Here is a 144,179-nt window from a genome sequence, read left to right on the forward strand (position 1 = left end):
AGAACAGTTAAATCATTATATATCGTTATATATTATATATTAATTGGAATTTTATATGGTTTAAGAAAATGTGTAGCAATAAATGGAGTAAAATAAGCAAAAAGAAGTAATTTAAGTAAAACACGATTAAACATACACAGACCTACTAATATAATACACCGCCCAATAAAGAAAATTTTAAATGATGTTAATAAAATGAAATGTCCATTACCGCTACATTGCTAAAATATCTCCTATTGCCTCTTCGATCTTTCAGCAATCTACAATGACTTCAAATCTAATTTCATGTCTAATTATAAATTATTATAAATAATTATATATTATATTATCAAGAGTAACACGTTAAACCATTGAAACCACGAAAAAAATATATAAACATCGTTATGTGATATATTAATATTAAGTGATTATGTCAATTGATTAGATTATTTTCTTTTTTCGAATTAAGATAATTTTTTTTCTCAGAAATGATTAAAAACTGACGAAAACCAAATGAAATCACTTTTAAAATTTTACAGGCCAAAACATATTTTCAACTCAATCTTAATTAATGAAAAAAATGTAGTCATGGAACGAAAACCAATAATGATATTTACTTCAAAAGACTTTATTTCTATAAAAAAAACACTCCATATTACGCAACTGATTACATTGGTTATTATTATACGTCCCCGGCCTACCATAGTAACACACATTTTTTGGAAAAATTAGTTTTTTTATTCAACATAATTCCCTTCAAGGGTGATACACTGATTATAGCGACCCTCCAACTTTTTAATACCATTTTTGTAGTACGATTTATCCTTTGCTTCAAAATAGGCCTCAGTGTCGGCGATCACCTCTTCATTCGATGAAAATTTCTTCCCAGCAAGCATTCTTTTGAGATCTCAGAACAGGAAATAGCCGCTGGTGGATGAGGAAGCAATTCAAATCTCAATTCATGGATTTTTGCCATCGTTTTCACTGACTTGTGACACGGTGCATGGTCTTGGTAAAGCAACACTTTCTTTTTCTTCATATGCGGGCGTTTTTCGACGATTTCGTCCTTCAAACGACTCAAAAACGCTATGTAATAGTCGCTGTTGATGGTCCTTCCTTTTTCAAGATAGTCAATGAAAATGATTCCATCCGCATCCCAGAATATAGACGCCATAACCTTGCCAACCTGCAAATTCACTTACTAGCCTAAAATTGGCTTTAAAAAAAACTTATAAAGCTTACAGTTAAGTTTCTTGTTTATGCTACGGAATTTTACCAAAAAAATAATCAAAGTTAATGATGATGGAAGTTTGAATGAATAAATACACTTTGAAAAACATAAATACCCTAACATTATTTTCCAACCTAATATCTCGCTACCACTATAAACTTCTTTTTGTCTACAAATCTTTGCAATATGTCTAATACACTTATAATCCAACAATGCTTTTAATTTGTTTGTCCTTTTTGTCGAACTATTTTGTCTTCCCGAGCATTCTCTGTTATATCATGTATAATATCATGTATATCGTTAAACCTTAATGACACTAATAATAATTAGCTCCTGGTTCTAATAGTAGGGCCTCCAAATCTAATATGCTATATTTTTTCAAAATACAAGCGATCCTATTACAAAACCTTGCCCCAATTATACTAACAAAAAGTAAATAGTTTCATTTAAGCTGATTCAAGTGAAAATGATAGAGCATATAACCTCTATTTTCAGTTTTTTATGCTTTTAGTTCACTAATCATCTTAATAATTTAATATAATAAAAAAAAACTTAAATATATTAAAAATAAAACTTACCATTGGCACAATTTCATTCTACTAATGTTAGTATTTACCACTTAACTAATATTTTAAAAATGTACCATTGTTCTAAATAATTGTTGTGGCAAAAGATAAATATTGTTATTTCTATGGAAAATATTATCAATATAACATTTTTCTTATTTTTATCGAAGCAAACACTGTCACGTTATGATGCTAACAAACTTTATTTTGAGAAAGCATGTAAAAAAGTGACTCAAAAAATATTTTGTTGAAACATACAAATATTGATGTAAAATTCACTCAAATGTATATTGTTAATATTTGTTTAGTTGCAAAAGTTGACTTCAATTATTCTTTGAAGAGTGGAAACAAAGCGAAAAAAATTTGGAAACGCCAGCTCCGTTAGCGCAGTGATCGATGCGACAGGGCGGTCCTCTTATTGTTGCGATAGTCGCGGGTTCGAATCCGGCTGAGCCATGGATGCACTTTAAATGTCCTTATCGGCAACATTGGAAAATCTGACAATCCGTCAAAAATCTGTCACGCCAGTTACCATACTGAGTATGACCGGATATGTTCTGGAATGATTTCTAATTTCATTAGCCAGTTGGTAGGTTTATTGCCGAGGACCGTGGATCGGTACCCACGTTAAACAGTAGTCCAGATAAACACTCATTGGTAAAAAGGAGATTTTAAAATATTTTATTAAAGAAATGGCAAAAATAAATAACCTATTTTCATATCAAAAAAACAGTAGTTAGCACAATAGTACATTATAGAATATCCTTTTTATTAGCATTGGGAACTATCGACTGAAAACAGTCGAAACAGTCAATAGTCCCAAAACAGTCGAAAAAGTCGATAGTCAAAAAAATAGCGACTGAAAATAGCAATTACTATTTTCAGTCAAATGCATGGTTCGACTGTTTTTTCCATTCGTGATGTCAGACGAAGATGTACGAATTCTTGTCTGTATAAAAGGTGAGATTGGAAAGGACAGAGATAAATGCTTGGAGCAGTTAATTTTAAATGTCTTTATATTCTCCAATGGTACTATAAGCGAGACAGATGTATATATATTCATTCACGTGATAACCTTAAAAAAGAAAAGCAAAACAAAATTACTAATTTCCTAATTTCTATTATCATGTAATAAATAAAATAAATTTAAAGAAAGTAGGATTACTTTTATACTGAATGTTCTGTGGATGTGTAAAATGGAATGGAATAATAACAAATGTTTTATCGTGTTTTAATATATTAATTGCTATTTTTAAATAACAGCATAATAAATATAAATAGTACAATACAACTTAAATAAACCCTAAAAACTAAAGATTTTCCATAACCCTAACTACTAAATAAAATGTAAACGTATACCTAATCATTAAAAAATCTAATCCATATTAAACCTAAAAATGATCTTACAATAACTACCACACCCTTTTTAAATAAAAGTTTTATTTACTTTTGAACGGAAATATTTTTAAATTACTGTGTATTATCATGTTCAACTTTTCTCCCGTGAGGCGATTTCTTCGATCTTTAATTATTTGCCCAAATTTTGAAAAAACTCGTTCCCAGCGGATAGATGTTGCAGGTATAGAGGAATATTTTACGTGTAACTGATATAATTCAGGTAGTTTCATTTTATTAATTTGCCAAAAGTTCAATGTGTTTTCTAAACGCCTAATAAATGGAATTTCCAAATACTGCTAAATCTGTAAAGTTGCTGCAGTACTTGGAGTAATTACTTCTTTCATTCTAGCCATTTTTTTATCAAAATATCTCCAGATATCAATACATTCTTGGTCAGTAGTTTTGCCTTGAATTTCGAGTTGTGGAACTATATTTGTATTTTTTGAAGTTAGAATGGAAGATACCTCTTTTGTGATACCTTTTTGTATCGCCACAGCATTATTTGCACTACCAAATCCTGCTTTTTTAAATCTAGGATCTAAAAATGTGAATTTCCTGCATATCGTATTCATTTCTAAAATTACAGGTCTTTTATTAATGACATCTAATAGACAATTTTATCATTTTTTCTCCATCCACTTGTGAAAATCCTGGATTTGATGGAATGTTGCAGTCCTCTTATTGACCGTTTAATTAAAGACATCGTTGGGATGTTTTCCTCCAGATAACTCGGTGGTCATTATTTCAATGGGCTTTAAAATTTGAAAACATTCTTTTAAGATAGTCCATTCGTTAACAAATCAAAACTGTGGTCCTCTTCTTAATAGCCAACAAAATAAATTGTTGAATATTAAAGTAGAATTTTCCTATCAGAAAATGTATTTATTACAAATATTTAATTTATTTTATTCACCTCTTTACGGTTAATATTTTTAAAAGACATTTAACAACTGCTACTGTAAAAAAAATTCAAATCTTTTGGATCTATGCAATTTCTGAAACCTTTGTAACCTAATTTTGGTTTTCAAGATTTTAGGAAAAAAGTTTCGACAAACAAGAGGCTTGGACAAAAATCGTGAAAGTTAATCAAAAAATTATTACCTATTATGCCAGTCCAAAGTATTACCCACTATGCCAGTCAAAACTATCTTACTATTTATCATTTACAATTTAATTTTTTTGGCCCTCGAAAACTAGCATTCCAAAATGCTGCTATATTAATTTACAATATATCACAAGCAAACTACAAAAAAACATAAAACCACATATATTACATATAAATCTATATAAGCATAAAATCGGTGCACTACTTTCAAGGTCGCGGCTACAACGGAAGGCCAGAACGTTAAAAAGCAGTCGAATGAACTAGTAGAACCGAAAATAGTAACTAAAAGTAAACGACTGAAACAGTCGATAGTAAATAGTAATAAAATCAGTCGGACCGAAAATAGCGACTGAAAACAGTTACTAGTAAAAACAGTCGAACCAAAAATAGCGACTGTAATAGTCGATAGTAAAAAGTAGTCAGTTACTGAACAGTCGATAGTCGATTTCAGTCGATTGTTCCCAACACTACTTTTTATCAACTAAAGTTTAACGTAAACTTGCTGCTTCAAACTGCGAGGGTCCATTCAGAAAATCAATCTAAAATGCACCGATATTGACAAAGTGTAATATTGTGTACCATTCAACAACATTTCAGAACTAACAATTCTACCTAAATAATTTGTGATTTGGAAATTGGAGTTGTGAATAATTGGTTTAACGTGAACATGCGCATAGTTTTAAAATTCGTATAACACTGACATTTCAAGTCAACTGTTACGAATTTATAATTATAATATTCTCAACAACATATTTTCTTTTTAGTTAATACAAAATTAGTGCTAACTTTCAAAATTGAATTTTTTAAACTTTTTTTAATAGTTTTAGGGTTTGCATTTATATCATTCTATTATTAGGTAGCAGAATTATGATTAATTTTTAAAAAATGGCTTAACAATTTTTAAGGTTTAAAGAAAGTCTTTTATTATTTTAAATGCTATTTTTAATTATTTTTAGTATATATTTATTCAAAATTTTAGAAAATTGTAGATAGGTTAAATAAGTTTTTTGTCTATTTTTATTTAGTCATAACAACGATTATTATGTACATCTTTTATTTTAATTTTTTTTGTGTTAAAACTCTAAATTTGATTATTTTTGGCATTTTTGTGAGTTCCTTATTTATTTTTTGAAGTCGATTCAATTTTTTTGTTAAAAATATTTTATTTTTCTTTTTTTAGTGTTAGATATTTACTTAAATTACGCAGTCATTCTATTAAGAATTACAATGGATAGCTCAAGTAAAAGTACAGCCTGTAGGCAGAAAAATAGTAATAAAGGAATAATGATTGAAAATAAGGAACTTTTCAGGCCCCGGGGTCCGCTATCTAGTCTAGGTGATTTAACAAATTTTCCAACCAAACTATAACAAAAAAAGGACTACCGCCGTTGGAAATCGAATCCGCGACCTTCGATTGTGAGCTTAACGCCTTTACTGTCACATTATAGAAACAGTTGCCTGTGAGATCACTACGACGTCTCATATGATATAGATTTTGCTTAAAAAGCAAATTGAATGGCTTTTACACTGAACGATTTTTCGTCACATCAATTCAGCAATTACATTATACATAGATATTTGATTATTTCAGATAAAAAATATGTGAAAACTTTATACGTACCTGTGAAATTTAAATGTTTCCTCAATTTCTCCCCTTCCCCCAACAGATCCTGATTTAATTCTAGTCACAAGTGTACTCTTTCGAATAAAAAAGAATTTGAAAATCAGTCCATAATTGACGGAGAAATCGTCAATTATGTGAACATACATAAAAAAATATATACAGTCGAACATACAACCTTCTGCTTTTTTGAAGTCGGTTAAATAGAGTCAACATGCAGATTTCTTACAAATGTTAGCAAAGGTAACATTTTCATACTGCTCTTTTTAAGTATGTCACAATTCACAAAACAGATACGCATAAAACATTACAAAATGTTTTAACTTAATATGAGGCAACTATAATAACTTTTCAGCGCATGAAAATGCAGTTAAAATATAAAATGAAACCAATAAATATCATTCGGTGACTATTTAGTAGTTCAGTAGGACAAAGTTTTATGCAACGAACAGAACATAATCATGTTTTTGTTTTCTTATACTGAAAGCAAACTTTGAATCTTTCCCTCTTAATATTCTTTTCACCTGTTTTACTTACACCTGTTACCTTGTTAGTACTTTTAATATTTTATCCAATAGATCATTATGGAATGTACAATTGAAGGACTTTACTTTTTTTTAAACATTAGACAAAAATTTTGTTATATTATCGACGTGGCATAATCGCTGAATAAAATAAGACATAGCTCAAAGACCTACTGACAGTATAATAAAACAATTTTGTTGGAGTCTGGGATACGAGATATTGTCTTACCTCTATAGAATCAGTCTCAATTTGTGGGTCTACTATTTATTCATAATTGTATGTCACACTAAATTTCTTTTTTCAAAAGTTTTACAAAATAACCTGAGATGTACACCACGGTAAAACTTAAAACTTTGCTTGCTCTTATAGGAACATCTGGCCTGAAGTTATAGAGTCAAGTAATTAACAGTAAGAATGAGCAGAACGGGGGATACTGACTGAATGAATACAAACTTTACCATTACCTTCTGGAGTTTATTCAAATGTCGATGATACTTGCTTCGAACGCCTTGGTAATGGGCCAGGAACGATGGAAATAGGCACTATAAATAAAGTAAGATAGTTTAGAAATTAATGGTAACAATTATGAACAGAAATGTGACTGACTCCTTCAATTTACCTTCTATATCATTTTTTTGATCCACTTCTTTCATCACTTTGATAATTTGTACTTATTCTAAGCTCATAGTATTATTCTCGTCATCACTAAATTGTTCATCAGTACTCAAAGGAAAGTTTAAATGTATCACAAATGTGTCTGACATGATAACGATCATAAATCTGTTTCATGTTTAACCCAACCAGTTTAGGTTTTGTAATGTTTTCTACACATTTCTTAAAGACCACCGGATACTTTTTTAATGGAAAACGATGATGCATTTCCTCACTATCTGTGCATCTTGGCACACAACACTTCCTAGAACGAGAATGCAACTACCAACGTGTATATACCAATAAAATAAAATAATAATTATTTTATATAATAATTATTTAATAATATATACGTTATAAAAATCTAACCACACTGTTTTCTATATAGGGCACATTGAAAATGGCGTACAAAATAAACAAACCGTAGAACGAAATGAACCAATCAGACCTCGTCGCGGATCTTAGCATAACGAATAAAACAAATAATATGTTAAAGATAGCGACATCTACATGGTGGACGTCGTGAAACATTTTGCCAAAATTTCCTGTGAAGTTGAATCTCTGTTTCTCTATGGGTATTGTCAAAGGAATGCTAACAAAATGCACGTTTCAAAACTCAATTTTAGATCATCAATTTTTATTGTTCTTGGCTTGAATTTCCATCATTGGGACAGTTTAATTAATTGGTATAATTTACTAAAAGTAGTAAAAATATTTAAAAATAATTAAACAGATATATTTCAATCTCCGATATTATTAGTGAAACAAACAACCTAACATAACTGTTAAATTCGATAGTTTTCATATTTCTCTGCATGAAAAAACAATTTTGTTCATTTAGTATTATTAAATTATTCTGTGTATACAAACGGTAATCAGTGAACGACCAAAATTGTATTTTTGGAATTCATTATTTTTGTTGAAAATGAACTTCTAAATTTATTTGCTCCATTGTCAATCAGAAGTGACTAACTTAAGTTACATTTTAAATTAAATTTATAATTTAATATATGTCTAATTTGCTTGTGCCATTTTATTTACTGGTTATATATTTATGATGCCAGTTTTCGCCATTGCAGGTTTCACACTGCGAACGAATGCAATGTTACCAATGAATTAATACCTCAGTAATTGTTACAACAGATAATCGTAAAATCACTGTCTTGACATTATGGTGGGCGAAATAATATTTCTCATTTAAACGTCTTCATAAAAATTTACCATATGCTGATTTTCAGTATGAGGATTTGAATTCTATATCTTCGTTCATCCTTATGTTAAGTTCTTTGTTCTTGATTTATTCCTGATAATACTCATGATTCATATTCTTAATACCACTCCACTTTGAAACTATTCAATGAGCATTAACCACAGATTTTTTTATATTTCATATTAAAATTGTAAATTATTAAATAGTAACTTTATGTTGCAACATCTGCTATAATTTAGATATGGGATTATGTTGATAAACACCTAGAGTAATAAATACAAATGCAATCCATATAAAGCTATCATAGGTTTTGAATCATCTATTTGAAACAATTAATATTTATTATCCTTGTATTTTCCACCAATACAGATAAAGTTTAAAATAGAAATATGTTATATTTTAAAATCAGTCTTAATTTTATTAAATTAACTTATAAAATTATAGAAAGATGTCTATCAACTGTAGATGTAAGATATGTACCCTCCTCGTCTAGGATCATAGGCACCTGTAATTTCATTGATTGCGCTAATTGACGTAACAGCCGAAAATCCATTTCCTGAAGCCGAATATTTAACATCGTGTCCATAACTTTGCAGTTCGTTGATCACACCAGGCCACTGCAATAAAACCGATTTAAATAAATCTGATTTACTCTACCAAATCTCCATTTACAGAATTATTGAAGCCGTCCTCAACTTCCAACGTCATGGGAAATAGTTGATGATGTAATCGTTTGTGATTCACTGCATCTTGAATATTAATACTGTACCAAAGATGTTTAATGATGATCTAGAAATAAAAAAATCGTCAATCAACGAAAATTATATATAACAGATACTTACAGATGCTACAACTGTAGTAATTTTCTTTCCCCCCGCTGCTCCAGTCACCATAACGACATCATCGCCTTTGAGAATAATGGTTGGAACCATAGACGACAAGGGCCGTTTACCAGGCTCAATGAAATTTGGTTCAGACGACGGCATGGTAGGATCGGTGGAATTCGGTTTGGAAAAGTCATCCATCTCGTCATTCAATATAATACCTGTTGAATTTGATGCAAATCCAGCTCCAAATCTAATGCGAGAAAAAATCGATTCGACAAGATTCAGGCATCACGACTTAGTTATACTTACACTAAGTTTATTGTACTGGTGACTGACACAGCGTCGCCGTTTGGTGCCAGTATTGAAATATGAGCTGTGCCATGATCATCAACACTAATAGAATCCGCTCCGTAAAACGACGGATCTTGACTAGTACTAACATCAGAAATGTTGGCTCTTACTTCTTCAGCATAGCTTTTGGACAATAAATTGGACACCAACTAAAACAAATTAGTACATTGTATATAATTGTTGTTCATATTAGCTTTTTTTCCTTACTAACTAATAAATGTATCCAAAGTAGAATTGTGTGTGTGTACACTTATGTGTATTGAACAGAAAAGTGACATATTAGATAAAATCTAATCGGATCTTAGATAAAAGCAAATCAAATCCATGTATGTTTCGAATAAAAACGAAACATAATTAGATTGAATTATGAATAGAAGTGTATAATTTATTTTTAAATAATTTTCCAAATTACCGAAGATTCACAATGACATTTTTCCATATTCAGTTACATTATAAAGTAAGGATGCAAGAAAATATATCAATATATCGATATTTTTTTAACCGATATATTTCGATATATTTTCAAAATAAATTAAATACAATTTTTAATAAACCTTTATCGATATTTTTTTCCTCCAATATATCGAAATATCGATATTTTTCATTCGCCAACATCGCTATTCTAAAGCCTAGGCAATTTAATAAATAATATGTAAATTAATATTATATAATAATTTAAACTAACCTGAGACGCATCGATGTCTCCTAATTTTGTGCGACTACCATATCCAAATTTAAAACTCTCAACTATTCGCTGAAAAGCTTGTGTATTCAAAACTTCCCGATTCAAAAATCCATCTAATATATTCAGTATGTAGGCTAGCACAACCCCAGATCCCGGCAAAGGTACGCTATAAAACGTATAGTCATCACTGATGTTAATACTGACTGGTTTCTCCCATTTTGGTCTAAAATAAGGAAATATTAAACACATATATCGCCATAAATTACACGCAATCTAAGCTTAAAATATAGTGCATTTTGGTGGTATTTTCTGGCAGCTTTACAATTTTGTTATAATGTTTTATTATTTCTTGCTCTCGGCCAAAATGGCAACAAAGAATATTTAATAGATATAATTCCACAACTACTTTATTCTCCTTGTTTAGCAGCATTTGACTTCTAATTGCTTGCTAGCTAGAAATTTTCATAAAATAACTACAGAAAAAAACTAACTAACTCACCAAACAAAAAAATCAAAGGCCAAAAAAATCAAAGGACAAATTGAAACAAAACGATCAAATTTAGTTATCTCCATCCGTGATATTGGCCAAATGAACCGCCTACCTTCAGTCTTCCTTTTCTATGAAAAGGCGCATGTTAAATTAAAATACTACAAAATTCCAAAAAAAAAAGATGAAAATTAATCAGAAAAATAAAATATTTGAAATATATATTGTTCAAATCTTGATACATTTTATATTGACTCTAATATCTAGAGCATATATCTAGTAGATATTTAATATCTGCTGTCACCAACAAGGATACTGAATTTAAAATATCAACATAAAAATGACAATTCTTATTATAATTGAATTAATTACAGCACATCTAAAAATCCAGTAGCGTATATAATAAAGAACATAAGCTAGAACAGGGCTATCCATACTAGAAAGGATTTAGGGTCAATAAAAATGACTAAATTCATTGGGAGGCTGCAAAATATTTGTAAAAACAAAATGCGTTTATAATATTATTATATTATTATTGAATTACTTTTTCATTATTTTATATCTTATTATTATAATTTTATCAACATTAACATCAATAATTTTAGTAGCTATTCACGTTACACACACGCTATTTCGAGTTTATAAACTTCATTGTTGAATATGCACTTTCACATAGGTGGCTACTGCCCATCATTGAACCTATTTTTAGGCCAAAATTCGTCAGTTTCAGGAAAGGTTCAACAGGCAGCTTAAAAATCAATTTCTGATTCTGTTCTGCCCTTATAAAAGGGGTCTGATTGCAGATCACGCAGTTTTAGTTGATAATCAATCTTCACACTTTCAACTCCGATCGTTAATGGATGATATCAGCGAGGAACGTAGGATCTTGCATTTTATTTTGTCCTGTAATGTATCCTGTAAATGTTGCTGTCATAGTTTTAGCCACATACATACAGTATAACAGTTTTTTTTAACTGCTTCAAATATATCTTTGCATTTAGTTGTTACTGAATTCAGCCTTTCCTCCGTGATTGTAAAATCTTTCGAAAAGATATAAAAATTATTAATTGACTAAAATCGGTCTGGTCGGTGCTTTCATTCCAACAATATGTTCAAGTTCATCATAACATATATAAGCGATCACATATACTTTTCGAAATATTATCACCCATGTCATCTATCACCGGCACCGTTTGTTAAATTTATGCAACGGATTCAACCTTTTCCGCTAATTTTGGCTTCATGAAGCGTTTAGCCGTTGCAACTGAACATTTTTTTAATTAATATTCTATCACTAAAAGGTTTCTTAGTTCTGACTAATTGTAATGAGATGTTCATTCTCTGTAATTCATTCTCTCTGATTTAGAAAACATAATTTTGTGCTGTATTAGTTTTTCACTGGTACTCAGCTACTATAACTTTTCTTGTTTCACCAACATGTTTTTTACTTATAGACAAAACTTGCATACAAATAAAACACTGAATTTTATTGTTATTGTTGGAGATAAAATAGTTTAATTACCATTGAATGAATGGTTGTCTTCACTTAACTTCCGCTTCTTTGCAGACATGATGAGATGTTTGCTTAAAATTTCTATTTACATAAACATAAAGCACCCAACGTAATAACAAGCTTAAAATATTGAAAAAATCTTCAGTAACGTGAGAGTAACAAACAAATTTGACTAAAACTAAAACTATTGATTACTAAAACATTTGAATTTCGTGGAAAGCATCAACTTGGTATAAAAAACTTTGTTGCCAGAAGAGAAAATAATTTGCTCATGAAATCATTTGGGATTACAGAAAACAATTATCAAAACATCTCTATAAAAATGTTGTCATTTAAATAAAGAAAATTAAAAAGGTTCGGTCGTCCACATGTGGCCCGTGGGCTATGGTTCGGACAGCTCTGAGCTAGAATACTAAAATTAAATGTTTGATTTGTAAAGAGGTTTATAAAAATATATAAAACGCATTTTTAGAAAGGTTGAACTATGTGCCCTAACAACAACAACAATTATATTTATATTTATAAAATAATTGTATCATAGTGGACAATTCTTTAATCAATTTATTGAAACATTAAAATGATTTGAACTGGAATTGAATTGATTATTGAAATGATCTAATATACTTACTCATAATTCAACATGTCATCTACTGTAATTATACCATCGCTGTCTCGAATATCTTGAACGAAAGTATTTATCAAGCTACCATTAGTATTATATAAGGCGTCCACGCCTTCTTCCGCGATGATCTCCAAGGATTTCGCCAGTCTTAACCTTTTAACGGATTCACCAGCCTGATAAGTACTGTTTGTATTAGGATTAATAAAAATATCCCTAAAATAAAAAGGTGATAAGGCTATATTAATTTGATTTGATTACATTAAGCGAAGTCATTTTTTACTTTTTCCTAAGATCAAGTTACAAGCAGAAAATCTCGTGTAATGGATTTTTTGCCTTTAAATTAAAATTTGACTGTTTCCCAAAATATCAAATTTATCAATCAAGGCTATAGCGATATAATATAATGTGTTCTTCCTTATATTCATTGTACGCTTAAGTGCACACTTCCTTTAATGAATGTTGCTATTTGGACAATTACAGTTATAATTAGGTTAAACTTGATATTTGATGCAATAACAGACAAACAACCATCAAAATGAATGGAAACAACATCTCTCAGTTTAGTTGTCACTTTTTTAGTAAATGATAGTTATAACTCCTGAAATAAGGGTCTGTTATCAAAAAAATTAAATTATCAATAGATAATTTTGGGATCATGATTAATTATGATTTCAAGGAATGTATGAATTCCAAAAAAAAAGTGAAATCGCCGTTTGTAAATATCTTAGCAAAAGCAAATATCTAGATCTATCTATCTATCTAGATCTATCTATCTATCTATCTATCTTTTAGCATTCATTATAACCGAGAAATCACATTTTTTCACACACATCCACATCCTTATCAATCATTAAATTTATTTTTGAACCTAAAAATATTTCCTAAAGTGTTAATAAGAAGAGAATGATATTGCTTTTGGCTATTGTATCATTCTATCCATTTATTTTTCAAAGCCTTCTTAAAACGATATGTATCTGGAACGATATGTATTATCTACGATTCGGATATAATTAATACATTTTGCTTATTCTATTCAAATCAAATTATAAATCATTCTGTCCGATCCCAATCCATATTTCTGTTCTATTTTGATGCTGACGGTTGAACATCCAAAAAATTTTTTGCAATTCAAATTTATTACAAATTCTTGTACCGAATTGTTAGATCCAATCATTGACCATTTCTCCGAATAGTACTAATAATATAAAATACTATATAATATAAATGCTACAAGACCTTATCTTATCTTCGAATAAAGTATAATATAATATAATATATTTATTGGTTTAATTTTTGTTGTTCAAATCAAAGAAGTCCTACCGAATGTCTTTACAACTTTATTGTATGCATCTGCCGACTCAATGCGTCTAATTCACAGTTACCGTCTGGTTCACTAAAAAAAATTATTGTCAGATCTTTCGAAGATCGTCAGAAACTTGTATGTAAGGAGACGTATCAGTTAGATGCTCTAATATTGGTTATTTCATCTGTAAATTGAATCTTTGTTCACCAATGATTTTAATTCCATCGAAAATATTAGAATTATAAAATGAGTTTATTTTTCAGCAATTTATATGCAATTTACTTTTGCATCATAGAATACTATATTTGCCTATTTCTGGCTTATTATATCTTCATAGCCCCTTATTTTAATTCCAACACCAGGCAACAGGCTCAAAACCCAACTATCATCCATAGTGATTGAAATATGTATAAAATATACAGAATGAAAAATGCGAAGATTGCGGCACCTATTGTGCATATATACTGTATCATTAATTTCTTTTCTTCACTGTTCTTATGAAATATGGACTTCTAAAATTGTTGGCCCAAAAGTAAAATATGCTTACAAACTTTAGTCAGAAAGCTAATATATGACGTCCTCTCTTTCGTTTGTCAAATAGATTTTCAGATAAACTGGTAGCAAATGGACTGATATCGCTAAAAATGCATTTTAACAGAGTAAAAAATAATCAAATTTGTCTTGTGATATGATGCAAAATTTTATGCAAAGTTTGACGATTTCAAATACAAACAGAAATATAAGGAAAAACATATTAGAAATACTGTTTTGCGTTACTATAATCTTTAAAATACTATATAGTAATTTAAATGAAAATATATACCTTAAAACAGGATCAGCATACAATACATTTTTGTTTGATAAGTAGGTATTAGCTAAAAATTCAGTAACATAGACTCCATTCTTACATAACTCAATGGTGGGTTCTACCAATCTTCTCCAAGGCAGAGTGCCATACTTTTGATGTAGCGCCCAATATCCTTTTAGTTCTCCAGGTACAGCAACAGCCAGACCACCTTGAATTAACTTGAAATTACTTAGAATTCATAGAACGTCAAGAACATCGAACCTCTTTGTGATCCACTGGTTCCCTCGTACATATCTTTCGTCGCTGCTCCCGGAGCCGTTTCTCTGGCATTCAACGATTCTATCTGACGGGATTGCTTGTTATAAATTGTTGCCAAAAAGCCACCGCCTAATCCCATACTCTGCGGCATGGAAATACCTTCACAGAATAATACTGCCACAGCGGCATCAGCGGCCGATCCACCGTCATTCAATACGGAGCTGAAATAGAATTTATTTTCAGATATTCTAAAAAATCTTCAAACAGTCAACATACGTTCCTATAGATGCACATTGGTATCCATTGGTTACGACTACACCAGTTCTAACAGAGGAATGGGATTTGAAAGCAAACTGCCAAACTAATATACCAGCAACTGCAACTACAACGATGGCGGCGCAGCTAAAGAGTAAGCATTTCTTGCTCAATATCCTACAAAAAAATCATAAATAAGATAGTTGTACAGTTATCAAATCGTTAAATATTTATAGTGTCCCAAAAAAAACTGCATGAAAGTTTAATTTATCCTAACGCGAAAGTATTGCACCGTAATAAACTAATGTTTATTTCATCAGATTCTGCATGTGCTTATGTACCATTATGTTAAGTTTTGACTCTATGTTAACTTATTTCGTGATGTTATTAGGATGTCAAACAAACATAATGACATTTTCGAGCTGTTTCTTTAAGGAAAACGCCAATCTGAAATTGTCTGTTTGCTGAATGTTACTCAGTCGACTGTTTCTCGCACCATCAATCGTTTCAAAGAGCTTGGCCATGATAGTCGACGTACAGGAAGTAGATTAAAATGCACCGCAAACACTTCTACTTATCGCAAGATCATCAAAAATCGAATGTAACGAAATTCGAGAACCTCCACGAGAGAAGTTGCCCATGTTATCAGCAAGTCGTCGGTTCCTCGATCCTCGTCGCCTAGCCAAATGACAAGAGCTGGTCTGCTGAGGCTCCCGGCACGTCGGTCATTGTTACCACAACCACCAAAATCTACAGACCGTCATGATCTAAACCCACCTCATTTTTGTGGAGCAAGGGCTTAAAATCAATCAAAAAGTATATCGTCGTGACATTCTCGAGGTTGTCGTATTTCAGTGGGATCAGCAGCACTTCTGCGATGCGAATTGACCTTTCCAACAGCACTCTGCTCCCCGGCAAAAGCGACGGAAGTCTGGTGCCGCGTCCATTTTTCGGACTTCATAACGTCAGCAGAATGGCCTCCCTACTCACCGTATCTCAACCCGGTGAACTATAGCAACTACAGTGGTCCAATTTTAAGGCTAAGATCTGTGTTACACGCCACCAAAGCTTGGACTCTCTGCAGCAATCGCGACGTCGAGAATGGTCACCAGACCATCGATCCATTACCGAAAATGTCAAGTCACGTTTAAACTTGCGTATCTACGCGGAAAGAAGCCGCTTCCGAAGGAGAAAACCGTCCATGTTATTGTTATTCATTTCTGTTTTGCTAAATTTTTCTAATTTAATAAAATTTTCGCATAAAATGTTTCTTGCAGTTTTTAGGGCACACTGTATAAACATACGAATGAATGAATTACAAAATAATTGGGCGAGACAAAGCGGAAAGAAATATATTTTATTAGGAATATATAAAATGCCAAGTATTTCAAGACTGTTAATATCAATGATTTAATTTCCATTTCTCTCATAAAATAACAGTTTGCCATTTAGTATTAATAAGCAATTCCTTATATATAACTGCTAATCATGTAACATTCATAATTGCTTTTTCGACATTACTTTTGTTGTTAATAGATGATGAATCAACCGTTTCCAGACGTTTATATGCATTCAGAATAATACAAAAATATGGGAAAATTGCTACGACACAAGTTCATTGAAAACGACTTTCAACAGAACAATCCAGTGCAAGTGCAACAAATCAAGTGTTCATCCAGCACTTCTATCCTCATTGACACTAAAGCGAAATATTAACGGTCATTAAGTCTTCCTGTGCATATGATGATATCAACAGGTTGAATTGGATTTGGACGACAAACGCAGAATAGTTAAAATTGGACGACAAACGAAATGTCATCCTCTTGCATGGCAACTATCACCCACACGTTGTAAGAATTTTTAAAGATACACTTTTGCGTTGGATAGTTATCGCATAGAGCCTTTCAAGAACTACTTGATCAGATCGAAACAGCATGACTTGGCTGTTACACGATTTTGAAATATTGAAAAAGAGCGAAAATGGATCGATGATTGGATCTCTGACAAACCAGCTTCATTTTCTCTACAGAGTATCTCCATATTATTAAATATAGTCAATCATAAAACCAAATATGGCGTTGAATTAAAACATCAAACCAAGTAGTAATCCAACGCACCCAAAACAAAGTTCTACGATTAATTAGCAGTGCTTATGGCTACGTAACCAACAAAGAGGTGCACGATAATCTCGAAATCAAACATATATACGAAGTGATCCAAGTTCTCGCCTTAACACATAAAAAAAGATCGCTAAATCACAGCAACGTGGAAGCAATACAGCTACTAGACAACACGCCAGAAATCAGAAGCGAACCAAACCGCACGAACTTGTTTAGTGTATAAGTGCTTAACTTTAGCTTAAGTAGATTAATTTTATTTTAATTTGGGTCATACATACTGATATATTAATCCCATACTCGCCTTGCATGTTTATTAATGCAAGTACAACAGAACAGTAGTAATAAATTAATTTGTAAATTAAGATTGTACTAAGTAAAAAATATTATCAAAAAGATCCAAAAAAAATATAGAAAAATATCGAAAACATTTTAATTATGATATATTGTACAAATTCTTCTCAATAAATGCTTTTTAAAGCACCGGTAAAACTGGCACATAATAAATCTCTTATTATTAACAAATAATAAATTTAATTTAATAATGGAATTTCTTTGCTACATTCACAACTATTCCTAATATTTCTATACAAATATGGTTATATACCAACACCATGTAAAACTTTAACATATGTTATATAGATCAGGAGTTGCTAAAACTATTAAGAAAACAGAGCACTCATCAACTCTCCTTTGTTGTATGGAACTCTACATGAAATAATTACAAAGCTAAGAAAATTTAAATAAGAACGGATAAACGTTATACATTAACTGTGTATAAACTGTTAATTTAATAATTGTTTTATAGTTCGATATTATATCGGACCAGTATATGCATATATCTAGGAGAGCACCCAATCTCAGCCTAAAGGTATTTCTTATTTTAAATTTGGCAGTTAATATTAACAAACAGCCACAGGCAACGATAATCATATGTCAACAATGTATTATATACAGAAGACGCTAACGAAAGCTGCTTTAATGATCCAAGGTTTAACCTTGAAAAAGAAAAAGGTTGCAAAAAACAGGCTGATACTAAAAATAAAACTGAAGAATTATGAGAAGCATCGTTAGCTTTTCTTAGCATATCGGTTGCAGAATGTGACTTTTTGGAACGACTACATAGACCACTATTGCCGTTTCAATCCTATTTTACTGCAAACGAAACATTTAATTCTAAACAGTTCATTAATTATGCCCCACAGCTAAACACACCGTCTTTTTTCGAACAACCAAAACTATATCTTACGTTTTCCCTCCTGTATAACGACAAGTATTGTGTTTTATGTGGCCAAGTATGGGGCCTGGTGAGCTTACAGTAATAATTTTTTTAAAGTCTCCAAATTCCAATAGTCCTTATTTTACACTTTTATTTTACCGAAAATAAAAAATAATAAAAAAATAACAATAAAGTTATTTAATTCTTCTATTAATTGTGGAAAAGTAATTATGAGAACCATACAAATGAAAGTTCAAAGAGCTTGCAAAGAGACAAGCCAAGAATAGCAGAAGGGGTTTAGATCAAATTGCAAATGTTGCAATTTATGAAGAATGATATTGGAATGGTGCGATGTCATTTTTATTGATTTTCGTTCTGTTTTCAACTGTATACATTGCCCTTCACTTTGGGCAGCTTTAGAAGCCTCTATATGTCTTCCAAAAATGATTAAACCGTGAATACTATGGTTCCATTAGCTGCCTCAGATGATTTGTCAGATTCATTGAATATCCGAACCAATGTTCGCTAACAGGATGTTATCTCTTCATTACTCTTGGCACCAACAGCAGCGTATAATAATTATTAAAAGATAATACTGAACGTAGTAATAAGACACAATATTTCAAAATTTTGAGCAGTTGAATAAGATAAAGTTAAGCGTTGTGAGTTTCTGAGTTATGCATTATTTGTTAACAGAGGCATTAATTTTACATGTCAAAATACTATCCAACATTTTGGAGAAAATTTATAGTATATTATCTGTTCTAACCAGATTTTCTCTGTATTACATACAAAATTTTAAAATACTCTTCAATTTTTTCAAAGGACCCTTTATACAGACAAATTATACAATGTTTTGAATCTTAACTATATGTTTGTATGTAAAATATTAAGTGTCTAGCAGATATAAAATCTGATAAAATTTAATTTTAACATTTTCTAATCCTGTGACGATAAAGCACTTAAAATTTAAGCTGTGTCATAACTAAACAAATATATTTATCTATGTTATAAAATCGACGTTTCATTTTTTTTCATAAAATTATTCTGCTACGGTGCACACTTTGTTCATAATTATCTAAAATTATTTACGGTCTAAAGTAGTTTTATTTTTAATAGACTGGTGTAGTCAACAGCGCAATAGAAAATTTTAAAGAAATTATAAAAATGTACCATCGTTTTTTTTTTTGGAAACCCAGAAAAAAGTCGTTAAGGAGATCCAGAAATCAGCAGAGTTTCAATCTGGTGTGTATTGAAACAAATTTGATTTTATAAATGAGGTTTTAAATCTGTGTATCTTTTTTTAGAATTCGAATGCATTTTTGTTCTACTACAAGCGAATATTACACCCAATGAGCTCACAGCCCGCTCGTTTTTTTTCAAATTTTAAATTAATATTTAGTACTATTATTGACATATACATAGTGCTTCTTGAACTTATTGAGCAATCTAGTACAGAGTACAATACATTCACTTAATTTTATATTATTGACTCTATCATAACATTAGATGCTTGCATGTAGTCTGACTTGCTTGTTTTCATTTTAAAACGGTATTTGTTTTAAAAAATTGTACAATACATTTGAACTAGTGCTACATTTAGTGAATACTCTAGATATCGAAGGACTTTCCATTTGCGACTTCCATTGATAATTTTGCGACTGCTGAGCTCATTTTTGTAACAACACGTCGTTTAATTTGTGCGATTGAGATCGGTAAACATCGTCAGTAACTATTTTTTAGCAGCTCATAACATACTACACCTTACTGATCCCACCATATGCACAGGAAATCTTTATAAATTTTTCCATTTCGATGTTGATGTGAAAATCTAATCCATAACTTTTTGTACGTGGGATTGTCATAGGAGAAACAGAAAATTCTCCTCACTTACAAAAACCGCGATTTGAGACTACTTGAAATGATATTCAAACAATTCATCAGCTAGCCATTGAATATAACATGTAAACGCCTGGAAATAGTATATTCATCAACTGTTCAGCTCTCTGAAAGTTCCTTGCGAGTTGGGTTTTCGTCCAGGTGGTTCCTAATGGCAAGCAACACACACACATTAAAAGTACCACTTTTATGTCGCTGAAATCTAAACCGACAAATGCTATATGATGGGGCAGCCTCACCATAAGCTTCTAGAAATAATTGTTGAGATTCAAAAGCAGACTTTTTAAAATGACACAACTCTAATGTCAATATTGAACGTTCATTGATTAGCGTCTGTATACACTGAATAACTCGATAATATTAAACGAAAAACTCGAATTTGATATAGAAAAATGTGAATTGTGTGATTGTTTAATTGATATTTTACATTTTCCCCAATATCACCATGCAAACATCAGATATTTTTTAAAATTGTCATAAAAAGCCACTGAACTGAACCAATGTCCATCTCATCTCAATAAGCTAAAGTAGGTTGGCAAATTCTAACGTGTTCTACTTTTTGTAGATATGTGATATAATGCATTATTTACGGATTTACGGTTATTTTGCAAATATAAATGTTACTAGCACAGGAATTCAATTGTCGCTTGCACCATCTTCTTCAGTATAATAATAGTTTGGGTTTAACCTTATTTAAAGAGAACTTTCTTAAATACAATTTTTATAAAATATTTTTAATTAAAAAATTGAACTTCAAAACAAATTGAACTTAAACTATCGACTTCAAAAAATAAGTAACTAAGTAAGATAAGTAAAATAAGTAATATAAAAAAAGTAACTCACTAAAATAAAAAGAGTAATGAAACTTAGATTAACACAAATTTTAAATTAAAATATGTCCATAATAATCGTTGTAAAAACTAAATAAAAATATATCTACTACACGTATTTTATATTCTACTATATGTACACAATTTAGCTGAGTGCCTACCTAAACCTATTTATCTATTTACAATATCATTTTAACTACTACTAATTGATCGCTTTTAAGTCAGTACGGCCAACAAATTAGATTTGCTTTGTTCGTAATTTAATTTTGTATATATGTCATAAAATTATATTATTATTATTATTATTATTATTATTTTTGTACGTTATTGTATTATTAAACGAATATTATATATCTATTACGAATATTAAACAATAACAAGCATAAATTTACGATCAAGCCCCAGCAGGAACCAGCGACTATCGCAACAGTAGGTGGACCGTCCTGTCGCCTTTAAAGCTGCGCCAACCAAGCCGGCTGTATTATTTGAGCCCGGCGACACAACGATTATTATGTACATATTTTATTTAAAAACTTTTTCTTTTATTATAATTTTTTTTAATTAAAAAATAAGTTTGATTATTTTTTACTTTTTAGTCAGTTCAATTTTTACCACAAGGAAGTGTACTGGGACAAATGCTTTATCTACTTTACACTTGTGATATACCACAAATAGAAAATATCACCATGGCTACATTTGCTGATGATACTGCAATTATAGCTGTCGGAGACAATAGTGAAGAAGCCTCACGAAAATTACAACGGACAAGTGACAATATAAATAATTGGACACAAGCTTGGAAAATAAGAATTAATGAAAGTAAATCTGCACACGTGCAGTTCACCTATAAACAGACCGTACGAGCACCAATAACATTAAATAAAACTATCATTCCATATAGCAACAACGCTAAATATCTCGGAATGAATCTCAATGTAAAACTTCGCTGGAAGGAACATATAAAGAGGAAAAGAAAAGAACTGGAATTGAAATATAGGAAAATGTACTGGCTAATTGGAAGAAAATCAAAATTATCAGTACATAATAAATTGCTATTATATAAGCAAATATTGAAACCTATATGGATGTACGGAGTTCAATTATGGGGATGTTCTGCAAAGAGTAACATTAATAAAATACAAATTTTTCATAACAAAGTCCTGAGAGGTATTGTGGGTACACCCAAATACTATAGGACTGATTACCTACATCGAGACCTTCAGATACTCATAGTCAGTCAAGAAATCAAGAGAATTGCAAGGGGGCATGAGGAAAGACTCCATTCTCATACTAATATTGAAATATTGCAACTTACCACCAGATACCACCAGAACAGGACACAGACTCAAAAGAATCAAACCATCTGATCTTCTGTAGTGTTTTGTGGTGAGGTGCATATATTAAAAAATTCAGCAGTGACATGTATAAATATTATTTCACCAGAGACTGAGTTAGGGCCGATGGGTCCTCCTAGTTATATATCTAGATTTAAGTTAGCATAAAGACAAATTGTAGGTTAGACGGAAACGACTAGTAATAATATAATAAATTAAATAATAACAAAAGTTCAATTTTATTTTTCTCTTTTTAGTGTTAGATATTTAATCAAGAAATTATGCAGTTATTTTATTAAATATTATAATAGGTAATCCAAGTAAAGGGGCAGCCTGTATGAGGAAATATAGGAATAAAGAAACAATGATTGAAAATAAGGAACGCTTTAGGCTCCGGGATCCGCTACCTAGCCTAGGTGATTTGACAAATGTTCTAACCAAACTAGAACAACAACAAAAAGTCGTTACAACCGCCGAGAATCGAACCCGCGACTTCCACGTGCAACATTTCTAGGGCTTCCCATATGATATGGTTAGTGCTTAAAAGCAAACTGAACGCCTTTTGCACATAACGACTTACGGGCTTCTGTCAAATCAATTCAGCAATAATATTATACACAAATATTAATTATTTTAAATAAAAAATATGTGAAAACTTTGTACGAGCCTTTGAAATTTGAGGATATCATCATCAGATCCTGACATGGTTCCAGTGGGACCACCTCGGCAATGCACTCTTTCGAGTAAAAAAAGGATTTTGAAAATCGGTCCGGAATGAAAATCGGATAATTGACGGAGAAATCGATGGACATGCATACACATATAATACAACATAAGACCTCCTCCTTTTTTGAAGTGGGTTATAATACATTAGGGTCTCAAACGCTGATTTCGAACTCATCTTACACGCATGCCTTCCATTATGCATTTCATTAGTTCTTATATTCATGCGAAATTCACAAACCAAACCGACCTGGTCAGATCAAAATTGTATTTAATAAACAACAATTTATTTTTATGGTTAACTGGATATTTCTGACTAATAATTGTAACTTGACCCACGTATCACAGAATGGTAGTAAGTATAAACAAATATTTTATATCCTAACATTTATATAATTGAGATATTAAGTAGTATTACTTCAGTACGTCTACTTTACATTTGATATTATTTTATAAGCATAATATCTGATAACAGTATTTTAACATATTTTAAATTTTTTAATTCAGTTCAAATGAGAAGATTACGTTATGCCATGACTACACAAGAAAGTAACATCTCAATTATTACAGTAAATAAGTTAAAAATATATTTAATCTCAATAGAAATCCTAACAAAAACTAGACTTTTAATGTATGTATGATATTATGCTATTTCTTCTTTGTCTTCACCGTTTTTATTTTAAACAGATATACAATTTTATTTTTTTATTTTATTGTTATAAAATTTTGACATATTTCTGTCACAAGTTCCATTTTATCCCATGACTTGTATTAATATTTACGCATGCTAAATATGGGCCGTCGAAATTCATTCCACATTTGTCATCACATTTATACTTAATTTAACAACAAAAAAACTTCTACGATTTCGTAAACAGGTATTAGGTACAAGGTAAAATTTACTGTGCTATGATTTAAACTTGACTTGATGTAAACAATGCCGTCAGTTCAGTTTTTCCATCAGACATCAATTTATTCCATTTTATATAAATTAATTTAATTAAAAAATTATACTCTGGAAATGACAATGGAAGCAAAATTTAATTAACTAAATGTAACAAATATATTCGTTTATATATTAAAATATATTTAAATGTTAGAGTTTTATAAGCAATTATTGATATCTAGGAATTTAAAACTTGCCAATAACATTATTACAATAAGCTATTGCTAAATTATTGCGAATTAATTATTTGTAATTGAAAAAATATATTGTTGGTAAAACCCAACCAAAACCACAAAACAATTTAATAGCCTTGCATATCACCGAGTGAAAAATAAAAATATATTTAATAATAGAATGTTGTATGCATTATTTTGTAAAAAATACGTATAAAAATGAACTTGGGTTATTTAAAAATAATGCCCAAGTCAACGTTTTGAGTGCAATATGTCGCTTAACATAAGATACAAATTAGAGAACTTAAAACAAATAATAAATACACAACATATATCTTACAATACCAATAATAATAACAATATATGAATAAATATCATATAAAATCATTTTCAATTTATTATTAATTATTTTATTATTTATGTTCTAATTTCAACATGGACTTAGAAACAATTTAATAATTAAAAACTTCTAAAAATAACTGTAAAAATTGCTGCTCTCTACTCTAGAGTCAGCAAAAAATTAAAAGTGAAATAAACATAAAGTTGAATATCGGAATCATCATAGGATATAAACTATGAAAAATGCCTCTATAATATTATTTAATATTTCTCTTGCAATAAATATTTCACATAAGTAATAATTTTAAAATAATAAGGTAGCCACATAATTTTATTAGTATCGCTTGAATTAATTCGTAACGCTTTACAAAAGATGGTGTGGATATTAGCATTTCGTTGTTTCGTCCAAAAACCTAGTTGCCATAAATTAACTTTTGTTAAACGTATATTTCAGAAATATCTGGAAGAAAAGTAATAATCCACATAGCCTGGGATTAAACTTCTTGGTAGTAGGTCACTAAGCCTTGGAACTGACTGTCTTCTTCACAGAAGGTAAAAATGGATCGATTCATATATTATATCTAAAGTATCTAAAGATGTAAGGGTATTTTAACAATATTTTTTTTATTACATTTTAAATATACTATTTACATAGTTAAAACGACCCCTTTATTATTACATTAAAATAAAACAATTGAATTACTAGAGTACTTGTTTGAAAAATAATAAATATTTATATTTATTTTAAGTATTAATATTTAATTAAATATCTTAAGGTTGATAAAAAATAAAAAAGAACTATCCCCAAATAAAGAAAGCTTTAATTTATTTGTATATTTTAAATATTTTATTATGTTATAATTTACTATTTATAACGATAGTATACTAGCTTCATTCTCTCATTACTATATTGCAAGTCTAATCATTCTTAATTATGAAACATTCTATACAATAATGCACAATTATTATAAAGATAAATAAAAACAATACTATTTAATCATTTTCACTAAGACTTAAAATATTTTGTAATTTAGTACCTCTAATTATTAATATTTTCAAGTAGTTCACTTAAATATATCACTATATAGACATAATCAGTAATTATGAAATACTGGCATAATATTTACTTATACCGCGTATAAATTAACCAACAAAATATATAACGCAATATAAAATTGTGCATAACTAATTTTTATTTACTTACAATCACTGTACCAAACTAAACAAATTTTATTTAATATTATGTAGTGTTAATTACTAATATAATATTTATCGTTTATTTCAATTCCAATAATTTAAAAATAGCTCATATCTGGATAATAAGAACTGGACTACAGAATCTGTAATCTGTATTTATAAAATTTTGGAATAATACAGGGAAATCCCGTCGCATATAAATTGGGCAGTTTAGTTGCAACAAAGGCAACTAATTTTATTTGATACTATGTATTCTTAGTACTTCTAATACTAATAAGGATAATAAAAACAACAATAAGGTATAATTCTAATTTTACACGCATAATAATGGGGCCTTATGACAAAAATACAAATTAAAACAATAACTGATATTACTGAATTCAAAAAACCAACAACATAGAAATTATATAATGGGCTTTAATACTTACAAGATCTTCATGTTTGAAAAATAGGTCTAGGTTATTTCGCTCAAATACGATTACAAAGGATTCAATTGAATGTTATTATTCTGAACACATTATAACACCAAACCGAACATAATATACTGTACGCTCGTGTCTATGAATTACGTTGGCGAATATTAATAATGAATAGAAGAGAATGGTATGATGAAAGCGAAAGTGAGTACTACCACAACGAGCGACAGTTTTTACAAAACTAAATACGATAGACGATAAATTTCAACATATACCGCCAAAGCACACCGTACTCACGAAACCGAATTTCTGCTTAATTGTATAGAGTGGATAACGAAACGTCGTCCATTTTTGTGTTGTGTTAAATATAAATTTTTCCCTATCAAATTATACTGCAATGAATGTAATTATCTTACTTTTAAAAACTTTGACCCGCTGTCTCAAAACCAGAAAATCGAATGGAAATTTTAAATCCCCTTGTTTACTAATTTTAATTGGGAACTAAATGGAGCAGAAAAAATTACTTTCCTCCAATATTGCCTTCCAAAAATAAGTTCATTTCTTGGGCAATTTTTTAACTTTTTAAAAGTGGTTTTATTTAATTTTATTCTAATTAAATAAAACTAAATAAAACAGGTTGCTGTTGAATTCGCAATAGTTTCGCGGTTACTTGAAGCATTCTCTGGTGTAGTAAAGTGAGGCTCTGGAAAAAGTGTCACAACTGAAGCTCTAAAGTCACAAATGGAGGGTTGAAGGCGCTAAAGACGCCTAGCCGTAAACTATTCCAATTAGAAAACATTCAAGCTTTAAAAAATACACCTAATCGATGGAGTACCCGCGTAAGCATCACAGTTCAGGGTGTAAAGCCTATAAGGCGGATTGAAGTTGCTATGAACTAACACGGTCTACTATAATTTGGCTAGAAGTTTGAAGTTCGGGGTGAATGGCAACCAAAATTGGATTACAATAGTTTCATCCGTGGACTGATCAAAGAATTTGGAATTTGGAATTACCTAAGCTTAGAAATCCATTCCATATAGGGTATAGGGTATACCATGAAAATTTGGCTAGAAACAATGCCATTTCGAAAATTATGAATACCACAACGACCAGCCAGAAAATCTCAAAACCAGAAAATCGAATGGAAATTTTAAATCTTCTTGTTTACTAATTTTAATTGGGAATGAAATGGAGCGGAAAAAATTACTTTATTTCAATATTGCCTTCAAAAAATAAGTCCATTTATTGTGAAATGTTTAATTCTTTAAAAAGTATTTTATTTAATTTTATTCTAATGCAGACTAACAAATGAGAGAATGTTTTTGCACTTTTGTATATATGTTACATCACTCAACTGTTACGGCACTGGCTACGGACTGCGTAGTCAATGAAACGGGGCCATGCGTTTTAAGGCTGAATAGTGTAACGAATGAGATGTCTAAAAATAGAAATGGAGAGGGGTTTGACTTGTTGTTCAGTGTCGCTTTGCATCCCCGTTCAACAAACAGCCCCTTCTTTCTATAAAATAAAGCAGTATTTTAAAGTAAATGAAAAGTTTTTATGTTTTAAATCCTTTCACATTTCATAACTGGCGACGTTATAAGACTATTCTTTTTGAATTTCATTCCAACTTAATTCAATCAAATTAATTATCAAGAAATGAAAACAGGTCGGTGTTGAACTGGCAATAGTTTCGCGGTTACTTGAAAAGTAAAAGTGTCACAACTGAAGCTGTAAAGTCACAAAAGGAGGTTTTAAAAGACGCCTAGCCTAGCTATAAACTATTCCAATTAGAAAACATTCAAGCTTTAAAATGTTCCCTTAATAAATGGAATACCCGCGCAAGCATCACAGGTCAGGACCACTAAAGGCGAACTGATGTTGCTATGAATTAACACAGTCTACTAAAATTTGGATAGAAGTCAAGCTTCTATCCAGACGACCAAAGGTGTATTACAATAGTCTTATACTGTCCTGGGCTGTCCCAAGAATCTAGAATTACCTAAGCTTAGAAATACATTCCATACAGGGTATAGAGTATACCATAAAAATTTTACTACAAACAATTCCATTTTGAAAATTATTAAGACCAAACTATCAGCCAAAGGCCAACGATGGTACGAAATGGAAAGATGGAACAACGACCACGTACATCCCTATAATCGTTTCTTTAGGAGGGGGTGTTATATCGCGCTATTGTAGGACTGTTACGACACTGGCTTCAGGCTATGTATTTGAAGGATCGGGGACAATGATTTTAAGACTGAATGGCTTAACAAATGAGAAGAAAGAAAAATATTTCTGTCGAGTAAATGGCCTGTATGGAATGTTTCTCAAATTTTGGTACTGTACTACTTAGACTATAGGCTAACTATAGACCTAGCTGTAGCCTAGGTTAATTTATACCAACTTCAGTCCGCCTTCGGTGGTATTACTTACAAACTGAGCTACGATGTTTGCCTCAAGAGTCCAAGGAACAATGATATAAAAGGCAAGAATGTTTCCTAATTCTAATAGTTCATTGTTAGGGAACACTGAGTACCTTCAATCCACCTTTAGTAATTGAAATGCCGAAATGATGTCCAAATCCCTTTATCTCAAGGAACCGAACTATCACAACAAATGCTTCGTAAAACTAAAGAACTATAGCGAATCGAACTTTAGCCTATCATTTCTTCTTGATGATTTATAATTTTTTTCTAAAGTAATTTGGTTTCGTTTAATTGAAATAATTCAAAATAGGACAGCGTTATGGTATTCTGGGATCATACAGACTGCGCCAGTTATGAAATATAGGGTTAAAAAACTTTATATAAATTGAAATCTGTTTTATTTTAATGGAAAAAAAGTGGCGACTTACTGGAACGACTATACAGAGAACACTACCAATCCAGCTCAATTTTAATATAAACGAAACCCTTAATTCTAAACTTTTCACTCATTGCGTCTCATGGTCCAACTAAGTAGGCCGTTTATTTTAAAACAACCAGAAGCGTAAGTCGCGTTATATAATGGCGATTACAGACCGGGACGAATTTCGTGAAAAAATTGAAAATGCGCACGAGCAGAACTGACTTCGGCAAACATTCGTGCCGAACAGGTTTCAAAATTGGTTTAAAGTCGTAATGCGCATGCGTTTTGCTAAGTCCTAGTGTTCGTCGCTTAACTCTCAGCGCTTGGCGACGAACAAAACGTTGCTCCTGGAGCCACGGATCAAGCCAACAAATTCGAGCGAACGTGAGAAAAATTGGCGGGATTTTGAATGACATATGTTTTGGTTTATGTTTTTCCTTGTAATTTAATTATTGCTATAAAGATGTTTTTGAATGATAAATATGTATTTACTATTTATTAATGATTAATAGTAATACATATAAATATATAAAAACCTCATAAAAAACACGAAAAATTATAATATTAATATTTTAATTTTTTTGATTTCTGTTTTGCAAATGGTAATTAAAAACGTGTCATAAACTAGGAGTTTTCCTTATTTTTCATTAAAGGGAATTACATTTATTGATATTCTCTAGAGTACAATATTTGTTAAATAAAATGGAAAACGTATTTTACAACAGGTCAGGGAAAAGATATTTAATAATAATCTCATATAAAATAATCATTAACAACATAAAAATGTTAAGTTTTCCAGGGGTGGTTGGAATATTATTTTTCGATATATTATTGTTCGAAGCAAATATGAAAGTTGAAGTTAAAAATAACCACCCATTATTCACATTATACTCAACAATTGGTTTTTAGCTTCTTGCCAAAAAGATTACCATATTTTCGATCTAAAATATAAAGTAAAGCTCATTAAACACAGTTACCTAAGTTATTCTTTAGACAGCAGATATATCACTGGTTTCAAGGTGTTACGCCATTTTTTTCCAAGATATATCTCAAACGTGCTTGTTAGAAAGTTTATTTTCTAGTTTATAATTTCAAAAGACACTAGCATAGTATCCTCTTATAAGGACTGTGGCTCGTCCAAATCACCTTACACTTGTCTGCTTTTATTTTTTCATGCTACTTAGCCGTTATGTCTGAAATAATTTAAACCCAATTAACAAATATTTCACCTTCAAAATAGTAAAAAAAAATTCTAGAATATTCGAACGAATATACACGAAATACATGAAGCAAAAAATACAAATACACACCTGTTTATATATGTTATATCCCGTCTCTATTATTGACGGATGAATTACCTGATAACCACTTTTATATATTTTGGGCCACCAAATAAAGGTAATATTCTTAATTTAAGGTTTTATTATGTCTAGCTCTAAGTGAAATTTACACATGTACATTATTTTCTCTGGTACTAAATATATCTTCTGGTGATTTTGGATCATTTCGTAATCGTTACAGAATTATAATTTTTTGAAATTTCTTCAGGAATCTATAAAGAGAATACTAAAGCCGTATAAACATAAGAGTTTTATGTTATATGTTTACCATAAACTTCAAACGAGTTGAATTTCAATATTATTGGTATTTTCTTCCTTGTAATAACTTTGTTTATTATATTACCGGCCATGCATACAATAATTTGATGCTCTTTTGAAAACGCTTACACGCTACATATTATTTTAACAATAAACATTGCTTTTTAGGAAAATAACACTATACGTACGGTAGAAAAATGATTTAAAATGATTCATGAAATGAATGATTGTGAAAAGTATGGTTCATTGAAAAAATAGAAATTTCACGGTATAGGCGACCTTGGGGAAATGTTTTGTTTAGTTCAATCAACGGTAGTGCTGCGATCGCAAATTGTGTATGAAGTCAGGATTTTCTATGGGCGTCCATTTTTAAGTTTTTTGTTTGAAGGTTTTGGTTTTTGTTTATATCAAGAAATCTTCGTTTTACTTTGTGCATATTTTCTGTTTTACATTAATTATTATGGAGTAATAATATAAAAATTGATGACAATGCGTCAGTGTAGTAAAAGATGTAGTGTACCAGGGTAAAAATATACTACGGATATTAGACATCGTTTCCCAAAGAATGATCTTGTTCCTTTCCAAAAATAGGTTGATCAAGTAAATAGTAGTAAGTTACCTGGATAAAACACAATGCAAATATATCAACGTCATTTTGTCTGTCACGGACATTTTAGTGAAAAATTTAGAATTACCCTTCCTTCACGAACAGGTATTAGAGTAAATGCATATCCAACATTGTTTTTATCAGGTACATATAAAATTATCTATCTACTACATGTCTGTTTATATATTCTTTTTTTTACAGAAAATCAAAACCTACTTATGAAGATGTTAGTAGTAATAAAATTCAATTAATCTACCAAGTTGTTCGTATGCTGTTAGTGTGATGTATCTACATAAAGAAGTCTTACAAGAAGGTAATACTTAAGATAACTGGATAATTAGTAGTAATAAATTTCGAGAAACCTTTAAAAGGGCCCATCATCACTTCAATTTTTTCACATCATTCTCCCGTAGAAAATTGTGAAGAAGTAGTTCCACAGATTAAATACTGTAAAATCTAAATATCTTTAAAAAAACACATAAATTTTTAGTGTTTCAACTGTCCAATCCATAATATTTTCAAGACCAAATTTTAAAAGTTATTATGAGGTGTGCTTGTATTTTTGATTTAATAAAGTTAATGCAATATCAACAGGGAAGGATTTAAAGTTTACCTTCAATATATGAAGATAGCTTAGAACTCTAATAGATCGCATAAAATTGATGGCACTAAACAAATATAGGAAGGCGTTACAGAAGAATTATAGATATTTACAGGATACACATAACTATTTTAAACTAACCAATCAAATTCACGTTGTCAGTGCCGCCAATGATTGAACTAAGCAAAACTTTGCCCCACTACTTACCATTGGAGTTGCACACTCCTGAATCAAACGATGAAAACCGTCAAATGATTTTTGGAGACCGAAACTTTCCGAGAGGGACCGAACGAGCCACGAGTTGATTTCGGTCACCGCGAACGAAGAGATTTTCTCCGAATCCATGCCGAATCGTTCTCGCGCAGACCCCGAACGTTCGCTTCGTTCAACTCTGTACTCACCATAACATAGGACGTTATAAATAATGATTCTCTCGGTATGTATGTCACTGAACTCCTCTTAAACTATTGGGCCGACATTGATGAATTATTTTTGCGTAAATTGATATGATTCAAAAATGGTTTAGGTTCACAACCGGATATGGCCATCTACTGCGAAAGAGTTCCAAGATTTTTTTGTTTTTTAAAAATTATCGATATTCGGACCGAATAACGTCTATTGAGTCCACGAGTAGATATATATTATGTTCTATTTTTCAAAATTATCAGTCAATCATAAAGCCAATTTGGATCTATAGCACAAATATGAGGTTGCACTAAAACATCAAACCAACTAGTAATTCAACGCATCCAAAAAAAGTTCTACGATTAATTTCCAATGCTTATCGCAACGTAACCAACGAAGAGCTGCACTATGACCTCGAAATCAAAAGGATACATGAAGTAAAACAAGATTTTGCCTTAAAATATGAAATAATGTTGCTAAACCACAGCAACGTGGAAGCAATATAACTACTGGATAACACGCAGGAAATCAAAAGATTATAAATTAATTTTTAAGTTAAGATTGTATTAAGCATATCTAATAAGATATGTAATTAATTTAAAAAAATCGAAATAGTTAACAGTCAATAAGAATAATGTCTGGCTATTACATTGGTTTACATAGTACTGTATACCCGTATACAAGGCGTCTCAGAAGTCATATTTGTTTAACATTCTACAAGAACGCAACGCATCTTAAGGCGCTATACATATTTGCACTGATATATACAAATAGGAGGTTTTAGTGACTTAAATTATGCGCTCGGCATTCTTCTCATTCAAAAATAAGTTAAAATGTTTAAAAGAATTAAAGTCATCAATCAATTTAAAAGCGCGTAAGTGACTTGGCTTTGTAAACCAAACAAGTGAGCGATTTTTCGAAGGAAAATTTATCCTTATGGACACTTAAAAAAGTAGAACTGTCGCTACTGAAGTTCAACGAATATAAAAGAGAATTGCTTTATTCACCTAAAATGGCTATTAGTCCGTCATAACGTACTATCGGCTCTGATTTTAAATGAATTATTATAAAATTGTGTACTCAAATAATTAATAAATATTTTTCTTACTCTTTTTCAAATCCTCGAAATATATACTTCTTTCAAATACTTTGTGTTTGTACCGTTTGATCTAGGTACATGTAGAAGAAGAACGGTTCACTTCCAGAGTTTAGCTGAATATTGTCATTGTTAAAAATTAATACTGATATTTTCATCAGACTTTAACAGGTAATAAAATACCATGCGCTTATATGCAGCATGCATAACAAGCAATTCACGTAACATAATTTTTTAGTAGAATGTTTCCCGGTGCTGTCAATGTTATCAATAGTAACGTGATTGTCTGCAATTTTTCTAATATCCTTTTTACATTTAATAATAGTAACACCAGCTTGGTTGGCGCAGTAGTCAAAGCAGCAGAATAGTTCTCCTACTGTTGCGATAGTCGCTGATTCAAATCCTGGTCAGCCATGATCCCAAATTTATGTTTGCGATTGTTGTTTATAAATGTGATTTTTCAAATAGCAAGAGTGATCCGACAAGGAAATGATCCCAATCACTCCAGTAACCAAGCTGGGTAAGACCGATTGTCTTCTGGAATGATTTCTAAAGTTTGTCATTCGCCACGTTGAGCAGTAAACCTAGTCGCCACATTAAGCAGTAGGTCCAGTCCAGATAAACCTTAGTCTGTAAAAAACACTCTAAAATATAACAAAAAAATAATGTTTTAGAAAAATTATATAATCTTTATCTCTGATTCATTTCTATGCATTTTACTGACACTTATACACATATATCTTTTCATTTTCCTACTGAAAATTATTGAAAATTTTTCGACCAATAAAAATACTTGTTTTAGCTTCTATTTGTAATTACTACTTATAAATTATAATAGGCACTCTAAATTCACATACGTTATATTTATCATAATGTTATTAAACCCTAGAAACGTTATCTATTAAAAATAATGTACGATAAAGTACTTTATCGTATATTAATATGTTTCGACAATGTTTTAACTATGAAAATTAGACAATATTTTAATAGCAGGTCGTCTCTTTTTTTTCTTTTTTTTTTTCTGGATATTTAAATTTTATATTTCAAAATATTTCTAGACCAAACAAGTTTGCTATCTATGTAACACATCACTTAATAGCAATATAAACAGCGACTTGATAAGCAATATAAAAACTCTTCACGCAGGAAATGTTCTATTATGACAGATATGCTGAATTTAAAGCTCTTCTGGTCGAAGCTTTTTCGTTATATCCATATCGATTTGATCAATGCAGTAATATATATATATATATATATATATATATATATATATATATAGACGTCATCCATTCTGATATTTACCAAAAATACATAATTTCAGAATGAAGTCCAATATCAGTCTAAAAGAGGTACATCAAAGCAAGTTAAAAAGTTTTAAAATAAATTACTGATTATTCATCAATCCATAGGCAGCGCTCGGAGAGAGTATCTAGTTATCATACATTATGTTGTTGTTCTACCTGTTGTTGGCGATTGGTTTCAACCGCTCTGGTCTCACACAAGGTTAGTCTCCAATTTTACAGTTAGCTTTCGATGGCATTAATCCATTTTTTTTTCGAAACTGCTCGCTGCGTCTTCCATCCAAAAGTATCAGTCTTCTTACCTTTCATTCGACTGACATATCCAAACCTGAATTTATTCCTAAACTATCTTCTTTTATTTTGGCTTTATTTCTAATATGATTTTCAAAAGATACCTGCAAAATTTGTCGTACAGATTTCGGACTGTAACAGTGTCCAAGTATCGGACCCATACATATTGGAGTATTTTCCCTCTTTCATTGGCATGAACTTAAAGAAGCAAAATCTCCTACAGTTGGCTGATTCAACTTATTACTTCAGTCGCAGATACTACTTTCTTTTCTTCTATTACTGATACCTGAACTTACTTGCTGGAACAGAACAATATTTTGATCTATTACTCATTAATCTTTAAGTCATATGGCTTTCCAATAAATTCTAGAAAAATTGTATATAAAATAGTTTTTCAACATTTTATACATCTTTACGTATTATTTTCTCATACCGAAAAAATACAACAAGCATGCAAACATATTGGTAATATATCAATTTCAATGCTCAACTCAAACGCATTATATTCAACATTGAGAAATGATACACTATTCCTGGGCAACCCCTGTAAATTACTTTGAATACTAGGTGTACTAGAAAGTTATTCAGTCGCCAGAAGGTGCGGAACTGCAAGAGTTATTGGATGAAAACTCAACTCAAACTCAAAAGCAATTCGAAAAAGTGTTAATTGTGGCCCAAGAAACGATTAGCGACCGATTACGAGCAATGGGGAAAATCCAAAAGATGGGAAGATGGGTGTCATATCAATTGAATGACAGGCAAATGGAAAATCACAAAATCGCCTGCGAATGCTGCTTCAAAGGTATGATTCGGAAGCCATTTATGCATCTAATAGTGACGGGTGTATTTACTTTTAAAATCGTAAGTGCAAGAAATCATGGTTATCACCTGGTCAAGACGACCGATCGACTCCAAGGCCAAATCGTTCTGATCGCAAGACAATGCTCTGTGTTTAGTGGGACCAGAGCGACGTGGTTAATTACGAATTCCAATTTAGAATTTTATGAAGTTAGAAAATGGCTCGATGGATGTTCTTGGTCAAAGGACACACCGTTTTTTGGGATGGCATCCATAAATTGCTTGAAATATAGACAAGATGTATAGAATCAAATGGCCAATACTATCAATAAGTAAATGTTGCCATTGCTTGAAAATTTTGTAGTTCGAAAAAACCGGTAGTGACATTCCGGTACACCTGGTAAGCCCACCACTCATATACCACCCGCCTGGTATACCGATTTTACAAACCTTTTTGACGCGCTAAACGTACATATATTTCGATCGCTTAATTTTCCTCTTCTCGATGCCCATATGCTTCATCTTTTATCAAGATATATGAAAATGGAATGCAAGAAATAAAATAACAGAAAGATGGAAAAAAGTAGGAGCTACCGGTAAACTATAACTAATAATAATGTGTTACGTAAAATTTTAAAAAGTACCATTTTCGCTGAAATGTATAAGAATACCCTTAGAATTAATTCACTGTTATTATGTAAAACACTCTCTTTACAACCGCCATATCAAATAAAGGTACATATATTTATATAACAAATATTTGCAGAAACTTTCATTGTTTCATCGATGTATTTTAATTTAAAAAAATTGTCAAATTCCTTAAAACTTTTATTATAGCCTTATAATTCTATCTTTAAAATTTGACGTAAATAATCTGATTTATTAAGTAGCCCTAATTAAGATAAGTAAATTAAGATCATAAGTAAGATGACTTGCGTTTCGTGAAAATAATAATACTACTCTATATAAGTACATAGAATTGTTTAATGTGATAAATGAAAGGGTTTTTAAATACATATAAAATTACAAGATAACAAAAATTATAATAAAGTGTTTCATTACAGGATTATTCATATACTGTTAATTGTACATATTATGCTTAAATATTTATTACGTATAATGATGCTAATTAATAATTGTCTGCCAGTGGTTATTTAGTATGTCCTTGATTCAATTTGATTTAAGTCAAATCGTTTAATAAGCAATATATATTAAAGTCTCCTTTTACCAATTAGGGGTTTATCTAGACTGGATTTATAGTTTAACGTGGGCTCTGAACCACGGTCCTCGACATTAAGCCTACCGACTGGCGAGTGACCAACTTTAGAAATCATCCCAGAAGACTTCCGGTCTGGTTACTGGCATGACTGGGATTATTTTCTTTGCCGGAAAAACACTCTTGTCTAGGACAATCACAAATATTAAACTATCACAAACATAAATATACGACCATGCCCCAGCAGGATTCGAACCCGCGCCTATCGCAACAATAGGAGGACCATCCTGTCGCCTTTACAACTGCGCCACCAAGCCGACTAAACTGTATATAATTATACTAAGTTTAACATCCATAAATGAAAACTGGTGATATGAAACCATATCGCATAAAACCATGGCTGAATATGAAAGTTTACCAAGCTATATTATAGTGTTGATTGTAAAAAAACGAAATTACATTAAGATTCTGCTTATACGAGCATATAAAATATGTTCATATTAAATTGTAAACTTATTATATAAGAGTACCAAACTGCAGCTCACTGAGAGAAAAAAGCATTTATTGAAAAAATGATGGAGATGCTATATTTAAAGAAAAATGTTGGTTTGAGAGCGATTGAATCAAAGATATATCTTCTCACTTCTTCAGGATTTCGAAACCGTGTGCCAGCTGTATCGATATGAACAAGTGATAATCAAGAGACCAATTCATGCCCCTTGCGTTTTCATCACCAATCAGAATACGCAGCAGAGAATGTTCTTTGCTAGCGAGCAATAAAATTGTGTTATTGAAAAGATTCAGAAAAATTCTTCCATTTGGATCATTCCCATCCCATATTTAAAACCTGGAACTCATCATCTGCTGATCTATCTGAAGTTGATAGTTTGTATCAAGTTTTCATCCAATTACTCTTGCAATTCATTGTATTCGAACTTTCTGATGGCCCAAACCGTTCTTAATCATTGACATAAGACCATCACTTGTATATCATTGAAACCAACATTTGGAATATGTTATACCATCAATACGTTTCTGGAGCTGCAAAAACTCATGGACCGATACAGCAAAAGTATTGAACATTGAAAATGCAATTTTGAGCCCTCCATGATGAACATTATTTTATATAGATAAATGTCAGAACCATCGAATTAAACAGTTATTTATATTGATACTTTACATTTTCATCAACAGAAGTCGCTGATCAATATATATCCAAACACCAAATAAAAAATATAGTATGGTTGACAATATATTGACACAAATTCTATTTTTCAGAATAAGTGATACATTGTTGCAAAAAAATTAATAAAAAGCTACAGAAATAGATCGGTTATTTTCCTCTATTACTCAGTAATAATAAATTTGTTTCTTCAATAGCGGCAACGATATGAACAGAACCACATTAATAATTAGATTCATTAGATTCTTTTTTCCTCAAAGTTCATGATTCAATTTCAAATCATAAAGACATTACTAAAGCTACAACTATTGATAAACTCATATAACTTTTGAATAATATTGATTTTCAAAGGATATGTGTCAAGATTTCATGTCAACTCTTGTTATTTTTTAAATTTAGTGCCTTTGTACATTGTTTTTGTAAGCGTTTTGGAAACTCTGCCTCAAAGCAATACCATAAAAAAACTGTTCATGTTGAACACTGTAGACACCTTTATCGGTTATTATCAGGTTGAGCAGACTATTTGTCACTAAATAATATAAAATCATCACATTATCTTGGTTGGCCGCGCTTTTGTTTAGCAACGCTTCTAAACTTGTCAGACATGTCAATATCAGCCAAGAATCACGATTTAAATCAAGTGATGTATTCTTTACATAATGTAGAAATGACTTCTTTTCATGTTTCATGAAGTACCTCATATTGTTCTAAAGCTACCGCGAAGGTCGATTACATTTTTTATAGTTTGGAAATATCGAGCCAAATTTGTGTAAATCTTTCAGAATTTTAAATTTTGTTCAAGTTAAAAAAAATCAATTTACGCCACATCCAAGATATTTCAATAAACTATTCATAAACCAATTTAGTATTTCCATTTAGTTTTTTTTAGTGGCGAACGTTGTTACAATAAAAAATATTAAAATACAATAAAGATTTAATAGACATTTGGTTAGAAACTCCGAAAGATCATCGAAAACAGTCGGTTTATGAAAAAATATTGTCACTTAAACCATCGAAACGTTTAAAAGATAAAATAATGTAAGGTTTTTGGGTTATGAATGGCCACTAAATATAGAAAGCATGTCGTTCTCGCGGGCGATTTTTAGTAATTTACAAGAAACACCATCTTTGGATATAGACCAACCTAATTCCAGTTTAAATCGGAAAAGAAGACCTCGAGTTCTTTTTAAAGAGGCTTTAATTAAAACAAGAAGAAGACGCGCAGCTGAATTAGCGGACAGAACTCTGAAGAAGCTACAGTTTCCTTCACATGTGGTATCAGAAAGTAATTGGGTTCAATCTACAATATCTTATTCAATATTATATTATCAATATTTAATTAATATCTTGACATCAAACCTTCTTGCAAACTCCTTGTAAATACTGAAAATAATTTCCAGGTTTTTCTTTTGGTCCATTTTGATGTATTAATTTTTTTGGATAAGTTAGAACTAATATACTCTTTGAGATATGACCGCTTCATATTATTACCCGGACACCCTGTATACTAGGTAAAAAATCCTAAATATCTTTTAGTATATTGTTAGATCATGCTTTAAGTTATTAAAAACCGTTTACAGAATTAAAATTGGTGCTTTTATTTTTAAAGTACCGAATATTGTTCTTATATCGTATAACATGTCACACTGTGGACCGTCTGGTTACCTGAACTCTGAGACAACCAAATCGGCTAAATATTCGTTTATATCTATTTACAATAGTATTTCCTCAATACTTTGAATAACTTAATAAAACTGGCATTTTAATTTATTTTGATCGTTTAGCACTTGCAATATTGATAAATAAATATTACTACATGTATTTATCAGACTAAGTAGATTTACACTCGGGGTCAAATATCAAGGTTTTTAACAAACTGGTATATTTATCGCTTTTCTAAAATATTTATATTTTTTTTTTGCTGTTGCTCAAGCACCATTACAATACATTAAAGTTATTTCCTTTCTTAAAACACAGTGAACCAATTTTTTTTTATTAATCTCGTAGAACGTCAACAATCTGTCCGTGGGCAATAAGTATTACTATATGATTTTTATATAAAACAACTATCCCGACATGGAATATATCACTTCAGTGAGTGATCTACTGTATCATTTATAATTTAAATCTTATTATAGATGCTATTCTAACTTATTATAGAGATTATTAAATCTCACTTTATGTGTCTATTAATCAGTTCGTACGGTAGTTTGCGTTTGAACCTACGCACTTCACTGCCATCGCGCACTTTTAACTGTTTGGCATGTGCATTGGAATGCACCAATAGTCTTTCAGAGTACTTCGCACTAACCCTCAGAATCATACTCGTTATGGGTTCTATGGGGATGTCGCGCTGGATCAGTTTGTTGGACACGTAATATGGGGAATCAAAATAATTGAAAAATATTTAAATAGAATATGATTTTTAAAGAGATTATAACGTTTATATAGAGAAATGCTTTAATTTCATAATATAAAACCAAACCTGTTTTTTGTATTATATCCCTTGTCACCTCCTTTATTTTATCATAATTTTGGTGCTACAGTAGCTCGGTCAGGTCTCGTAGTAAGTTATTCAATAAATTAACATTAAGTTCGATAAAAGATGGCACAATAAGCATACTTAAAACCAATATTTTTGCAAAAAGGGTAACAAACCATGCGAACTCAATACCTCAAAGCAACAGATTCGATCAGAGATCAGCCAAGAAGGTGTTACCTTCAGTTCGTGTAATATATACAAAATGATAAAATGATAAATATTTATTATGGTAAAAGCAGGTATTCTAGTAAAGGTAATACATTTCTAGTAAGTTTACTTCTAACTATTAAAAAGGAAATTGTAAAAACAACGAATTATTACATTATGAAGAAGTTAAGACAGATTCAATTTGTGATCAAAGTTTATATATCTTTTAACTATGGCATGAAAGCCTTGTTCATAAGTTACAGAAATGTTGATCATAATGTTACTGAATGTTTAGAATCAAACAAGAGGAAGCTTACTCCCTATTAAAAAAAGTTATAGCGGGTGTACCATAAAGAAGTGTATTGGAAAATCAAAAATATCACGATGACTATGTTTGCTGATGATCCTCCGATTCTTGCTCTCGGACATAATAGCGAAAATAGCCACAAAAAAATTACAACAGGAAAGTGACAATATAAATAATTGGATCCATCTGGAAAATATTATAATAATAAATTAACGAAAGTAAATCTTTACATGTGCAATTCACGTATAATCATACCGCACTCGCACTATTAACAATAAATAATGTATATAAAAACAACGCTAAGTATCTCGAAGTGAATCTTGATGTAAAACTTCGCTGGAAGGAACATATAAAAAAGAAAAGGAAAGAATTAGAGTTAAAATATAGAAAAATGTATTGGTTATTTGGAAGGAAGATTAGATACAAGCAAGTATTGAAACCTATATAAACATACGGAATTCAATTATGGGGATGTTCCGTGAAAACTAATACGAATACAATACAAGTTTTCCAGAAGAAAATGCTCAGAAATATTGTAGGTGCACCCAGATACTACAGGACTGATTATTTGCACCGATACCTTCAGATATTGCCTTCCACTCAGCAAGTCAAGCGAATCACAAGGTGACATGATGAGAAACTCCAATCCATGTCAAAATCGAAGTAGTTTATACAACTCTTGGATAAGACCAGAATAGGACACATACTCCAAAGAATCAAACCATTTGATCTCGTGTAGTGTAGTGAGGTTCCTTTTATTAGAGACTAAGAGAAGGATGACGGGTCCTCCAAGATACAAACCTAGATTTAAGTTATTATACAGAAAATTGTAGGTTAGTCGGCAGGAACTAGTAACAATATAATAAATACATTTTTAAAAAGTTATATAGAATTACTATAAATATTTTTATTTTCACTCTATAGAAAGAAATATATTAATTATACCATCATATAATTGCAAATCCAGTTAAAACCAGGAATATTTAGATATTCAGTATGCTTGAAGATTAGTTAATCACGGAACAACCAGAAAACGAACGCAGGTCAATCATCAAAGTAAACATAATTTTGATGTATAAGCATGAGATTAATTAGAGCCATTTAAAAATAGCATATTTATATTTTAATTCGAACTATTTCACAGAAATATATAATCTTATCCAATTAATCGAGCATTTCTGGTATATCTATAAATATAAAAAATAAATTTGCTACGGCGATTTTTAAACGACTACTTCGATTTCGGCGGAAATATAGAATAAGAATGTTTTTCATATCTAGAAATCGATGCATCGAGTTTTTATAAATGCATTAGTTTTAAAGCATCTTTTAACTTATATGATGACAAAACAAGCAGTAATATAGTAATACAACATCGAACAAGTTTGTCCATCCAACATGTCCAATTCCCATACTTTGATGATAATGATGATGAAGATAATGTTGAGCTATTAAGACACCGTTTACATGTTGAAATTATCTATTAAGCTCTATTTAACCGAGGCTACAAGGAAATAAACAAAATGTAGTACATGAATGACTTGTTAAACCCATGCGCACTTAAGTAAAATGAATAGTATTTCAATTCAATATGATTATGTGTCATAGAATTATGCCTGATGTTTTTATTGTTTAGAAGCTGAAATATAAATGAAAAATAAATTTAGTTAACAATATTACTTACATTATTATTTAATTTCAATATAATTTCTCTGTGAAAAAAATTAATCACAATGCGATTACACTTATTAATTAAAATGAAACTTATGGAATTAAAAGAAAACTTAAAGCAAAATAAAATCTGAAAGAAATGAAAAACTATATAACTGAGATAATGAAAACATTAATGAAAATGAAAAAAAAACAATGTTGATTTTGAATATGTTATATTTCAATATCGGAGAAACAGCATCGATATATTCATTATATGCATATTTACGTCCATAAATTAATCATAATAATCATATTAGGCTCATAAATTATTTTTAAAGTGTATTTTATTATTGTTTTTGAATTTTTTACGGTGTATTAATCAAATATATCATTTGTAATTCACTTCATGTTGAAGGCTCCACACAAAAGGTGTTTTCCGTACTTTAAAAATGTTTTAATTTGTACCGCGTAAATAACCATTCTGGACATCAAAAAAAGCGAGTATTTGAAGGCATTATTCGATGAAATCGTTAATGGTAATCGCTATGGACTACAATTAATACGCTTGAACCGAGCACTGCGCGAAAACCGGCCGAAATACGAGCGAATACATAAGAAATCATAATGTGGTAACACTAGACCACATGTTGCAAAACCGATAAAACATACTTGGAAACAATTAAATGGAAAGTGTACTCCACCCGCTGTATTTTCCAGACCTTGCTTCTTCTGATTACTACTTATTCCGACATATGAGTCGTGATCTGTCTGAACAGCGCTTCACGTCCTCAAATGGAACCTAGAAAATACCCGAAAGATGTGAAAAAGTAGCATTTATCGATGGATGGAATAAAATACATTGTCCCGATTGTTATTTTTCAAATCCTTTCAATCTAATTTATAGACTTAATATTCTAAATGTACTGAATGTCTGGATTTTCCTCATAAGTTGATTTTTTCACCTAGTAGCATTTATGTTTTACATACTCCAAACGTGTATAGCCATTCCAATGCACATCATCAATGTCATGCATGTCATCAAATGCATGACGTCAGCATGTCAAAACATTGAAAATATTGATGTTGCAATACGCAATGTTGCAACGTAGAATATTGACAATAGGGTCAACCAATACCAACAAAATCGCATTTTAAAAACTGATTCAGTTTCGTTTTCTGGCGCCTCAGGAAGCATTTTAATCTTAAAATCCTTTTAAGTAGGACAGAATGAGAGGAAAACTATTGTCTTATATTCAAACGAACTTTACATTTTTACAAACTGCATTTGGCAGTATATTGACGTCATCTACGACGTGTATTAGCTGTTTTATTGGAAGGACTTTAGAATATTGCCTACAACAGTGTCAGTACCCATACATTCCTTATATATTCTTATTAACATCCATTTATTCCAACATCATATTTTTTAGTAACAACTATAAACAATCAAACTCATACTGATATACACCGTACATTACCAAACAGAATTAAGTACGTAGAATTAAGTACGTAGAATTAAGTAACTATTTACATTTGTCATTACGTAATTTTATTTTATTGATATAGGCTGGAGCAAAAATCCGGCTACCATTTTAATTGCGCGGCATCTTGGTTAACTGACGTTTAGCTCAGTTTCGCTTTAACCGTTTTGTTGTATACACGTCCAAATTTTATTATAGATAAAAACACGCCACAAGAACGAGCAGAAATAGTGACAATATTTATTGAAAATAATCGTTCGATTTTTTGTCTAAATTGATAATGATTCTTCTCAGTGGCTACGTCAATAAACAAAACAATCGGTTTTGAGGAACACAGAATCCTAAATTCATGGAACATCATTGAATCCACTAAAAACAACTGTATGCTGTGGTATTCATGCTGAATCATTGGTCCCTACTTTTTTGAAAATAACCAAGTTGTTGCAATTACTGTTACTGATTCGAAATATTCTTTTGCCTGAAATGGAAGGGCAAGGACTAGAGGACATGTTGTTTCAGCAAGATGAGGCCACAACACACACAGCTCGTTCAACAATTGAATTATTGAATGACCTTTTGCCACGAGGACTAATTTCGCGAAGTGACGATTTAGCATGGCCAGCCAGATCTCTGGATTTAAACAGCACCAGACTTTTTCTTATTGGATTTTTTAAAATCAAAAGTTTATGTGAATAATCCCCAAATGATTCAACATGTTAAAGGCAATATTCGTCACGAAATTGAAGAAATTTAGCCTCAGATGTTGCAGGATGTCATGAAAAACCTTAAAAAGACCCGAAAGTTGTCTATGTTGTACAACCTGAGTTGATTCGACCGTCGAAACGATAAATGCATAATCTGTGAACTTGTCGTTCAACAAATCGTACAACTTGGTCGAATCGTAAGGAAAACGGGAGGCACACTTCGCAATCTATAGTACGACAAGTTGTACAATCCGAGTCGATAAATGCGTAATATGTGGCGTTGTCGTTCAACAAATCGTAGAACGCGGTCGAATCCTTTGGAAGTCAGTAAATTTGTCATACAACCGCGTTTGATATGATATGATTTAATTCTGACCATTAATCATAGAGCTGAAATTTTGCAAAAATATCAAATAATATGGAAAGTAATTACAGATCTTGGGTGGTATATGTGTGTTTAACTCTCGTTCGGCTTCGGTATTAATAATTCTAACCTAAGCAGTTAACGGCCATTTTTAGGTGATGTAATTTGTGTTGTTTATTTACCATAAATTTTTCGGTATGTGTTTTTATTTATATTTAACAATTATTTTAGATTATTCTGGGTATTTTAATTTATTAGTTCAATAAAAAGAAAACCTTAAGGGGATCTCTTATGATCTCCTATGTAAGTCAAGGAAAGTTTATAATCATTTTAAAGATGAAGACTATGGACCAAATGTGGAAAGCCATGGCTGAAACAAGATGTAGTTGCTACTTGTAATTTAAATAGTAAGAATTTTGTTAAATAATAATGATTTGTTGCATTGAAATAATTAAGCAATATTTATTGAGATTCTTTACCTTTACTACAAGACAAGGAAAATATGCCTCCAAAGGCAATACATAAGTTTTTGAGGCTGATAGATATATAGGAGATTTTTCTACCACAACAAGACCCAGAAGTAAGTATATAATAAGAAACTTATGTTTATTATTAGAGAATGGAGGTTCTAACTTAAAATTTATATGTTCATTTACAGATAACTCAGCCTGTCCCATCAACTTCGTTTCAGGTTGGATGAAAAACTAATGGCTTTATCCTTATTGAAATGCAGTGGCAGAGGATATAAACTGTTATCGAATATATTCTGCTTGCCTTCTAGAAGAACATTAATGCAGATACTGAATAAGGTTCCTTTTTGCTGCTAGAGTAGTAACCTCTAATTTTGGTCGTTAGTTCAGAAACTTGACTGTATAAACCGAACTGCAGTTGCAGATATTTGATGAAATGTACCTCAATTTAGGTAGGTTGTTAATTTAGTTGATTCTAAAAAATAAAACAACAGAACCATTATTATCTTATTTTAATGTTTGTTTTCGGTTTGTTTTAAATATTAGAGAGAAGATAATATCAGTGGATTACGTGTTTTGGGTAGTGGATATATCTCTGTGATTACATCAATATCTTATATCTTAATATATGGTCAAGGAAAATTAATGTAATTTTCATATATCAATAAAATTTATTTAAATATGTTTATTTTTTATTTTCCCAGTAAAATTAAATTTTTTTTTTTAATTTCCCGCTAAACATTTTTACTATACATGTTTAAATTTCCCTCTCAAATTTTTAAAATTCCCGCTAAACATTTTGCTAACTGTCATACGGTGCATGCGTAAGCGCCCTCATACGGGGATTCCGAGCGTAACGTAGAACCAATTTGAACGTAAGAGATGCGCTTCTAAGTTTCCTTATTCTTGCATCAAGTTTAAAAACTATTCATATTATATTTTGTGAAAGTAACATAGAAATCATAGAACATCATCGTCATAGATTTATATATCTTTGAAAATGTCAGGTTTCGTGACTGAAAACGCCGCTGAAAGCCATCGTTTGCTGATAGAAACTAAAGGTAAGCATGCTGTAACCTTAAAAACATGTGAAGCATGATTTTGAAAATTGTGGCGATTTCGATGTGCGAGAGAAAGAACGTCTAAGATGTGAAACTTCAAGAGTTATTGAATGAAGACCCAACCCAAACTCAAATACAATTAGCAGAAGCATTAAATGTGACCCAAGAAACGATTAATGACCGATTACGAGCAACGGGGAAAATCCAGAAGATGTGAAGATGAGTGCCACATCAATTGACTGACTGGCAAATGGAAAATCGAAATATCGCATATGAAATTCTGCTTCAGAGATATGATCGGAAGTCATTTCTGCATCGAATAGTGAGGGGTAATGAAAACTGAATTCATTTTGAAAACAATAAGCGCAACAAATCAATGGTATCTATCACCTAGCTAAGCCAGCCGATCGAATCCAAGGACAAATCGCTTCTGTTGCAAGACAATACTCTGAGTTTGGTGTGATCAGAGTGCTGTGGTGTATTACGAACTATTGAAATATGGTAAAACAGTTAACTGTGATCGCTATCGACAAAAAATGAACAATTTGAATCATGCAATGATCGAAAAATGTCCAGAATGGCACCGTAAAGTAATTGTACAGCACGTACCGTCTCATAAAGCAAAACCGGTCAAAGAAGGGCTGAAAGCACACGTACTCTCCAGACCTTGCCCCGTCCGATTATCAACTTTTCCTTGGACACGATGTATGGAATCGAATGGCCAATACTTTCCGAAAAACCCGATAATGACTTTTCGGTACTTCTGGAAATGTTAAATTTTCGAAACGACATTATGGTACATCGATTTACTTCTATTCACCTCACTATCAGAAACCGGAAGGAATGGCATAAGAACAGATGAATTGAAAGACATTTTGGAACACAAAATGGTAAGCATATTTGTATCAATCTGTTAGGTTTTTATTTCTAATTAATTCAAATTGCATTAAAAGTATAAAAATACATACTACTGTACACATTTACGCAGATTTTTTACGCAATCATTTTTTCTTGAAACGGATTTGTCCTTTTACTGGTATAAAATTTTATATTTATTTCTAACTTGCTTCATTGAAATACTTACTTATTATGTTGGGTTTTTCCTGTCCAAACCTAGTAAGTTACTTATTTGTCTCCGTTCTCTAGGTGTAACAGTACCATTAAGTATGTCTTCGTAATCTACAGATGTTTTTATTATATAATTCCTTTTTGCACTTCTCTATAATAAAATCTGTAATGTACGATCTATCAAAACAAAAACATACATTCGTTCAATGTTTATAGCAACAGGCTCCAAGAATAACTTGAACCGTGATGCAAAATACATAAAACTTAACCTTTATAACTATAATAATTTGTCTAAATGTTCATGATTTTTTTTGATAAGAATATGCTTACCATCCATCTAGTTTTCAAATTGTTTTTAAAACTTTGTTCCACTTTTTGCCACCCTGCTGAAGTTCTGGAATCTGAAATAAAATATTGTTATCCGACTCATTTCATTAAAAACCCTTCTAAACCTTTTAACACTTAAACTTACCTAAACTTTTTTTAAATTGTATTGTCTTTTAGGTAGATTCACTCGTTGTGAAGAAGAATCAGGATGAAATCAATCATAGCAATCATCAAAGCGGAAGCACCTCTAATACCGTTTTCTTCTCTCTACATATACAAAAACTTACAGAATTATAATAACCACACAGAAATCTGGAGACTCATAATTTTAAAACAGATATCAACGAAATACTTGTAACAAAAGGAAAAGACGAATGCCATCAAACAAAATAAACAGGACTTAGTAGATTTAGCGGATAAAGTACAATCAAACAATAATGACATTGAAGATAAATACCACATTGGTGGTAAGAGAATAAATTAAAAGCAGTAAAGGGACATCAAACAATTTCAGCTGAAAAATTGATCTATAATGTGACATTCTATACAAAAACAGGTAAAGATAATAGTACACCTAAACCTTCAAAGCCTCGAAAATACATCCACCTTTAGTTATAGCCCCAACATAGTTATGTAAAAAATCAGAAATTGAATCACCATCAACAGAAGACAACATCACAAATTTAAATCAATGAAAGCACCTGCAATGTTAAGATATTTTTAGCTTTATATCACATTATTTACTTACGTTTAAATAGTTAATAGTTTAAATCCATAAGAATAATAAGAATTGCCAGTTACCAAATATCTCAATGTGATATTTAATCTTCCATATCAAACTTGGTTGTACAACAACCTGCCAAATTTTCAAACGATTTGACCATTTCGAAATATTTTTTGTTCCCCTACAATCTATTAAACTGGCTTAGCAAAGCATACCAATCGAATTCTTTATGAAATAGAGGAGGAAGCAAATCAGGAAGCGAATACACAAAAATAATCACCACCACAGCGGTAAGTGTATTGGGGGTTGCAAACCTGATCATTGGGGTCGAATGAACAAGGAAAATTCAAAATACAAACGGCGCATGAACAGTTTGAACTGAGCAGGTTTCAAAAGGTTCAATTTTGTTTCCCGCATGACTTTCAGGGCTTAGCGACAAACGAAACCTTGTCCCAGAAGCCGCGAATCAGGCCGACAAATTTGAACGAGAATGGAAGGATTATGAATAACAGAGATTTTGGTTTCGACAAAATAACCCCGTTTTTTCCTTATAATTTAACAACCACTAGAAAGATGTTTTTGAATGATAAATATATGTTTAATATCTTAATTAATGATTGATAATAATATATATTTGTATAAAAAAAGGTATAAAAAAACATGAAAAATTAAAGGATTTATATTTTCCTTACAAGAATATTGTTATGAAATATGAAGTAATATTTAACTTCTACTACTCTAGATTTCTACTTTCTATTGGAAATTATCAACAAAATGAAATGTATCATAAGAATAAAACAATGCCTTAAAAATGTGAGTGATGTTTGTCTTATTTTTTATTGATTTAAAAAACTTTTATAAAGAAATTATATTTTTGTACATATTAATCCCTACTAAGCAAAAAATTTACCAAATAACATGGAAAAACTGTTTATCAACTGGTGAGAGGAAAGATGTTCAACAATCATATAAGGTAATTATTAACATAAAAAATTAACTTTATCAAAAATGGTAGGGACATTATTATTCAATGTATTATTGTTCAGAACATATATGAAACTTGTGCAAATATTAGCAATAGTAATCGAAAAAAAGCGGAAACAATAGAATAATGTAATATTACTACTAATTTTACTTAAAAGAAAAAATCAACATATAACATGTCAATTGAAAAGTCCCCGTCCTAACACATAGATGGCGCTACTAGAATTAATTCCATACGTGAACGCAGTAGACGCCCAAAAGAGGTTGCTACCAACGAAAACATTAAAAAATCCACAAAATGATTTTGAATGACCGTAAATTGAAATTGAGTAAAATAGCAGACACTAAATATATCAACTGAACGTGTACTTCATATCATTCACGAATATTTGGGTATGAGAAAGCTCTATGCAAAGTGGGTGCCGCGCGAGCTCACTTTTGAGCTTTGTTTGAAGATGATCAAGCGTAATGAACCCGAGTTTTTGCGTCGATATGTGATCATGCTCTATCATTTCACTCCGAAGTCCAATCGACAGTCATCCGAGTGGACTTCACACGATGAACCCGCTCCAAAGCGTGGGAAAACGCAACAGTCGGCTGGCAAGGTTATGGCGTCTGTATTTTGGGATGCACATGGAATAATTTTCATTGACTACCTTAAAAAAGGAAGGACCATCAACAGCGACTATTACATAGCGTTATTGGATCGTTTGAAAGACAAAATCGCCGAAAAACTCCTGCTTCACCAAGACAATGCGCCGTGTCACAAGTCAATGAAAACGATGGCAAAAATACATGAATTGGGCTTCGAATTGCCTCCTCATCCACCGTATTATCCACATCTGGCCCCCAGCGACTATTTCCTGTGCCCAGATCTCAAAATAATGCTCACCGGGAAAACATTCATCAAATGAATAGGCGATCGCCGAAACTGAGGCCTATTTTGAAGCAAGGGACAAATTGTACAACAAAAATGGTATCGAAAAGTTAGAGGGTGATATAGTCAGTATATTACCCTTGAAGGGAATTTAATTTTTTAATTTTGAATAGTTTAATTATAGTTTTGAATAGTGGAATTTAGTTTAATTAAAAAGAAATAATTTTACCAAAAAAATGTGTTTTACTATGGCAGACCGGGGACTTTTCAATTAACCTGTTAAAAATAACCATCTATTAACCACACTGTACTCAACAATTAGTTTCTAGCTTTTTTCCTATCCTTTCTAGTTATGAAGGTAACATACAAAAAAACTAACATATTTTCTATTTAAAATATAGAGTAAAACCCATTAAAAACACCACAGTAATTTTAGAAAATAGTCACTTACCTATGTTGAAAGTTGGGCAACGGAGATTTGTAATAAAATAAGTTGAATCACCACAATATATTGCTTAAGGAGGTAATTTTTTTGATATTGTTTTGTTAATGATAACGGCGAATAAAAAGAGAAATGTTGGCGACGCTAGACAAAAATGTCAATAAATGTGACAATAAAAATCTTAATACCACTTAACACACTTAGACATGACTTAGACTAAGACTTAATAAAAGATCAAGCTGAAGGAACATTTTAATTTACAACGGAATTGCTAAATTTGCATGTACATCAGACATTGCAGTACATACATCAGACCTAATCCGCATAGATTTGTGGAATAACATCCACCAAATATTGTTATGATTCTCTTTGTCTTTCAAAAATTAAGCTTGTACGTACCATACAGTGACATTATTTACATAAAGCACAAGATCAGCTTTTGACTTTATTAGTGGCTATCTAAAATCATCTATTTTAAAGCACGGAATGGCGTACAGAGGTTTTTTGAGTGAACAGACTGAGCACTTATTTTTAAAATTATATTATTATTTTAAAAACTAGAGAGAAAAGACAAGTAGAGTCTCCTAGATACTTCAAATAAAAAGTTATGCACTGTACAGTGTAAGTTATAATTAAAATAATTTGAATATAAATAATATTTATACACAAACTGTTCAAGTTGGATTTGATTGTACATTCAAGCATATTTATTAAGACAATTCTGTCTACACGAGGCATAAAAATCAAAAATATTAAAAACTAGCTGACCCGACAGACTTCGTCCTGTCAAAAAGATTTGTAATGTGGCAGTTTTTGTGCCTACGTATTTTAAAAAATTCTCCTGAACAGAACCATCACCCTGGTGATAGGGCGTTGTGAATAAAAAATAATTAAATAAAACATATATAAGGATTGAAAAGTAAGTAATCGCTTTATTGTTAATCATGTGAATCATAATTATTATTATTATTATCATTATATTGCTTTGTGGTATACGATGTTTTTTGTTTGATTACCTGGCGCATAGATAAACAAATCTGATGGTTTTCCAACACGGGAACAGGCAACATACAATTGACCATGTGAGAAACATGGGTTTTCTAGATTAATACCACAAACACTTAATGATTGCCCCTGGGACTTGTTTATAGTCATAGCAAAAGCAAGCCGTCAACATGTCTATAGGAAATTTGCCATTACCAATGTCAATGAGTTGTTTAGAGAATATGTTTCCAGATTGGTCATTTTGCAACTCGACACGCATATTCTTGCTTAAATGAAGTACTTTAACATGTTTCCACAAATTGGAGGACTTTAGACATGCATTGAGTTCATCAGCTGGCGTTGATCGTGGAATCACTGGCAATGTTTGACGAAAATCTCCTGCTAATAAAATCATTGCACCACCAAATCGGTTATTATTGCTACGTAGATCTTTTAAGGTTCTGTCTAAAGCCTCCAAAGATTTTTTATGTGCCATCGTGCATTCATCCCAAACAATCAATTTACATTGCTGCAAAACCTTTGCCATTGCAGAGTTCTTCGAAACGTTGCAGGTTGGAGTTTCATTGCTTTGCATATTTAATGGCAATTTTAGTGCTGAATGGGCTGTTCGACCACCTTCAAGCAAAGTTGCTGCGATTCCCGACGAAGCGAGTGCAAGTGCAATTTTATTTTGTGAGCGAATTGTTGCTAATATTAATGAAATAAAAAAAGTTTTTCCTGTACCACCAGGTGCATCTAAGAAATAAATCCCTCCAGTTTCATCATTTGTTACTTTCATAAGAGTTTCAAATACATACTTCTGTTGTTCATTTAACAGTGGAAGATTTGTTTGAATTTATTCTTTCAAAGCGTTGAGATCATACAGTCTTTCTCGATGCAACTCTTGGTTAAAAGCGTCATGCATTGGACGATTGGGCGCGGTCAGGCCTAATTGAATTAATAGTTTGTTTGACATTATCAAGCACATGTCCTCAATTGAAATCAATGCTTCATTGTAAATTTCTTCACTGATTTGTATATTTGGATTTCCCATTCTATTCCGTATTTGATACAAAATATCATCACACATATAATCTTTGTACTTGATCCACAAATCAATTGGGTTTGATGGGAAGCATGTAGATATGATTATAGAAAACAATGTTCGTACTTGATGAGCGTGTGATGATATTACAGCATCATTGAGAGTTTGATCCCAATGAGCGTTATTTTCAAGCAATTGCAAACGTTGACAGGCTTCTCTGTAGGATCCACACAATTCATCATCAACATTTCCTAACTATTAGAATGATGTTGGGCCACGTACATTGACTAATAGCAGTCGTAAATAAAAACATTCATCATTGCTTGGATGTACTGAATAAATCCGGCCAATCGCATCGGTGGAATATACATCTGTATATCCTGGAACTGGTTTTCCTTGTTTCCGTCGTATAAATCTCCTTGAGGATTGATTCCAGGTATAATATTTTGGCATTTCAGAATATAGCAATGTTTGTGCGAAATCATCGTTTTGGCATGTCTCAAAAAAACTGGTTAATGTAGTAGATGGTGGCTGAGCAGCTCTTTGTACTGCGTTCTGTGCTGTAAAATACACTCTTTGTCCATTTTCTAAATGCACAGCTAAGTGAACAACAGAAGGGTGTCTCTCATGAATAGGAAAAGAAAATATTCGCCAAACTGCTTCATTACTACTGACATAGCGGCCCATTTGGTATTGGGTAACTTCATCATTAGAATTCTCTGCACCAATTTCAATCACAGCCATATCACTCCCTTTGCTTACATATTTGCAAATGTATTTAATCGATTTCACTGAATGGCAAGATTCAACGTTGATGTGTGCTTTGAATGTCTTTGATAAAATGGGTGAATATGGAACAATCCAACGATTATCTATTTCAATATCTTGTTGATTTAATTTGACAATTGTTGATTTTCCATTGTCTGCTGTCGATCTGCGACGATACAATGGATAACCGTCATTACCAGTAATTGTTTCCGATATTAATATCCGTGGATATCGTTTTGAACATTTACCATCCATCATACACGGTGAATTTTGATTAAGAGTTCCACAGGGACCATGTATCATGTTTTTGATAACTACCTCATGCAATCCAGGATCTACTTGTACATTAGGGATTTCAGCTGATATCACTGCATCAACTTCATTTGGCCTTATCTTTTCAACCAACCAAATCAAAATGTGTGCATGTGGCAATCCTCGTTTCTGCCACTCCACAGAATACATCCAGCAGCGTGTCTCACCAAACACATTATGTTTTACGATGAAATTCATTAAAGATTTCAACTTTTGTCTAAAGACTCTGGCTGTAATATCATGACGATCAATGGATGATTTCCCAGGTAATAACTCCTGCTTAATTTCTATCCATTGCGGATTGCATGTAAATGTGATGAACAAATCTGCTGTACCATAATGACGAACATACGACATGGCATCTTGAGCATATTCGTGCATATGCCGAGGGCTTCCGATGTATGTTGCTGGAAGAATAGTCATCCGACCGACATTCTGTGCATTTCCATCAGTATTAATCGCATCTCGAAGGTGAATATACTCTTCAGATCGGAGTTTGGTTTGATTCAACCTGATGAATGTTAATCTCTCCGTTTCAATTTTAACATACATGTCATCAACATATTTGTGATATAATCGCCGACATTTCAATATGCGATTATCTGCATTTTCCCGAATCATTAGGCGGTATGAATAATAGTTCATTGAACTGACTTTTTTGTTGGTTTCAGAACCTGTAAACAGATTTTGTTTTAATAACATTCAAATATAAAATTAAAATACATAATATAGTGACTGAGATATTATCGCCATAGCTAAACTAATATTTTAGTTACCTGTAATGGGATTTATCATTTTTATTGATAAATCGTAGCCATCTTCACCTTGCCAAAATATAATGGGATATTGCAGTGCATCATATGAGCGGTGTGTTTCCTTTATAGGTTGTAATTGAAAATTCCGACGATGTAAAACAATATCACGGGATTCCAAGTTTTCTCCAACTACAACGATAGCAACTTCATCAATAGTTGGTGCATTAAAACGTCTTGTATGTTGACCTGCAGGTGTTTTATCAGCTCTGATTACAATTTTGTGATTATCGGATGGCATCAGATCCAGGGCAGTTTTAAACAATATAATCAATTGATTGTGTTGATGAAATAAAGTTTGTAATTGTTCTACAATAGACCTTTTTACTAAATTGTTATGTGCACAACGCAGATCAATTTCTTGTGGTGAATTGCCCATAAAATAAATTTGCAGGAATTTGTTGTCGCTATCTGACACTGGTAACAGTGAACCTGCTCTGTGATATATTTGCCCTTGTATCTGTAAATAAAAAAAATATTATGGTGTGGTATAAATTAATGGATTGTCAATGATCAAACTTAAATAATATTTGATCTTAAAAAGTATATATTTAGTTTTAACTAATATCTATCAAATATAAAATATAATAAAAGTGTCACTGAAACTGAATCACCATATAATATGATGACTAAGTGATATATTTCGTAATGATTAAGAAATTGAAGATTAGTAACACATCTTAACTTTGGTGACAGAAAATTTTGTTCGCTAAAATAATTATGAGTAACTGCTATAATACATACCTTGAAAGTTGGCATAAAATTTTCCCGAACTGCATTTGTTGCCCCAAATGAAGTCATTTGAAAGCAATTGTTATATTGTTGAATATGTGTCAAAAAGTGTATAGAATCTGTTCCTATTCCTGAAACCAATGAGTACAATGGTTCTGGTGGTGGATCCAATTGTATCAATTTCACTTTACCATTTGCGCAACACAATCCATTGGCATCGTTTTTGTATTTTAATGCCTTACAGTGTGAGCAAACCAAGTTCATAGAACCAATAACAACACATTGGTAGTTACTGTAGTCAATTGACACATCGTAACTGAAAGCAGCTGGATTCAAACTTGCGCGATTATTAGTTGAATGTCGCGCTCGCGCTCCACGCAAATAAAATATAAATTATTTTTTCACTAATCACGAACTAAACAAACACTAACTAACTAAACACTCTGCACAAAACACGATATACGAATTTGTTTCGTGTATCACTTGACAATTCATCTGTCATCTGTCAAAAGTCATCTGTAACAGACAACTTTTTTTTTTAAATTTGATATGACTTGAACTCAAATCCTTTTAAGCCGTACAAATTGTTTTATTTATTTAAAATTTGAATTAAATTTTAAACAAATAAAAAATTTTAAATAAATAAAACAATTCGTACGGATTAAAAGGATTTGAGTTCAAGTCATATCAAATTTAAAAAAAAAAGTTGTCTGTTACAGATGACTTTTGACAGATGACAGATGAATTGTCAACTGATACACGAAACAAATTCAAACAAAAAGGGCTATTTTTAGGGTTTTTCCAGCAATAATTCTAATTTTTCTCGCCGTAAAAACCATCCCTGAACTTCAACGAACATTTTAAAAAAAGATTTGGCCAAATTGGTCCAGGCGTTGTTGAGTTATGCGCTTAGGAACATATTTTGCGATTCATTTTTATATATAAGATTAGCAAAACGTTTTTTTGTAATTCCATGAATCTATCAAATTCAGCACATTAAGTTATTTTTAACACCGAACAAATAGTAACAAAACATAAAAAAACTGTGATATATATAATTTTCAAAATATTTTTAATTATGAATTTTTATTAAATTAAACATAAATGAACTAAACATAGTCTCAAAGTATAATTACATGATTGATACTATAAACTATGATGCCAAAAGGGCCCAACATGATTTTGTTAACGTGACAAAGCATCACCACAAAATGAAGTAATTGCTTGATCACAGATATGGCACATCCTTGGCAGAGCCTCTACTTCATCACCAGTGGCGGCCCTTATCGTGTGTGCGGTCATAGTATTGGTTCCTGTCATTCTTCCAACAATTCTAAAATAAAAACTATCCATATGGTCAACTCAATAATTATTTAACCCACCTCAACATTTGTCCTATATGGAAATCTTCTATATCAATATGAGTAGCAGTGGAGAAATAAGTAACTTGCAATATGGGCCCTTTTTTATCACGCAATAACATAGTAGTTTCAAACTGAAATCTACCTTCGGCTAATGATATAACACCAGCTAAAAACGAACATACATTAGATATATTAAACTATTAAATTCTAAAAGTTCACATTATGGTGTTACGAAACTTACCAATAACTTCAAAGTAACAGAAATGATTTTGAAAAATCTTGCCCCATTTTATAATTCTTTCAGCTGTACCAGTAAATATAAATGTTCGTTCTGTTTCCGATTCCTGATAAAATGACAGTATAAAAATTACTAAGCATATCAAACCAAAGGTAGTATGCCTCTTATACATACACCAAATTTCCTGAGAGACAAATTACTTTCTTTAGATGCGATATTTGACGCAGACGAAATTGTTTGGTTATTTCTAATTGATATGGACCTAGGTTTAGGTAGTTGCATTAATGGAACTGGTACTTCTTTATTAAACTGGCCCTGAGAAATGACATTATGAAATTATCCATCATGTATATATTCATAAACAAAATTAAACTTAATGCAAATTTAAAATAACTAAGCTTAATTTGGCCTAGTTGCACTTCTTTAAAAACATATGTTACCTGAGTTTGCACATTTTTCTTCTGGTGTATTTGACCAGAGCCATTTAAATTATAATGTTCCTGTCTTAATACATTTGGTCCTGTTGAGTAACTCTGTAGTGGGTGGTTATTAACACTTGAAACTCTTACTTTATCGCTGCCATTTTCGTTATAAGCAAAACTCACTAACTAACATAAAAAATTAGGAATAAATACAAAAAATAACTCAATACCCTACTGAATAATTAATTACCTGAAAATGATTTGCCAACTGGGTTGGACAACCATTTCGTTGAATTGGTTGTTCGCGCCTGATTCCTGTTCTTGCATAATCTTCACAAAACCTACATAATACATATATAAATTTTAAAAAATTAAAAAATTTAAATATAATTACTTCGAATACATTGTTTTCAAAATACTTTTTTAATTGTTTTATGTCTTGAATAGTATTAACTTTTCAAGTATTTTAAACAATTGAAATTAAAATGTCATGTCAGTTAAAAGAACAGTAGACTTGATTTTTGAAATATGAAACATATTTCATACACTATAATTGAAATTAGAAGAAAACTATGTACTCACCAAATATAATCAAAGATGGGTAACATTTTATGAACATAATCAAAATACATTTAATTCACATATCAAAATTTATTAAACACACTCCATTATATAAAACTAAAATGTGACATTTGAAATAGTGATGATCGGGAAAAGTTTCTTATGAACTTATACTACAGTGCTATGAAGAACTTATTGTGATTTAATTAGGTCTGTGGTCAGTTCCTTATATGTAATGTTAAACTAAGAGGTAGCATTTATGATATAAAGACCTCTAATAAAACTCTAATAAATTATAGAATTTATGCATTCGATGCTAAATTATCCTGTTCAGCGGATAATTGTTCTGATGGTCCTTCACCTTCAGTCTCATTTATTACTTCCTAAAATATGGATATTTTTTTAATAATAATAAGATATTATAAAAAGTCTACTATTAACCTGTAAAACCTCTACTAAATGCCTAGATTCCTCTAACATTTCCTTACACACTTTATTTTCTTCTTGTAAAGCTTCTATATCATCCTTAAGCTTTTCTATTTCATGCAAGCTCACATCAAGTGACTCTTGTCTTTTTTCTGCTAGCCTTTTCCAGTAATCTACACTAGCTTCTTCAGATGTTAAATCATCAACTATACCAATATACGGTTCAGTCTGAGTTCCTTTGTGCATTAGCAGTGCTTTCAGTTTCTTATTTTCGTTTTCTCTAAAAAATAGTTATTGCAAATAATCTTAATTAAACACCAAGAAAATCTACTTACGCTAATACTTTTGAATCTTTATATATAAATGCTCTTCCTGCTAAATTCTCTTTATCAGTCGCGGCGGGTTGTAGGGATTTCAGGGTTCTTCGCAAATTTTTAACATTCTCCTGAAAATTTATTATACATACAAAAGTTAACCTAAAAAATCTAAAAACAGACCTGATCTAAACTAGAATCGACTTTGATGATGACCTTCTTCGATTGCTCGGTCTTCATCATTTTGTTTGAAAAACTGAAGTATTCAGATTACTTGATATATCAAAAATAGACAGAACAACGATTATTTCGCGGTTCTTTTTTCAGAATAAAATATGCTGTTTTCATTTTGACATTTCTCAAACGCCATCTAGGCAAATAAGACGTAAACTTTGTATACAGAATGTAAATAAGAATCGATAAATATATATATAGTAATGTTGGGTCTAATCGAAATATCCATATATTTTTGTATCTGGTGGTAGGGATTAGCGATACCAAAAATCGATATATTGGTATATCGTTTAAAAATTTTTTTTTTTAATTTTGAAATTTATTTTGTACATATTGCATTGTAATAAATGCAATATGTGCATTGCCTGCAATCGTCTATAAAAAAAACAGAATTAATACCCTAATTGTTTTTTAATTACATTAAACAAATTATTAGCAAGAAAAAATATTTAAATTCCTTTGCTGCAAAAAAATGTGTATTTGGTTAGGTCCGTATTAAATACAACATCTCTATTTATGAAATGACATTAAGGCTATTTATCTAATTAAAATTGTGTCAGATCCTGTCTGTTAAGATTCCTAATACATTAATTTAAAATACAAAATCACATAAGACAATATATATATTATATTGTCCTTTGCGTCATTCATCTTTCTTTTCCACAACTTATTTTACGAAACTTTCTTTTCCACGAAAATATTTGTTATAGTGCCATCAATTAAAATTTTAATTGCTACTTTTAGGGGATTTATTACCTTAAAGAAATCTATTTTGTCTAAATTTACAAATAACTACATCTGTCTAACAAATCGTAACCAAGATTGCTTAAAGAATTTTGTTGGATCTATTAGAGATCATGGAGGTAGAAACAGCATCCTTCCCCTAGTATGTTCGACAAATCTTTAAAAGGGCTCATCACTTCAATTTTTTCACATCATTCTCCCGGAGAAAATTGTGAAGAAGATGAAAATGGTAGATAACTTATATTCTTTTTTAACGGGAGATCTAGTACCACTTGAGGTTGTTAAATCACCAGTTGAGTCCATATTTTCAGTTCCAGAGAATTTTGCTCTGAGGAAAACAAGAGTCTAATAATGTATTTTAGTCTTATTTCAGGCTATTTAACAAAACTTCTGAAAAAGAGACAACTTGCAATATTTGTCTATATTCTATATTAAGTAGTTCCACAGATTAAATACTCTAAAATCTAAATATCTTTAAGAAACACATAAATTTTTAGTGTTTCAACTGTCCAATCCATAATGATTTTCAAGACCAAATTTTAAGTTATTATGAGGTGTGATTGTATTTTTGGTTTAATGAAGTTAATGTAACATCAACAGGGAATGATTTAAAGTTTACGTTCAATATTATCAATATAAGTTAGAACTCTAATAGATCCCATAAAATTGATGGCACTAAACATATATGGGAAGGCGTTATAGAGGAATTATAGATATTTTAATTTTGCCTAGAAATGAGTTCATAATTGTTTTTTTGTTTTTTGTTTATATATATTTATATTATTTACACTTATGTATATTTGTATAGAATTTTATTTTAATAAATTAATTTTAAAATTTAAATTTGATTTTCATTTAAATACTATTGGCCAATAAATATGACGTCACAAAATAATCAGGCGAAATGGCATATGGCATACCAATCAAAGCAAAGTATTTTCCTTACAGGTTTCTACATAACTATTTTAAACTAACCAATCAAATTCGCGTTGTCAGCGCCGCCAATGACTGGACTAAGCGAAACTTTGCCCCACTACTTACCATTACAGTTGCACACCCCTGGTACAGACCTGAATATTCGGTTTGTTCGAGAGGATTTGGCGCAATGATGAAAATAAGACAAAACGTAGTCCAATTTCCTGCACACTTTCTTTTCTGTGCGCCGAATGCTCAAGTCTGTACCACAAAATATTGAGAATTTAGAAAGGTATCTTAAATGTGCGCATACGATATAGAATTTTAGTTCATTAATTTGCCACCAGGTCGCTCGAGGTATAAATATGGTAGCAAAGCTGAAATTTAACACTTTCTGCTTTCAGAAGCCTCTTCGATAAAATAAGAAGGCGTAGTGTACGTATGTTTATATTTGGTGGAAATAATAAAAAATTTACTGGATATTTTGGACTTCCTATAGAAATAATTTGATTTATATACAAAGAATTTCGGTTTAATTTTTTTTGACAAAGTTTTTGTTGAAAGCGTCTCTTTAATTGCTGACAAAGCAAACTTAAAAAACTTATGAACTCACGTGTTAAATATTCTTATTTTGTTAACTGTGTTTTTATGGTTCTTTTTTAGTGAAAATGATTTGTTTAATTCTTAAGACATTTCAAGTGTTGCGTCCCTGGATGTAGTACCATTTCAAATAAAATACCCAGCTTTCCTAGGGATACTTCTCTATGTTAAAAATGGCTTTTAGCTATAAATAATGAGAAACTGATGGGAATCTCTTGTAAGGTCTTAAATTAGAGCAAAAGGGTTTATAATGTACATTTTACACAGGATAACTACAAACTGAAATGTAGAAGAGCATTGCTTAACAGGGATATGGTTTCCATTTGTTATTTACATTGTAAGTCTTTTATGATATTAAGTATCTGCAACTGATTTGTAAACTATAACAAGCCTCCATTTTAAATATGGCATAGAAGAAAGAAAACATTGATTCAAATCTGTTAGGAAATGCCTGAGTGAAGAACAATGAAGAAGTGGAACAGTGAAGTTATTAAAGCCCGGCAGTATGATAGATGCAATTCAACCAAGCCAGAAATTTTTTTAAATTTGTTGGAAAATAATATCTTGACTGTTCTATTGAATTCCCAGATTATGCACAAAACTTAACAAGCAGTCTGTCCAATATCTTAAATCACCAAATGCCTGTATTTTTCAAAACAACTAAAGGTTTTGAGCATTCTGAGCGTGACATAATTATAAAGATAATAGTTAGGTGTTGTTTGTTTTGGTGGATGAGAAAAGTGAACAGAATAGCAAAAGGTAAAAATGAAACATTTTTTATTGTAATATTTAAGTATAACAGCCTATATGGATTATGTACAATCATATAGTTACAATAAATATTTGGAAAAGAAAGTATAAAAAAACATTTCAAAATGAATAGTCTTCAACATATATATTGTACTGTACTCTATATTTGGCGGAGTTATATTTAATATAATATAAAATGTTCCATATTCTATAGTTTATTAAATTTTATACATTTAAAAGTATAAGTTTTGTGTTAAATATGTTATATTACGTTTTAATGTATTGTTAGTATAATATATTGTCATTAAACATAAAAAATTATACATATATATAAATAAAATTTATTTTTAAGCTTAAATTGCATTTTTATTAATAAAATATTTTATTTCAATATTTATTTCATTCAAATATTTATTTCTATTTTCAATACATATTCAATAAATATTTATTTTATTCAATTTCCCGCTATCCAAATTGTCAGTCGGTGCCCTCTGGTGGCAAATTAATGCTCACAGGTTATATATGGGAGATACACTTCTAACTCCTCTGTGTTTTGTGGTCTATACACACCATAAGTTGCAGCGGTTGTTACACGTACAAACGTCTAAAAAGTAATAATATAATTATGTATTAATTTTTTATACTATCTATATTATCATCAATTAGTTAATTAATTCGCCAGTTAAAATTAAAGAATATGTCAAATGATTGATTCCGTTCAATTATATTTAGGCTATATTTTAAATTGTTTTAATAGTACATTTTAATGTATCATTTTTTATATTATTTTGCATTATACTTTTATTAAATTATTACTATATTAATATATATATTGGATGCTATACAACAATTTTCTTTTCCATTATAACAACGCTGTTTCGCACACTATGATAACATATATATGTTATATCATACGATTGACAGTTCATTCAGTACAGACTGTATTGTGATATGAAGAGCCATGTGTTAAGAATAGTGTAATGGACGATATAAGTAGTAGCTATCTCGGTAGTTTCCGCCTGTACGGTTTTTCTATGCGACGTTGCCATTAACAAGTCATCGAGAGATCCAATCCAACGTACTACTATAGCGTACTACAACCATAGAGAAATAAAGATTTAACTTCATAGGAAATTTTGGCGAAATGTTTCGCGACGTCCAACATGTAGATGTCGCTACATTTAACATAATACTTGTTTTAGTTGCTATGCTAGAGTCGCGACGGTTTCATTCATTTCATCTTATGGTTTGTTTATTTTGCATGACATTTTAAATGTGCCCTATATAGAGAACAGGGTGGTTAGCTTTTTATAACGTTTATACATTACATTTTTTTTTATTAGTATATACGTATATATAAGTCGGTAGTTGAAATGCAATCTCGTTCTAGGAAGTGTTGTGTGCCCGGATGCACAGATACTGAGGAAATGCATCATCGTTTTCAGTTAAAAAAATATCTGGCGATCTTTAAGAAATGAATATAAAACATTAAAAATCCTAAACTGGTTTGATTAAACATGAAACAGATTTATGATCGTTACCATGTGAGACATTTTTGTGATACATTTAAACTTTCCTTTAAGTACTTGTGTACAATTTAGTGATGGTGAAAATGATACCACGAGCCCAGAATATGTATAAATGGAAGTGGATCAAAATCAAAATGATATAGAAGGTAAACTGAAGGAGTCACATTTTTGTTCATAATTGTTACCATTAATTTCTAAATTGTCTTACTATATTTGTAGTGCCTAGTAGAACAAACTCCAGAAGGTAATGGTAAAGTTTGTACTCGTTCAGCCATTATCCCCCTTTCTGCTCATTCTTATCGTTAATTACTTGACTCAATAACTTCAGTCCAGATGTTCCTATAACCAACAAAGTTCCTATTGCAAACAAAGTTTTACATTGTACCGTTTTACATTGTCATCTCAGATTATTTAGTAAAACTTTGCATGTACATTTTATTTTCATTTTAATTTTGGAAAGTGGATTCAGTGCTACACCGAATTATTCATATTTTAGGAATAGTTGATTCTGTGAAAGTAAACTTACCGATAAATATGACTCGATTTCCTTTATATAAGGATATCTCATCAGAATCACAGCTCATTGATCATATAGTCAATCCACAGTATTAAAATTCAACAAGAAACAAGTTTTAAGAAATATGTTTTCAAGTAGTTTTAAACATAAATGGATGCTTGCGTTTTTAAAAATTGATAAATAAATTATATTTGTTACCTTACATTTTGTTGTTTTATATTTCATTATCTCTTTTTCTTTTTAAAGTTAAATATATTTATAAAAGGTCAAATAACTTAGATATAATAATTAGCTTAAAATAATAGAGGGTAAACTTAGTTAAATTTGAACTTGAGTTTTAAGTGAGATTTTAGGTTAATTTGTGAATTCCAGAATATATATTATACTCTTCAAATATAAGAATAATTTACAAAAACTATAACATTGGTTTGTTATTGTAGTGTTTTTGTATTGATAAATAATTAGATATTGTGTAATTTTCTCTTTGTTCTTTCCAACATTTTTTTAAGTAAAAGATGTTTATATAAAACTTTCTTCACATTACATTTTTTAAATCATAGGGGACGAAAATATATACTAAAATATTTTAACTTGGGCCTCAACAGATATACTAGATTTTATGATGATGAAGTTTACTTGTGAATTCAAAATAATTTATTTGATTATACACTATTCTTCAAATATACACATAATTTTCAACAACTAGCAACGTTGAAGACTCAACCCTTGTGCCCATACAGAGATTCTCCAGAAGTAGACTTTTATGTTTAATTAACCGAAAATCAGAAGGGCCATTGTTATCGTCAGAAAAAATGTGAAAATGATTCTAAGTTGGCCGGGTCATCTAATATTAATATATAATTTTATGTTTTGTTCATATTGTAGATAATAATTAATAAAGCCGCTTTTAAACGCTTTATTTTTAATAATTATGACTGATTAGTGATATAATGATGCAAAAATAAACCCATTTTGATTTACAAAAAGAGTAAAATAATTTAGTACAAATATTTTTTGTTATATTTTAAAGTTTCCTTTTACCAACGAAGGTTTGTTTAGACTGGACCTACTATTTAACATGGGATCCGAACCACGGTTCTCGGCATTAAACCTACCGGCAGAAATAAATTGTCAGTATTCTTTCCATGTTGATTCAAGGCATTGCTTTGATATTAAAAAATTATAATATTAAATCTTTCTTTTAATTTATTTAATCGCGTTTTCTATTGTGTCAACCTAAAGACACTCACTGTATATATGTATATAGTACTATGTAGATAACTTGCATTTTTAGATCCCAGATTTAAGGAAACAAAATTTGACATTACAAATAATGCATTTCAAAAACTTGTTACAAATAAGTTGAAATTTAATCATAAAAGGCATATAAGAGAAGTTTAATTATCAAAAATTTAAGAAACAAATATTGATGAAGAGCTTATTAACATCTGGAATCATTTTGATAAAAAAGTGACCAGAATACAAGTCCACAGGGTACCGCAGCAACGTTTCATTTTAAAGTGTTTTAAAATGATACTTAATAGGCGTGTAAAAAATCTTAAATTTTTACCGGAATCAGTTATGTTTGAAATATATAAGTATAGCTAAAACATATATCCCCTAGGAATCAAAACTAAATATGAAAAAAAATATAAATAAAATTATAATTTCATTTAAAAAGACTATAACAATTAATAATTATATGTCACTTTATCATTAATATGTTGCACATTTCATAGATTACTTTTAGAATCTAATAATAAAAGATGATTAAAAATAAATTATGATCGTTATTCCATTCTAGCCAAAATAACATTGGAATACAAAATAAATTTTACGCTACCACTTGCCAAATTAACAGAAAACAGTCCATTCAGCACTCAAGAATTATCTCTTTTTCTTCATCAAAATTATTATGATAAGAAAATGTGCATCTTCGTATTGATATGCCGTTACAAAAAAATATTCCTAAACATGATTTAGTGATTACTATATTCATTCGACAATTATAATTTTTTTGACAATTGAATGTTAGGGGAACAATGCCTGGATAGAAATTATCGATTGAAGCGAAACTTGTGTTCGTTTTAATAACACAGTTTGTGTTATATATTTTATTTAAATAAATATGTAGTAATATCCTAAGAAATAATTTTTAAACTTTTGACAAAAAATGCAAAATATTTACAATTATAGTGTTATCACATTACATAGCGTGCGCTTATTGAATTTCTTTTAAAGTTTAATAATCTATAGACATTAAATATTCAATAAAAAATTACTGTGAAAGCAAATTACTTCTGTCAATCAACAATAAATTCAAATAGATTATTTAAAGAATATATCTTAATAACTAATTTCAAGATAAGTAAATAAAAACACAATCTGATTTCTAATGTTATCTATTTGTTACTGGTTGGAATCTCATTTTAAGCGTATCAAAAATAAACATATGGAAAAACTAAGAATGAAAGTCCGACATGGATTGAAGTTTATATTTTTTAACCAATTCCAGTAAAAAGTATTGCCAACCAATTAAATGGTTAAATTTGTAAATGTAACTTATTCTAAACAATATCAAAACAAGTCTTTAAAAATGCTATATTTTATTTAATTAAATTATGTCAACAAGTTAGGATAGAATCACCTTATTCGTTGCCCCAACTAAATCGTAAATAATGATAAAAGTAACCAGCGAAATGAAATATTGAGAATCATTTGGCAGAGTAAGGTGGTTCCATAGACGGTAAAAAAATGATTTAAAAAAATTTACATAGAGTTAAAATTAAATTATTTTTATTGAACATTATAGCTGTTGCAAAAAATTTGCCAACAAATAAAAGTACAAGATGTAAAATGGAACATCGTATTGACGTTATTCTCTGCCTATACGGTGTAGTTTACAGTAAGCTGTTACAACTGGTCCAATACAAATATAAAGAATAGCTTATTGTAAAGGAGAGGACCTCTGGACTTGGTAGATAATAGTTTCATAATTTTCGCTGTAATGGACCTCCCCTGTTTTCCATGCCATTATTTGTCCAAAGCAGTATTTGTCTTAACTGCAATTACTACCTAAAAATTAATAAATAGATTGTTAAAAATAACATATATCTTGAATATGACATTAAATAAATATTAATATATTAAAAATAACATATATAAAAGGAATAAACTAATAATTTAAAATAAAACTTACTTCTTCGCCACATGATTTTAATACAGTACATAATATATCTTTGCCAGCATCATATTCGGCCCTTAGGGAGGTGCCCACATCTCCTTCTGGAACTTTGAGATCTTCACGAAGGTCTCCATTATCAGACATAAGAGAGAGGTAACCGTCGTCAGATATGTCAGTCAACTGGTAATCCTCACGTTTTACATGTGGCACATCCATATTGTGTGTAGATGGACAAATATCTTCATACTTTTTGCCTGAAATTCAATTTTGCATATTTATAGAAAGTAAGCTTTGGTATAATTACTTAAATTATAGTAAAAATTAAATTAAACACACAATTTTAATAAATATGGCTATAAAAAGTTAGAAATATTTAAATTATAATTGCTTCTTATAAACTATCGATGTATAATCTTGCAGATAGACTAGTATGGGATGAACTAACACTAATAACAGAAATGTTAAAAATTGAAGCACTAAAAGACACAGACTAATTAAAATGTGAGTGACAGTGTCTTCCTTGTTATCATTTTATATTTTCATCATTATGTTCTTGTTATTGTTAATGCTATATTTTAATCATTGAGCATAAACAACTTCATAGGCACTCATCCTTGACCTCACCAAATTATTGATTAGACAAAAATCAATGACTTACTTCAATTTTCATGACAGATTGAATAACAAAATTTAATAAATCTAACTTTAGAATATTGCAAATGAAGGAAATAATTAATGAGGTACTATATAACTCTACTATAAACATCAGCACCTTTTTCCAATTTACTTATAAAATTGCATTATCTACTAACTAAAGTCAAAACAAAAATTGCAATACCAACTTTACAATTCTTCAGCACTTTACTAATTCTAGGTAGGTCAATATATTAAGAAAAATTAAGCAAAAATTAACCATGAACTAATAAAGGTATCTTATATACATTAAAAGATACAATATAATTAATATACACAATGCAATTTCACATATACTACTCAATAGAAGCGAAGAAAACTTTGTGTACCTGAGAAAATATCAATTCCAACCAAGTGAACTTTGGCATGTCCGTGTTTTCCAGTTTTGGAGGTGGACATTTCTACAATTTTACAGGGTCTCCCTTTCAACATGACGAATCCGTTTTTACGCAGCGCAGAGCATTGCATAGGATAGGTTGCGGAGGCCCCAGAGTCTCCAGTCTCGAAGTGGGTGTCATCAATATCAGCCATGGTATAATAAGTTATTTATGGCAGACCTTTAAAACTAAATAAACAGTAAGGTAATTGTTAGTAGTAAAGATAATATTATATATCATAAAATGTGATAAAAAGCTAGTTGCACACGCGGCATAGGTACATGTGGTCCACAAAGAAGCCGCATTATTTATTCTGACAAAAGAAAATGTCTTACATGTCTTTTAGAGGACAACCACTTTCCGTTAGAATATATGTAAGAATAAGCTATTAGAATATATATTTTAGCTACCTATATATAAAAAAACACTTATTTTCTTTTTGGAAATCTACAATTAAGGCAACATGGCGCGAATAGACAGCTAAATCATGCCCTGTCAAACGGCCGAAAAGATGGATTTTACAGCAGATAAGAAATTGTCAAAATTATTTGCACTACTAATTATGAAAACAAACTTTTACTGATATTTTTAAAACACTATCAACTCAAAAATACCACATATTTTAAACAAATTCAGAAAAAAATATGTACTCACATGTGACCAAGATGGAAACTAATCCAAAAGAGAATGAAAACGCAAGCGCAAGGAAAAAGTAAACGATACCGTAAAACACTAGCGCCAAAATTAGGCGGCAAATTTAAAAGCTTGAACTCATATTTACATAATATATTGTAAAATAGTTTCTAAAAATTTCTGTTATTTTTATGAATTACATCAAATGAACGTTTGTTAAATTGTTTAAAAATATAACTGATTAAATAATGTATATGATAGTTTTTAAATATCGTAGAACTACTGAATCGTCATAAAAAGTAAGTTTAGTAGTTCAAATATATGACATATTATTATTGACATAGATAAATATCTCACATAAGTTTTTTTTAATTTTTAAAAGATTATTTATTAGTATTAATATTGTTATTACTCATATATCTTAAACATGCCAGTGCCAAATAAAATTGAAGATGATATGGAAGATCAAGGTAATTATAATTTTTATTCATGTTTCTAAATAATTTAACATTATGTTTTTTATTTTTATTTTGATTACTCACTAATTATATTGAAGGTACTCAAAACCAAGAGGAATCTGAAAATCATTCTCTAACTGTTAATGACATAATAATAGTGGATCCTGATACTTTAGAATTAGATTTAAACCATGGGCGAATTGGAAAACTTCAAAATTTGGAACCTTTGAGACAAGTTGAAAGATTATATTTAAGATGGAATCTAATAACCAAAATTGAAAATCTGAGTACTCTAACAACACTAAAAGAGCTGGAACTGTATGATAATCAAATATCAAAGATAGAAGGTTTAGATGCCTTGGTTAATTTAGAGTATGTTAATAAATTATATTAATTTATTCATATTAGATATCTAAATTAATATTTTAGGATATTAGATTTATCATTTAACAGAATACGTGAAATTGAAGGATTAGACAATCTTACTAATTTGAATAAGCTATATTTATCATCTAATAAGATAAGTAAAGTACAAAATTTAAACCATTTATCTAAGTTAACATTATTAGAACTTGGTGATAATAAATTAAGGGTAAGTATTAAAATACTATGAAACAACTATTTAAAAATGTATACGTGTTGAAATTCTTAATTTTAGGAGATTGAAAATCTGGATGGTTTAACAGAACTGAAGTCATTGTTTTTGGGAAAAAACAAGATTACTAAAATTGAAAATTTAGATCATCTCGTAAACCTTACATGTTTAAGCTTGCAAAGTAATAGAATAACAAAAATTGAAAATTTGGACAAATTAACGAAACTTACAGAATTATATATTTCCGAAAATGGGATCACAAAAATTGAAAATTTATCTGAACAGAAGGATTTGGAGACACTTGATTTGGCACAAAATCAGATTACTGGTATTGAAAATGTTGGCATGCTAGAAAATTTAACTGAGTTTTGGGTAAGAAATAAAATGCAGTTAGTTTGAACAGTTCTATAAAATGTGTATAATTTCAGTTAAATGATAATAAAATTGGTGATTGGAATACCGTCAATAATTTGGCAGAAAATAAAAAAATATCTACAGTATATTTAGAGCGCAATCCTGTTGCTGAAGATCCAATGTACAGAAGAAAATTAAAACTGATTGCTCCTTCATTGGAACAAATTGATGCTACTTTATGTCGTTAATATTATATAGCAATTAAGAGGACATTTCATATTTCATTATTATCATAATTTATGTTTATTCCATATTCAAAAAGTCTCAATCAAACATGAAGAATTTAGTTATATTATCTACAATTAGATTGTAGCACTTTATCTTTGTTATAATGAAATAATTGATTATGTCTAAAAACATTTTTTAAAACTACTTAAAATCAAAATTTAAGTGAGGACATTTTTAATGTTTAATATATTTGAGGATCCTAATTAATGTTTTTTAATGACATTAACATATTTTTTAAAATGTATGTATTTAGACCTAAATTGTATGATGCTTCTTTTATAGAGGCATTACTTATTTCCCAATTGAGAAGTGTCAATATTCGAACCTAATACAAAAAAATATTAATTTTAGATATATAAAATGTCTCTTAAAATCAATATACTAATCAATTCATTCTATACTTAACCTTATCTTTCAGCTGAAAATAAACATGAATTGCTTGTATTTTGAACATGTCTTATTTCATTGCTCTCCATTTCGCTGATGTAAGTTATATTTTATTTTGAACAAAAAAAAAACGGTGATTCATATTCCTAAAATTATTTCGAATTTATATATTAGAATGAATTGTCAAACAGTTTGGGGGTTTGGTTAGACTACAAAATTGAATTGGCACCATCTGTTATGAACATAGAAAATTAAAACACGAGTGAAATATTTATCTTTTAATCATTAACACAGGTAAATATGAATATTTAGCGTGTCTCTTGTTTATTTCCCCGTTTGGATAAGTAAAATATCAATTCGTTACGAAATTTTCTGGCACCTGTTTGTTCTCCAGGAACCGCTAATAATAGCAGGCCTGGATAATTTTCGACTGTTGGCCCAGTACGCTGGTTTTTCCCTTATCATGCACACTGACCACTTGGGAAACACGATGACAGACCAGTTTGTGTTAAAATGGCATTACCACGAAACAACGTTAATACAAAATTTGCCATATTTATTGGATAACGACATTTTGAGCGACGTTACGATATCGGTGGGCGCACAGCACATCAAGGCCCACAAAATCATACTCGCGATGTGTAGTGTGTATTTCCTCCAGCTATTTCAGGTAAGCGTTATGTTTATTTTTTATAGTTTGTGAGAAGATGCGGTACGCTAAAAAGCCGACACTCTGACTCAGGCGACTTGGCTAAAAATATATCAGAGCTGCACGTTTTGTATTTTTAGATGTCTCTTGCGATTTTCAGGTTATTTTATCTAGCGAATCCTATTTTAAAACCCTTTCATTCTACAACATACTAGATATTTAAAATTTCAAATATTTTGACAGCCATCATTTAGCCCACGCGCCCTTTTGAATTGAAGTTTATGAAAGAACAAACTGACGTATTCCACTTCAAGATATCATTCATTTATTAATATTTTATTACTATTATATTATTTAATTCAAAATAATATTATAATAGTTATATATTGTATATAACATTGCCGTAATAACAACGTGTAACTTCATTAATTCTCCACAATATCTCTTTAATAATAGTAAACAATATATTAGGATAAATTACCTTTTTGAAGGTTTTCCAAAAACTAAAAATTAATCGTTGGGAAATGTATATATATACGAATAAATTTTGTATTGAAATTATTTTTCACAACAAATCACTCAGGAACACATATTTATCATGTTCTGAGATAAAATGCTTTGTAATTTTGTATTGGCTATAGCTAGATTATATTAAATATTTAGAACTTATTTGATAATACATTTAATTATTGCATTGCTTCAATTATAATAACACAAAATTATTAGTTTTGCGTCGATTCTGAAAGATAAATTAATTCCTATTATCTATAACAATAATAACACAAAGTTCCAAAATAATATTCTTTAGTAATATAGTTTTAAGGAATATTAACCTCGTTGCAAGTTTTTTATTGATATTAAAAGTAGGATGCAGGACATTTTTGTATAAATATTATTAAGAATCCAAGGAGTTTAGTGTTTTACTGATTAATGTAATTTAATTATATTCATCCAAATGAGAAGAATATTGATTATATATGTTCTATAGATTATCATCTAGTAATGTATAACTTTATGAACCATATCTATTGTTTTTTTAGGAGATGAAGCATACACAACATCCAGTTGTGGTTTTACACAACGCTAGTATAGAAGATGTACGGGCTATGTTAGCCTTTATGTACAGAGGTCAGTGTGTAGTTTCAAAAGATCAACTGCCGAATTTGCTATCTGTAGCCAAACTTTTGAAAATCCAAGGACTTTGTGACATGAAAGTAAGCATGATATTCATTAAAGTGTGCTAAAACACTGGTGATACAACAATTTGTAGGTACCTGAAAAAGACGTATCTGCTGAAAGCATTCCATCTAGTGATCGAACCGAATCAACGAAAACAGAACTGAAAGAGACTACATCAACAGAGTGTTCATATGACAAAGAAAAAACATTCGAAAATAGTACATATGTTCCTAGCAGTATTACATTCAAGCGACACAGCACTGGTTACAGCACGGCAATTAACTTATCGACTGATAGCAAAAGACAACGACTGTCATCGTCGCCTACTTGGGAAAAACCCCAACGAGGTAGGTTTTATCATACCTCAAGAGATGGACTTAAATATAATTTTCAATTCTTAGCGACACCAGAAAACGCAAGTCCATGCACGCCAGAGGACACACTACCATATCCCATTCCATCCACCAAAAAGCAGTCAAGTCCGAAGGAAACTTCAGAGACTTGTAAATGCTTTTTATGTGGGAAATATCTCAGTAATCAATATAATCTAAGAGTGCATATGGAAACTCATGAAGAGGCTTACCACGCTTGCCAGTCGTGTCCTCATGTGTCTCGAAGCCGAGATGCATTGCGAAAGCATGTTTCCTACCGACACCCCGAAGAATACCTCACGAGAAAAAGAAAGAAACCCGATAGCGTATAAATCTCTAGTTCAAATCAAGTTTATATGTTTATTTTACAACGCTGAAAATATTCGATCTATCAATTCTTGCCATGGTTGAACCTGGCTAATGCTGTTGGTGTTTTTTTCCACAAGTATGAATAGTACGAAAAGAATAATTAACAAGGAAATATATTCTTTTAATTAAATACTTATCTTTTATTTCATAGAACCTAGATATATTTACATATATGAAAGATTTAACTTCTAGCTAAATAAATGGTTACTGGTCATATACATTTATAGTGTCACAAAATTATAAAAAAGCAAATGTAACAAATAACCTAGTTGTAAATAAGATTGTCTTGTTTGTTTAATTGCATATCAATTATCAATATTATGTATATATATATATATATATATATATATATATATATATATATATATATATATATATATATATACATATATATATATATATGTTATTATGCAATTGAATCTATTTTGATAAACGATATCTATTGGTGAAAATGTGAAGTATAAATATAAACAACTGTTAAACAACCTAACCTGAATGTCAAATTCAATGATTTTGACATTGCTCTACACAGAAAAATTTTCTAGATCGTATATATTTTTAAGTTATTCGGTGCAAAATTGAACGGCGATAGAAAACGACACTGAGGATTTTAATATATTCATTCGAACATAAACTAAAGTGTATAGACCATTACCATGCAATTTTACTATAAGCACACCGCTTCATCTTCAAATACAGTTTTCTTAGTTAGGCTCATTAATAGTTACATGATATAACACCTCCTTTCCAAAGAATGTACGTGGTAGTTGTCTATTCTGGACAGCTTATTTGAGTAGCACTTGGCTTTTATTGATCTTCAAAATTCCACTGTTTGTATCCAAATTTCCAAGGTATCATTGTATGAAATGGTTTCGTAAGTTTTGGCGACTGCAGATTCCAATAGTCTACAGCTGAGAAACTTAGTTACTACAATCTGCCGTTGGTGGCCATTCAGTCTGTGTAAGCTTCTCTCCAAATTTCAGTAGTTTATGTTAGTTCGCGGCAATTTCAACCCGCCTTTGATAACATTACACTCTAAACTACAATGTTTGTTCCAGAAATCTACGCACTAGAAATATTTTCGAAATTAAATTTAATTCCTAGTTTAGTTCATGGCTAGCAGTCTTTGAACACTTTCAATCCACCATCCAATATAAAAGGGTTTAAGATACAAAAATATTAATTTATTTAAAAACTATTATATTTTATGGAAAGAAGAGGCAACTTGTTTAACGGCGATACAGTAAACAGTTTGACAGTAAATCAGGATTATCAATAAAGTGAATCACTTTAACTTATTACTTTTATAGAGTAAAACGGATTGACACGATTCAATTTTATTTAAGACCATTTGCTATTGAAATGGCGCTATTTAGTATTCTTCCTAACACAATTTCTAGAAACTTAACAGGGTCCTAAGCGTTGTTAAAAGCGTGGTACCTATTATGCTAATTCACCAATAAAATTCAGAGCATGACTGATATCTAGAACCAAAAAGTTCATGCTATATAATAAGATGATAGTTTAATTTTTAATATATGTAGTTTTGAGAGATTTATTTATAAACATTAATAAACACGGATTTAAGTTTTATTAATTCAATAACAAGTAAAAATAAATAACTTATTCTGACAATTCTTACAGTCTATGTTCAGTGTTTCACTCTTTCCTAAATATTTTAGTCTTTTTATCAAAGAGGGTTTATCTGGACTGGACTTACAGTTTAACGTGAGCTCCGAACCATGGTCCTCAGCATTATGATTTATTGACCAGTGACCAAATTAAAAACCATCCCAGAAGACATCTGGTCTTACCAGCCTGGTTACTGACGTGACCCATTGGCTATGAATACATTTACTATCACAAACATAAAGTACATCCATGTTCCAGCATGATTCGTACCCGCAACTATCGCAACAGTGGAGGACCATCCTGCCGCCTTGAACACTACAACAACGAAGCCGGCTACTGTTTGTTTATGTGTGGCCACAACATAATATTTCTTTGTTATTTTGGATAACATAAAAATTTATTCTTTTATTTAATGTAATAATACTTTTATTTGACAAATATTTTGTTATACATAAATTCTTCAGTTCATATACATTAAACAATCCTTCATTTATCCATACTGTTCTATTAGTATTAGCACACCCAAGAAGTTTAAAAACCAAATCCACTCAAAATGACAGTGAAAAAATAATGTTTTCATGTATAAAAACCGTATATATATAATTTAACTTTTAAAAAATACATTTTAGTATAATATATAATTATATAAATATAGGAACAAAAAATGTTTTCATCTTAGAAAAATCAGTGTAAAATAAGCCAAAAAGCAATTAGAAAAAATTCATGAAAAAACTTCAAAATTCACAAAAATGCTCACCAATAAATACTACAAATTAAATTGAAAGAATGAAATCACATAATTAAATGCAGTGCAAAACAAAGGTTAAAATAAATATATACTGTAAAAAATAATATTGTATTGTTGTCAGTGACTAGAAGGGGGTTATTGTCCAAAGTTTTGTGTTGCAATCTTGTCCTACTGAAACTACAGTGGTATTGTCCACCCAGGATAACTTGGTGATTTGACTTTGAGCATGGGCATCTGAATAAATAATGGGATAATTAGAAATTAAATAATTGTAACATAATTGCCAATATACTTTTTATAATAATATGCTTGGCAGGTTTTTCAACAGACCAAATGATAATGCTGGTATCCAAACTTCCGCTAGCTACTAACAAGGAATCTGGAGACCATGCTACACAATTTACTCTTGCATTATGGAAACCCCATTCTTGTTTAGTGGCAGGCTAAGTAAAAACAGATTATTATCGAAGAAAATGAAATAAACCTTAACCTAAAATGAATACTTACAAGCTATCCAAACGAATGTAATAAAAAAAAAGCTGATATACTTTTTATATGATGCGAGTTTAATTAATTAAAACATTTAGTATGATTAAAAGACATCTCAATAGAAGTGAGTTTTCAGATAAAGCTCATTTCCATCTTTATGAACACGTAGATAAGTAGAACTATGGTTACTGGTGTTAAATGAACCCGAAAAAAGCAACCATTAAAAACTGTAGAAAGTAACTAAATGCGAATGTCCCAATAACGATTCATAAAAGAAATCTAGGCTATTATATGTTTCACTATAAACTCATGTCAGTTATGTAACGGGTGCAAAAGTTTTTTTTATAGTCGATGTTTAATGCTGCAGCTATATCGCGAGGCGTATGTTTTTTTCCTCTATGTTTTTAAACATTTCAGTAATTTTTCAACAATTAGACGGTCAAGACGAGCTTCATCTTAAAGTAAAAAAGCAAAATAAGACGAGCTTCATCTTAAAGTAAAAAAGCAAAATATGACGAAAAGCACCTAATGGAATCTCCATTTTTAAAGTACAATAAGGTCTGCCTGAGTAATTAAAAGTATTATTGGAGATGCGCCAAATTAAAAAATGATTACAATAAAACTAAAATAGTCACATCCATAATTTAACATAAACTTTCTTTTGAGACATCTTGTTAATCTGTGTTTAATAACATAGCTTACCTTATAATCTTCAGTACTGTATAAGATAACTTTTCGATTAGCATCGCAAGCTACCAAATACTTGTCATCAGGTGAAAATGAAACATCAGTAACTGGTCCAAGATGATCGAGTTCTTGAAGAAGCTTCAAATTATCACCATCCAGTTCATATATGTGAACCTACAGTTAATATTTAAATAAACTGAAGAATTAATCAGAATAGGTACTTACTTTATTGTCCATGGATCCTCCAATAGCAACGTGCCCTCTGGGAGAACAGCTTACGCCTGAAGGCTCATAACTTACTTTTAGCACGCTTAATTTCCTATTGTCTTTGACGACTGTAATTTCGTTAACGCTAGCAACAACGATAACATTTTGTTCTTTGAGAATGTCCATGCCTCTTGGCTGTGAGCCCAATTTCAAATCTTGTGGTCTATAGGCATTACCTTCGATGTCAATTTGTTTCAAGCTATCGTCAATACCAACAGTGTATAAAGTACCATCATGAACTCTCATGCTATTAATTTGATTTCCATGACCAGCACCATCAATCTATTTAATTTAAAAATCAAATCACTTAACATATCAAATAATGTATCCCAAAATAACTTATTATTAACCTTTTCATTTTCACCAGTATTAGTATTCCATTTCGTAACAACCCCATCATGGGAACCAGTGAAAATGGAATCCCTGTCTTCACTTAGGGTTAGTACTGTAATAGGCTTATTATGACCTTTAACAATACGTAAGGGCTTTTCAGGGTTGTTTACATCCAAATAGTTAATAAAGCCACTTAAAGATACAGATAGAAGGTATTCATTTTGCCACAAGCAGGACACCTACAATAAAAAAACGTCTTACTTCTTGGAAACATTTTAAAAATCCAGTGAACATACTTGTTGATCCTCAACAGCATTTCCCATTTTAAACTCAGATACCACCTGTCTAGTTTCTACATCCCATAATTTAGCGGTTTTGTCACCACTCGTAGTAAGTAATTGTTTACCGTCTGGACTCCAAGCTACACCATAAACCCCACCGGCATGAGCGGGGCTGCCTACTTCACCAACAAGATCAGACGTAGCACCATCATACAAGAAAACTTTGCCATCAAAACCAGCAGAAGCAAATAAATTTCCTGATGGTGAATATCGTACAGCTTGTACGAAACGTGAATGTTCCTATAATAACGCGGTTTTACATCAGTTTATTTAATTGGTTCAACCTTTCATAAAATTAAGCAAACATATTCTAAATATGAATTGAATAGTCTCTATCAGTATTCTAAAGATGTATAGGGTTTTTCAACAAGCGAGTGTTTGGTTAAACTGTTGTCTATTATTCAGTCACTAATGTCAAATCACCATGATAAGTCATATGATTGAGCAGTGCCAAAAGTCAGGATGATTAAACGCATTATCAAAACGGTATTTGTTAGAGCCCCAATTTTAACCCGAAAATTACCTCAACAAAAAGGCATATTTTTGGATGATCGCGAATGATATTGCACGACATTCACCAGGTGACAATACATCCACAAAAAAACTAAGGAAGACGTTACGATTTGGCGGTCTGTATATCTCTTGCGGAGGTAATATGAATTGGTCGCCAATTGTGATTTGACTTCGGTAAACTTTTTCTTCTGGGTTTTTTTGGCGTCGCAGGTATATGCTAATCAACCACAATCCACTAATTCCCTTATAATCAACACAACTGACATCATCGCACAAACTCAACCGGATGATTCAGTCGCATCACGGCATACATCGGATACTGGCATAACAGCATACACTGGCCTTTCGAATATAAATAAATAATTATATCGTTAATACTCAGCATATCGCATTTCGTTTCATCCCATATCATCAATCGAGCCACCCTTCATTGAGAAACCCTATTTTAGTGATTTGAGGAACTGAACAGAATGACAACTAGGTCAAAATAGATTTGAAAGTTTGACCTTATAAGAGGATCTTATATTTTCATATGGGGTACTAGGGTGAAACTTTACATTTCTTATGTAAGCTTATATAAATGGATTAAAATTATAATTTGAAGCCTTCCTCGCAGCGCAATCAAGGTGTGCAGTATATAAATTATTTTTACTAAAATATTAAAATTTTTGAAATCAAACAATGTTTGCTTGAATTTGTTGTCTCTATTGCTTTATACTTTTGTATGATACTTTGTCCTGCATAAAATCGAATGCGGCGAAGTGGGTTAACCTTATTTTTTCTTATATAAGGGGAAGACGGTTAAGATGTGGTAAAAATTGTCTTACGTAATAAATGAATAGCCACGTTCATGAGTCTCCCGAGCGCTGGCTATTAGCAAGATTTTTGTATACCAATTAGTTCCACATCATATAAGTTTAATTTTAATAAACAAATGATTCACTTCCAGGAATATCATTAATCATGGCTATGATATAAAAATATCCCAATCTTATCTTTAAAAAATAAGATAAAATATAAATGAGGATTGTTATTATTTGTAAGCACTAGTATGCATATAGTACTTTTAGCATATTATTTTGAACTTAATTAATATTTAACAAATTATATAACTTAAAATTAATTCATATACCTGTTTAGTCATCTTGAATTTGAATGGTGGGCCTTCAAATACAGCGATAGTATTATCCTCGCTACCTGTTACGATTCTAAATGGTCTTGTGGGTCTGAAGTCACAGCTATTGATTGGCTTTGATTGGCCAGATATTTCACCGACTGATGTTCCTGTTTCAGACATAAAGACGTGCCCGAAACGTTCACGGCCTTCACCCACAACAACCATTCTTTGATTATCAGGTGACCAAGCGATATCTTTGATTGGACCGCCAAATGGATGAAATTCATTTTTTAAAATGTGCTCTTTGTTTACAGTATCCCAAATGCGAACTTTTCCGGATTGATCTGAAAAAGCATTTCATTCATTGAAACATTGTTTTCTTGTTATGTTTTAAAGTCTCCTTTTTTGTAAGCTCTGAACCACGGTCCTCGGCATTACGCCTACCAACTAGCAAGTGACCAACTTAGAGATCATCCCAGAAGACATCCAGTCTGTAGACCAGAACCTAATTACTGGCATGACTGAGATGATTTTCCTTGTTATAGTTATAGCTTGTTACAATTATAGCCAATCGCAAACAAATTTACAACTATGTCCCAGCAGGAATCAAACCCGCGGCTATTGCAAAAAAGGAAGGCCGTCCTGTCGTCTTAACTACTGCATCAACCATGCCAGCAGTTTTATTTTGACAAATTATTAGGAACTGCTAGATTTATTTTATTTATAATGCACATAAATTCGATGGTGGTTTCATTTCAGCTCTGTTTATGGTAGTTTACAGTGAAATTCAGTAACCCAATTACATAGTAATTTTGTTGTAATTAGTGAAGATTGGAAATCTTATGTTAAACAGTCATTTTAAATGTGTATTTCAAAGCTCCATTAATTGTTACTTATTATGAAAAAGGCTTTTTAGGGTAAAAATGTATTTTTTAAATGAAGATATATATCAAGTTGATTCAAATTAATTAATCTAGTGAAATGTCAAATATATTATATCTATTTTTTATATTATATTCTATTATATGCATTAATAAAAATTAAAATAGAATTATTTGACGAAATAACTAACCTCCAGACGCGATGTAAAATCCACTAGGAGAATATTTAGCAACATTTACTTGGCAAGAATGTTCTGTGTAGACATCAGATATAGCAGGATTCTAAAAATACTTATTTGTTAGAAATATGTATTTAGAAGTTTTTATTATATAGTTACTAATAGGCTTTTTAACATTTAAGTATTTAACGTACTTACCGCTATATTTCTAATTATTACAGAATTTCCATTAGTATACAAAAAATTTTTTCCTTTTGGGTCTCCACCCAAAACAAGTGGTTGACCTCTTTGAGTTTTAGGCAAAGTTGCATATATATTCTCTAAAATGTTACATTTTAAGCTATAAAATATTACTGTTTAACCGCAAAATACATACTACAGGCGTAAGACATTTTTAAAGCCCTAAATTTTCTCCACAATAATTACTTAACTAGTGTGGTACACTAGGCGTAACTTCCTTGCCGTTGCTTACTTTGGCGAGTATTTACAAAAGCAACAAATAAAGAAAGCACCAAACCAGAAAACAACGCTTATCTCAGTAAATTTGGTGACACTAAATGTCCAATCACTTTTAGTAATCGTTGAATATAGCGGTTATGTTATCCTTATAAGGAAGTGTCAGTGAACGTCACCTTAGAAAGATGACACAGTATGGAATAGAAGAGTAAAGATATATATCAACGAGCGCCATCTTACCGCAGTTGTCCAAACTTTAGAAATATAGAATCAGAATTATTTAATATTATATATATATATATATATATATATATATATATATATATATATATATATATATATATATATAATATATATAATTATACTATATATATATATATATATATATATATATATATATATATATATATATATATATATAGTATAATTTATAGGATTTTAATAAAAATTATTCCATTTAAACTGTTATGTATGTTTTAAAAAAACTTTTTGGAACTTTTAATGAATGTATTTGAATTGACATTGGTGATAGGGATGTGCCACGAGAAATATCGATATATATATATATATATATTAATAATTTTTAGTTTTGATTGTTTAACAATTTCAAAAATCCGCATCTCAGTACATCTGTACTCTGTAAAAATTATATTCGCTTGTGATTAGTGCCGTGAATATATCTAAACTAGCTCATTCATCTCACTTTACTAAATAATACTAATACGTTACTCTAATAATAAATATTAAATAACAATAAATAATAATTATCTGAAATCAAAAACAACGTTAAAGAATTTCTTTTTTAATATAAGGCAATCCAAAATTTTGGGAAATACTCCCTCATTGGAACTGAACAAGGTTTGCTGAAGTTTAAAACGTAACAATTTCTATGAAAAAAATTGTGTTCTTATCCTTTGACTAATAAAAATGGTCTGTTATTGTGGTTGCCGATTTGAGTTCAGGCGAAAGTTGCCCTTCTTTGATAATTTGGTATCGTTAATAATTTAAGATTTTATCTTATATTTTACATCTTTTGCAAAGAAAACAAATTAATGTACCCGCTTTATCGGAAGGTATATGTACAGCTGTGAAAGAAAAACCTGATATATGTGAAAATTTCTTTTCAACATAGATTAACAAAATTCGATAATAACAAGAATCGTCCGTTTTCTTTGCTTTCAAGAGATTTAGGTTTTCAAAATCAGCTTTTGATTTAATTTGATATCTGACGAAGAAAAAAGTTCTTGTTTAAGGGCTGTTATTAATTGATATGGTTCTGGAGATATAATCGTATCTCTAGTACGACAATTCTAATGGATGTTAAGATTTTTCTATAAATTTTAATGGTATTGCTTTCGGATTTCATTAGTAAATGCATTTCTTAACAAAGCACAAACTGAACATTTTTTTATAACATCTTTTTTAGATACGCTTAGTACAATCTTAATTTACAATTAATTTATTACTACTTTTCCTATGTACTTGGATTAATTAAAAAGCAAGACGAGTGCTAGAAAATACATCAGTATGTATTCCTCAATACTAACTGAATATTGCAGATAATAAATATATTGATTTGTACATCAAAAGTAAAAATGAATATTCTACAGAATATTAACAATTATAAGTTAGTCCATACAAATGTAATTTCTCATTTGTTGGTGAGTTGTTAGTTGGACGTGGGACATAGGACAAAGTAGAAATCAATAAATGAAAATCATAGATGATGAGCTATTAGTAAGAGCGACATCGAAGAGTAAAATAAATAAGCAAAGAACAAGGCAATTTCATTTAAAAATTTAGATAAAAATTGTTATATTAATCAGCCTGGTGAATTTATTGTTTTTGTAATATATATTTTAAGCGAGAAATGTACAAAGATATGACTATATGAATAAATAAATGAAGTAGTGAAAATATGCATGAGTTAAAATGAAAATAAATAGATAATATCCATACTTGGAACACATAGCATAAATAGAATAAATTATGAATTATTAACAGTACATTTGTAAATATTTTAAAGCGTCGATAAATATTAAGATGTTTAATGAGTAATGCAATAAGATATGTGTATATGTAACTATATGATATTTTAAACTTTGAACCTTGCATCAATTATTTTGATTTTTTTCTTATAAAAGTTTATTATATTACTTTATATAAGTTTTAGAAAATCAGTAATTTATTTAATGATGATTCCTTTAATATATATTTCCAAATGGTAAAAAATAAATTACATAGTTGTGTTCGTTATTGTTTTTCTTATATATATTTTAAATTCTCTTTTTTACCAACGAGGGTTTATGTGGACTGGACCTATTGTTTGTTTAACGTGGGCTCCGAACCACGGTCCTCACCATTAAGCCTACCGACTGGCGAGTGACCAACTTTAGAAATCATCCCAGAAGACATCCGGTCTTACCCAGTCTGGTTATTGGCGTGACTGGGATCATTTTCCTTGTCGGATTTTACACTCTTGCCTAGAACATTCACAAATATTACACAATTACAAACATAAATTTACGACCATGCCCCAGCAGGATTCGAACCCACGGCTATCGCAAAAATAGGTGGACCGTCCCATCGCCTTCACCACTGTTCCACCAAGCCGGCTAACCGAAATATTTGTTAACAAAAATTGAGCGAGTCATCCAAATATTACCTATTATTGCCGTAAAAATAGTCAAAAGTATTTTACTATTTATCATTCACAATTTTAATATTTTTACCCTATTACATCGTGAAAAATATTGTAACAAAATGCTATAATATTATTATACAATATATTGTCCTCCTACTGTTGCAATAGCCGCGGGTTCGAATCCTGCTGGGGCATGGTCGTAAATTTATGTTTGTAATTGTTTAATATTTGTGAATGTTCTAGGCAAGAGTAAAATCCGACATGGAAAATGATCCGCGCCAGTAACCAGGCTGGATAAGATCGGATGTTTTCTGGGATGATTTCTAAAGTTGGTCACTCGCCAGTCGGTAGGCTTATTGGTGAGGACCGTGGTTCGGAGCCCACGTTAAACTTTAGGCCTAGTCCAGATAAACCCATAGTTGGTAAAAGGAGACTTTAAAGTATATTAAAAAAAAGATCAAAAAAATATTTCCGTTCAATAATAAATAAACCTTTTATATCATTTCATTCAGATCCGTTTTAATTATGTCATGGATTTTTTTCTATGATTATTGTATATTATTAGTTTTAAGGTTTTGTTTAAACTCTATTGTTTATATTTATTATAGTATATTATTTAAAAATAATAATTAACACATTAAAATACAATAAAATATTTGTGGGGTATTATTCCATTCCATAGAAAAATTCCATTATTCCATGTTCCTTTTTACAGATCCACAAAACATTTAAATATAAAAGTAATTCTACTTCGTTTAAAATTAAATTATAAGTTGCACGTTATGTATATTATTATAATAGTATTCAGTCATTATTTTTTTCCTTTTCTTTTTTAAAGTTAGTTCCTGAATTAACGGCTCGAAGCAATTACCTCCGTCCTTTCCTCTCTCACAATTTATACAGTAAAGGTTTTGTACATCTTTGTCTGATATCATGAATAAAAGAAGCAGCCGAACCGTGCATTTGACTGAAAATAGTAATTACTATTTACTTTCGCTAGTTTTTTGACTATCGACTGTTTTGACTGTTCTCAGTCGATAGTTCCCAATGCTAGTTTCTTAGAATGTCAAAATTTAAAAATTAAAACGCTATTAAATAAGCTTTATTAAGTAAAAAGTTGTTAAACGATTGTGTTTTATATACAATATAAATCTTAAAGATGAACTTTTTTCATGTTCCTTCAGGTTTTGTAGGTACCGAAGTAAATAAGGATTTTAACATATTTTGTTCGGACAAATGCCTAAAAAAGGTTAGCAAAATGGATACATTATTATTGTTATTTAATTAAATATACTATTAATGTTACATTTCAGTTAGTAGATGGAACGTTGACGTGTAATTGTGGTGAATATTACCAATATTATGAGTGGGCTTGGGATAATAATAATAATAATACAGATGTTAAAATGTCTAGGAAAGGTAAACATGTTATATTTCATCCTACATATAGTTCTGGTACAGCAGTTGTTAAAGGAAATAAAATTTTTCAACAAAACTGCCATTATTATTGGGAAATTAGAATTATGTCAGAGCTCTATGGAACAGATGTGGTATGATGCATATCTTTTGTTTGAAATTATTTTATTGAAGATATAAATTAGTCATTTTGCAGATGATTGGTGTAGGTACCACTGGGTTCAATTTTGCAGATAGAAGGCATGAGTTTTGTAGTTTGTTGGGTATTGATTCTAATTCATGGGGTTACTCTTATCATGGTTATATTCAACACGACAAGTTGGTAAGGCAGTATGGTTCGCCTTTTGGAATGGGAAGCATCATTGGATTACATTTAGATATGTGTAATGGAACACTAGAATATTTCTTAAATAGGAAATCATTAGGTATTTATTAAGCATTTATTCAGTTTCATATATAAAGTTGAAAATATTTGAATTACAGGTGTTGCTTTTAAGGATTTAAAGGGAAAAGAACTATATCCTATGGTTTCTTCAACAGCAGCTAATTCAACAATTAACATATGTTGTTGTATCTCAAGGAATCCTACTTTGCAATTATTATGTTTAGGCAAAATTGTAGAACAAAGAAATCTATATAAACAGTATCGAGAAATTCCTGGATTAACAAAAATATATGATAAACAATATATATGGATGACACCACAGTATGGTAAGTAATGTTAATTCTTTGTTCAAATAAATACAGCTATCTATTATTTAGAAGTAGATGAGAAAAAAAGACTAGCAGAATTAGATGAAGAAGTTACATTATCACTTGTTAACAAATTTGATTATACAAAATGTACAAATATGAACATTTTCTTAGAAGATGATGATAGTATGTCTGAGGATTTATTTAGTTCTTATCCTTTGGACACTCATGAATATTATGTTTGATCTAGAATATGTACAGCATATGAAGGTAAATATTTCTGTTAACTATTATTCAGTTACCTACATATATATTTAATTCATCTGTTGCCAGCAGTATCTATTTAATTGTACTTAATTTTCACAAATAATTTTAATTTATAGCTTCAATTGTGTTATCAAAAAGAAACATAACCAGTTGTAATAAGGTGATACTGTAAACTACATTATATAATGGTGTTTCAGAACAGCCATCACTGCCACTATGCCTTCCTGCAGATGAAGTTAAAGAACTGTGCAATATTATTTAAAGCCTTCAAAGTTGTTAATTATTTAAACATCATGTTTCTCAAATGTTTTGTGATTTATAATAATCAATATTTGGATATTGTTACTGATATCTTTTTATAAACATATATATTTTATAATAAAATTATGTTACATACATTTTTATATTTGTATATTCTTGGTTTTATAACCATAAAAACATTGCAATTGTATTCATCGAGAATTGAAGACCTACAGTTCATACCTGAAAGTTAATGGATTCTGAGAAAAACTTTGAGTACTAATGTCCACAGCAGCAATATATTAAAAACAAATTCAACATTGTTATATTTACATTAAATAGTGTATTATTTTTTCTGATCCTATAACTGTGGAAGTCCAGGTTTCAATTCTAAAACATCATAGATATCAGATTTGACTTGTTTAGGGGTGAAAACACAATTTTATTCTACTTAGATTAGAGAATTTTATTTATGGGATAAAAAGTGGTGACATGTATTGACCGAGACTGTAACAATACTGTTATTTATTAATTACAATTTGTTCATATTTTAATTTAAACGAGAGTTTAAAATATAAACACTAGTAACTACTTAACACTTACTGTGGATACTCCAAAAGGAATATTGCTCTATAGGTATGAAGTTACCAGCAGCGTGCCAGCGACATAATATATATTTATATGCGTTTTGTTTAGGAATTTGTATAATTATAAATCATATGCAACAGCATTAAAATCCGTCAAGGAATAACTATGCAAGTCACGTCAATAAGCGGGTGACCGGTAGTGACCACAAAATATAGAGATTTTTTGTGGTCTTCTGGATGATCTATAAATCAGCAGGCTTAAAGTCGAGGATCCAGATTCGGAGCTCACATTAAGGAATAGGTACAGTCCGGATAAACCATAGTTGGTAAAAAGGACATTCTAAAATATAACAAAAAGAACTTAAATATATAATTATACTATTATATATTATGTTATATTTATCTTAAAAGGAACGAGAGTGTGTGTTTATGACAAACGGAATGGTATTAAAAAATGAAGGGTTTTGTTTATATTAGAATAGATTTGACCTGGCGATATCGTTTTTGCCGCCATTTCTTTCTGAAAAATAAAATAGTTCTAAAGTAAAGGTTTTGTTGTTTTAAACAATTCATATTTCATAACCGATATCTAAATCATTTGGGAAAATAAAATCATCACTTTACATTAGTAGAAATATATTATTTCACTTTAGCCTTACATCAATAAAAATTATATCTTGTCGATTATTAAAAATATGCCATGTTGTATTTCCTAATATCAATTGAAAAGAATAATACAATTATTAATGAATGATATTAAATAATCTTCATTCGTTATTTTTTTTGTCCGCATAAGTATCAATGATTGTCTTTGAAAAAAAAGTAATTTAACGAGCACATAGTTTACACTCGCAATATATTCTATTATATACGCAAATATATACATTTATATTTTTAAACAAATTCCGATACGTTTACGTAATAAATGTCTCGTTGTTCATAGAAATTTATGAAGTAGAGATATATATTACATAATTGAGTTACAGCCACTATTTTTATTTTATGAATATATGGAGAATATTAATAAGTATTAGAAGCAATAATCAAGTAGCAGTAGTTAAACTGTCATTAAAAATAGAGGCTGTAAAGGCTACAATATATTCCTATAATTTATTGGGTTTAGTTATAGAACACCCTGTATAGTTTCCATAATATTGTGCGAATATGTATAGATACGAATGTAATAAAATAATGTAATATCAATGTTTGTATATAACAACTGAAACAAGATATTTCAAAATATATAAATATATTTTATGGTCCTTAATTCTTAAGTTGTTTTTAAGTGAGTCCATGAGTTGAAAAACATTACTGTTATGCCTATATGTATACTGTTATATATAATGTTTAATACATTGTTAGTGTATTTTGATGTAATACAAAAAGTTCAGTATAACATTTGTAGATTTTATTAAAATACTTTATTGTGAATTTTGACTGGAAATGTTACGTTACAGTTTAAATTAATATTGGTTGACAAATGCAGTTACGCATTTTAATGCTCCAGAACAATACTTTTACTTAGTAGCATATGTTATTACAAATTTTCTTAATAGATCTTGAAAACGTTTAGGTACTACCAAAATTATTGCTATTTTAATAAACAAAAAATTCAATGTAAATATTTAATTAAAGCTAGAATTCTTTGGCATCCGAATACAGTCTTTATAGAGAAACTTACATGAATAACAAGCAATTGCTTGATATGCATAATTAGTATATGAAAGTTCGATAACGTAGTACAGTATAGCGTTGACAGTAATAAGTAACCAGTAAAAGTATGGGACATCATAGTTATAACTCATCTTAAACCTTAGGTAGGTAGCTTTTTTACCTTTAGGGCATTTTAAATTTTATACAAATACTGATTGTTTCTACTTGTACTGGTGGAATTAGATGATGCAATGTTAAGAATTATTTTAGTATAGGAATATTATTATGGTGCTAAAAATATTATTAATTAATGGCATTTTTCAGATATCCTGGATAAGTTGTGTTCTGTATTATTTATTTGAATTTCTTCTGTATCCATTCAATATACAACATTTAAATAAGTTAAAGATCATTTTAATAACAGCAAATACTTATTACGATAATTAATGTAATAATCCAAATCATTACAGTTTTGATATAAATAATTAAATTAATACTTGCTTGATAATTATAGTTTAAGTCACAAGCATCGGACCATGTAATTTTGCATAGCATATCCTTATTGTATGTATAGATATATTTTGCTGCGGTAGTACGGATATGTATAGCATGGGCAAAGAATGCTGTAATAGTACAAATGATTACAGCACAACAATAATATAGAATATCGCATGCTTTACTTCAATCATCCCTTTTATGGAATTGATAGGTAAAATAGAATATCAACCTATAACTGAAGCAATATCTGATATAAAATTAAGATTATTTATTTTCCTTAAACTTAATATGTTCTTGTTCAAGTAACAGCCTTTTCATAAGGTGGAGGTGGTGACTGATCATCCAAAATTTGTATTGTTTCCAAATTGTTCTGATTAGACAATCTAATAGCTATATGGTAGGGAGGTGGTGGTAATTCTTGTAAACTAGAGTGATGAATAGAGAGTGAGCTTGCTATATCATCCGGTGCTGGTTGGAATTCATCAGAGTTTGTCTTTAACAGTATAAACAATATTTTAGAATTAATAAATAAAGAAATTTATATTTAATTTTAATATTAAATTTAATTAAACAAAATGAGTTAGTTACCCCACCTGATTGTTACTAGAATCTGTCGAATTTTGCTGGTTAATATCTGAATGATTACCAGATGTGTCCATGGTATTTCCATCCAAATATAAAAGTATGATGCCTCCCAAAAGAAGTACAACACAAGCTATTGATATTATGACAAGTGTTTCTACGCCCAGTCGCCACAATTGCTAAAATTTAAACGTGCTTATTGGAGTGATTTATTATTAATAATTTTTAAAATACTATAATATAAAACTTACTCCTGTAGTCAAATAATTGGCCCCAAAAAAGACACATATGGATAGGAGTCCAAATAATAGTAACGCGAATTTAAATTTCCGAATATACTGTTTGAGCTCATTGTTTTCTAGTATTTGAGGACTAGTTTGTGTATTATCTAACCCTAAGGATCTTTCTACCCTTGGAATGCGGACATTTGAAGAACTTAAACAAAAAGCATTTTGTGGATTACCTCGTTATTGCTATATGATTAATCAATTTGTTAAGATTTCTCATGAAAATATTTTTAAACAAATATATATTTTTATTCAGAAATATACATTTTATATTTAGTTTAATCTGTTTGCATTTAAAATCATTTCAAATTGATTTGTTTGTGTTTTGGAAAATGTATAATGTTTACTTTACTTGGTGTAATAAAATATCTGAGTATTACTAGAAACAGCTGGTCTGTTAGGACGGTGATGTGGAGACGATCTGTTGTTTCTTATGGTATTGTTGCTCACGCTTTCAAGGGACTGAAACCTACGAACTGGTGTTACCATCGGTTTGGGATACAATCCCCTGGGTCGAGGCCTACCTACAATTTATGTATTTTGGTAATATTTATATAGGCTAAATAATTATTACGAATAAATCTTACTAAGATAATTTGCTACTGCTTCGGGTGGAGGACGAACGAACGCACAACCTCTTGGCCAATAATGCCCCTGATGATTTCCTTTATTTATCCAAAAATGCATCAGGCGCTCTTTTAAACTATCATCATTTAGTATTTTCTTTTGCTGATCGTTTTATCACATAATAAAATTAATTCTGCTGATATAGTGTCATTATTTATAATAAGTATTAATTCTTACGAGGTATCTAGATATGACAATTCAAATTAAACAAGAAAAACATTATGTTTCAGTTAAAAACATGGAATGAATATACACCAAAACAAAGATCTACATTTCTCAATATCAGTATAAGGAAAGATGCGCATCAGTTGGCGTCGAAAATGACGTCACTCGACGCAGGCGTCAGTTTTTTAATCCATTTGTTGGTGTAAATTTGTCAAATATTTTAAATAAAAAGGGCTTCTGATTTATTTGAATTAAATAATATTTTAATATAATTCCAGTAATTACATCGTTATCATATCATATTTATTTTAATTTTAAAAATACTAGATTAATTATGACTATACTACAAAGTTAATATGAAATAAATATTTAAAAATTGATATTTTTTAATTAACATTTCATTAAATATTTGGTAATGTTTCCAATTACATGCTAAATATTATAGATATAATTTTTTTTAGGCAACCAAACACACCTATAATTTTAACTTTTAAAAGAAGTGTTTGATGAGCTTGAATATATATATATATATATATATATATATATATATATATATATATATATATATATATATATTTATATAATAATACTATATGCTTTTAATATTTTAGTATTTATTTTTGCATATGTATGAATATGTAACCATAAATACTATGTACTGTCATTGCAATTGCCTTTATTGTTGTGACATAAAAAGTTGCTGATCATTTTAAGTTTTTGGTTATTTGTTGTATTAGTGGAAGTTAAACAAAATGCCTATTGAAAACCTGGAAGATCAAGGATTAGAAAAAAATCCTGATTTGGAGTTGGCTCATTATAAATTTTTGCTCACTTTACCGGAATATCGAAATGATAAAACAGTTCATGGAAAAATTACGGAAGCAATTAAAAAAGATGGTAAGAGAGTATTGCTGTTTGTTTTATTGTACTTTTCTATTAGTATTCATGTTTTTATATTTTTGTCATAATAGCTTTTTAGTCAAATAATATGTTAGGTTAGATTCATGATTTGGAGACTTATATTTAATGTAATGGTATACTCTTTTACAGATATGGCTCCTTGGTACGAATTGATATGTCGGGAAATAGGTTGGAAATTGGATGAGAAACTCCTAAAAAGTTTAAAGAGTAAAAATGAAGAACAAATAAAAAAGCTTAATGAAGCTATTGAAGATGCTGAAAAAAATTTAGGGGAGATGGAAGTAAGAGAAGCCTATCTACGTAAAGCTGAATATTACAGTCGTGTTGGAGATAAAGAAAATGCATTATCAACATTTCGTCAGACATATGACAAGACTGTTTCGCTAGGGCATCGTTTGGATATAATTTTTCATTTAATTCGAATTGGATTATTTTTTATGGATCATGATGTTATAACAAGAAACATTGAGAAAGCTAAAATGTCTGTATATTATTAAGTAATTGAATCTTTTAAAAGACATTTTGTCTGTTACAGTCTTATTGAAGAAGGAGGTGATTGGGATAGAAGAAACCGTTTAAAAGTTTACCAGGGTGCTTATTGCATGGCAGTAAGAGACTTCAAAACAGCAGCTAACTTGTTTCTGGATACTGTTAGTACTTTTACTTCATATGAACTTATGGATTATAAAGCATTTGTTAGATATACAGTTTATACTTCCATAATAAGTTTACCAAGAAATCAACTAAGAGATAAAGTATGATACATTTACAAGTGTTATGGGATTTTGTCTATTTAGGCTATGATTTTTAGGTTGTAAAAGGTTCTGAAATTTTGGAAGTTTTACACTCAGAACCATTTGTGAAAGATTATTTGTCTTCTTTATACGACTGTCAGTATGCAGATTTCTTTGTGAATCTAGGTGTGTTTTTAGTTGATAAATAAATGGGTATATATTTTCTTTTCTTTTATCTTTTAGCAAAAGTAGAAGAAATATTGAGAAAGGATTACTTTCTGAATCCTCATTACAGGTATTATGTTAGAGAAATGAAGATACTAGCTTACACTCAACTTTTGGAATCATACAGAAGTCTGACATTACAGTACATGGCAGAAGCATTTGGTGTTACTATTGATTTCATTGATGAGTAAGTGCACAAAATAACGGAGTTTGTTGATTCTTATAGTTTTATAACAGACATTATTAACAGAAATTTTATATATTTGTAGGGAATTATCTACTTTTATAGCAAGTGGCAGATTACATTGTAAGATCGATCGTGTTGGAGGAATTGTTGAGACAAACCGACCAGATTTGAAAAATGCCCAATTTAATTCTGTTGTGAAACAAGGCGATTTATTATTACAGCGCGTTCAAAAACTTTCTCGTGTTATTAACATTTAAATGTTCAAAACAAATGTCACTGTTCATAGTATAAGGAAAGTAATGTTTTTTCTTCACTTTTTCTTTTGAACTTAGCTGAACTAACTAAACAAATAAAGCTGTATTTATACATTTTTTATTTTTTATGACCTTTAGTAGTATAAGTTATTACTTGATTAGTTTAATTATTTCACTAAAGTGATTCAAACTGTACAGATAGTTTCGCGATAGTGTGTTTGAAATATAACATTCTAGGTGTACAGGTGTTATAAAGTAATTTGGTTATTTGGTCAAGTTATTATGCTTTAGACGTGGAAGCTTTGGAACGCCAGTTTGCTTAATTCCGTTCTGGAAATTCAGTGTTATAAAAGATAAACCTCACCCTGGCTGGCCAGTCGTTATTCTTAAAAATATTGAGGTACACCAACATATATTATCTCATTTCTATCTGCAGTAAAAGGATTACAGTTGCAATCTAAGGTTCTGATGCATAGTATTTAGTAGCTTTAATATTTTCAATCTGAGTAATAATAAACAGCGATTTAAGATTTATTAAAAGACCAAAGCGTCAAAACGTCTGTCGGTTTATAACCTGTAATAGAGATGCAACTCAATAGGGGAATCTGGCGCAAAGTTTTGCTTTGCCCAACATCCAGAGGTATATATATATATATATATATATATATATATATATATATATATATATATATATATATATATATATATATATATATTAGATATATATTATGGGTTTTATCAAAAGTGTATAGCACACCTTATTATTTGTAATATTCTATGTGGAAAATCATTTTATAGTGTGCAATTAAAATAAAAGGTTTTGAATTTACATTTTTTAAAGATATTCCACAAAAATATGTTATATTATAGACGTGGCAATATCGCGAGATAAAATAAGAGCTTAAAAATTAAAAATTGATTAAATGAAGAGGTTAAAGGAGCCCTACTGACAGTATAATGGAAACAATATTCTGGAGCATAACATAATGCCTTGGCTGGTCTATTCATATACGAACATCTGGAAGTTCGTAAGAAGAGAAGAGTTATCCCCCGCTATTATAATTACTTAAAGAGCCCTCATGTTCTTCCTGTTCACAATTTCTTTGATACTTAGTTCATTCGGTTTAGGATTTTTTACATTATCAACCATTGTTTAATGACATCTAAATACTTCTTCGAACGAAAACGATTCTGCATTTCTTTACTATCTGTGCATCCGGATACACAACACTTCCTAAATCAATAATTCACTTTACTTTTTGTACTACCGACTTGTATATACTAATGAACTAATAATTTAATCTCTAAACGCACTATTCCTTATGACAGCCATACTGAAAATGGTGCCCAAAATAAATAAATAACAAACGTACCATAGAAACGAAGTGAGCCAATCAGATTCCGTCGCGGCTTATAGCGTAGCGATTAAAGCAAGTAATAAGTTAAAAGTAGCGACATCTACATGTTGGACGTCGCGAAACATTTCTCCAAAATTTCCTATTAAGTTAAATCTCTATTTCTCTATGGTTAAAATGGTTATATGTTTCAACGATCAGGGAGCATTTTATCTCTTTTTAAATATATTAAAATGAGAAGAATAATATTGTCTGATTTTAAAAGGACTTTACAAATTGCGATTGGCCATACATTCGACATCATGATGATGCTTGTTCACTATTATTTTGAATAGGCTATATATTGCTAAATGAAATGTTACTAACTATGTGTACTAAATAGATCGTGAAACCATATATATAAAATTGATTATCAATAAATATATGATTATCAGCACAAAATAATTGGATGATTACTATATATGAATAATATATAAATGAGAATCATATGTTGTCCAAATTAGTAATCATGTTACTGTCTATCCAAAGAAGTTTTGTACATACGTCATCTAAATTTGTGACGTCAAAACGTCGCAATGTTGCCACATCAACTCTGAGTTTTAGTTCAGTTTGGCTTTGACATACATCAAAATTCTGAAGTAAATAAAATAATTAAACAAAAATACAGTTATCGAATATAATTTATTTTAGCATTATAGTAGATCTAACGTATATGTTATCGAAGAAATTAAAACCTAGGCCTAATCCACCTAATTAGCAATTGTATATCCAAGTAATATGCAAGTAGTATAACAATTTTACTTTCATTACGGACCATATTCATCTTCTACGTTTAGTTCTTATGACGTTGGATAAAATGTTTCCTTGTAAAGACATGTTAATATCACTGTATTTCTCCTTATTTTGTTCTGTTAATACCAATATATATCTTTCTTGATAAAACTAGATTTGATCACTGCATTCTCCTTAATGCATTTGCCATATCTGCAAAACAGATACGATTCTTTATCTCCTGACACATTTTAATAAAATGCTCATGTATATTTTGAACAATTACACACATATCTGTGCACATAAATCTTTTACACTCTACAATAAAATTTACTACTGTTATCATATATTACTTATATACTCACCTTTAGTTGCTTCCATTTTCATCACCCTGTTTTAGAAATTGGCAGCCTTGAATCATATCATATTTAGAAAGTTTCAATCAGTGAATATTAATAAATGTTATGACTAATAAGACCTTCTTCGTTAACCTTTTTCCATCAACTTTTGTTTTCATAACACTATTTTTATTGTCATCTTGCCAAGAGTGACCACTGGGTATACTGGTCCCATTCTGAAATATCCATGTCTCATCTAAATACATAAATTGAAATACGTCTTCCTTCGTTTTATCATATGGTTTAGAAAATATATTGTTTTAAAAGCAATGTCCGGAAGTTAAAAGACCATTAGACCTTTTCGATATTTTTCAGACTAACAGTTTCCTCTGAAATAATTGTATTAAATTAGGTTTATATTGAAAAACTACTCACTGTTTTTATACATTTCATATATTTAATCACTGATAGAGCTAACATCAAGCTGATTTTGATTCATCACCCGCTTCCTATGAGGACGGCTTTTTTTCGGTGAATTCAAGATTATATTTTTTTTTGAGATATTTCAGTGACCATGTCCATTCTAATATTCAGCGCAGCTGCAACACGCTAAAAATATTTTCAATGAAAATCGCAGCAAATTAATACTTAACAGTAAAAATGCTTACCTCTCTAATGAATTTTACTGGCAATAGGGCAAGCAATTATCTCGTTCCTTTTCAAAGTAACTGATTAGACACGCAATCTGCTTTGTCTGGCTTCAGAATTTTCAACCAGAGTAATGTTAAGCAGCTATTTGAAATTTATCAAAACAAGCAAAGCATTAAAATAACGTTTATAATTATATTGTTTTGAAGAATTTTGCATACGTTTGACAACCGGACGACTTTGGCAGGCTAGTTCGGTTAGGCATTCGAAATTATCAGAGTCTCTTTTTAACTGGAATAAAATGAGAAGGAAAATACTGTCTGATTCTAAAACGAACATACAAATTTCAGCTGGCAATATATTAAACATTTTGATGACGTATTTACAAAATTTCTTTGTATATACTATATATAATTACCCCTTAAATATAACAAGATACTTGGTAGTTACTGTTAAAAACCAAGCCACAAAAATTTAAACGCGAAAACTCGAACTGGAATAATTAGTTCTGTACAACATTGGGAAATTTATAATTTCAATCGATTGTTTTATCAGTGGCAACGGCTGAAACGAGATGGGAAAATGTCAAGGGCCAATTTTCAATATTAATTGTTAATCCGGAAAGGACAATTATCCGATAATTGAACCCGATTAATTTCAGATGATTTTGAGCTTGGACGATCGTATCGAGGTTTTTTGGTTAGTAATTTTATTTCTGGTGCGATTTTAAACTGGCATTAGGTCCAAGGAATTATATTCTTTTATTTTTTGATTATATGGGCATTTATCTTAGTTAACTCCAACAAACTGTCTTTGTTTTTCACTGTTTTGTATTGTCATGCTGTTTTTGCATCAACAACATAACAGGTCAATTGAAAAGTCCCCGGCCTACCATAATAAAACACATTTTTTTGGCAAAATCAGTTTTTTTATTTAACATAATTCCCTTCAAGGGTGTTACACTGATTATAGCGACTCTTCAACATTTCTATACCATTTTTGTAGTACGATTTGTCCTTTGCTTCAAAATAGGCCTCAGTTTCGACGGTCACCTCTTCATTCGACGAAAATTCTTCCCAGCAAGCATTCTTTTAAGACATGGAAACATGAAATAGTCGCTGGGAGCCAGATCTGGAGAATACGGTGGATGGATAGATTTTTGCCATCGTTTTCATTGACTTGTGACACGGTGCATTGTCTTGATGAAGCAGCACTTTTTTTCTTCAAATACGGCTGTTTTTTGCCGATTTCGTTCTTCAAACGGCCCAATAATGCTATGCAATAATCGCTGTTGATGGTGCTTCCTTTTTCAAGGTAATGAATGAAAATTATTCCATGCGCATCCCAAAATTCAGACGCCATAACCTTGCCAGCCGACTGTTGCGTTTTCCCACGCTTTGGAGCAGGTTCATCGTGTGCTGTTCACTCGGGTGATTGTCGATTGGACTTCGTAGTGAAATGATGGAGCCATGTTTTATCCATTGTCACACATCGACGCCAGAACTCGGGTTTATTACGCCTGATCATCTTCAAACACTGCTTCGAACCATCAACTCGTCGTTGTTTTTGGTCAAAAGCGACTTCGCGCGGCACCCACTTTACACAGAGCTTTCTCATACCCAAATATTCGTGAATGATATGATGTACACGTTCAGTTCATATCTTTAGAGTGTTTGCTATTTCATTCAATTCAAATAACGGTCATTTACGGAAATTTTTCTTTATCCATTTTTTTCACAATAAGTAAAGTTGCTTCACTCAAAATGCTATAATTCCCAATCTAATGACCCGACAGCTGTCAATTTATACACGCATCTTTTGAGGGTTAGGGCTAACTAAAACCATATAGATTTAATTCTAGTAGCGCACTTATGTGTCAGGCGGGGACTTTTCAATTGACCTGTTAATTTAAATAACATTTTTCCACTTAGTATTACTGGTTAACTATTAATGACACCTGGAAACGGAAACGAATGACTCGCAGCAATTAATATTACAAATTGTAATTATCATTCAGGGCGTATACCCATTTACTGGCCCATCGATAGTAATAAAGTAGCAGACCCAAGGGTATTGGCCACCGAGAAAAATATCGATATTTCAAAAAATATCCATTAGTTTCAATCCATAATACCCATTCCAAAAAAGTCCCATTACTGCTGAATTAGTGTTTTTGTTATTGAAGATTTACGATGACTGCAGGAAACCAAATGTGCCTCGTTGATCTGAAAGACCTAAGTGTTAAGAAAGGTTTAATGATACGAGATCATTATCGATCCACACTTTGTGAAGAGCGCTTCTCCACTTTCTAACGAATAATCTAACAATCGATATATCGTTTATTTTTTCGTAAAATATATTGATATTTTTAATAAACCCTTATAATTTAGTTAATTAATTTAAGTAATACATTCGAAAAAATATCGAAAAATATCGGCCGAGAAAACATCGGTCTAAAATATCATATATCGATATTTTTTACATTTACATTTGAAAAGGTATCTCATAAAATCAAGTACAAACCGAGAGCTTGTGCGAACTATCTGATCTGTTCGCAACTCCAGTATTGTTAACATTAGGCGCGACAATAAGCCTAATCTTACTAACAAATTTACTAACTGGAACATGTTTAGACTTATAATCCAGGTACAAATCAGTTTAAACGTAAGACTGAAAAGTATAGATAATCTTCAGTAGCAAACCCGAAATTTATTGATCGAATTCGGTCTGGTGTAAAACAAGCCACCCCAACATTAATAGAGAAATCAGAATATGAGATAAATAACCTGTTTGAAATTAGGGAATTGATAAAAGAAGGACAAAATGATTGAGAATATTATGACACAACCAAAAATGCTGTGTACAAAACAATACTTAATAGAATTAGTAATCAGACAAATCAAGAGATTAAAGAATATCAACAGAGTTGCTTCGAAAAATATGTAAGTGAATAAAGCCTGGAAGAAGACAAAGAGTACTTTCTATGGAAACTAATTCGGATATTTAAAAGACCAATTATTGGCCAATAAAAAAAGCCCATAAAATCTACAAAAATAAAGAAATCCTATTTATCGGCCCGATGTAGTTGTAAACCTGATTTCTCCAATGGAAGTTGTCACAAAAATTGACAACAACTTCAATCCTAAAAAGCAAAAGAAATATTCCTGCAATATCCCTGTATATGGCATTAGGGTTTCATATACAACATGAGCAAATTGCTACCGCGGAATTACTGTCGACCGGTGGAATCATATCTTTTCATAAGAAAATTTTGAGTCGCTTAACAAGATCTTCAAATAGACTAGAGACTGGAAAATACAGCTTAATAGTTCCAAATCTCTTCATGTTAACTTTGCGTTGCGACGAAATGACAAAAACATAATTATAACATTTGACGGATGTCCGATTTCTCAAGCAGAATCAGCTAAATACCTCGGAATATATGTCGATGGTAGGTTAAATTGGAAACATTGTTAAAGAAGATTAGACTTAAAGCCAAGTAACTGTACTGATTAGTCGGAGGATACTCCCTATTTGTCCTAACATCAAAGATATTACTTTATCAGTCAATCATAAGCTTATTTGGACCTTCAATTTGGATTCAATACAGATCTGTAGGATCCAACTTGTTCTGCCGGTTTGTCAAGTTTTTTAAGCATAATTATTCGAGGAACCTTAAGAAATTCGGAACATAATTCAGTTTCAAACAGGCATTGAATATATACGTCAACATGATTATTGCTTTTCGTGACAGTTCTTTAACCTTAAACAGGATTTATATCTATTGCAGATTCTATATCATTCACTTGGAATATGTTAACCCATTCATTTTAATCATTTTTTAATAGGCGGTACTTTAATAATTGGTCTTTTAAATCTCCAAATTACTTTCCATAGCGAGTAAACTTTGTCTACTTCCGAGTTTAATTCACTTACATATTTTTCGAAGCAACTCTGTTTATGTTAAGTATAAATGTTAATGTATGAAGCTATAAATCAGAGCTGATCCACAGCAGTATTGGATTTGATCCTAGTAACTAAAAAGAGCTTTGTTTTGTTGGGTTTATTTGTTATTGTACTATTTATATTTTAATTATAAATGGTAGAAACTAATGGATAAATCATCGATTTTTGAATATTGCCAAAAAAAACACCATAACACTTTTAATCTGAACAGACATATGAGAACACTCCATCCAGGTGCGTATCCATTTAATTTTCTACTTTAATTTCGCAAATTGAATTCAATTCTATACCAAATTCATTATATTTAGGTGTAGTTGACTTCTGAGAAAATAAAAGTACAGAAAAATATGACCAGATGCCCTTTTTGTGAGTATATCTCATCAAAATCACAGCTCGTTGATATAATCAATCTACAGCATTAAAATTGGACAAGAAAACTGAAATTTGCCTATATGATTGCAGCCAAACTAGCTGCTAAAATTCCAATGGATGCTGTATTGGATAAACCCGAGCTAATTTAAGAAATGACAATTTGAAAAGATCAGATTTATTGACTCATAATATAATATTCAGCAAGCAAACCAATTAAGTTCCATAAGTACAATATATAAAAGCGACGCTAGAAATGATCAAGTAAATGAGGTAAAAATACAGAACGTGTATTATATAAGCTACAATTTTAGTTTCTGGGCACATACCCTACTTTAAAGAAATAATAAATAATATGAAATGTTAAAAGAATATAGCCATGAAAGTATACGTGTATATTCTACACATAATGATATGTGTTTAACACATATCGATTTGAATTGCATTCCTTCTTTTTCCTTTTTTTTGTTTTAAAATTATGTTAAAATGAAAATTGGTTATAAAATGTTCTTCATATTAAATTTCTTGTATTATAGGAGATGAAAAATCTACCAAAAATTTTTAACTTGAGTTTCAATAGAAACATTAGGTTAATTTGTGAATTCAAGATAATTTATTCTATTTATATTATAATATTCAAATGAACATATTATTTGCAAGAACTGGCAATGTTGCAAATTCAAACTTCTGTTAGTATGTTATGATTCTCGAGAATTAAGCTCTTGCGAATTACTTGGGGAAACGTTTATAGGCAGCTTGGTATCCGTAGTGGTTAAATTGGCAAGACGGTCGTAACAACACACATCGGTTTATTTTACTTTAATTATTAAAATATATCTTTTTAAAATTTAGCACAACACTAAATATTTCGATATCCATTTTTAATTTCATTATTCGATTAACTCGAATAAGGAACTAACATAAAAATTCTAGTTTATTCAAACTTTTCTCGTCTTCTAAGTGTTTTTTAGTTTCTGCGATTAAATTTTAATATTAAATGTGATAAAATCTACTACGTTAAAGCTCCTTCTTGTTACTTTAAATTTAAGGAATCCCGATATCAGAAAGATAATTTAATCATTTAATCCGGACAAAAACCGAATGATTTGATGTATAATTTAATATTTTACTTTATGAATGTTGTGAATATTGAATGTTTTAGTCCAGCGAGAGGCTTATAAATTTCTTGAGACTATCGATTTCAATTTTAGGAGAGTGTTTTCTTTCAGTCCGGACTAGCATTTATCTCTCTGCCCGGACGATTTGGCAATGATTTAACTAAGATAGTGCAGATAAACGTTTATATAGTCTGACATTATTTTTTGGTATAATTTGTGCACCTTAAATTACATAATAAAAGGGAATGACAAAAACAATTTATATTTTTATATAATGAATTATTAAACTGCATTTTTTTATCTAACAATCTAATTATAATGTAATTTTATCATTTAATGTAAAAATTCCATTTACTTTTGGCCCAATGGTGGATTAATTGGGTTATTATGCGTCCAATGTGGCGCACGAACCTGAGATCTTTCTTGCAGCAAGACAAAAATAAATCAAGTAATCAAGTATGTTATTTCTAGTAGTAACTTCAGGAATAGGTTATGCATTTTTTGAAATGTCTTGATGCGGTTGAACATTGTTTGGGTTGAATTTCTCAACAAGGATGGGCCCATATTGAAATGGGATATCTCTTTTTTTGAAAGGCTGAGTTTAGTGGTAATATAATAATGTTTAAATGTTCGCATCTTTTCATGATGACATGAATAATTTGAACGATGGTCTACACTTGAGAGGATTGAGGAGTCTTGGGACTTTGGGAGAGAAAGCAAACCAAGTAAAAATTCAGTGGAGACGCTGTGACAATCATAGAAGTCACACACATAATTTACATACAATATAGAATACAGAATACATAGAAACATAGAACCTGCAAGAGTTTAATATTAGAGAATTATATCATGCGCACAAAGATTTGAATTTGCAACGTTGTCAGTTATTGCAAATTATACGTACATTTGAAGAATATAATATAAATAGGATAATTCATTTTGGAAACACAAATTAACCTATTTCCGTTGTGAGCCAAGTCAAACAAATTTGTTGCATTTTTCATCTCCTATAAAACAAGAGAAAATAAAACAATATGTAAGGTAACAAATATAATTAATTTATCAATATATAAAAACACGAGCATCCATTTATACAATTCAATATTCAATACAATGAAGGAATGCAATTAAAATATGCATATGCATTAACATCAATTGAAAAGTCACCGGTATGACACATAGATGGCGCTACTAGAATTAAATCTATATGTTTTTTATCAATCCTTTATCCTATCCTTCAAAAGATACTTGTATAAATTTGACAGTTATCGGTTCATTAGTTTGTGAATTATAGCATTTTGAGTGAAGTAACTTTTGTTATTGTGAAAAAAAATGGATAAGAAGAATTTCACGTGTTGATAAAATATTGCTTTTTGAAGGGAAAAAATACAGTTGAAGCAAAAACTTGTTTTGATGCCAAGTTTCCGGACACTCCCCAGGAAAATCAACCATCAAGGATTGGTATGCTAATTTTAAACGGGGTGAAATGAGCACCGAAGACGGTGAACGCAGTGGACGCCCAAAAGAGGTTGTTACCGACGAAAACATTTAAAAAATCAATAAAACGATTTTGAGTAACAGTACATTGAAATTGAATGAAATAGCAGACACTCTAAAAAGATATCAACTGAACGTGTACATCATATCATTCATGAATATTTGGGTATGAGAAAGCTCTGTGTAAAGTGGGTCAGGCGAGCTCACTTTTGATCAAAAACAACGACGAGTTGATGATTTGGAGCAGTGTTTGGAGATGATCAAGCGTAATAGACAGGAGTTTTTGAGTCAATATGTGACAATGTATGAAACATGACTCCCACTCCGAAGTCTAATCGACAGTCATCCCAGTGGACTTCACACGATGAACCTGCTCCAAAGTGTAGGAACACGCAACAGTAGGCTGCCAAGTTTATGGCGTCTGTATTTTGGATGGGCATGGAATAATTTTCATTGACTGCCTTGAAAAAGGAAGGATCATCAAGAGCGATTATTATATAACATTATTGGACCGTTTGAAGGACGAAAGAGGCGGAAAATGACCGCATTTGAGGAAAAAGAAAGTACTGTTTCACTAAGACAATGCACCCTGTCACAAATCAGTGAAAAGGATGGCAAAAATCCATGAATTGGGCTTCGAATTGCTTCCTCATCCACCGTATTCTCCAGGTCTGGCCCTCAGCTACTAATTTTTGTTCTCAGATCTCAAAAGAATGCTCTCTGGGAAGATATTTTGGTCGAACGAAGAGGTGATGGCCGAAACTGAGGCCTATTTTGAAGGAATGGACAAATCGTACTACAAAAACGGCATCGAAAAGTTGGAGGGTCGCTATAATGAGTATACTACCCTTGAAGGGAATTTTGTTGAATAAAAAAACTAATTTTGCCAAAAAATATGTTTTATTATCGTAGGCCGGGGATTTTACAATTGACCTGTTGAGTCCATGTGTAGAATCTATAAATATACAATCATGGCTAAATTCTTTAACATTTCATATTGTATTTCATTCATTATGATTAACATAAAATATTTTTCCTTTAAAGTAGATTAGATATTCAGAAACTAAGATTGTGGCATATATAAGATCACGCGTCCTGAATTTTTGATTTCATTTACCCATGCTTCTGTATTTCATGTCGTTTTTATGTTTTGTACCTGTGAAATTCAGTTGGTTTGATTGCTGCATATTATCTAGCCTTTCCAAATTGCCGTTACTTAAATTATTTCGGGCTTCATCCAATATAGGATCCATCGGAATTTTATCAGCGAGTTTGGGTACAATCATATCACTCTTTGACATCTTATACTCTTATTAATTCCTAATCATTCGTTTATTTTTTTTACTTTACATAAATTTAGTGGTAATATTTATACCAAAATAAACCCCAACCTAAATAAATAAGGATTTAGTTGTTCTTTCAATATAATCTTTCTTCTTAAATTTTTCAAGCGAGCCAAATTTCAAATGTTGTGGTATAACTAACTATATTTTATTTTTTTAGTAATTTTGATTAAGTATATATATTTTGATTAGTATATTAAGTACACATAAAAGATATAGGGTCATATTTACTTGTATTTTTAGGGTCAACTATGCCCAAAATATAATGAACTTGGTATGAAATTGAATTCAATTTGCAAAATTAATGTGTTATAATATGTATGTTCAGATTAAAAGTTTTATAAAAACGTCTTTAATAATAATCACGAATCGATGACTTATCCATTACTGAGTATTATTTATAACAAAAATATGATAGTCGATTGTTTGTAAATAGCGACGTCACAAAATCAGGAGCAAAGGACCGAAGTTTACCGAATGTCAGCTATGATTCTCCAAAAAAGTAGCCACGACTTGAGAATCCTGCTATATTTGTTTCAGTCCTCAAATGGCCTACTATTCAATCATTGGGTATTATTTAGAAGTGGCATTAATTATATCGTATTCTTTTCTTTATTATATATTATTCTTTATTGTTTTAAAATATGAAATAATAAGACCATAATATGGCAATCCATTCTGGTGGGTATCTATTATTTATTAATTTTATATTACATAATTTATTGTAATTTTGCTACTTGGGTTCAATTATATAACAAATTATTTGTATTTTAGACAAAAAAGCCTGCGAAAGTTCTGATACATTTTAGTCGCTATGACTTATGGGAATATTTCTTATCAAAATGGCAGCTAATATATAATATGTTCCGATAATATTAAGATAAAATAGGATTTGGGTTGAGAACTATCGACTGAAAAGGACTATTTAGTTGTTTGTTTTGCTTGTTGCTATTTAGACGACTGTTTACTATCCATATTGTTTCAGTCGCTATTTTTGGTTTGACTAATTTTACTACTTTTTACCAGTGACTGTTTCAGTCTCAATTTTTGGTTCGACTGATTTTGTTATTGCTTACTATCGACTGTTTTAGTCGTGCACTTTTAGTTACCATTTTTGGTTTTACTAGTTTCAATCGACTGATTTTGAACATTCTGGTCCTAGCCGCAACCTTGAAAAAATGTACCCAGTTTATGCTTACATAGTTATATATATATATATATATATATATATATATATATATATATATATATATATATATATATATATACTAAAATGTAAAAAGATTAAAATTGTGAATGATAAATAGTAAAATAATTTTGACTGTTTTATGGCAATAATAGGTAATATTTCGATTACTCTCTGGATTTTTGTTAAAAAATATTTCCATTCAATAACAAATAAAGCATTTACTTTATTTAAAAAGCTCTAGCAGTTATTGTGCGATCATTTTTAATTGTCATGAATTAGTTTTCTTTCTATGATTAGGTATATCTTTAATTATTATTTAGTATTTAAGGTTATTGTACATCTTTAGTATTTAGGTTTTATTTAAGTTATATTGTATTGTCTATATTTATTATAGTATATTATTTAAAAATAGCAATTAACATAGTAAAATACCATAAAACATTTGCGTGGTATTATTCCATTCCATAGAAAAAATCCATTCCTTTTTACAGATCCACAGAACATTCAAATATAATAGTAATTATACTTCCATTAAAATGAAACTATTCATTGCATGGTAATATTATTCAGTAATTATTTTTTTCCTTTTCTTTTTTAAAGTTAATACCTGAAGGAGTATGTGCATCTCTGTCTCGCTTGTACTACCGTTAATAAATGTAAGAACATGTAAAATTAACTGTTCCAAGCAACTATCTCCGTCCTTTCCTCTCTCACAGTTTATACAAGAATGGGTTCGTACATTTTCGTCTGATATCACGAATTGAAAAAAAAAAAAATAGTCAAACCTTTCATATCACTAGTTTTTTTACTATCGACTCTTTCGACTGTTTGGAGACTATCGACTGTTTCGACTGTTTTCAGTCGTTATTTCTCAACGCTAAATAGGATATAATATATTAAGGCTTGACTCGATTGAAGATTTTGGAATGTGGAGAGATATTGCTGAAAGAAGAATAAAGCTTTTTTGTTATTAGGACTGGCGATACCCATATTGGTAAAAATGTTGACACTAGATCAAGATGTACTTAAGAGAGGGAAATGTTAAAATAAATAAATGTTAAGTTCTACCAACTATTAACCTTATATTTATAATTGCTTTAAAATATTTACAAATGTACTGTTAATAATTCATAATTTGTTCTATTTGTCCTAGTTCCATATATGTAAATCATGTAGTTAGTTTCATTTTAAATCGTGCATATTTTCGTAACTTCATCTATGTTTTCATATAGTCCTTATCTTTAATCCATATTTCTCACATAAAATATTTATTAAAAAAACAATAGATACACCAGGTTGATTAAAATAATCATTTCTTTACGTAAATTTTTAAATAAAATTGTATTTTGACTATCGACTCTTTCGACTGTTTTCAGTCGTTAGTTCTCAACGTGTTGATTATTTATTTCTCTTTTCAATCTCGCTCTTGTATATGTATTGTTCATATTTAGTTTGTCTTCTATGACTTTCATTTATCTGTTGCTTTCTACTTTGTTTTATGTCCACCAACATATTTATTACCTGCAATACTCCTGAAACCTGAAATTAATTTGAAGTCAATACCATTAAAATATACAGAAAAATCTTAACAGCCTTTACCTTTAGTGTAATGCTATACTATGTTTCCAGAACTATATCAATTAATAAAAGTCCTTGTGTCACCAATATGCCGGTTATTCCAGGTTGCTTGATTGGGGCATTTTTCGTTTTAGTGAAATATATTTATTTGTAGCGTATATTACACAAAAATATTAGGCCTAAAAATTTTAACGATTATAAGCTTTAACGGTGCCAAATTTCACGCCTCCAGGTGCCCCCCTTTTCATGAAAAATTGGGGCAAATTTTTGGTAAGCCGATCAATATATAGATTTCTTTAAATCATGAAATCCTGTTTTTCATCATTTGGTGAACAATCGTCTATTTAAAGGAAACTTCGTTTACAACAAAAGAGTTTAAGGTTACGCAAAATCTGACATCCGTATTAGAGGTACTCTTAATATTTAAATAGTAAATAATTCTTTCCTTTAGAATAATATGCTGCAAGATTCTATGCTTTTTCTAAGAGGTGGGTAACAGAGGACATTCATATTTGGGATAAAACAAGAAATATTGTTCAATTATTCACGTCGGTTGGGCTTAGGTTATATTTTGCGAAAGTTCTCTCAAAGTTAAAACATTAACCTTTAATTTCAGTTTGAGGACATGGCGAGAAGGTCTGCGCCAGGTAAAAAGGACTGAAAAAGGCGTATTCGTAACTTTATTAGGTTAAATTAAAACAGTTTTCCTTTACTTACCTAGAGCATACGTGTTATGGCCTATTGGCTTTAGATGATCGGATAAAAGGATTTAGAACGAGGAAAGTAATCTTGTTTAGATACCGACTCCGTAAAGAACTCGAAGAGGTATTTTTTTAAGAAAGAACCAAATGTTGATTTTTACTTCTCAGAGAGAAAAGTTTACTTAGTTTATTTATGCATTTATGTACTAGACAAAGTTTGTTATGTGTCATTTTAGTTTTCCTTTAATATTAAAGGGTTATCTTAATACTTGAATTATTTTGTACAGTTTTATTCGTTTGCAGAAGAAGTTCTTTTAAACATATATAAATTGTAATTTTAAAGCTTAGAAAATTCCAAGGCAGCTACAATAAAATTTAGATTGCCAAAGAAATACAAAGCTGTAGTTCATCACCCCTTGTAACTTGAGTCATTTGTTTCAATATCGTTTTTTGTCATGTTTTTCTAATAAAAGGATTATAATTTGAAAAAATATTACTTACCTGGAGCATACATTTTATGACCTATTGGCTTTAGATGACCGGATAAAAGGATTTAGGGCCGGCTTGGTGGAGCAGTGGTAAAATCGACAGGACGGTCCACCTACTATTGCGATAGTCACGGGTTCGAATCCTGCTTGGCCATGGTCGTAAATTTATGATTGTGATTGTTTAATATTTGTGATTATGCTAGGCAAGAGTGCAAAATCCGCCTAGGAAAATGATCCCAGTCACGCCAGTAACCAAGCTGTGTAAGACTGGATGTCTTCTAGAATAATTTCTAAGTTGGTAAAAGGAGTCTTTAAAATAATATAAATATTTAGAATGAGGAAAGTAATTTTATTTAGATACCGACTCGGTAACGAACTCGAAGAGGTTTTTTAAACAAAGAACCAAATGTTGATTGTGTTTTTTTTATTTCATAGTTATTTGTACCACCCTGTAATTGTGCATTTCATAATAATGTTTATTAATTAGTTATTATAAATTAATTCTGTATTATGATTATACAACGGAAGTCGGTTAGTGTCGAGATATAAATAAGAGTTTGGAATCACCCTGTAAAATAAAAATAAATAATAGAATATATTCACTTGATTTTACACAAGAATTAACTTCCCCTGTAATAAATATATTATAATTACAATATATATATAACTAAGTTACTTCATTATTGCCTACTATTAAAAACTAAAATATTATCGGTACAAGAACAAATAACAATATAATTCTTAATGCCACGTGTGAAATAAGCGAAGAAAAATAAATCAATAAACCCTATAATACATGTAATATGTAATTTAACCTTATATTGTAAAATAACATTGAAGTTAGATTAATAAACAATACAGAAATTTTACATAAATATTAGAGTTATATAAGTTATGAATAGGCCTGTAATACCAGATATTCCACTAGTTTCAACATCAAAAGGAAAGTGGAGGCTATCCCTCCCTTAATCCCTTGTAAAATGAAGACACATATATAGATAAGACATGCAGGCTATAGTAATTGATAGGTTAGTTTAGCACATGCGCATTTAAATAAAATGAATAAGGTTTTAATATAGTTTAGTTAGGTTTGATGTTTTCAATTTTTAAATTTTTACATGCTCATGTTTCGTATAGACATAAATTTATAATAATAACAAATAATTTATAACATAGGATATTACACTGGTCTACAACGAAATCATCCTTCAAGAAATCAAGCCATATGAAGATTTTAATGCTCTGAATTTATTTCCGATGGCCGATTTTTTCCATCACGTCTAGATTTTACGATAAGATTTTTTTAATTTGAACAATTTAGGTTGTTTCAATTTGCTTTTTTTATACTTCAACATCATAAACAGGGTATATACATAGAAAATAGGTTTTGGGGAGTCGCATGAGAAAGAATTAGAGTGTCGAATGTGATTTTTATGGTATTTGTTATTAGTTATTTGAAAGCTAGTCTTTTAATTGTTTACGTTTTGTATAAAATATTTTGGTAAGTTTTGCTAAAGTTCATGTTCTCTATTCTTTCTGAAGTATTTTATGTGTTGTTTATGTTTTTTTTTCATAAACAGAGCCTATATATAAAAGCCTATGTATAAGAGCCTAAATATAAAATTGAAATTTGGAAATTGTTCTAAAATAAATTTTATTTTATTTTACGTTATGAAATGCTGCCATGAACTTGTAACAATCCCGCAGACGGTTTTTGTTACATTTGTGGTGAGTTTACTTTAAAAATACTGCGACATGCAATAAAAGATCTTGTTAAAACAGCATTATCATCTGCATTTTGGAATTTTTATTGATGAGAGAGGTAAAAGTTGGCTGCCAAAAATATGTTGTAATAGTTGCTCAAGAACATTGAAAGGCTGGCTTGAGGGAAGTCACAAATCCATGTCGTTTTCAACGCCAATGATTTGGTGTGAACCGCAAAATCATGAAAATGTTATTTTTACATGACATCAACACGAGGATTTTCAAAAGAAAATAAAAATAAGATCGTATACCCGAATATCGCATCTGCTAAGAGACCGATTCCTTGTGGTGATGACACTTTACTTCCAGTTCCACCAAATAATAACGAAAAATTCGAAAATAAGAATATCTCTGGTTTACAGTCTCAACCAGGTATTCTTTCTACTGGTACATTTTCATCTTCATACACCTTATCTGGATCTTCAAGCCCATCAAAAGAACCTTATTTACAACAAGGTGACTTAAATTATCTTGTTAGAGACTTGGTGCTTTCAAAATCTAATAAGTACTTATTTATGAGTACTTATTAAGATTAATAAACCCAGCTTTGCTATGATTTATTAATACCCCCTATTGCCGATAAAAAACTGGGTGTTAATTAGCGTCTGGTCAAGTGGCCTAATGTTCAATTATTAAATGTCTACATATAAATTCAAATAAAAAATCTTTCTAAATTTCATTATATGCTTTTAAAAATAGTATTATTTTAAAAACAATGAAGTTGTATGTTTAATTCAAACAGCTACATATCCCTAAGGTTTATATGATACTTTTTAGACTATTTTATAACTGTTAATCTCTGTAATAACTATATTGAAAAATCTACTCTCCGTTTTTATGCATTCCATAAATTTAATCTCGAATAGAACTAACAGCAAGGTATATAGACGCTTCCTTTTCAGTGAATCCAACATGATATTTTTTTCCTTCATGAGATATTTTATTAGTAATATTCAGTGCAGCTGCAACACAATAAAAATAGTTTCAATAAAAACTTCAGTAACTTAAACTTTAATAGTATCAATCTATTAAACTCTCTAAAGAATTTTACTAGTAATTGGTCCCCATCACTTAGTTCGAAGCAATTGATTGGAGACATAATCTATTTCTGATTGACTATTTATTGCCAATAAATCGTCTTCAATTAGAGTATTTAAAAATATTAAACAGGGATTTGAAATTGAAAAAAAAAACAAACAAAGCGCCAAAATACCGTTTACCGGTTTATAACCTCTTATGTTTGATGTCACTAGAAAAAGAGGAGACGGAAAATATGGTTTGATATTAAAATTAATTTTTTGCAATAGGCACTTATCTTGGTTAGATGGTCTTAAGCCAATATATTGATTAGGATACTTAGCCGAAATAGTTTTTTTTAAATAAATTATACCTTTACTGATACTTCATTCGTCAATTCATGACCTTTTAATTGACAAATTTTAATTATAAATTCATAAGTATTGAACTTTGTGTTAATAATCTCCATATAGTGTGGTGAATTATAACATTCTTCCATGTGTATTAATGTTTTGACAGAAGGGTTAACAAACAACCATCAATAAAAGAGAAGCATATTATTAACTTAGATGAACCTTTATTGTAAACTTATTATCTCATTCCCCAAATATTAGTTCATGAAACTAATTAAAGCTTAAATTAATTTGAGGCTCGTATGACTTTATTTTTTGCAATTAATTTCATATATTGTAAACTAACAATATCTTTTTTATTACTTATCGAGTTTTTAATTTTTCCAGGAAATTAATAATGTAAACTAGTTTTGAAATTGTTCTCTCGTTTCAATCAGGCCCGATAATTGACACGAATGACTCAATTTGAAACTGCGAGCCCCATGGTGTGAGTAGCATTAATAATTTTCTGTTTAGATCCTACAGTATAGATCCTAGAACTGAGCTGATTTTAGCTTTAATTGATTTTTTTAAGTGAAATTGAAATTGTTGTTATTATTTAACGTTTATTGTTAAGCTTTTATTTTATGTTCGATTTATGGAATAAATACATTGCAAATTCCTCGTAATATGTAACGATCTAATGATAATGATTTGTATCAGACCTTTTACATATGCCGTTATATCCCTTCTAAATAGGTGTTCAATATTGGAAAACCCAACGGCCACGGAGTCGGACCCCCGCAACAAGGCATGGTGCAGCGATTCGACCAGGACAGTGCTGAGAGAGTTGTGAAGTTTCTGATATTGAACCAATTCTTATTGAATTAAGATTCACCTGTCATGAGATTTTGACTCATATCGATAATTTATTAACCTGACTCACTCGAATAAATTATTAATCATTCATTTAGTTTTATTATAAATACCACCTGCTCATATTCAATTCTCACATTAGATGTGGATTCGAGATGGTTATTTAATTAGTAAATATAAAAATAAATTCTTTAAAAAATAGCCCGGTGTCGAAAATGAAGACCTGGGGAAGATAAGGGACAGAATAGTAAATCAACCAATGATTATAAGAAATGACTGGAGATCATAAGAACAATATGAAATCAGACCACATTCAGTTCGCAAAATTCTGATCAGTCCTGCAACGCTTAATTCTAAGAACATTGTTAGAAAAGAACCATCAAAGACACTGACTAATTATCATCATGTGAAGATGGAAAATCCTTTGCGAATCTAAATATTTGCGAGAATCTTTTGTTCAAAAAATTCTGGTTTGTATAATGAAATTAGATTGCTAATGAAAATTGTAATTGTAATTACTAAATTGTAAGTACAATCTCTTCATATTAAAAAGAAAACAACTGACGATATTCGCCCGAGGAAGAATAGCAAGTTTTGCAATTTATTATTATATTTTAATTAGAGATAACATTATAATGTCTTTTCTCTTAATTGATTTTTCACATTAAATTTGATTTGACATGAATGCAATAGTTAAAAATGCATTCTAATATCATAAAATTGCAATTAAAATATAATTCCATAAGTATAACAAAAAAGTCACGATATCATAATTTTATTTTATAATTAGTAGTAATATTATTATGTAAGAGTATATTAGTATAGTATATATTAGTATAGTATATTATAATGTAAGATTTCAAATTCGATACGGTTTTGCTCTTTGTTTGTATTATCTTTTGTTATTTGTCTCAATTCAATTGAATTCCCTTATATGATATTATTTATAGTATATTAGGTATTATATCTTTAACAGATATTAAAGATTATAAGATGTTTTTAACTTTATAACATGCTTAGTGATAAATTAACAGCTAATAATACTTAGCTATTTTTGATAAAAATTTACTAAAACAGCAAAATTAAGCAAAATTAATTGAAATAAACAAAAAAGAAACTTTTAAAATTAAAACTATAGTTTTATATGGTTATTAGGATTTCTAGATAAGTGATATATAAGTAGTGTAGATAATAAGTATGATAACTATAGAAAAGTAGTATATAAGTATAATAACAATCATCTCAAAGTAAATAAGTCAAATTAAGTTTTCGTCAAAAAATGGTAAGAAAAGAAAATAATAAAACAGGACTCTTAAAATATATTAAGTGAAATGCTGATCATTGAAAATTCCACAGGTAATAAAAGTTCAAAAATTACACATTTTATTCAGTTGTAAAAAAGTTTCATCAAATAATCAGTAAACATTTATATTATTATTATTAGTTACCTCTCGCGACACGTTTGTTCCTTAATATTTTGTATTTTTATTTATAATATTTTATATTATTTATATATTATATTACTTTATTATTAGGTATTACTACATTTTATGACATTTTAGGTCTAAGAAACTGAATGAAACTGACCTTTCTAAATAGTCAGATCAGGTAAATAAAACAAATTCCATTTGTAATTTTTTTAAGATTAATGTTAGCAAATTGTCAATAATTCTAGACTGCATGATTTCTAATATATTTTCCACATTTTATGATAATAGTCAAGTAGTGAAATCAGCGGCTACTAGATGATAGTTTCTGTAAATAAGGGACCAGTAACAGTTATCTAACATAATATCTAAATGGAAGCATATTACAATCTTATGCTGAAAATGTTGAAAAGCTTTAAGTCGAAGTGTTTGGTAATAAAATTTTTTAAGCTATTGTTCATGGTTCACTTATAATTGAATTAAGAAAGCAATATTAGAATAAGGGAATAAATTAGTTAGGATTTCTTGAGATGCAAGAATAGTAGAGGACGATGCTTTAAAAAATTATCAAATTCACTAATAAGAGCTTACCTGGTTCGAATATACAAAACATATAACATTAATAATCAATGACACCTTAAAGATCTAATGACTAACTATTCTGAAGGTGGAGGAGTGAAACAAATAACGAAAAAGAATATATTTTTATAAAAGAGCATAAGTAAATAAATTATTGCTTTGTAAAAATAATGATGTATTGACTGGAGTCTTCTACAAATATGGTTTCTGGACTTTTTGTAAATAATATTAGATAATATCAAGCTTTTATGTCAATAAGGTTTATAAACTTTTTCTAAAACTTTTTTAATACCTTTGTGTAAATATGGTGCATGGACTTGATGTAATAAAAAACTTCTAAAAATATTAAGGATAATTTTCATTTTACTATCTTTCCTAGTATTTAAATGAGTTCCTTGCATTTTCATTACTATTGTGATATATGTTTGATTATTGTTTTTAATTTCATGGGGCTAAATTTCTTCGGGACGGAATGCTTTTAGTTAGTTTAGTAAAGTTTTTGTGTTAGATATAAATACTATGTCATGAGAAACTTAATGGATTCTAATACTTTATTTATATTGTTGTTATCAATTTTATTCACTCACTTAATAACTAAATCTCATATTTACTCTATCCAAAAATTGATGACATTTTATTAGACACTGGCCTTTTGTTAAATTTTTTAAATATTTTAAACTCTCCTTTTACCAACGAATGTTTATCAGGACAGGACCTACTGTTTAGCGTGACCAACATAGAAATCATCCCAGAAGACGTCCAGCCTTACCCAGCCTGTTTACTGTTACTGATTACACAAATCGTAAACAATCATAAACACAAATTTAGGACCATGCTCCAGCAGGATTTAAACCTGCGGTTATAGCAACAGTAGGAGGACCGTCCTGTCGTGTTAATATCTTTAAATATCTCCAAAATCGGAAACAATAATAATACGTATATAAATATAACAATTTTTCATTCTTATTTTTACTATTAACTTCAAACAAGTTTCTTCAAGCTAGGTTTTTTACCTGAAACTGAGGAGGGGAATCTTGTTACGGATACTTGGTCGCGGAGACCCGCACTAATAAGAGAGTTAGACTGGTTATGTGGATTCCTCTGGTCCGGTTTATAAGCGGGAATGGTAAATTGACAATACCTTGACCTTTCTGAATGGACCATTGAATCTGGGAATTCGATTTAAACTTCAGATTGAATAGACCAAGATAGGTGGCTTCTTCTGATCATAGGATTTGGGCGGTCCCGATATTACGACGCGAAAGGCTCGGTGCCAAACGGTTCTTGTGAAAGAATATGGCCTGGGTTTTCTTTTTTTTGTTCTGGCCTAAAAACCAGGCGGTGGAATGCATGACGCATACCTGGTCGCGAAAACTTGCCCTGGAGTGACAAGTGGGACCGGGTTATGTGAGACTGCCTCTGGGCTTACGAATACACTAAAGCGAAACCGCCTCACAGTTGACCCCTGTGGATCGCTACTGCTACTGCATTAAATTTGGGGATATGGCACCCGCTGATCGGGCAGCCGTTATTGGGCACGAGGGCCCGGCGATTCTATTGATTCGCGAACCTGAGTTAACACACAACTGGATACCGTTGTATGGGGGCAATAGTTATGACTATAGCGACGGATGAGGTCGTTTTAGCCTGGAAAAGGGGGGGAGCTTGGCGGTGACGTGGTGCTAAGCTCCCAGCATGTCGACTAGCTCGCGAACAAGCGCGTTTTCAGAAGAACTTGAGCTGAGTTGTTGTTTGTGGAAAGATTGAGATATGAAGTGCTTGATTTCTGGAGTGTCAATTTCCCTATGAATTTGATTATTTCTGACAAACTATGGAGCGTTTAATATTCTCCTGAAGAGCTTATTTTGGAAAACTTGAAGCCGTTTGACCTTGTTAGGTGTAACAAACTTGAAGTAGGCATTAGATCCGTAGAGGAGTACGGACTGAATTAACATCTTGTAAAATAAGCATTTGATGGAGATGGGAAGTCTGCTAGAAGGGCAGATCCGAGAAGATAGCAGGTTTGATATCCCCGAACCTTTTTGGATTGCTTTCTGGATTTGAGAATGCCAACCGAACCGCCGGTCAAAGTGTAGATCTAGGTACGTGACGTTATTCAGCCATGGAATTATTGCGGTGTCGATCTTAAGTTGCGAGACGCGCAGTGCGTAACGCTTGTTATGGAAAAAGAAGGCCTGGGTTTTCAAGGGGTTGATTTGCAACCTCCACAACTTGAACCACTTGACCGCATGATCGAGCTGTTTCTGTAAGCGTTCATGAATTGTAATTTCGAACCTGGCGGCCGTGAAGAAAACAGTGTCGTCAGCGTAAAACGCGACGTCAATGTGCTCTTTTCTCGGCAGATCTGAAATAAAGAGGTTAAATAAGGCTGGGGCCAGCGGGGAACCTTGAGGTACGCCAGCATCGATTTGTTTACGACTGGAAAATGATTCCCTGATCTTGACCTTGAAAGATCTGTCCGAGAGATAGGACTTGATGAGAGCGGTTAGGTCTGCTGGGAGGCTTAACCGCATGCACATTGCGATCAATCCGTCGTGCCAGACCTTGTCGAAGGCTTTGGTTAAGTCCAGAAGAATTGCTCCAAGTTTTTTACGTTGATCAATAGTATGATGTTATAATATCCATCATCTGCGGGTTATAATATCCATCATTTCATTTGAGCTTCGTAGGTCTCTGCAAGGAGCTCGGCTTTTTCTTGGTCAGTGACTGCGAAATTTTCTGTAACCGCTGACTTCAGGGGTTTGACATTGTGCCTCTTCCCCATGAGGTATTTGGGGACACGCCAGAAGGAAGGACCCCCCTTCCTTCTGGCGTGTCCCAGACTTTGGTCCGCGAGAAATGAGTTCCATTTCATTGCTCGCCAAGTCGAAACCGCCGCCCTTACCCCTTTGCATGCTCTGTTCGCCTCCCTTTTGTCTCACGTTTAAGAGAAGCGGGAAGGTTGTTTTTCCACGGCTGGGGTTGTGATGAAATTTTGACTGTGGCAGATTCTTGAGCTGACTGAATATCACGAGTTAGCTTGAGTATGGCTTCCTCGAGCTGTTCTGGTGTGTTAATTTTCGGAATTGGATCGGATTTCAGGAGAAGAGATTGGTAGTTTTTCCAGTCGGTCTTTTTCCTAAATTTTGTTAGTGGCCCTTGAGTAGTGGCGCAGTTTCCGAGTTTGAGAAGGACCGGACGATGATCAGAGTCTAGTTCGTCAAGGACTCGAACTTCGGAATGGCGATTTACGTCTTGAAGAATAAAGAAATCAAGGATTCTTGCTGCGCCTTGAGAAACTGTACTAGGGTGATGGGTGGGTTCATCTGGCAGGTCAAGGCCGTAGCCCAGATCGGCACTTAGAGCTACGATGGCGTTACCTGCGGGATTCGCTCTGGAACACCTCCAGTTGGGGTGGTGGGAGTTGAAGTCACCACCTATTATATTTGGAAATTTTCCTTCGACGAGTGATCAGTATTCGGCATAGTTTAATGCAGAAGATTTCCTGTACAGGGATATAATCATGAAGGGACGTTCTTGGATATCGATATTAATGGAGGTTGTTTCGAAGTTGTTTACTAATAACGATGGAAGGAGCTCGTGTTTGACTCCTTTTCTGACGAGAATGGCGGTTCCACCGCCTCGACCCGGAGTTCTATCGTTTCTGTAGACAAAAAAGTGTTCGAAAGAGAGACGATGCGAAGGTTTCAGGAAAGTTTCCTGGATGAAAACGATGTCGACGTCATAGAATGACATAACGTTTTCCAATTCCGCTTGCTTTCCGCGTAAGCTGTTTGCATTCCATGTCATCAGTATAGGAGATTTCTAAACAGCCATTTCGAAGAATTTAAAGACTGCTGGAAGTTAAAGAAACAGGTAAATGTTGCCGCTTAGGCGGCGCTCGGCAATACGAGCTGGATTGCCCGAAAAGCTGGTAGTTGAAGCACTGCACTGGCTGGCCGTTTCCCTTCTGGACCTCGACCTTCACTGTGATGACGCCGAGTTTGGTCATATATATGAAATGTCTCTCTTCGCGAGGGACAACTACCTGAATAATTGGTAGTTCTATCCCGGATTTTAATTTCCATCTTTACACAAATTTGGGATGGAAGCCTTGATCAAAGAGAAGTTCACATACCTCGTCAATGCAGAGTGATTTTGGGATGTTTCTTATTATTACCCGGAATGCTCTCTCCTCCGGATGACAGAAGGAATGGTAAGGGTAATTCCTTTTCTCGAGCAGGGTAGTGAGTTTTCGATAATCGTTGCTTGTGGCGACGAATAAGAAGATACCCTCCTTTTTGTTTCGGGTTATAATATCTATTGATTGTGCCTAATAATTCTAATGAGCTCCATGAACCTCTTCTTGTCACGAAGCACTCTAGGCGGAATTTTTTCCTTTGGGGGAGTTTGAGAAACAGTCGCTGAAACGGTTGGCACTGTTTTTGCGTCGATATGTGACCATGGATGAAATATCCATCATTTCACTACGAAGTCCAATTGACAGCCATCCTTGTGGATTGCACAGGGTGAACCACCTCCAAAACGTGGAAAAACGCAACAGTCGGCTAGCAAGTTTATGGCGTCTGTATTTTGGGATGCGCATGGAATAATTTCCATTGACTACCCAAAAGATTAAGGACCATCAGCAGCGAATACTATATAGCCTTATTGGACCATTTGAATGACGAAATCGCCGAAAAACGGCCGCATATGAAGAAAAGGAATGTGCTCCTTCACCAAGACAATGCACCGTGTCACTTGTCAGTGAAAACGACGGCAAAAATTATGGTTATTATATTTATCTATTATTTATATTATCGCGTTATAGTTCTGAATCTTATCCGCAATCGAACATGATAACTCTATGACAATGTAGTATTTTATATTTAAGCATATTAAGTATTTTTCGTAATAAATATTTTATATTTATAATTAAGTTTAGAACTGTATGCTATATATTGTCTATACCCTGGTGTGCATTTACAGCTTTGTCTTGTATTTCCTAAATCGTGCTATATTGGGATTTCTCGTTAAATATTAACTTGTTGCATGAATGTTATGTTGCTGTAAGTTAATTATGTAAAAAAATTAAAAAATATCTTGAAAACCCCGGAAGGCTGACGTGTAGTGATAAATATTGATAATTAATCGTAGAAGTTTGTTCTGGGTACGTTGATTATTAGTCGGTGTAATGTTTAGTGCATCCCCATAGGTCCAAATTGGCTTTACGATTGAGCGAATGTTTATAAATTATTATTAAAATGTTATAATATTTTAACACTAAAGCTGCAGTTAAATTATATGAAAACAATTCTTGTTTGAAGTTTATAGAAAGGTAAAAATTAAGAATGGTCATATTTAAGTTTTCCTTACTATTATATTTTTAATGAAAATTAACAAAAGGATCGTGTATAAATAAAATATCATGAATTTTTAGGATATAGCAATATATTTAGAGTAGATAAATAATATATCGTAAAGCAAATTTTATTGCACTAAATGGAAAAGATACACATATAATAAGTAATCTAAGCAATACGCAATTGGACACATATATAAACAATATAAATAAGTTATTAAAACTAATATTAGAATCTCTTGGTTTCTGGTGACTAGTATTTATATTTAATATATTTGTTATTAAACGGGGCAAATATACAAAAATATTGCTCCACAGCAGGTTGTCGGTTTATATATATATTAAAAAAAACTTTATTATTTACTAAAACTTTATTAAACTAATTATAAACTACATACATAAATTAGAACTAATATGCAAAAAATTAATATTATAGTTTGTCTCTCACATAATGGCTCAAATAATATCATCTCCTAGTTTAAACATCAGTAACAAAAACATTAATCTAATTGAAAATACGGATTCATTTAAGTTTAAAATTTTACGAAGAAATTTATTGAATTGTAAAATTACTTAATTAGAAGCAAAACAAATATCAACGATCAAGTTGTTATTTGTTATATTATTGCTGACTAATGTCCATGTCTTTTTCATGCAGTTCGTCAGGAGGTACTAAACAGAATTCGGCTTGCAAATTCCTTCGCGCTTGTGATCGAATTCGTCCTTCTGCTAAGCGGCTTTTATATAATCGCTTGGGATTACCGTTTTTCATCGATATTATGTTTGGTGTCTTCATCTAATAAAACAAAGATTGTATATAGTCAACAGTAATTCGTAATTTACTTCATATACTTACGTTTGTTATGGCCCCCTCCTCAAGTTCCACTAAGGCTACTAGATATTTTAATAGATTTTTCCGCTGTAAATGATAATCATAGAATTAACTAAGAATTTATATTAATTAGAATTAGTGGTAATTACCTTTTTCAGCGGCAAATTTTCCTCCTTGGGCATGCTCAAATCTAGAGGTTTCGTTTCTGAAAATAAGTAATTGTTTTATTTACTCTTAAATCCAGGCTATGAAAAAATCTAATACAAGAATGACATAGTAAAGTGTTTAAAAAAGTTTACTTATGATGGCCCATTTCTTTCGAAAATTTGTGCGATATAGGTTGTATAAAAGACTCTAACCACTGCACTAGGTGAATGCTGAATAAGTAACTTAATTTTTTTTAAAATTTATATAGTCACTTGCTCTACCTACTTGTATTACATTTTGATATTAGTATATTTCATCCCTATAATTACTATTTAGTATACCTTTGTTTTATTATTATTATTATTATATGGCTTTAACAATTAGTTATGATAATAAACTACGATCCTTTTTGAATTACCCTCTGAGACGTACAAACACTGTGTAATAAAAAACACTTTATTTTTACTTTATTTTTAATTGTATTATTTACTGACCGGGTTCAATAGAATTTAATATAATCTGATGTATCGTTTTACCTCCTTTACAAGGTCATGTACGGGGTAGCATTTGTAAATTCGTAATGAGATTGTTTTGACTTCAATAATATGTAAAAAATTCATTTATAAGTTGGACAAGTCAATAAAGAACTATTAATAAAAAATAGAGTTCAAATCGAGTCTCAAGTGTTTCGCGATACATGATATATTGACATATTGGGAGTAGTGATTGGCGGGTAACTCCTGACACCACGTTTTATCGGAAAATATATTTCAAATAGTTAACTAAATCAATGTTTCTAAAAAAAAAAGAATTAAAATAATATTGCATAAAAACATCAAATAATATCTAAGCAATCCAAATACCCGATACAATAACCCGATTTTCACATTCAGAACGTTAAATATCAGTCGAAGGAACCTAAAAGAACCAAGAATAATAACTAAATGTACACGATTGAAACAGTCGATAGTAAATAGAAACAGAATCAGTGGTACCGAAAATTGCTACTGTAACAGTCGTTAGTAAAAAGTAGTCAATTACTAAACAGTTAATAGTCGTTTTTAGTCAATATTTTCCAACACTAGTTTATATATTTTGTGTCACCAATCTGCCAGTTATTCCAGGTTGCTTCATTTGGTCGTTTCTCGTTTTAAGAGAAATACATTTATTTGTTGTTCATATTATACAAAAATATTAGGAGTAAAAATTTTTCGTCGATATAATGCTTAACTGTTCAAAAATTCACATTTTTGCTAAGCCGTTCAATATATAGATTTCTTTAAACTATGAAATCCTGTTCTTCATCATTTGTTAAACAATCGTCTATTTGTTCGTCTAGTTAGAGTTAACGCAAAATATGATATCCGCACTAGAGGTACTCTTAATATATAAACAGTAACTAATTCTTTCTGTTATAATAATACGCTGCAGGATTTTATGCTTTTTCTAAGAGGTGGGTAACAGAGGACATTCAAATTTGGTATAAAACAAGAAATATTATTCAATTATTCACGTCGGTTGGGCTTAGGTTATATTTTGCGCAAGTTCTCTCAAAGTTAAAACATTAACCTTTAATTTCGGTTCCAGGACATGGCGAGAAGGTCTGCGCCAGGTAAAAAGGACTGAATAGAGTAAGGCGTATTCGTAACTTTATTAGGTTAAACTAAAGCAGTTTTCCTTTACTTGCCTGGAGCATACGTTTTATAGCCTATTGGCTTTAGATGATCGGATAAAAGGATTTAGAACGAGGAAAGTAATCTTGTTTAGATACCGACTTAGTAAAGAACTCGAAGAGATTTTTTTTGAAGAAATAACCAAATGTTGATTGTATTTTTTTTGTTTCACAGTTTCAGGTTGGAATCACCCTTCAAAATTAAAATAAATAATAGAATATATTCACTTGAATTTTCGAAAAAGTATGTTATATTATAGTTAGTTTAGTTATGTTTGACGTTTTTCAATTTTTTAATTTTTACATGCTCATGTTTCGTAGAGATATAAACTTAAAATAATAATAAATAATTCATAACATAGGATATTATTTCTCTTTGTAAAGTAATGCGATTACGATTTTTAATAGTTTAGGATATTTATTTGAACCCGCGACTATCGCAAAAGAAGGGGGACCGTCCTGTCGTGTTAATATCTTTAAATATCTCCAAAATCGGAAACAATAAGAATATGTTTATAAATATGACAATTTTTCATTCTTATTTTTACTATTATCTTCAAACAAGTTTCCTCAAACTAATTCTTTTTACCTGAAACTGAGTAGGGCAGTCTTGTAACGGATATTTGATCGCGGAGATCCGCAGTAATAATCGAGTTGGACTGGTTATGTGGATGCCTCTGGTTCAGTTGATGAGCGGGAATAGTAAATTGACAGGAAAATATTAAGGTTGGTGGGTGCTAGGGGGAACCTTGTGGATCTTCATCATCGATGATTTTCCGACTAGAGAGAACATCTTCATTTGAAACCACTGTCCTGACAGAAATGATTCGATAAGAGCGGTTAGGTCGTAGCGTAGACCGAATGCATTTCGCCATTAAGTTTTGGTGGCAAACCTTGTCAAAGGTTATGGTTAGGTCCAAGAGGACCGTTCCAAGTCGGTCACGTCCGTAAAAAGCATAATTGATTCTTGCGTTCAGCCGATGGGCTAGATAAACGGCTAAATGTTTCGCGCGGAAATGCATGTTTTCAAGTATATTAGTTAGTTTGGAAAGCTGCTTGTAGGGGAGCTTTTAGAGTTTGGCTATCGATATATTATCGAAACACGGGACCTTTTTGTTTGGAATCTTGCTGATTATTTAAGTGCATATTTTATGAGTAACTAGGTGGTCTAGTAACATATATAGCTTGGAGGAATTTGTGAATGAACGGGGTTGATCTTTCTGACGGTTTTGTAGTTTTAAGAAATATTTTCAAGTGAAGTAGAACGGAGGCGTTTTATCTGGGCCTCATAAGTTTTAGCGAGGAGCTCGGCCGTTTCGTGGTTGGTAACCGTTGGGATGTCGTCTTGCGCCCTTCTCACGAGGCTTTTAGCAAGTCGTCAGAAATACAAATGGTTATCCAGCTTTGGTCCGCTAGAAATAAGCTCAGATCGCCAGGCTTTGATGGCATCCTACACAACCGGTTCCACTCTATTGCTACGAGCAATACGACAGACGTTTCTTGAATTGGACTTGTGATTTGATGTTTTCATAAATTAACTCGTCGAGAATTTTTACACCAGAAGGACGATTGCCGTTCTGTACAATAAAAAATTCCAGAATGTGTGAACTGCCCCATTGCGTCACCCGACAGGGCAAGACCAAGCTCTAAGTTTGCTTTCAGAGTTGCGACATCGTTGTCTGCACGATTGGCGCGCTGGCTAACCTACATATTATGGTGAGCGTTGAAGTCTCCACCGATTACTTTTGAGATTGATCTGTCAAAGATAGTTTTGAAAGCAGACGAGTCATGACTGGATAATTTCCTACACAAGATGGCGATCACGATTGGATGATCATGAGTTTAAACCTGACCTGGATAGAGGGCATTTGATACTTAGTGTGTACACAAGTGGAAGCAGAAAGTTATTTTTGATTCCAGTTTTGACTAGTATAACGGTTTGATGGCCGCTGGCTAGGACGCGGTCTAGAAGAGAAAAAGAATGGAAGTACTTTAGAAGAGTCTCCAGGATAAGTGCTATATCGATATCTGAAGACGAAACAACGAGTTGAACAGTTCGTGGCGTGAGTTGAGTTGGTGTCACTGGAGTCTGATGTAATGGTTGAGTCGGGGTCTATTTGGTATAGGCGTCTTGCAACAACACCCTTCTTGCAATTTATTCGATTTCTTGATTAGTGAGCAGTACTCGAAGTTATGTTATGTCATTATTTAGGTTTGCCGTTTGTTTTCACATATATTATATGAGAGTAACCCCTGTATTCATGGCTAATTGGGCATCATCTAGGATATTATCGGGTGACTCTTGGGTTGTTGGAGAGCCGAGGCGACTTTCCGGAAGCGGCGTTGGTTTTGGCGCGCAAGACGTCATTGCGCTTGTAAAACGCTTTCTGGTGTTTACAAAGCTTATACGACTTGGGCGGAGGTGTTCATGAAAGCGCTTTACGAGTCAATCGTTTGAAAATCATTTGAGGGTAATTCTCAGAGGAGAAGGTAGGCCTCAAGCAAAATCAGCCAAATAACTTGGTATCCAAAGTATTGAGTAGCATGATGATGTTAGGTTAATTTGGAAATATCATGTTAGATAAGACAAAGAGCAGATCAGTCTCAAGATCAAGCAAATCCACTGGTTAGCAGGAAGATACTCTTTGCTTGACTTAAAACTAAAGAAATTGGTCAGATCGATCAGTCAGCTATAAAGCTATTTTTGGTGCAAATATGGGGTTCCACTTAAAGGTTAAACCAACTAGTTACCCAACGCTGTGAAAATAATGCTCCACGATTAATCACCAATGCTTATCGTTACTTATCCAACCAACTAACGAACGAAGAACTGCTCGATGACTTTGAAATCAAATGTATTTACAGAACTATCCAAGATTTAGTCATAAAACAAGAAATAAAGTTAATAAACTGCAGCAACTTGGAAGCCAGATAGTTATTGGGAAATATGCAGTAAATCAGAATATTGAAGCGAACCAAGCTACACGAATTTAGTTTTATTTAGGTAATTTGCTGTTATTCTAATTTAAGAAATATATAAAGATGTATTTATGCCTAGTTTTTGCCTCGTTAAACTGTACTGATTAGCAAAATGTGCAAATTATGTTGTGTTTTATTATCAAAAGAATTTTTATAAGTTAATTTTACTGCATTGAAGTTTGAAATGAATATAAGTTCTGGTTTTCAAATATATAAAGATCTTAAAAAAATAACAAGGAAGGTAATAGATAGTCTACATCGATATTTTCAGATATTTCAAATGGATTTGCCCCCGCATTACATCTCGGGAAATAGATAACGCTTGCATATTTGTTTGGAGGAAATATTTTACCACAGAGAACCATTTTTCAATCTCGAATCAGATCATGGTACTTCGAGCGAATATAACGTTCTATAAGTCCAATGTTTTTTTTTCTTTTCCTATATCTGAAAGGAAAAGTTATGTTATTTTCGATTTAATAAAACAGGGAACCAGCTCTTCCTTGATGTAACTTTATGTTGATCTTATTTATATTGTCAGTATAAAAATATATTAGTTATATCTGTTTGCAGCAATCGAGGCGATAGAATTGGACTTATAAAAAAATTATAAAAATGAGAATCATACCCTTAATTTTCTTATGAAAAAGAAACTTCCTTATAATAAATATAAATAATATTATACGAAAATTACTGACTTGTTGTTTAATATAGATCTATACAAGAAGGCAAAGTGTTATTTACAAAATAAAGACATCGAGTTATAGAAAGAATACTCAAAGGTTGCACCTGGAGAATCGTTTTGGCAATGTCCAAAATTCAGCTGCTACTGCCTTTCTAGTAATTTCATTAGTTAATTTAAGTTTCGATTTTAAAAATGTTTTATGTGTCTTTATTACAGAGTGTGTACAGAGAAAATAGAGATCCACATAAAATTTATTGGATTTTGTGTAATATGTGTTAATTGAAAAGTCCCTGGCCTGATGCTGTCGGATCATATTTCTGAATTAAAGCATATTGAGAGAAGCAACTTTTGTAATTGTGAAAAAAATGGATAAAAAGGAATTTCGCGTGTTGATTAAATATTGCTTTTTGAAAGGAAAAAGTACAGTTGAAGCAAAAGCTTTTCTTGATGATGAGTTTCTGGACACTACCCTAGGAAAATCAACCATCAAGGATCGTTATGCTAAGTTTAGACGTGGTGAAATGTGCACTGAAGACGGTGAACGCAGTGGACGCCCAGAAGAGGTATTGAAATTTAATGCAATAGCAGACATTCTAAAGATATCAACTGAACGTGTACATCATATCATATACGAATAATTTGATATGGGAGAGCTCTGTGCAAAGTGGGTGCCGCGCGAGCTGACTTTTGACCAAAATCACCGACGAGTTGATGATTCGGCGCAGTGTTTTAAGATAATCAAGCGTAATAAACCCGAGATTTTGCGTCGACGTGTGACAACGGATGAAACATGGTTCCATCATTTCACTCTGAAGTCCAATAGACAGTTATCCGGGTGGACTGCACACGATGAATTCGTTCCAAGGCGTGCGAAAACGTAACAGTCGGCTGGTAAATTTATGGCGTCTCTATTTTGGGACGCGCATGGTATAATTTTTACTGACTACCTTGAAGGACCATCAACAGTCACAATTATAGAGTGTTATTAGACACTTTGAAGGACGAAATCGCCGAAAAAGTGCCGCATTTGAAGAAAAAGAAAGTGCTCCTTTACCAAGACTATGCACTGTGTCACAAGTAAGTGAAAACGACGGCAAAAATCCATGAATTAGGCTTCAAATTGCTTTTCTACTATTTAAGCGATTATTTCGTATTCTCAGATCTCAAAAGAATGCTCTCTGGGAAGAAATTTTCGTCGAATGGAGAAATTGAGGCCTATTTGGAGCAAAGGACAAATTATACTACAAAAAAGTTGGAGGGTCGCTATAATCAGTGTATCACCTTTTAAGGCAATTATGTTGAATAAAAAAAAATTGCTAATAAAAATGTGTTTTACTATGGGGTAGTTTTGGATAGAAGCAAATAAAAGCATATTAATAAACATTAAATAAAGAAAACGGAGAACTGATAACATCGTACAAATAACCAGCATAAAATATTTTGAAATAATAATACAACTGTAAAGTACTTTAATCTAAGTGTGGTTATTAATTTTCTAAATTGTGTAATTAAAGAAATCATGAAAAGTATTTGATTGATTGAATACTGACAAGTACACTCCTTTTCTACTAGATATGAAAATCAATTTGAAATTCAACATTGAATATTGGCCATCTCCTTTCATTCCATTCTCCCCAAGCTTGTAATAATGATTTGATGTTATACTTCTGAATCTTATCCGCAATCGGATTTGATACCTCTACGACAATGTATAACAAGGAACATACAGAAAATTATCTAAATCATTTATTTATCTACACAGTTCAAAGAGAGTGTGGCATAAGTATAGCGGAGTTTCTCAGACAGTACATTTGGATAAACTGATAGCTTCTTCGCTGTACAGGGATACTGGCAAAAGTTTAACAGAACTCTAGTATTTTATATTTATAATTAAATTTAGAACTTTATGTATTTTATGTTATATTTTGTCTGTACCCTGGTGTGCAATTACAGCTTTATCTTGTATTTCCTAAATGATGCTATATTGTGATTTCTTTTTAAATATTAAGTTGTTGTATGAATATTATATTGCTGTAAGTTAACTATGTAAAAAAATATTAAACAAGACTTTAAAAGACCCTGTGAAGCTGATGGGTAGTGATAAATATTTATAATTAATCGTAGAATTTTGGTTTGGGTACGTTGGATTATTATTCGGTGTAATGTTTAGTGCATCCCCATATGTACAAATTGGCTTTATGATTGACCGAAAGTTTATAAATTATTATTAAAATGTTCTAACATTTAAACACTAATTCTGTGGGTAAATAATATGAAAACAAATCTTGTTTGAAGTTTACAGTAAAGGCGAAAATTAAGAATGGTCATATTTATAAACGTTTTTTTGTTATTACATTTTTAATTAAATTAAACAAAAGCACCGTGTCTAAATGAAATGTTATGAATTTTTAGGATAGAATAAATACAAGAGGTAGTTGTAATAATCTAAGTAAGACACAATTGGAAACAAATATAAACAATATCAATGCAATATTTAAACTAATATTAGAACCTATTAGTTTCTGGTGACTAGTATTTATATCTTACATATTTTTTATTAAACGGGGCAAATATACACAAATATTGCTCGACAGCAGGTTGTTGGGTTGTATATATATTAAAAAAATATTATTTACCAAAATTTTATTAAGTGAAATATAAGCTATATACATAAACTAGAACAAATATGCAAAAAATTAATATTACAGTTTCTCTCTTACATAATATCACATAATCATTTCCAAGTTTAGACATCAATTTTTTCGTTACTCTAACTGAGCATACGGATACATTTAAGTTTAAAATTGTACGAAGAAATTTATTCCATTTTAAAATTACTTAATTAGAAGCAAAACAAATATCAACAATCACTTTGTTATATGTTTTTCATGCACGTCTTCAGGAGGAGCTAAACAGAATTCGGCGTGTAAATTCCTTCGCGCTTGTGGTCGAATTCGTCCTTCTGCTAACCGACTTCTACATAATCGTTTAGGATTACCGTTTTCCAAAGATATAATATTTGGCGTTGTGATTTCGTAATGGGCTTCTTTATTCTTCAATAATTTGTGAAAATAAAGATTGCATATAGTCAAGAGTAATTCGTAATTTACTTCATATACTTACAGGTCTTATTTCGTTTTCCTCAAGTTCTACATTTTTCTGCTGCAAATATTAATCATAGAATTAACTAAGAATTAACATTAATTATATTTAGTTATAATTACCTTTTTTAGTGGCAAATTTTCCTTCTTGGGCATGCTCAAATCTAGAGGTTCCGTTTCTGAAAACAAGTAATTGTTTTATTTACTCGAAAAATTCACGCTATGGAAAAATCTAATACAAGACAGATATAGTAAAGTTAAAGTTTAAAAAAGTTTACTTACGATCACTCATTTCTTTCGAAAATATGTATGATATAGTTTGTATAAAAACTCTAACCATTGCACTAGGTGATTGAATAAGAAAGTTTTTTTTTAATTAATATAGTTACTTGCTCTACCTACTTTATTACGTTTTGATATTACTATATTGCATCCCAACAATTACTATTTACTACTACTTTGCTCTATTATTACTCTTTTATGGCTTATGCTATAGACCTTCCTTTAACAAATAGTTAAAATGATAAACAACCATCCTCTTATAATTGCTCTTTGAGACCTCCAAAATTGTGTAGTAAAAACACTTTAGTTTTGTTTAATTTTTTATTGTATTATTTACTGAACGGATCCAATCGAATAATATACTTACAGAGCCCCTCCCACGTTGGGTCGGCACCTCCTCTAATCCCATACATCTTTCTACCTCCTTTGCAAAGTCAAAGGAAGCTTTTGTAAATTCGTAATGGGCTTCTTTTGGCTTCAATAATTTGTGAAAAATTTATAGATTTGATGGACTCTTAATAAACATTTCCAGTTCGAGTTGAGTTTAGTGTTTCGCGATACATGACATATTCTGGTTAGTGATTGGCTCCTGAAAATAAGTTTCATTGGACAGTATATTTCAAATAATTAACTAAATCTACATTTCTGAAAAAAAAATTAAAACAATATTGAATAAAGACATCAAATAATATCTAAATATATTCTTCGCCATTCAATGAGATACTTTTTGTAAAAAAAGCCTTACTTTTTATTGCGCTGAGTATACACATACAATGTATTCAAATGGAATAAAGCTTTTTCTATACCGAATACAGTAAACAACTAATTGTTTTGGCCCAATTACCCATAGCAGTATATTTTATATATACTCTTATGTATTTTAAAATATTTTAACGGCAAGAAGATAAAATTGGTTTTAAATATTGCACAACTTCTATATTTTTTTATGTTTATGTTAATCTTGCGTTGCGGAGAATGAAAAAACCTGATTATATAACGTGAATCTGGTTATGGTTATACACTAAACCCCAACCTATCAGCTGATACCATGACCCTAACTGATACCTCTTACCGTTGGTAAGGAGCGTAGATCTGGGGGGACCTTTTTGAATAGCACCTAGTGAATTCCATTTAAAATTTCTAGCATTGAGAACAGGATGAAATCAGACCGCGTTCATTTCACTAAAGTCTGATCACTCGTGCAGCGCTTAATTCCAAGAACATACTTAGAAAAGAACCATCAAAAACACTGTTTAATTATCATCATATCAAGATGGAAAATCCTTTGCGAATCTAAACATTCGCAATGTTCAGAAAATTCTGCTTTGTAGAATGGAATTGAATTATTATCATTGTAATTATAATTACTAAATTGTAAGTACTATCACTTCATATTAAGGAAACATCTGATCACATTCGTCTGAAGAAGAATAGGTAAGTTTTGCAATTTATGTTTATATCTTAATTAGAGAAAATATTATAATGTATTCTTTTAATTTAATATTCACATTAAATTTGATTTGAAAAGAATGCAATGGTTTAAAATGCAATCTGGTATATAAAAGTTCAAATATTACACACTTTATTCAAAATTGTTTTTTTTACAGCAATAAACGTGTTGTAAAAAAGTTTCATCAAATAACATCAGTAAACATTTATAATTATTATTCTTATTTACCTCTCGCGACACGTTCCTTAATATTTTGTATATTTATTTATATTTTTTTATATTATTGGTATATTATTTTTACTTTATTATTAGGTATTACTACATTTTATGCCATTTTAGATCTAAGGGACTGTATGAAAGTGGCCTTTCTAAATAGTCAGATCAGGTCAATAAAACAAATTCCATTTATAAATTTTTTAAGATTAACGTTAGCAAATTGTTAATAATTCTGGACTGCATGATTTCAAATATATATTTCACATTTTATGATAATAGTCAAGTAATGAAATATAGCGGCCACTAGTTGTAGGTTTAAATAAAGGACTCGTAACACTGATCCAATATAATATGTAAATGAAGGCATATTAAAATAATATGCTAAACATATTGAAAATCTTCAAATCCAAGTATTTGGTAATAAACATTTTTAAGCTATTCTTCATGGTTCACTTTGAATAAGATTGAATTGAAATAAGAAAGCTAAATTAGTTAAGGGAATAAATTAGATAGGATTTTCTGAAATGGAAGAATAGTAGAGGATGATACTTCAAAAAAAGATCAAATTCACTAATAAGAGCTTACCTCGGATATATCGAATAAACATATAACATTAATAACCACTGACACCTTAAAGATCTAATGACTATTACTGTGAAGGTATAGGAGTGAAACAAATAAGGAGAAAAGATTATATTTTTATAAGAGATCATAAGTAAATAAATTATTGCTTTGTAAAAGTAATAAGGTATTGATTGAAGACTTCTTTCAGGTAAAAAGTACGATGGTCTGCAAGATGAATAATTTCTTTTGAGATAGATTAATGACGTATATATATATGTTTCTGGTCTTTTCGCAAATTATATTAGATAATATCAAGCCTTTATGTCAATATGGTTTATGAACTTTCTCTAAAAAAAATTCAATACGATGTCTTTATGTAAATATGGTGCATGGAACTGATGTAATTGAAAATACTTAAAAAAAATTACTTTTATATTACTATCTTTGCTAGTCGTTAAATGGGTTCCAAGCACTTCCATTACTATTGTGATATATGTTTGATTATTGCTTTTTAATTTCGTAGGGCTAAATTACTCCAGGGTGAAATGTTTGTATTTAGTTTAGTAAAGTTTTGATTGCAACATTTTTTTTAATAAGTACAATCTAACAAACTGCTGTCGATAAATATTTGTGTATATTTGCCTCCTTTTATAAAAAAATGTGTTAGATATAAATATTATGTCATGAGAAACTTAATGGATTCTAATACTTTATTTATATTGTTTATATATATGTCTAATTGTGTCTAGCTTAGATTACTTATTCCCTGTTTATTTTAGTCCATTTAGTATAATAACATTTGTTATGCGATATTTTGTTTCAATATTTTAGTGTAATTTATCTGCTGCAAAAGAACTAATAAATCACAGAACACCAAATATTGTTATCAATTTTATTCACCTACTTATATTAACTAAATCTCATATTTAATCTATCCTAACAATTTATAGCATTTCATTAGACACCGACCTTTTGTTATTTTTTTTTATATTTTAAACTCTCCTTTTACCAACTAGGGTTTTGGCATCCTCGGTCAATCCTCGGCATTAAGCGTACCGACTGGCGAGTGATCAACTTAGAAATCCTCTCAGAAGACATTCACTCTTACTCAGCCTGGTTACTGTTACTGATTACACGAATTTTAAAAAATCACAAACATAAATTTACGACCATGCCCCAGCAGAATTTGAACCCGCGACAATCGCAAAAGTAGGGGGACCGTCCTGTCGTGTTAATATCTCCAAAATCGGAAACAATAAGAATAAGTATATAAATATGACAATGTTTCATTCTTATCTTTACTATTATCTTCAAGCAAGTTTCTTCAAACTAGTTTTTTTTTTACCAGAAACTGAGTAGGGATATCTTGTTACGGATACTTGGTCGCGGAGACCCGCACTAATAAGCGAGTTGGACTGGTTATGTGGATGCCTCTGGTCCAGTTGATGATCGGGAACGGTAAATTAACAGGAAAATATTAGGGTGGGTGGGTGTCAGGGGGAACCTTGTGGATCTTCATCGTCGATGATTTTATTGCTAGAGAGAATATCTTTCATCTTCATCTAAAACGACTGTCCTGACAGAAATGATTTGATAAAAGCGGTTAGGTCGTCGCGTAGACCGAATGCATTTCGCCATTAAGTTTTTGTGTGTGTGTGACAATTAAGTGGCAAACCTTGTCAAAGGATTTGGTTAGGTCCAAAAGGACCGCTCCAAGTCTATCACGTCGGTAAAATGCATAGTTGATTTTTGCGTTCAGCTGATAAGCTAGATGAACAGCTAAATGTTTCGCGCGGAAATGCATGTTTTCAGGAATATTAATTAGTTCGGAAAGCTGCTTGTAGGGGAGCATTTTGAGTTGGGCTATCGATATATTATCGAAACACGAGGCCTTTTTGTTTGGAATCTTGCTGATTATTTATGTGCATATTTTATGAGTAACTAGATGGTCTAGTAACCTAGATAGCTTGGAGGAATTTCTGAGTGATCAGAGTTGGTCTTTCTGACGGTTTCGTCGTTTTAAACAATATTTACATGCGAAGTAGGAGGGACTCGCTTTATCTGGGCCTCATAAGCTTTAGCGAGGAGCTCGGCTGTTTCGTGGTTGGTGACTGCGGAATGACATTTTGCGCTTTTCTTGCGCGGGTTTAGCGAGGCGCCAGAAAGATAAAGGGCTATCCAGCTTTGGTCCGCTAGAAAAGAGTTGCATTTCTCAGATCGCCAGACTTTGATGGTATCCTATACTACCGCTTTCACTCTATTGCTATGAGCAATATGATGCAGACGTTTCTTGAATAGGATTTGTGATTTTATGGTTTCAGAAATTAAATCGCTTTGAGAGTTTGAATGAGATGGAAGTTCAAATGATGAATGTTTCCAGTTGGCTTCGAGATGGCACCTTCGACTTGGTCAGGTTTATGAGTCTTCAGAATTGGGCCAGATTTCAGGAGAATTTCCTGATATATTTTTCAGTCGGTCTCATTTTTGGCTTTGAAGCAAGGAATTTCGATAGCACAGGAGTCCCTGTAGGTTTATATAGCCTGACTATGTTCTGAGTGTAACTCCTCGAGAATTTGTACATCAGAAGGACGATTGCCATTTCGTAGAATAAAAAAGTCCATAATGTGTGAATTGCCGCGTTGCGTCATCCGGCCGTGTAAGACCGAGCTCTACGTTTGCTCCCAGAGTTGCGATATCGTTGTCTGCACGATTTGCGCGCGCGCAGTCCAATTTGGTATGGTGAGCGTTGAAGACTCCACCGATTATTTTTGAGATTGGGCTGTCGAAGATTGTTTTGAAAGCAGACGTGTCATGACTAGATCATTTCCTATAGAAGAAGGTGACCACGATTGGATGATCATGAGTTTTAATGTGGTTAGAGGGGGATTTGACACTTGGTGACGATACAAATGGATGCAGATTATGTTTGATTCCGATTTTTACTAGTATAACGGTTGCATGGTCGCAGCCTAGGAGACGGTCTAGAAGAGAAAAATGATGGGAGGAGTCTCCTGAATAAGTGCTGTATCGATATCTGAAGACGAAAGAACGACTTTTAGTTCCAGTTTTTTTTATCTCGTATGCTGTTAGCTTTCCAAGTCATGGTTTTTAGCACTTTGGATTCAGTAATTATGAATAGTGAATGGCTGCTGAGAATTAGACGAGAAAAGGATAGATGGTGAGTCTTCATGATTTCTGCATTCGCGTGGATCTTCGTGTATTTTGGTGTACGAACGGGTAACAATCTAGGAACGTTGCGGATGATGACACGTATTGATCTGACACAAGAAATGATACGAATATTTCCCGTCTTGCCGGAGGAGCCTGATTAGTCTGCGAATGTGGATTGAGGTTTTTACAAATAAGCGAATCCCTTCTTGGCTACTTAAAGTTTAGAAATCGTTTGTTAGGGTAGGATATATAACAGGTTAAATGAAAGTCTCCGGGGTGACACATAGATGGCGCTACTAGAATTAAATGTATATGTTTTTAGTTAGCACTAAACCCCAAAAGATGTGTGTATAAATTTGACAGCTGTCGGATTATTAGTTTGTGAATTATAGCATTTTGAGTGAAGTAACCTTTGTAATTGGGATAAAAAAAAGGAAAAAAAAATAATTTCGCGTATTGACAAAATATTACTTTTTGAAGAGAATAAATACAGTTGAAGCCAAAACTTGGCTTGATGCCGAGTTTCTGGACACTGCCCTAGAAAAATGAAGGATTGGATTGGTATGCTAAGTTTAGACGTGGTGAAATGAGCACCGAAGACGGTGAACGCAGTGGACGCCCAAGAGTGGTTGTTACCGACGAAAACATTAAAAAAATCTACAAAAGGATTTTGAATGACCATAAATTGAAGTTGAATGAAATAGTAAACACTCTAAAGATATAGACTGAATGCGTTCATCTTATCATTCATGAATATTTGGGTATGAGAAAGTTTTGTTCAATCCGGGTGCCTCGCGATTTAACTTTTGACCAAGTTAATGACCGACGAGTTAATGATTCGGAGCAGTGTTTGAAGATGATCAAGCGTAATAAACCCGAGCTTTTGCATCGAAATGAGACAACGGGTGAAGCATGGTTTTTTCATTTCACTCCGAAGTTTTGGAATGCTCGTGGAATAATTTTCATTGGCTACCCTAAAAAAGGAGAGACTATCAGTAGCGACTATTATATAGCGTTATTGGACCGTTTGAATGACGAAATCGCCGAAAAAGGCCGCATTTGAAGAAAAACCATGTGTTCCTTGTCAATGCATCGTGTCACAAGTCAGTAAAAACGACGGCAAAAATCCATGAATTGAACTTCAAATTGCTTTTTAACGTTATAATTCTGAATCTAATCAATTCAAAGAGACAAAACCATTGGCATCAGTATAGTGGAGTTTCTCAGACCCTACATTTGGATAAAGTGATAGTTTCTTCGCTTTACAGGTGTACTAGCGAAACTTTATCAGAACTCTAGTTTTTTATATTTATAATTAAGTTTAGAAATGTAAGTTATATATTGTCTATATGCTGGTGTGCAATTACAGCTTTGTCTTGTATTTCGGGCTATATTGGGATTTCTCATTAAATATTAACTTGTTTCAAGAATGTTATGTTGCAGTAAGTTAATTGTGAAAATTATGTAAAAAAACATATTCTTTAATCTTTAAAAAACCCCGTGAGGCTGACGTTTAGTCATAAATATTGATAATAAATCACAGAATTTTGTTTTGGATACGTTGGATTATTAGTCGGTGTAATGTTTAGTGCATCCTCATATGTCCAAGTTGGTTTTATGATTGACCGAATATTTATAAACTATTATTAAAATGTTATAATATTTTAACACTAATTCTGTAGATAAATAATACGAAAACAAATCTTGTTTAAAGTTTATATTAAAAATTAAGAATGGCCATATTTTTATAAGTTTGTTTTATTGTTTTATTATTATATCTTTAATTAAAATTTAAAAAAGTATCGTGTCTAAATAAAATGGCATGAATTTTTAGGATATAGTAAATATAGGAAGAAGTAAATGATATTGGATTAAATGGAATATTATATATATATATATATATATATATATATATATATATATATATATATATATGTATTATAAATATATATATAATTATATTATTATATTTAAACTAATATTAGAACCTATTACGTTCTGGTGGCTAGTATTTATATCCAACATATTTTTGATCAGACGGGGCAAATGTACACAAATATTGCTCGACAGCTGGTTGTTGGGTTGTATATATATTAAAAAAAATTTATTATGTACCAAAATTTTATTAAATGAAATATAAGCTATATACATAAACTAGAACTAATATGCAAAAATTAACATTATACTTTCTCTCTCACATAATGGCTCAAATAATATCATTTAATAGTTTAGACATCAATTGTTTTCGTTGCTCTAACTGAACATACGGATACGTTAAATTTAAAATTGTACGAATCAATTTATTGAATTTGAAAATTACTTAATTAGAAGCAAAACAAATATCAGCAATCACTTTGTTATATGTTTTTCATGCACGTCTTCAGGGGGAGCTAAACAGAATTCGGCGTGCAAATTCCTTCCTGCTTGTAGTCGAATTCGTTCTTCCGCAAAGCGGCTTCTATATAATCGCTTGGGATTATCGATTTTCATCGATATTATATTGGGTGTCTTTATCTAATAAAACAAAAATTGTATATAGTCAACACTAATTCGTAATTTAATTCATATACTTACGTTTGTTATATCCCCCTTCACAAGTTCCACTAAGGCTACCAGATATTTTAGTAGATTTTTCCGCTGCAAATGATAATCATAGAATTAATTAATTTTAATATTTATATTTATTAGAATTAGTTATATTTACCTTTTTCAGCGGCAAATTCTCCTCCTTGGGCATGCTCAAATCTAGAGGTTCCATTTCTGAAAATAAGTAATTGTTTTATTTACTCTTAAATCCACGCTTATATTTCATTTAATAAAATTTTGGTACATAATAATTTTTTTTTAATATATATACAACTTTCATCTTCATCTAAAACGACTGTTCTGACAGAAATGATTTGATAAAAGCGGTTAGGTCGTCGCGTAGACCGAATGCATTTCGCCATTAAGTTTTTGTGTGTGTGTGACAATTAAGTGGCAAACCTTGTCAAAGGATTTGGTTAGGTCCAAAAGGACCGCTCCAAGTCTATCACGTCGGTAAAATGCATAGTTGATTTTTGCGTTCAGCTGATAAGCTAGATGAACAGCTAAATGTTTCGCGCGGAAATGCATGTTTTCAGGAATATTAATTAGTTCGGAAAGCTGCTTGTAGGGGAGCATTTTGAGTTGGGCTATCGATATATTATCGAAACACGAGGCCTTTTTGTTTGGAATCTTGCTGATTATTTACTTGCATATTTTATGAGTAACTAGATGGTCTAGTAACCTAGATAGCTTGGAGGAATTTCTGAGTGACCAGAGTTGGTCTTTCTGACGGTTTCGTCGTTTTAAAGGGCTTTGAAGCAAGGATTTTCGATAGCACAGGAGTCCCTGTAGGTTTATATAGCCTGACTATGTTCTGAGTGTAACTCCTCGAGAATTTGTACATCAGAAGGACGATTGCCATTTCGTAGAATAAAAAAGTCCATAATGCGATTTTCAGCGGCAAATTCTCCTCCTTGGGCATGCTCAAATCTAGAGGTTCCATTTCTGAAAATAAGTAATTGTTTTATTTACTCTTAAATCCACGCTTATATTTCATTTAATAAAATTTTGGTACATAATAATTTTTTTTTAATATATATACAACCCAACAACCTGCTGTCGAGCAATATTTGTGTATATTTGCCCCGTTTGATAAAAAGTATGTTAGATATAAGTACTAGTCACCAGAAACTAATAGGTTCTAATATTAGTTTAAATATTTTATTGATATTGTTTATATTTGTTTCCAATTGTGTCTTTCTTAGATTACTTCAACTTCCTCTCGTATTTATTCTATCCAAAAAATGCATAACATTTCATTTAGACACGGTCCTTTTGTTAATTTTAATTAAAAATATAATAAAAAAAACTTTTATAAATATGACCATTCTTAATTTTTACCTTTACTCTAAACTTCAAACAAGATTTGTTTTCATATTATTTATCTCCACAGAATCAGTGTCTAAATATTATAACATTTTAATAGTATTTTATAAACTTTCGGTCAATCATAAAGCCAATTTGGACCTGGAATGCACTAAACATTACACAGCTAATAATCCAACGTACCCAAAGCAAAATTCTACGATTAATTATCAATATTTATCACTACCCGTCAGCTTCACAAGGTCTTTTAAGGTCTTGTTTAATATTTTTTTACATAATTTACATAATTAACTTACAGCAACATAACATTCCTACATCAAGTTAATATTTAACAAGAAATCACAATATAGCATCATTTAGGAAATACAAGACAAAGCTTTAATTGCGCACCAGGGTACAGACAAAATATAACATACAGTTCTAAATTTAATTATAAATATAGAATACTAGAGTTCTGTTAAACCTTCGCCAGTATCCCTGTAAAACGAAGAAACTATCAGTTTATCCAAATGTACGGCCTGAGAAACTCTGCTATGCTTATGCCACACTCTCTTTGAACGGTGTAGATAACTAAATGATTTAAATAATTTTCTGTATGTTCCTTGTTATACATTGTCATAGAGGTATCATATCCGATTGCGGATAAGAGTCAGAAGTATAACATCAAATGAGTATTACAAGCTTAGGGAGAATGGAGTGAGAGGAGATGGCCAATATTCAATGTTGAATTTCAAATTGATTTTCATAACTAGTAGAAAAGGAGTGTGCTTGCCAGTATTCAATCAATCAAATCAGTCATGATTTCTTTAATTACACAATTTAGAAAATTACCAACTGCACTTAGATTAAAGGACTTTACAGTTGTATTATTATTTCAAAATATCTTATGCTGGTTATTTCTACGATGTTATCAGTTCTCCGTTTTCTTTATTTAGTATTTATCATTATGCTTCTATTTGCTTCTATCCAGCACTCCCCCGGAAATTAGTATCAATAACAGGTCAATTTGAAATTCCCCGGCCTACCATAGTAAAACATATTTTTTTTGGCAAAATTGTTTTTTTTTATTCAACATTTAGTATGTCTGCTATTGCATTCAATTTCAATACCTCTTCTGGGCGTCCACTGCGTTCAGCGTATTTAGTGCTCGTTTTATTGCTTGGAAAAAGAAGAAGTTCTTTTAAATATATATATAATTATATATATATATATATATATATATATATATATATATATATATATATATATATATATATATATATAATATAATATCAAGGAAGTTGTAGTTTATCACTCCATGTAACGTGTGCCATTTGTTTCAATATTGTTTTTTGTATTTGTTTTTCTAATAAAAGGAGTATAATTTGAAAAAATATTACTTACATGAAGCATACGTTTTATTGACTTTAGATGATCAGAAAAAAGGATTTAGAGCCAGTTTCGTGGAACAGTGGTAAAGGCGACATGACAGTTCACCTAATGTTGCTATAGTCACGGGTTCGAATCCTGGTTGGACATGTTCGTAAATTGATGTGATAGTTTAATATTTGTGATTGTGCTAGGCAAGAGTGCAAAATCCGTCAAATAATGATGGGAAAACGATCCCAGTCACGCCAATAACCAAGGTGGGTAAGACCGGATGTTTTTTAGAACGATTTCTAAGTTGGTCGTCTGTTGGTAGTCGCCAGTTGGTAGTCTTAATGCCGAGGACCGTAATTCGGAGCCCACGTTAAACTGTAGGTCCAGTTCAGATAAACCCCTAATTGGTAAAGAAGACTTTGAAATAATATAAGGATTTAGAACGAGGAAAGTAATCTTGTTTAGATACCGTCTCGGTAAAGAACTCGAAGAAGTTTCGTTTTAAAGAAAAACCAAATGTTGATGTTGTTGAATGAAATGTTTTCTGTTTTTTTTTGTTTACCGTTTTTTTCTGCTTCACAGTTTCAGAGAGAAAAGTCTATAATTTAATTCTGTTATTAATTATTAAATTAGTTCTGTAGTATGGTTACAAGGGAAGTCAGTTAGTGTTGAGATACAAACAAGTGTTTGAATTCACCCTGCAAAATTAAAATAAATAATAGAATATATACACTTGAATTTCCACACGAATTAATTTAATTAATTAATTACTTAAATTATGTCATATTTACAATATTTATAACTAAATTACATCATTATTGCGTACCGTTAAAAATTAAAATATAATTCTTAATGCTATGTGTGAAATAAGCGAAGAAAAATAAATCAATAGACCCTTTATACCTACGTATAAATGTAAAATTAGTAAATAAACTCAGGTAATATAACCTTCTAGTGTGAAAGAACGATGAACTGAGAATAATAAGCTATACAGAAATTTAACATACATATTAGAGTTATATCAGTTATGAATACGCCTGTAATATCAGATATCCCACTAGTTTCAACATCAAAAGGAAAGTGGAGGCTATCCCTCCCTTAATTGCTTGTGAAATGAAGACACAGATATAGATATGATATGCAGACTATAGTATTTGATAGGTTAGTTTAGCACGTGCGCATTTAATTAAAATTAATAAGATTTTAATTTAGTTTAATTATGTTTGACGTTTTTCAATTTTTTAATTTTTACATGCGCATATTTCGTAGAGACATAAATTGACAATAATAATAAATAATTCATAACCTAGGATATTATTTCTCTTTGTAAAGCAATGCGATTACGATTTTTAATAGTTTAGTATAATTAATGGAAATACACGTTGAAAAGTTTAACTGAAAATTAACTCAAACCTCTATCAATAGTTACATATTTATGAAATTTATTAATATAGCGTTCTTCTTCACTAAATAACTTATAATTAAATATAAAAAAAGTTTTAAGTAAGAAAACAATGAACAAACTAAAAATAATAAAGTAACACTATACTTAATTACATTTTATTGGTGTATTTCCTTGGCATTTGTCTTTTTCACACCACCAATACACTTTGTAGGATCTTCGCTTGTAACTTTTTCATTTAACGGCATCTATGTATATTGCATACTCCAAATATGTACAAAATTGTCAGTGTGTGCTGTGGTAGTACTCATTCCATATTGTTAATAAACTTACATATTTACATATTTTTTAATAACCACTAGGAGTTATCAAATAGTCTTATGTGTTAAGTCGTTATGTGAATTGCCATTTATTCCTGTATTAATTTTAGGCGAATGCATTGTACTAGTAATATCTAGTGTATTTATTAAGATTAATAAACCCAGCTTTGCTATAATTTTTTAATGTATATTTTTCCATCAAATTTTCACAATCATATATAATAATATCGTATCATTGCAAAGCATATCAGGCGATGAGGAAATTATGTAATTCTAAGGAGAGTTGTAAAAGTTTTACAGAATTCATTACGACGTATGTATCTTTTTTATCTGAAATATATATGTTTAAGTGTTATTAAAACCATCCATATATTATGAATATGTTAACAAGATTATTACAAGTACATTAAACAAACATTTAGCCCCAAACCTCTATCTAAATTTATTGCTTGGTATACGAGGTAAATCATTTCAATAAAAGGTGCATATAATATTTTAGGACGTCGAAATAGAAGGGTTAATTTCTAATCTGAAAAAGTACAAACTGTATAGTGTGTCCAAACCAGCCAAATCAAATAATGAGTTTTTCCAGCAATTCTAATTCTTATCTTTCTGGCAATCTGGCAGTATATATATGAGTTAATAGTTGACAAATGAACATCGTTCTTTCGGCAAGATATCACCATGTTGCCGGCAAGATGGGAAACATTTTAGAAGACCATGAGAATAATTTTAATTAACTTAAATTTTGTCGGCTTTTCTCAAGAAATGCACTTTTAAAATAAAAAAAATGATCAGAATACATGCATTCGCGTAATACACAATAAGTAAACACTTATACATTATTTTTAAAAATTTTGCTCTTACAAATTTCCTTTTAAAAAAATTCATTAATATTATCATTATATAACGGTATAGACTGAAAATTTTGTAAATAAGCCTTCTTTTGTTATTTTAATCTAATTTATTTATTACAGCAAAATTTTATAATAATTTGTCAGTCCATTAATTTAATATTTTAAATTATATTCTTTATTATTATTAGAAATGAGAAATACAATTTATATGAACTCCTAATGTGGCAAAATAATGTTGTTTGCTTTAACCACTGGTAGTACAAAGTAGGCTATTATATTATTAGTTTTATAATTATTATAAATATGTAATTACTTGAAAAGGTAACTATAATATAACTTTAGTTAAGCAGCTTCTAATTGAATATTAATCCTATTGAAAATGTGAACATTTTAATTA

The 144,179-nt window shown here is 30.9% G+C and overlaps 11 protein-coding genes and 3 long non-coding RNA genes across 23 annotated transcripts; 6 read left to right on the forward strand and 8 right to left on the reverse strand.

Moving 5' to 3' along the window:
• Nucleotides 1-8,576: 8,576 nt before the first annotated feature.
• On the reverse strand, nucleotides 8,577-26,833 carry LOC143197025 (glutathione hydrolase 1 proenzyme). Its single transcript, XM_076405059.1, has 10 exons — nucleotides 26,601-26,833; nucleotides 15,417-15,572; nucleotides 15,144-15,361; nucleotides 14,898-15,090; nucleotides 12,778-12,984; nucleotides 10,150-10,372; nucleotides 9,423-9,613; nucleotides 9,129-9,363; nucleotides 8,959-9,075; nucleotides 8,577-8,903 (listed from the first exon to the last, which is right to left on the reverse strand). The coding sequence occupies exons 1-10, from the start codon at nucleotides 26,609-26,611 to the stop codon at nucleotides 8,742-8,744; spliced, it is 1,713 nt and encodes a 570-aa protein (XP_076261174.1). The 5' UTR covers nucleotides 26,612-26,833; the 3' UTR covers nucleotides 8,577-8,741.
• Nucleotides 26,834-44,818: 17,985 nt separating this feature from the next.
• Nucleotides 44,819-49,967, forward strand: LOC143196780 (uncharacterized). 3 transcript variants are annotated; one of them, XR_013005853.1, is made up of 5 exons: nucleotides 44,819-46,142; nucleotides 46,206-46,315; nucleotides 46,394-46,657; nucleotides 48,839-49,217; nucleotides 49,274-49,967. It is a non-coding gene; the product is annotated as an uncharacterized LOC143196780 (long non-coding RNA). The 3 variants fall into 3 exon arrangements; XR_013005852.1 differs by having other exon boundaries at nucleotides 46,192-46,315; nucleotides 48,839-49,967; XR_013005848.1 differs by having other exon boundaries at nucleotides 48,839-49,967.
• Nucleotides 48,395-48,933, reverse strand: LOC143196801 (uncharacterized). Its single transcript, XR_013005855.1, has 3 exons — nucleotides 48,807-48,933; nucleotides 48,665-48,735; nucleotides 48,395-48,597 (listed from the first exon to the last, which is right to left on the reverse strand). It is a non-coding gene; the product is annotated as an uncharacterized LOC143196801 (long non-coding RNA).
• A 2,633-nt stretch (nucleotides 49,968-52,600) lies between the features above and the next one.
• LOC143197027 (uncharacterized) lies at nucleotides 52,601-56,901 on the reverse strand. The gene is made up of 4 exons (XM_076405073.1): nucleotides 56,354-56,901; nucleotides 55,799-56,069; nucleotides 55,574-55,741; nucleotides 52,601-55,471 (listed from the first exon to the last, which is right to left on the reverse strand). The coding sequence occupies exons 1-4, from the start codon at nucleotides 56,603-56,605 to the stop codon at nucleotides 53,976-53,978; spliced, it is 2,187 nt and encodes a 728-aa protein (XP_076261188.1). The 5' UTR covers nucleotides 56,606-56,901; the 3' UTR covers nucleotides 52,601-53,975.
• Nucleotides 56,902-57,396: 495 nt separating this feature from the next.
• On the reverse strand, nucleotides 57,397-58,799 carry LOC143197036 (uncharacterized). Its single transcript, XM_076405086.1, has 7 exons — nucleotides 58,760-58,799; nucleotides 58,616-58,706; nucleotides 58,384-58,551; nucleotides 58,118-58,258; nucleotides 57,947-58,049; nucleotides 57,724-57,871; nucleotides 57,397-57,674 (listed from the first exon to the last, which is right to left on the reverse strand). Exons 1-7 carry the CDS (start codon nucleotides 58,768-58,770, stop codon nucleotides 57,527-57,529), a joined length of 810 nt encoding a protein of 269 aa, XP_076261201.1. The 5' UTR covers nucleotides 58,771-58,799; the 3' UTR covers nucleotides 57,397-57,526.
• Nucleotides 58,800-58,995: 196 nt separating this feature from the next.
• Nucleotides 58,996-60,039, reverse strand: geminin (geminin DNA replication inhibitor). The gene is made up of 4 exons (XM_076405100.1): nucleotides 59,850-60,039; nucleotides 59,688-59,797; nucleotides 59,368-59,632; nucleotides 58,996-59,309 (listed from the first exon to the last, which is right to left on the reverse strand). The coding sequence occupies exons 1-4, from the start codon at nucleotides 59,907-59,909 to the stop codon at nucleotides 59,229-59,231; spliced, it is 516 nt and encodes a 171-aa protein (XP_076261215.1). The 5' UTR covers nucleotides 59,910-60,039; the 3' UTR covers nucleotides 58,996-59,228.
• A 7,695-nt stretch (nucleotides 60,040-67,734) lies between these two features.
• On the reverse strand, nucleotides 67,735-69,956 carry eEF5 (eukaryotic translation elongation factor 5). Of its 3 annotated transcripts, none has more exons than XM_076404733.1 (4): nucleotides 69,864-69,956; nucleotides 69,162-69,397; nucleotides 68,155-68,393; nucleotides 67,735-68,030 (listed from the first exon to the last, which is right to left on the reverse strand). In XM_076404733.1, the coding sequence occupies exons 2-4, from the start codon at nucleotides 69,361-69,363 to the stop codon at nucleotides 67,989-67,991; spliced, it is 483 nt and encodes a 160-aa protein (XP_076260848.1). In that variant the 5' UTR covers nucleotides 69,364-69,397; nucleotides 69,864-69,956; the 3' UTR covers nucleotides 67,735-67,988. The 3 variants fall into 3 exon arrangements, with proteins under 3 accessions (XP_076260848.1, XP_076260870.1, XP_076260859.1); XM_076404755.1 differs by lacking the exon at nucleotides 69,864-69,956 and adding an exon at nucleotides 69,620-69,743; XM_076404744.1 differs by lacking the exon at nucleotides 69,864-69,956 and adding an exon at nucleotides 69,545-69,696.
• Nucleotides 69,957-70,156: 200 nt separating this feature from the next.
• sds22 (protein phosphatase 1 regulatory subunit sds22) lies at nucleotides 70,157-71,981 on the forward strand. Its single transcript, XM_076404706.1, has 5 exons — nucleotides 70,157-70,312; nucleotides 70,399-70,672; nucleotides 70,730-70,892; nucleotides 70,959-71,267; nucleotides 71,324-71,981. The coding sequence occupies exons 1-5, from the start codon at nucleotides 70,270-70,272 to the stop codon at nucleotides 71,495-71,497; spliced, it is 963 nt and encodes a 320-aa protein (XP_076260821.1). The 5' UTR covers nucleotides 70,157-70,269; the 3' UTR covers nucleotides 71,498-71,981.
• Nucleotides 71,963-74,622, forward strand: LOC143196840 (uncharacterized). 2 transcript variants are annotated; one of them, XM_076404713.1, is made up of 6 exons: nucleotides 71,963-72,022; nucleotides 72,099-72,218; nucleotides 72,319-72,594; nucleotides 73,614-73,787; nucleotides 73,844-74,099; nucleotides 74,154-74,622. In XM_076404713.1, exons 3-6 carry the CDS (start codon nucleotides 72,388-72,390, stop codon nucleotides 74,453-74,455), a joined length of 939 nt encoding a protein of 312 aa, XP_076260828.1. In that variant the 5' UTR covers nucleotides 71,963-72,022; nucleotides 72,099-72,218; nucleotides 72,319-72,387; the 3' UTR covers nucleotides 74,456-74,622. The 2 variants fall into 2 exon arrangements, with proteins under 2 accessions (XP_076260828.1, XP_076260836.1); XM_076404721.1 differs by lacking the exon at nucleotides 71,963-72,022 and having other exon boundaries at nucleotides 72,083-72,218.
• A 1,898-nt stretch (nucleotides 74,623-76,520) lies between these two features.
• Nucleotides 76,521-82,659, reverse strand: flr (actin-interacting protein 1 flr). Of its 2 annotated transcripts, none has more exons than XR_013005856.1 (10): nucleotides 82,056-82,329; nucleotides 81,878-81,999; nucleotides 81,692-81,782; nucleotides 80,635-80,963; nucleotides 78,945-79,229; nucleotides 78,666-78,887; nucleotides 78,274-78,597; nucleotides 77,878-78,222; nucleotides 77,165-77,810; nucleotides 76,521-77,106 (listed from the first exon to the last, which is right to left on the reverse strand). XR_013005856.1 is itself a non-coding variant. In XM_076404698.1 (10 exons), exons 1-10 carry the CDS (start codon nucleotides 82,069-82,071, stop codon nucleotides 76,997-76,999), a joined length of 1,809 nt encoding a protein of 602 aa, XP_076260813.1. In that variant the 5' UTR covers nucleotides 82,072-82,659; the 3' UTR covers nucleotides 76,521-76,996. The 2 variants fall into 2 exon arrangements, 1 of the variants encoding a protein (XP_076260813.1); XM_076404698.1 differs by having other exon boundaries at nucleotides 77,165-77,315; nucleotides 78,064-78,222; nucleotides 82,056-82,659.
• Nucleotides 82,660-85,832: 3,173 nt separating this feature from the next.
• LOC143196863 (SPRY domain-containing SOCS box protein 3) lies at nucleotides 85,833-87,553 on the forward strand. Of its 3 annotated transcripts, none has more exons than XM_076404788.1 (6): nucleotides 85,833-86,028; nucleotides 86,093-86,329; nucleotides 86,392-86,620; nucleotides 86,679-86,906; nucleotides 86,961-87,158; nucleotides 87,353-87,553. In XM_076404788.1, the coding sequence occupies exons 1-5, from the start codon at nucleotides 85,939-85,941 to the stop codon at nucleotides 87,131-87,133; spliced, it is 957 nt and encodes a 318-aa protein (XP_076260903.1). In that variant the 5' UTR covers nucleotides 85,833-85,938; the 3' UTR covers nucleotides 87,134-87,158; nucleotides 87,353-87,553. The 3 variants fall into 3 exon arrangements, with proteins under 3 accessions (XP_076260903.1, XP_076260893.1, XP_076260884.1); XM_076404778.1 differs by having other exon boundaries at nucleotides 86,958-87,158; nucleotides 87,272-87,410; XM_076404769.1 differs by having other exon boundaries at nucleotides 85,835-86,028; nucleotides 86,958-87,158.
• A 471-nt stretch (nucleotides 87,554-88,024) lies between these two features.
• LOC143196873 (uncharacterized) lies at nucleotides 88,025-91,811 on the reverse strand. Of its 2 annotated transcripts, none has more exons than XM_076404807.1 (5): nucleotides 91,590-91,811; nucleotides 91,355-91,526; nucleotides 90,967-91,150; nucleotides 90,727-90,894; nucleotides 88,025-88,322 (listed from the first exon to the last, which is right to left on the reverse strand). In XM_076404807.1, the coding sequence occupies exons 1-5, from the start codon at nucleotides 91,687-91,689 to the stop codon at nucleotides 88,161-88,163; spliced, it is 786 nt and encodes a 261-aa protein (XP_076260922.1). In that variant the 5' UTR covers nucleotides 91,690-91,811; the 3' UTR covers nucleotides 88,025-88,160. The 2 variants fall into 2 exon arrangements, with proteins under 2 accessions (XP_076260922.1, XP_076260912.1); XM_076404797.1 differs by lacking the exon at nucleotides 88,025-88,322 and adding an exon at nucleotides 90,301-90,626.
• A 643-nt stretch (nucleotides 91,812-92,454) lies between these two features.
• On the forward strand, nucleotides 92,455-94,229 carry LOC143196881 (26S proteasome non-ATPase regulatory subunit 6). The gene is made up of 6 exons (XM_076404821.1): nucleotides 92,455-92,691; nucleotides 92,845-93,196; nucleotides 93,251-93,470; nucleotides 93,527-93,635; nucleotides 93,693-93,861; nucleotides 93,944-94,229. The coding sequence occupies exons 1-6, from the start codon at nucleotides 92,547-92,549 to the stop codon at nucleotides 94,116-94,118; spliced, it is 1,170 nt and encodes a 389-aa protein (XP_076260936.1). The 5' UTR covers nucleotides 92,455-92,546; the 3' UTR covers nucleotides 94,119-94,229.
• A 16,621-nt stretch (nucleotides 94,230-110,850) lies between these two features.
• LOC143196890 (uncharacterized) lies at nucleotides 110,851-113,525 on the forward strand. The gene is made up of 3 exons (XR_013005870.1): nucleotides 110,851-110,977; nucleotides 112,998-113,097; nucleotides 113,349-113,525. It is a non-coding gene; the product is annotated as an uncharacterized LOC143196890 (long non-coding RNA).
• Nucleotides 113,526-144,179: the final 30,654 nt, after the last annotated feature.

Source organism: Rhynchophorus ferrugineus, unplaced genomic scaffold (assembly GCF_030347505.1).
Source record: "Rhynchophorus ferrugineus isolate W39M unplaced genomic scaffold, kcgeb_rfMv2 rfM1, whole genome shotgun sequence".
Taxonomy (NCBI): domain Eukaryota; kingdom Metazoa; phylum Arthropoda; class Insecta; order Coleoptera; family Curculionidae; genus Rhynchophorus; species Rhynchophorus ferrugineus.

Coding starts and splice junctions, on each gene's coding strand:
- LOC143197025 (XM_076405059.1), bottom strand. Junction 9,364..9,422: donor ACCAGTACAATAAACTTAGT/GTAAGTATAACT, acceptor TTCTCGCATTAG/ATTTGGAGCTGGATTTGCAT. Junction 9,076..9,128: donor TTACTACAGTTGTAGCATCT/GTAAGTATCTGT, acceptor TTTTATTTCTAG/ATCATCATTAAACATCTTTG.
- LOC143197027 (XM_076405073.1), bottom strand. CDS start 56,605: ATGAACTTGGTTTGCTCACACTGTAAGGCATTAAAATACAAAAACGAT. Junction 56,070..56,353: donor ATTTTATGCCAACTTTCAAG/GTATGTATTATA, acceptor TTTTATTTACAG/ATACAAGGGCAAATATATCA. Junction 55,742..55,798: donor AGCTGATAAAACACCTGCAG/GTCAACATACAA, acceptor CTATCGTTGTAG/TTGGAGAAAACTTGGAATCC.
- LOC143197036 (XM_076405086.1), bottom strand. Junction 58,552..58,615: donor AGTTGGCAAATCATTTTCAG/GTAATTAATTAT, acceptor TTTTTATGTTAG/TTAGTGAGTTTTGCTTATAA. Junction 58,050..58,117: donor TGTCTCTCAGGAAATTTGGT/GTATGTATAAGA, acceptor TCATTTTATCAG/GAATCGGAAACAGAACGAAC.
- geminin (XM_076405100.1), bottom strand. CDS start 59,909: ATGATGAAGACCGAGCAATCGAAGAAGGTCATCATCAAAGTCGATTCT. Junction 59,633..59,687: donor AAAGATTCAAAAGTATTAGC/GTAAGTAGATTT, acceptor ACTATTTTTTAG/AGAAAACGAAAATAAGAAAC. Junction 59,310..59,367: donor ATTTAGTAGAGGTTTTACAG/GTTAATAGTAGA, acceptor TCCATATTTTAG/GAAGTAATAAATGAGACTGA.
- eEF5 (XM_076404733.1), bottom strand. CDS start 69,363: ATGGCTGATATTGATGACACCCACTTCGAGACTGGAGACTCTGGGGCC. Junction 68,394..69,161: donor TGGAATTGATATTTTCTCAG/GTACACAAAGTT, acceptor ATTGAATTTCAG/GCAAAAAGTATGAAGATATT. Junction 68,031..68,154: donor TAAAATCATGTGGCGAAGAA/GTAAGTTTTATT, acceptor ATTAATTTTTAG/GTAGTAATTGCAGTTAAGAC.
- sds22 (XM_076404706.1), top strand. CDS start 70,270: ATGCCAGTGCCAAATAAAATTGAAGATGATATGGAAGATCAAG. Junction 70,673..70,729: donor GATGCCTTGGTTAATTTAGA/GTATGTTAATAA, acceptor TTAATATTTTAG/GATATTAGATTTATCATTTA. Junction 71,268..71,323: donor AAAATTTAACTGAGTTTTGG/GTAAGAAATAAA, acceptor GTATAATTTCAG/TTAAATGATAATAAAATTGG.
- LOC143196840 (XM_076404713.1), top strand. CDS start 72,388: ATGCACACTGACCACTTGGGAAACACGATGACAGACCAGTTTGTGTTA. Junction 73,788..73,843: donor AAGGACTTTGTGACATGAAA/GTAAGCATGATA, acceptor AACAATTTGTAG/GTACCTGAAAAAGACGTATC. Junction 74,100..74,153: donor TTGGGAAAAACCCCAACGAG/GTAGGTTTTATC, acceptor TTCAATTCTTAG/CGACACCAGAAAACGCAAGT.
- flr (XM_076404698.1), bottom strand. Junction 81,783..81,877: donor TAATAATTAGAAATATAGCG/GTAAGTACGTTA, acceptor AAGTATTTTTAG/AATCCTGCTATATCTGATGT. Junction 80,964..81,691: donor ATTTTACATCGCGTCTGGAG/GTTAGTTATTTC, acceptor ATGCTTTTTCAG/ATCAATCCGGAAAAGTTCGC.
- LOC143196863 (XM_076404778.1), top strand. CDS start 85,939: ATGAACTTTTTTCATGTTCCTTCAGGTTTTGTAGGTACCGAAGTAAAT. Junction 86,621..86,678: donor CTTAAATAGGAAATCATTAG/GTATTTATTAAG, acceptor TTTGAATTACAG/GTGTTGCTTTTAAGGATTTA. Junction 86,907..86,957: donor ATGGATGACACCACAGTATG/GTAAGTAATGTT, acceptor TCTATTATTTAG/AAGTAGATGAGAAAAAAAGA.
- LOC143196873 (XM_076404797.1), bottom strand. CDS start 91,689: ATGCATTTTTGGATAAATAAAGGAAATCATCAGGGGCATTATTGGCCA. Junction 90,895..90,966: donor CCAATTATTTGACTACAGGA/GTAAGTTTTATA, acceptor TTTAAATTTTAG/CAATTGTGGCGACTGGGCGT. Junction 90,627..90,726: donor CAGATTCTAGTAACAATCAG/GTGGGGTAACTA, acceptor ATACTGTTAAAG/ACAAACTCTGATGAATTCCA.
- LOC143196881 (XM_076404821.1), top strand. CDS start 92,547: ATGCCTATTGAAAACCTGGAAGATCAAGGATTAGAAAAAAATCCTGAT. Junction 93,471..93,526: donor GAAATCAACTAAGAGATAAA/GTATGATACATT, acceptor TATGATTTTTAG/GTTGTAAAAGGTTCTGAAAT. Junction 93,636..93,692: donor AGATTTCTTTGTGAATCTAG/GTGTGTTTTTAG, acceptor TTTATCTTTTAG/CAAAAGTAGAAGAAATATTG.